Consider the following 124,008-nt stretch of genomic DNA (forward strand, 5'->3'; position numbering starts at 1 on the left):
AATAACTAAAATTTAAAAATTCAACAAAGGGGCATAAAAGCAGAGTAGAGATGGTAAAGGCAGCTCAGTAAACTTTAAAAGTGATCAGTAGAGGGGCGCCTGGGTGGCACAGTGGTTGGGCGTCTGCCTTCGGCTCAGGGCGTGATCCTGGCAATCTGGGATCGAGCCCCACATCAGGCTCTTCTGCTATGAGCCTGCTTCTTCCTCTCCCACTCCCCCTGCTTGTGTTCCCTCTCTCGCTGGCTGTCTCTATCTCTGTCGAATAAATAAATAAAATCTTTGAAAAAAAAAAGTGATCAGTAGAAAGTATCCAGTCTGAAGTAGGGAAAGAAAAATTAGAAAAACTCTGCTGAGCCTCAGTGACCTCTGAGCCAATATCAAAAAGCCTAATATTTATGTCATGTCATTGGAATTCCAGAAAGAGAGTAGAAAGAGGAATAAGAAATTCTGGAGAAATAATAGTTGAAAACTCCAATTTGGTAAAAGACATTTTTCAGATTCAAAAAGCTCAATAAAACCCAAACATGTTAAAATCAAAATTATCAGACTTATCATAGTTAAACTATAAAAGGACAAAGGTTAATTTTTAAAATGCTTTAAAGCATGTAGAAAAAATTATACATTGTAAATAGGAGAACAATGTTTCACATCACTGCATATTTCGGATTAGAAACCATGTATGTGAGAAGACAGTGGAACAACATCTTAAATGTGCTGAAAGAAATGAATTGTCAATCCAGGAAAAAAACTCAAAAGTGAAGACAAAATAGACATTTTCAGATGAAGGAAAACTAAGAGAATTCATCACCAGCAGACCTACTCTTAAGGAAATGTTGAGAAATGATACCAAATGAAAAATCTCAGGAAGCAACAGAAATGGTAAATATTTAAGTAAATATAATACAGTATTTCCCCCTTTAAGTTCTTTAACATATGCATGATGGTTGAATAAAAAAATCATAATGTTGTCTGTTGTGGTTTTTCAATGTATGTACATATAATATATATGACCACTATAACATAAAGGGGGATGACAAAAGGACTTGGATAGTTGTAAGGCTTCCAGGTTTTTGTTCTTGTTGTTTGTTTTTGTGTTGTTTTAGTGCCAGGAATTTAAGCAGAGACCTGAAGTGGAACCAATTGACTCACACGGTAGTAAATACAAAGTAAAGCAGTGATCATGGCTTGAGCTATCTGGTTCAGTGGTCTGGCAGAATGTCATACACAAGCTTGGTTACTGCAAACAATCGTTTTCTGGCTGTCACTTGTAGCATGCTAGAATCATGTTAGGGGAAATGGAAAAAGTGAGCACCATTTCTTACCATATTCTCCCTTATCCTTCTGGTCTCCCTTGGCCCCTGTGATTTAAACTGCAGAGATCACTCACCAGTCAGCCCAGAGCAGACCCAACAGGGAGGGGACAATCACTCTGTCCTCCAACTACAGCCAGACTTACCTCCACAGCAGTACCTGTGGCTATAGCCTGGACTCCTGTGCAGGGATCTGGCTCTGCCAGTGGCAGCTGGAGAGGGTAATAGGACCTCCTGCTGAATGAAGGCAATTGAGTGAATGAATGGGTGAGCTGCAGGGGTCACTTGCAAAGGGACCAGAAATGATAAGTTAACAAAAACTCATTCAGGCAGACGCTTTTGACTTCTGACTCCCATAACTGCCTGCTGCATGAGGGGAAGACATCTCCCATGGGCAAGAAGTCAGTGGGGGTGGGAGCCAGGGCTTCAAGGTACAAGGCTCCTGGTTCTTCCTTCTCTCAACCACCCCCTCTACTCTCACTCCCACTCCTTGTGTACCTCCTCCCCCTCCCACTCCCCTCCTCCTCCTCTTTCCCTCCTCCTCCTTCTCCGATGCCTTGCTGTCTTTTGATGTGTATCTTTCCCTCTTGCCTGTGTCAATCTCATAGTCTGAGCTGTCAGGGTCAGATGACTTCCTGTCTCCGTGTTTCTTTTTCTTCTTTTCCTTCTTTTTTTTAGAGGAGTTCCTCATGGGGTCAGACTTCTCAAACTCTGCTGACTTTGCCTCTTCCTTCTCCTCTTCCTCATAAGGTATCAGAGAATATTTGGTGTCTCCCTGTTGCATAAAGTAATCCTTTGCAAAGTGGCCTTTACAACCACACTTCTTGCAGGTGGTGTTCAGGACAGCCTCGGGGGTGATCTTATGTCCAGTGTAATCCTGGAAGGACTGCCTCCACGTCTCTTCTTCTTCTTCTTTTTAAAGATATTGTGTGTGTATGTATGTATGTATGTATGTATTTGTCAGAGAGAGAGAGCACAAGCAGGCTGAGTAGCAGGCAGAGTGAGAAGCAGGCTCCCCGCTGAGCAAGGAACCTGATGTGGGACTCGATCCTAGGACTCTGGGATCATGAGCTGAGCCGAAGGCAGACATTTAACTGACTGAGCCATCCAAGCATCCCTCCACCTCTCTTCTTGCTCAGTGATAACATTGTTGGAGTCAAGGTCTTTCCTAGCCCCTATAACATTGTTGGGGTGAGGTCTTTCCTAGTCCCTTGGTTGATGACTTTCACAGAGAGGGATACTTTTATCCTATCATTTTTCATTGCTCAGCCAATAAGCTTCACCCACACTTTGTCTCTGACATCTATTTCAGAGGGCTTTTCCATGTGACAGGATGACATGTGAGTTTAATGGCCCAGAGCTTGCTTCTGGCAGCATGGGATTTTGATAAAACCTCCATAGTCTGTCACCATAGCAACCTCTCCTTGGAAAATAGTGTCGAGAGCAGGCAAGTTCTCAGTGGTCTTGGGTCTTCCTGAATTCATCCTTAATGTTCTATGGCTCCTCCATTTCTCTTCTGCTAAAGTTAATTCGAGTGCCTCTGTGGCAACTCTGGGTCTCCCAAGGCTTTTGTGTTTTATGTTAAGTCATAAAGTATTAACTCAAAATGGTCCACAAAAAGTTACATATATGTATATATATATATAAATATATACATATAAAGTTTCCCAGATCAACACTAAAACAAGCAAACAGAGAACAAAAAGACCAAACCAAAATAATAAAGCTTAAAAGACAATATATAAATTTATAAGGAATACTCAAAAACATACAAACAATCCAAAAGAAGGCAGAAAATGTGAAACATAGGAACAGAAAAAGACAAACAGAAAGTGACAAAATGGTAACCTAAATCAAACCATATCAGTAATTAAATATAAAGTCTAAACACACTGAGTAAAGACAATGTCATATTGTTTATAAAAACATGATCCAACTATATGCTGTCTTCAGGAAAATCACTTTAAAGATAATGATATAGAGAAACTGAAAATAAAATGATAAAAAATGTGCACATGGTGACATGAATCAGAAGATAGCTGATAAAAGTGTTGGCATAAGTGTGGAAAATTGGAACTCTTGTGCATGTTGGAATGTAAAATGGTACTGCTTCTGTGGAAAACAGTATGGCAATTCCTCAAAAAATTAAACATAGATTAATGAATTCCACTTCTAGGTATATAAATAAAAGACTTGAAAGCAGAGACTCAAACAGATATTTGTACACCAATGTTCATAGCAGCATTATTCACAGTAGCCCATAAAGGTGGAAATAACCCAAATGTCCATCAGTGGATGAATGGATAAACAAATTGTGATAAATACATACAATAGAATATTATTCAGCCTTAAAAAGGAATGAAATTCTGACATATGCTAAAATATGGATGAATCTTGAAGTCATTATGCTAAATGAAATAAGCCAGACACAAAAGGGCAAATGTTGCATGAGTCCACTTATATGAGGTACTTAAAATAGTCAAAGAGGTACAGAATGTACAGTGCTTACCACAGCCTGGGGGGAGGAAGGATGGGAAGTTATTGTTTAATGGGTACAGATTTTAGTATGAGAAGATGAAAAATTTGAAGATCAATAGTAGTGCTGATTGCACAACAGCATGAATATACTTAATGCTACTGAATTTTGCACTTAAAAATGGGTAAATAGTAGGGACGCCTGGGTGGTTCAGTTGGTTAAGTGTCCCACTCTTGATTTAGGTTCAGGTCATGATCTCAGGGTCATGAGATTGAGCCCCGCATTGGGTTCTGGACTGAGTGTGGAGTCTGTTTAACATTCTCTTTCTCCCTCTCCTTCTGCCCCTACCCCCTGCTCTCTCTCTCTCTCAAAAATTAAAAAATGGGTAAATAGTAAATTTTATGTTACATATATCTTACCACAATAAAAAATATAAATGATATGCTTACAATCTAGAATGAGGAAAATTAGTAGGGATAAAGTTGAATATTACACACTTATAGAGGATCAATTCACTAAGAAGACCTAATGATGCCAAATGTGTTTTATTTAACAACATAGCTACAAGATATATGAAACAAAACAGATCAAAATTGAAAGGAGAAATAGATAAGTACAAAATTAGAAACTGAAAGTAAAAAACAAGACTAAACTAGCACTAAAAAAATGAAGTATTCCTAAAAGTCTCTTCAACAAATGGTGTTGGGAAAATTGGACAGCCACATTCAAAAGGATGAAACTGGACCACTTTCTTACACCATCACAAAAATAAATTCAAAATGGTTGAAAGACCTAAATGTGAGACAAGAATCTATCAAAATCCTAGAGGAGATCACAGGCAGCAGCCTCTTTGTGGCTGCAGCAATTTCTTGCTAGACATGTCTCCAGAGGCAAGAGAAACAAAGCAAAAATGAACTACTGGGACTTTATCAGGATAAAAAGCTTTTGCACAACAAACCTAAACTAAAAGGTAAACCACAGAATGGGAGAAGATATTTGCAAATGACATATCAGATAAAGGGTTAGTATCTATAAAGAACTTACCAAACTCAACACCCAAAATACAAATAATTCACTCATGAAATGGGCAGAAGACACGAACAGACATTTCTTCAAAGAAGACATACAAATTGCTAACAGACACATGAAAAAATGCTCAACATCACTCATCATCAGGGAAATACAAATCAAAACTACAGTGAGATGCCACCTCACACATGTCAGAATGGCTAAAATTAACAACACAGGAAACAATAGCCGTTGGAGAGGATGCAGAGAAAGGGGAACCCTCTTACACTGTTGGTGGGAATGCAAACTGCTGCAGCCACTCTGGGAAAAAGTATGGAGCGTCCTCAGAAAGTGAAAAATAGAACTACTGTATGACCCAGCAATTGTGCTACTATTTATCCAAAGGATAAAAAAATAGTGATTTGAAGGGGCACATGCACCCCAATGTTTATAGCAGCAATGTCCACAATAGCCAAAATATGGAAAGAGTTGAGATGTCCATCGACAGATGAATGGATAAAGAAGATGTGGTATACATATACAATGGAATATTACTCAGCTATCAAAAAGAATGAACTCTTGCCATTTGCCATTATGTGGATGGAACTAGAGGGTATTATGCTAAGCAAAATAAGTCAGTCAGAGAAAAAAAATACCACATGATTTTACTCATGTGGAATTTAAGAAACAAAACAGATGAACATAAGGGAAGGGAAGGAAAAAATAAGATAAAAACAGAGAGGCAAACCATAAGAGACTCTTAACTATAGGAAACAAACTGAGGATTGCTGGAGGGGAGGTCGATGGGGGATGGAATAAGTGGGTGATGGACATCAAGGAGGGCACTTGATGTAATGAGCAGTGGGTGTTATATGCAACTGATGAATCCTAAATTCTACCCCTGAAACTAATAATACACTCTATGTTAACTAAGTTGAATTTAAATAATCAATTTTTAAAAACTGAAATATTCACAAAAAAATTATGTAGCTACTCTGCCCACAGGGGGTGAGCATAACTCCCCCTTTTCTCAGTTTGGGGTGCACAGTGACTTCCCTTCCAAAGAGTACAATATGGAAAGGGGAAAGAAGAGAAACTTAAAATGGAGAAACCTGACAAACCCTACCTCATCTGGATGATCAAGGTCAACATTAATAATCATAAATCGTGTTTATTGTGCATCCTTGCTATGAAGGGATAAAGAAGCATTTTACTTCTGTGATAGGCTGAAAGAAAAACCCTGCCAACCAAGAATACTTTATCTGACAAGGATATCCTTCAGAATGAAAGTGAAATAAAGACGTTTCCAGACAAACAGACTGAAGGAATTCATCACCACTAGACCTGCCTTACAAAATGCTAAAAAGAGTTCTTCAAGCTGAAATAAAATGATGCTACTAGTAACATATGAAAATACACAACATATTGGCAAAAGTAAATGTATAGTCCAATTCAGAATCCTCTAATATCTTCGCATGGTGGTGCGTTAACCCCTCAACTATAGTATAAAGGTTAAAGGACAAGAGCATAAAACAACTGTAGCTACTATAATTTGTTAATGAATACAAAATATAAGAGGTAAATTGTGACATTAAAATGTCAAAGTTAAGTTGTTATCGGCTTAAGATAAACTGTTCTAAGATGTTTTATGTAAGCCTAATAGTAACCACAAAGCAAAAGTCTATAGCTGATTGGCAAAAGATAATGAGAAAGGAATCAGAACATAGCACTACAGAAGATCACCAATTCTTGAAAGAAGGTAGCAAGAGAGGAAGAAAGGAATAGCCTACTACAAAATAGCCAGAAAAAATAAAATGGCGTAAGTCCTTATCCTATCAACAACTACTCTAAATGTAAATGGATTGAATTATCCAATCAGAAGGCCTAGCGAGGCCAGACGGATTTTTTTTTTTTAAATCACCAAACAACATGCTGTGTAGGAGACTCACTTCAGCTTTAAGGATACACATAGGATCAAAATGAATGGCTGGAAAAAGGTATTCCATGCAAGTGGAAACCGAAAGAGCAGGGGTAGCTATACTTATATCAGACGAAATGGACTTTAAGCCAAAATGGGAACAAGAGATAAATACAGTCATTATATAATGAAAAGGGAGTCAATTCATCAAGAAGACATCATAATCATAAATATACACACACCAAATATTGGAGCACCTAACTATATTAGGCAAATACAAATCTGGAGAGAGATATAGGTAACAATGCAATAATAGTAGGGGATATCCATATTCCACTTTCAACAATGGATAGATTATCCCGACAAAATATCAACAAGGAAATGTTGGATTTGAATCATATTTTAGACCAAATGGACTTAGCAGTTATAAATAGAACATTCCATCCAACTTTAGCAGAATACACATTCTTCTTAGGCACATGCAGAACATCCTCCAAAATAGTTCATATGATAGACCACAAAATAAGTCTTAGTAAGTTTAATAAAAGTGAAATCATATCAAGTATCTCTTCTGACCACAATAGTATGAAACTAGAAAACAGTAAAAGGTGGAAAGCTGGAAGACCTACAAATATGCGGAAATTAAACATACTCTTGAACAACCAGTGGGTCAAAGAAGAAATCAAAAGGGAAATCAAAATATATCTTGAAACAAGTGAAAATAGAAACACAACATACCAAAACCTATGGGATGCTACAAAAGCAGTGTAAAGAGAGAAGCTTATAGCAACAAACCTCTAGATTAAGAAAATAAAAAGATCTCACACAACCTAACTTCACACCTGAAGGACCTAGAAAAGGAAGAACAAATTAAGTCCAAAGTTGAAAAAAGGAGAAAACAAAGATTAGCAACATGGGGGGAGTATCAGAGGGGGAGGGAGAATCAGACGCCCGGCTGAGTAGGGAACCTGAGGTGGGGCTTGATCCTAGGATCCTGAGAGCATGACCTGAGCTGAAGGCAGATGCTTAACTGACTGAGCCACCCAGGTGCCCCTCACGATTTTTAAAAAAGATATTGTATAGGGTGGACCCTATTCTATACTACATTTTCTCCAATTCCCTGCCAATGCAAAAAAAAAAAAAAAAAAAAAAAAAAAAATCCTAAAGTGAAGGAAAAGCAGAGAATTTTTCTCCTTCTGTTTTATATCCTGCTGGATGGTTGCATCTCCTCCCTTTTGTTAATATTTTAAAAATTTTTTTAGAGAGAGTGCGTGAGCAGGGGAAGAGGGAGAGGGAGAGGAAGAGAGCCTTAAGCATACTCCACGCTGAGCTCAGGGCCTGATACCAAGACCCTGAGACCATGACCTGAGTCCTAACCAAGAGTCGGTCGCTCAGCCGACTGAGCCACCCAGGCGTCCCTGGTTGCATCTCCTTTTGAATGGGTTCTTGGTCACAGGTGAATCCAGGCCCATGTAATAGAGGCAGCTTGTTCAGTGCAGCTCAGCGTGGTCCTCTTATGATCTCTATTGTTACCTAACACATAACAGCCTTTCTAATTTTTCCTTTTGTTTTTCCTACTTCCAACTATGTCATGTGTGAAAGGGAGCGAGAAAAAAAGGTAAGCCCAGTTCCACAGCACCCGAGGGCTTATTTGGACTCCACCTGCTAATTCAAAAGAGAAATTTCAGGTAGGCGGGAAGCTCAGTCCTTCAGAGGATTCTGGGATGTGTAGTCCAGACGCTTTCTGGGATTGGGACACTTCCGCTCCAGGAAAGCGCAAAACTATTTGCTCCGCTGGAGAAATGGGAGAGTATAATACAGTGCTCTGCGTGTTCGGAGGCATTTCGGCTACCGGAGGGCCAGAATGCGAAGCCCTCTCCTTTCGTGGACTCCGAGAAATTGGATTCAGGCCGTAGGTGTCCGAGCCGGCTTTCCGCCTCTCGCGGGGGCGGGATAGCGGCTCGGATTCCTCTCGGGAATGCTGGGAAATGTAGTCCAGGAGCTCCGCGTAGTGGGAGGTATTTCCGCTGCGGGAGGTGAAGATCGCGGCCTTCGTTTCTCTCCGGGAGGTGAGTGATCTCCGGGACCTCGCGACCTCTTTTAAGTTTTTGGCCTGGTCGTGGGATCAGCCGGGCTCTGGGTCACAGGGAGGAAAAGGCTCGGCCAGTGGCAGAGAGCGACGTTAAGGGACGGGGGTGGCCGCTTGCCTTCCCCTCGCCCGAGCCTCTGCGTTTGGAGCGGTTCGCGGGTCTCTGGCTTGGAGGCGGACCAGGCTCCGCAGGGTTCGAGGGTCTCCGGGCTCCCCGCTGCCCAGCTCGCTTTCCCCTGACTTTCCACACGCTCTGTCACTTCCTAGAACTTAGTCTTTCTATGCCTCCGTTTCCTTTTCTGGAAACGGGGATATTACCTACCTTACACATTTCTCTTGAGAATTCATGGTATATAGTACAAGTGAAATGTTGGGAGCAGTTCGGACGTGTGGCAGGGTGTTAGCTGTGACTATGAACACCATAGTAATAATCAGAAAAGTTACCTTCCTGGAAGCTTCCAAGTGCCACTGGCTCCTCTTATCCAGGAAGGAAAGGAGGCTGTGCCCGGACTACTTCTGACTCGTTTTTTAGAAAGGGAGCGCCATCCACAAATATCTTCTGGGGTTTTTCCAGGGCCACAGACCAGACTGTAGTATCTCAGCCGCCTTTCTTGCCTTTCTTTCTGCTGTCCTAACTTCTGAAAGAGGGCTCCTCGCAGCAGAGCCCCACTGTGACCGTACTTAGCTTTCCTCTTCCTTTTCTGCCGTGGTAGAAGGTATTTCATTCATTAGCAACTGTTAAATAATTGGGAGAATACGTAGAACACGTACAGGACATGAGTGATAGTCATAGTGGTTACACCTTGAGTGCTAAGCGTCGTCCTGAGGGCTTAATAAAAATTAACACATGTAGTCTTCACAAAGCCCTATGAGGTGAATACTGTTACTGTCTCTATTTCACAGAGGAGCCTAAGTTAACTTATCCTGTGTCACACTGCTAGTGGGTGAAGTGGATTTGAATCCAGGGTGTGTGTTCCTTATGTATGTGGATATCCTTGGTCCCAAAGTTTGAAGTCCCAAATTGGAATTAGGAAACAAAATAGAAAAATAAGCTATATAAATATTTAACCATAGGAAACTGGCTGCCGGGGAGTCATTTGGGATCAAGTTATGGAGGTAGGCTGGAATTTTATTGTACCGTATTTTGAAAGCAGAATTCGTGAGTCTGGACTTCTTTATAAAATTTTGGAAGCATTCTCATTTAATTTTATTTCAGGCAATATTTATAATGCATGTTCTCATTATGGAAGATATGCACACTCATTGTAGAGAATTCAGAAAATATAAAAATATATAAAGAAAAGTATTAAGAATAACTCCTAATACGAGTGTAGACAATTTTTTTAATGTTTTAGTGCATTTCTGCTTAGTGATTTTTAAATGTGTTTATTTATTTTATGAAATTGTTATCCCAGTATTCGTAATTACTCCCTTAACTCTGCTATGGAAATTTCCAAGCATACCCAAAGTATAATGTAATGAACTCCTATGTAACAATCACCTTGAGTCAATCCTTGCTAATTTTGTTGCTTCTCTGCTCTCCACACACATATTTTTTTCCTCCTTGAGTATTTTTAAATATTTTATTTATTTATTTTAGAGAGAGAAAGAGAGAGAACAAGGGGAGGAGCAGAGGGAGAGAGAGAATCTCCAGCAGACACTGGCTAAGTGCAGAGCCTGACACGGGAATCGATCCCAGGACCCTGAGATCATGACCTGAGCAGAAACCAAGAGTCGGACACTTAACTGACTGAGCCACCCAGGCGCCACTCTCCTTGAGTATTTTAAAGCAAAACCAGATGTTGAGTCAGTGGGACTGAAAAACTATCACAAATTATTTATATATGAAGACCAATGGAAGGAAGATTGTATTAATACGTCAAGTCTGGTATAACAAAATACCTTAGACTGGGTGGCTTAAACAACAGAAATTTATTTTGTCACAGTTCTGGAGCTAAAAGTCAAAGATCAGGGTGTTGGCAGGTTTGGTTTCTTCTGAGGCCTCCCTCCTTGTCTTACAGATGGCTGTGTCCTCACATGGCCTTTCCTCTAAGTGCCTGCTTCTCCTGTCCTTCTCTGTGTCTAGATTTCCTCTTACTAGGACATCAGTCAGATTGGTTTAGGGCCCACCCTAAAGAACTCATTTTAAGTTAATCACCTCTTTAAATGCCCTATCTTCAAAGATAATCACAATCTGAGGAGCTGGGGTTTAAAACTTCAACATAAGAGTTTTAGGGGGGCATAAGTCAGTCCATCACAGAGATATTGACAGCAACTCTAAGGTTTTCACTCTTGGCAATGAGGAGAATGTTACTCATAGGAGAAAGTTAGAAAGAGTTGCAGTTAGGGAAGAAGATGGATTGTCTGCTCCTTTCGAGTTGCTCTTGCCACTGGCACGTAACTTTGATTTTTTTCCTCTCTCTTGTTGGCTGCAGGGACCACTGTCTCCCGGACCTCATCATATTCTTTTCAGAGTGCCTAGCAGCAAGCTAGAGGTTGGCAGAGAAGAGTTACTCAGTGAGTAAGTGGACTCAGGTAGCGATCCAAAGGGGAACCCAGCCTGGCATTAGGAAACAAAATAGAAGGATAATCTATATTCACATTCCTTGTCTCAGATCTCACTTGTGGTGGGCTGCATGAAATACACCAACTTTTTCAGAGTGTTCGGAAGTTGATGTACCATTATGCATAATATGTCATGGTCTAAAACAAATTTCCTTAGAAACAAGGTGATGCTAATGTTTCATTTTTTGCTTATTGCACAGAGAGCATAATGGGGATGATTAGAATAGCTAACTTGTTGGGCACCTCTAACAACTTGGAGAAGTTCCAATGCTTTGCGTGTACTAACTCACTTATTTTTCATAACAATGCTATTATTATTCACCTTTTATTTTTTATTTATTTTTTTAAAAGATTTTTTATTTATTTATTTGACAGAGAGAGAGACAGCCAGCGAGAGAGGGAACACAAGCAGGGGGAGTGGGAGAGGAAGAAGCAGGCTCCCAGCGGAGGAGCCTGATGTGGGGCTCGATCCCTGAACTCTGGGATCACGCCTTGAGCCGAAGGCAGACACTTAACGACTGAGCCACGCAGGCGCCCCTATTATTCACCTTTTAAAAATGAAGAGACAGGCAGAGACCATGGAATAAATGACCCGGTGGCATAGTCAGCAGGGGGCAGAACAGGATCGAACTTGAGCGGCTAGGTTTGACACCTAGCTCTAGCACTGACTGCATAACCTTGGCAAAGTATTTAACTTCTGTGTGCCTCAGTTTTCTTCCCTGTCCAAATAGGGCTCTCAGTACCCACCTCCTAAAGTTTTTTGTGTAGGTTAAAAGAGATATACTGTGTAAAGTGGTTGCAATAGTGGCTGGCACGTTGTAAATCCTCCATGTATTACAGACTAAAGTCGTCTTTTTCCTATGATAGGTGGCTATGCAACATGAAAAAATGCAACACGTTATCGAAAGGGGAAAAGGGGATTTTAAGGTGTTCTCTTTTTCATCTGCCTGCTGTTTTCACTACTTCAATTCTGTCATTCGGTCGAACAAAAATGAATAGTTTCTGTAATAGCCATTGGTTAAGCTTATAACTAACACTAATTTCCTGTCTTTTGAACCTAGAGAGTCCCTGGAGGATGGTTATTTGGTCTCTGTTGCGTTAAAAAGGTTCAAGTCGTCACTGTCCAATATGGTAGCCATCAGGTACATGTGACGATTGAGCACGTATATGGCTAGTGCTCATTGGGATGTGCTGTAAGTGTTAAGACACACAATGGATTTCAAAGGCTAGTATGAAAATAGGGAATGTAAACTGTCTCAGTAATTCTTATGTTGGTTTCAGGTTGAGTTGGTAATATTTTGGATATATTGGGTTAAATAAAATATATTGTGAAGATTGAGCTCGTTTGTTGCTGCTTCTAATTTTTAATGTGGCTACTAGAAACGTTTAAATTACATTATGGAACTTGCATTATTTCTGTTGAATGGAACTGGTCTTAATGGAAGCTCTGTTTTCACTCTGGGGATTTGCCTCCAGGGGCATTTACAAGTCGCTCTTGCTCCTGAGGCCTCCAAGGGCATCTTACAATGGAGAGAAGCAGGAAGTTGGGAATCAGGAGGCCTGAGTGCCAGGTCCAACCCTGCGCTTGACTTTTTGGGTGTCGTTCAGCACTTCAGATAACTCCTTGAGAGGCAGACTAGAATAACATGGTGGTTCTCAAACTTTGGTCATCCCAAACTCACTTTAGGGAACTTGATAAAAAATAGAGGGACTGTAAAGACCTAGGAGTTTTACTATATCAATGAGTCTGGGCTTTTGTGTTCTTTATTAGCTTTCCAGGTGATTCTGAGGCTGTTCTGATCACCTCTGTTCACCCTGTGTAGGAAGGAGAATCCTTGCTCTTAAGTGGTGTGAGATGGCTGAACGCATGACACGTGACACTGGGCAGGTGTGATTGGCAGCATCTTACCCACACCCCGAGGGAGGAGGACACTACAGGCTATGCAGGGCCATGTGGGGGTTGCACCCAGGAATAGAGTAAACTAGCAGGGGCTATGGCAGGTGGGTTTTGTAGGGACAAGAAAGGGCAGTGACCCTTGGTTCCTGAAGGAAGATGTGATTAGCTTGTCTGAATAATTTCATAGGCTGGCAGGGAGGAAAAGCCTGTTAGGTTGAAGACAGTAGGGTGCAACTGGTCCATGTGGTAGGGCGAATTTTGTCAGGTCTTAAGTTATAAAGGTGGTCAACTGGCAACATGGAGAGGTTCACACCACTGAGAAAGAAGGTTTTTAACACTTATGGTTCCCCTGAAACGAGAGGCATAGCCTGCTACACAGGACCGCAAGAAGCCTGTCACAGGCAGGGTCAGGAAGCAGAGAGAGGAACTGGGATATGCCTTTATGACTAGAGTGGCAGGAAGTAACTAGGTGGAGACACCCGTATTGGGTACTAGTGAAAAGAGGCAGGTTGGGTTCAGTGGTCAGGGGAATTATGACTCTCGAGTGCTCTCAGAAACCTGGCTTTGTTGACAGACTGGCTTTGTGATTCAGGAGATTCACAGAGAGGTTGGAATAACAGATGTCAAATAGTGTCGAATCTAAAATCCTGGTTCATATGTAGAGGAAGTGGCTGGGTGGGGAGCCTTTCCCCCAGGGTTGGAGCAGAGGAACTCATGGCTAGGCCTTTGGGCCCTGTGGGGCTCAAAGATGTCTAGGCAGCCCATGAAATTTCAGGCCTTACAATACAGATGTGCACAAGTGTTGACAACCACTGCATATAGGACAAGGGCTCGGGCCTGGGCGCCATATTGCCTGGGCTCATTAGTGCCTCGTGCAGTGTCCTGACTGGACAATGAGATTGTGGCCTGGGGTAGCAGGAGGGGTGTAGAAATGCACAGGTCAGCCGCCCACCTCCACAGACCTGATTCGATTAGTTGTGGATGAGGCCTGAACCTTTTTTTTTCCCCCCTAAAGTTCCCTTGTGAGTCTAATGTGCCATCCAAGTTGAGAACCACGATCCTAGTACCTAAGGCTCTGGGTGAAAATCTGTTGGCCACAAATTCTGTTGGCCACAAATTCTGTTGGCCACTGGTTGATCATGAACCGAGCTACTTCTCTGTTTTCCGTTTCCTTTACCTGTAAAGTGGGAATGATTATTGTCTCAATCTCTAGACTTGTGAAGATCAAATAAGACGGTGCATGTACAGCATTCATGGAAATGATGCCATGGTAGGTTCTAAGTCAGTTGCTAGAACTTTCAGGTGCTGGAACTATTATTGAGAGTATTTTCTGAATAGCCTGGGTTTCCTTGTGGGTAAAATTAGATGCTTAGAGTTGCTCTTGGTATTCTTTCTGATCCCAACAAATCTTGATTCTAATCCCATTTTTAGAACCAGAGAGAAAGAGAAGATTGCAGTGTATTTACTTTCATTAATGTTTTTGCTCTCGGGCAATAGGGCAGTCTGTTGCGGTTACAAGAATATCTGAGAATATCCGTCTGAGAATATCTGGAGGGTCGTTTTGACTGATGCGACTCACATAGTGACCCAGAAACCAACAGCATCACCATCATCTGGGATATTGTTAAAAATGTAGGTTCTTAGTCTCCATCGTTGATCTTCTGATTTAGAATTTCTAGGCATGAGACACAGGTATCTGTACCTTTTCCGGGTCCCCGGTTGATTCATAGAACATTTAAAATTTGGGAAGCACTTGTAGAACAGACTTGTGGCTTTTTAACAGGAAATATTTTCTGTTTCTCTCTGGCTGAATTTCACATCCTTCCAATACCAGATACCTGCATGACGGTTTCTCCCTTGGTTCAGGTCTCTCTGTTCAAATGTGAAAGAAGCCTCCATGACCAAAACTTATTCTGCAACAGCCCCTCCTTCCAATTCTTCTAATCTCTTTACCCTGCTTATTGTTATTTTTTTATTTTATTTAATTTTTTTGAGAGAGAGAGTGCAGGAGTGGAGGGGCAGAGGGAAAGGGAGAGAGAGAATCCCAAGCAGGCTGTACACCCAGCCCAACATGGGCCTTGGTCTCATGACCCTGAGATCATGACCTGAACTGAAATCAAGTTGGATGCTTAACCGACTGAGCCATGCAGGCGCCCTGACCCTGCCTTATTGTTCTTAAAAGTACCTCTTACTGTATTATCAGTTTGCTATTATCCTTCTCCCCCATTATAATATCAGCCGCACGAGATCACGGTCCTTGCCTGCTTCATTCACTGCTGTGTCTCTCATGTCTCGGATCCTTGGCTGCCATCGAGTAGGCTCCTGATAATTACATGTTGAATGAATGGTTCAGGAGATAAATAACAAGGCCCCGGTCTACATGATGAATCTGTTAGCTCTTCATTACAGCACTCATTCCGCAAGTCCTTGTTCCTACCAAGTGCTTACAGAAACTGTCTTCTTTAGTCTTGCTGCTTAAAAAAAAATTTTTTTTTCGTTACGTTTTTGACATTTTAATTACAATATGTCTTGGTATGGATCTGCTTTTGTTGATTTTGTTGGGGGCTCTCTGTGCTTCCTAGATCTGGAGGTCTGTTTCCTTCCCAGATTAGGGAAGTTTTCAGCTATTATTTCTTCAGATAACTTTTCTGCCCCCCTTTCTCTCTTCTTCTTCTGGGATCCCTACAATGTGAATGTAATTATGTTTGATGGAGTCACTGAGTTCCCTAAGTCTATTCTTGGTTTGCAGAATTCTTTTTTCTCTCTCTCGTTCGGCTTGATTACTTTCTATTACTGTGTCTTCCAGGTCATTAATTTGTTCCCCTGCTTCTTCCAGCTTGCTATTCATTCCATTGGGTGTGTTTCTCATTTCTTTTATTGAGCCCTTTATCTCTGTTATTCTTTTATCTCTGTGTTAATGGTCTTATTGATGTCCTCCACTCTTTTCTCAGCTCGAGTATCTTTGTGGCCATTACTCTAAGTTCTCTATCAGGCATGTTAGATCTGTTTCACTGAGATCTCTGGCCGTGACCTTGTCCTTTTCTTTCATTTGGGACAGATTCCTCTGTCTTCTCATTTTGCCTGCTTCTCTTGTGTTCGGAAAGTCAGCGACATCTCCTTTTCTGGAGGGTAAAGCCTTGTGAAGAAGAGGTCCTGTCGTGTTCTGCCATGTCGTGTCCTCTGTTCCTCAGCACCTGGGGCTTTAGGGAGTGTCTCCTGTGTGTGCAGCATGTGCTCTGCTCGGTGTAAGCAGTATCAGTGCTGCGCGGGTTCCTGCAGGTGGCTCTGTGTTTATGCTGAGGGGCGGGGGAGGGCAGTGGCACCTGCCGGTTCTTTGTTCCAGGAGGGTCTCCATAAATGCTGCCTCTCTGGAACACACTCCCAAGATGAGCAGATAACTGTGTGCCCCGGGCGCACTTCACATCGCTGCTTCCACGCTCAGTGTCCACAGGCGGTTTGCCCTGCCTTTTCTCCAAGAAAAGCCCCAGTGTCTCCAGACTCCGCCTGAGCCAGGCCCACTGACCTTTAAAACTAAAGGCTTTCAGCCCTGTTGGTTGCAAGAACTCACAAAATGTGGCCCCTCTTGCTTTCCGAGCCCGTGGCTATGGGGATTCGTTTTCCCCCTGTGCTCCCTGTGTGTTAATCTGTCTCTCATACTTCTCCACAACCCCAGCTCCCTCTTCACCACTGAGGCCACGATCTGTTTCTCTCCCAAACCAAAGCTCCACACTTCCTGACTTCTTCAGTGGGGCCTCTTCTCTACCTTTACTTGTGGAGTTGGTTCTGTCCCGATTTCTGTCTGTTCAGGTCGTATTCAGGTCGATTTCTGGGGTAGTTAGGATGATTGCATAGTTATCCAGTTGTATTCGTGGGCGGAGGCAAGCTCAGGGTCCTCCTACTCTTGCCACCATCTTCCCCATTCTCCAAGAAGGAAGTGATTCTTGATGTCACCCTCTTAACAGTCCTGTCTGACCCCAGCCACTTCCCTCTCAAATCTCTGCTGAGAGAGTAATCTGTTTCCAAGACAAGAGGTGTCTTTTTGGCCAGAAAAGGGCTTTATTATTTATTTATTTATTTATTTATTTATTTATTTATTTTTCATTATGTTATGTTAGTCACCATACAGTACATCATTAGTTTTTGACGTAGTGTTCCATGATTCATTGTTTGCGTATAACAGCCAGTGCTCCATGCAATACTTGCCAATCACCAGGGTAACCCATCCCCCCCAACCCTCAATTTGTTTCCCTGAGTCCATAGTCTCTCATGGTTCATCTCCCCACTCTGATTTCCCCCCCTTCATTTTTCCTTCCGTCTCCTAATGTCCTCCACTCTATTCCTTATGTTCCACATGTAAGTGAAACCACATGATAATTGTCTTTCTCTGCTTGACTTATTTCACTTAGCATAATCCCTTCCGGTTCCATCCAGGTCACTGCAAATGGTCAGTATTCATCCTTTCTGATGGCTGAGTAATATTCCGTGGTGTATATGGACCACATCGTCTTCATCCATTCGTCTGCTGAAGGGCCTCTTGGCCCCTTCCACACCAGTGAGAATGGCAGAAATTAACAAGACAGGAAACAAAAGGGATCTTCTCACCCTCCCTTCCTCAAGGCCCTTGTGGCTTTCCTGCTGACTTGCAGATAAAACTGGGACTCAGACATCACCATAGGTTGAATCCCGCCCACCTGCTTATCTGTTCCTGCCTCTTGTTTGTATTCCCTCCCCTGAGAGCATTCATTCTCTTGAGGTTTTCCAGCGATTCTGCTTCTCTTGGGCTAGTAGAACTCCGTCATCCCCCACAGCTCAGCTAAAGCCACGTTTCCGTAGAAGCTGCCCTGTGGGCCTTGGGGGACCCAGAGGACCCCATGCCCTACTTGGGCACGTAGCAGCTTGTAATCACCAGACTGTGAGCAAGTTGGGCCTGGGTAATTGTATCTCTTTCTCTCTTTAAAAAAATCTTTTTTTATTTATTTGAGAGAGAGCGAGAGCTCGAGAGAGCATGAACAGGGTGAGGGGCAGAGGGAGAGGGAGAAGCAGACTCCTCATTGAGCAGAGAGCCCAGTGTGGGGCTCGATCCTGGGACTCCCGGGATCATGACCTGAGTCGAAGACAGGTGGCTAACCCACTGAGCCACCCCGGCGCCCCAGTTGGATCTTTTAATGAGATTTCCATAAGTATTCAATGAATTAATAAACTCATGTAGTTAACGAGGAATTTATAAGTTAGCCTGCTATTGCTAATTATGTAGACAGTGAGCAGTTGTTGTTCTGAATATTTTGATGGACACGTTGTGTGGATTTCGTAACAGGAGTCCACGTAGGCACTGACTTAGAAAAGCAAAAATCACCTTCCTGAGATGGTAGTTTTAAAAATCCAGAGGCTCTTCTCTCTTTCCCCCTCCCCCGGCCCGTCTCCCCGGGGGAGAGTACTTGCGCTGTCTCTCTCTCTCTCTCTCTCAAATAAATAAATCTTTAAAGAAGAAAAGGGGGCACCTGGGTGGCTCAGTCGGTTAAGTGTCCAACTCTTGATTTTGGCTCAGGGTCCTGGGATTGAGCCCCACTTTGGGCTTGATGTGGAGTCCGCTTGGGATTCTCTCTCTCCCTCTCCCTCTCCGCCTCCTCCCACCTGTGCTCTGTATCTCTCTCAAAAATAAATAAATAAAGTCTTAGGTAAAAAAAAATCCAGAGGCTCTTTTCCTTCCAAAGATGACCTTGATCTTGCAAATATTGCGAAAGACTTGGAGGAAAAGCTTGGAAATAAAACCCCTGCTCTCCAAATCCTCCCACCTGGGATCAGCCTCAAAATTTTACAGCTCAGGGGTGCCTGGTGGCTCAGTCGCTTAAGTGTCCAACTCTAGATTTCGGCTCAGGTCATGATCTCAGGGTTGTGAGATGGAGCCCTGGGTCAGGCTCCGTGCTTTGAGTAGAGCCTGCTTAAGATTCTCTCCCTTTCCAAACTCTGCCCCTCCACCCTCCTCTCCCTCCCTCTCTAAAAAAAATTTTTTTTTACAACTCAAAGAAATCGACCCACTAGTCTGCTCTTCCCACATGCCTCTGCCTGGTGGTAGGTTCATTCATCAAGACACTGCCACTTACTGCCGAGGGTCTCTTGAGCAGTTTCCGTCACAAGCACTGTTTCAGATGCTTGAGATGTAAAGCTGAGTATGTGTTCCTTACAAGATCGATTTACCAATTATCCCCCTCCCCCTGAGGGTGAGTGAGAGCTCCCCCTGCAGAACACTCTTACTGAGCTGAAGTTGTTGGACAAACAGAGTCAGAACAAAATGAATCCCAGATCCCAAAAGTGTATTTCTGCCAAGATTGGGAAGTTTTCCATTGCCCTTTTCTATACTAGAGTTCTTGTATCTAAAGACGGAGGAATAACTAGTAGTCATTAACTAATAAGTAATAAATTAACCAACAATTAACCAATAATAACCTCTTAACCTGAGTATTGTATGTTCAGTTTCCACTCTCCGCAGAATCAGAATCCTACCCTGAGAGTGACAAGGAGAACTTGTTCTCAGGCCACCAGTGGGGTTGGGCGGGTCGTTGGCTGCCCAGGGGCGCTCGGCTGGAAGGGGCCTGGTCTCTGGAATCTAGCCCACGCTCTGCTTGTCAGGCAGTGCACAGCTGCAGCCTTCCTGAGGAAGGGGTTCCTTGGCTGTCCATGTAAAGCAGCCATATGAATAACTTGTATTGAACATTTAAGCTGCCAGACGCTGTTCCAGACGTCTGACGTATAGTCACTTAGACTTCCTGCCCTCCCCCGAGGTTGGTAATGTTATTGTTGTCATTATTATTATCTCCAGTTTTAGCTTGGGCTTTGAGATGCGAAGGATTAGCAAGTTGGGGATGCCAGTATTCACACTGGTGGTCCGATTCCAGAGCCTGCGCCCTTCACAGCGCTGTTCTCTTCTCCCTCCAGCAGATCCTTTGGCTTCAGAGCCCTGTCCGTGTTTTCGTGTCTGTCACCCCTAGCTCTCAGCCCTCGTTTCTCTCTCTGTGAGACCCTCGAGTCCCATTTGTGTACTTTGGTCTTCAGAAGCAGCAGAGAAGCAAGATCTAGAATATCGGTTCTGGTGTGAGAGCTGGATTCCAGTTCTAACCGTGCGTCATGACCTCATCAAGCCTCAGCTTCTTCATCGGTTAAATAGGAGCCACAGTCCTCATCGTCATTGATTGAGAACTTCCTAAAATGCCAGGTATGGTGCCAGGGGCATTGCATGGATTAGCTCATTTATTCCCCCCACAATAATCCTCGGACTGCAATTCCGTTTTTATCTCCCTTGTTACAGCAGAGGATGGGCACAGAGGTGTAGGCGATTGGACCGAAGTCACACGACCTGTGGGACAGTAGCTTCGTCCCAGGTACGTGGGCGGTACCTTCATGAAACAAGTGTGTGCTGGGTGCTTCGCAAGGTCCCTGACACGTACTCGGTGCTCAGTTGATGCCACCCGCTGGTGTTTTTGTTGTTCTTAGTCATTTGCTATGATTGCTGTGGCTTGTTAGTTTGAATGACATAACGACAATAATTACCTCATCTACGGGTTAAATAAATCTTCCAGGGTCACAGGTTTTCATTAATTTTTCTTCATCTTCATGAAGAGTCTTTTCGAGGCCCTGCTGTTAACAGAGTAGGTTTGGCAAGGTCTCATATCTTTTAAAAAACAGTCATCTGTAAAGAAACCAGAAAAGCCCCCAGTTGTCCGTATAGTCAAATTCACAGAGAGAGAAAGTAGAGTAGTGGTTACTGGGGGCTGAGGGGAGGGGTGATGGGAAGCTGTTGTTTTATGGGTATAGAGTTTTAGTTGGAGATGGTGAAAAAGTTCTGGAGATGGATGGTGGTGATGATTGCACAGCAATAGGAATGGACTTAATAAACTGTACGCTTAAAAATGGTTAAAAGGGTAAATTTTATTTTATGTTCATTTTACACAGGAAAACAGGTCATCCATGTAATCTTAAATGTATTGCAAAGACATCCCATTAAGTATGACAGACGAGAGACTATATTTCAAGGGTTAAAGGTGATTTTCATACGACAGAGCGACAGCCTCTAAAAGCTCCATTGATAGAAACTAGTAATGAGGACAGTTTTCATGTTAGTGAATATTATCTACTTTTCTACAGCTACGAAGAAATAAGATACCCTGGGGCGCCTGGGTGGCACAGCGGTTAAGCGTCCACCTTCGGCTCAGGGCGTGATCCCGGCGTTATGGGATCGAGCCCCACATCAGGCTCCTCCGCTGGGAGCCTGCTTCTTCCTCTCCCACTCCCCCTGCTTGTGTTCCCTCTCTCGCTGGCTGTCTCTATCTCTGTCGAACGAATAAATAAAATCTTTAAAAAAAAAAAGAAATAAGATACCCTGAAAGGGTTCCGTATGCTTTGCGCCTGCTGATTTAATTCTTAAAACAGTCCTATGAAATAGGGCATTGTGAATCCCTCCATTTTTGCGGGTGAAAGAATTGAGGCACGGAGACATTAATAACTTGTCAAAGATTTCACAGCTGATAAGTAGCAGTACCACAGTCCTAAAACATTTGGCCCCAGTGATTACTCTCTCAGCCTGGCACTTTACTCTCGACGTCCACGTTCCCTAGAACCAGATTCATACCCTGAAAGCAACGAGAACTGTGTCAGGGGCACCGTGTATGGTTGGGCAGGTTGTTCACTGTGCTGGGGCTCTCGGCTGAAGGGATCAGTGGTCTCAGGAATCCAGCCCACACTGTGCTCATCAAACCCCCTGAAGAAAGGGCACCATTGCTATTTGGTGTAAAACATGAAATATGGTTAGCGACTCAACGTTAGCCGTATCAGTTAAGCACAGTCTTGGCCAGACTCTGATGGCTTTTTTTTTTTTTCTCCTTCCCCTTTTGTGCCTTCTCAGGACTCAGCCCTTCCCTAGAAGGACGAGGACAAAATGACCAAGTTCAAGGTGAGTTGGGCTTCCTTTCTAGATTTTAAACCATTGTCTCATTTCTCAATGATTAGATGCATTCTTGAAAACAATGAAACAGGGGCGCCTGGGTGGCATAGCGGTTAAGCGTCTGCCTTCGGCTCAGGGCGTGATCCTGGCGATCTGGGATCGAGCCCCACATCAGGCTCTTCTGCTATGAGCCTGCTTCTTCCTCTCCCACTCCCCCTGCTTGTGTTCCCTCTCTCGCTGGCTGTCTCTATCTCTGTCAAATAAATAAATAAAATATTAAAAAAACAACAACAACAATGAAACAGAATAACAGGCCTTTCAAAACCTCTTCTGTGCCAGAGGACCGCTGCTTTGTATTTTAGTGTAGATTGAGGTCGCATGTGCTTGGTGTTGTAGGAGGCGGTGACATTCAAGGACGTGGCGGTGGTCTTCACGGAGGAGGAGCTGGGGCTGCTGGACCCCGCCCAGAGGAAGCTGTACGGAGACGTGATGCTGGAGAACTTCAGGAACCTGATTTCTGTGGGTGAGGACAGGCGCCCTGTGGACTTGAGCCCCCTGCGGTGTTTATTGTATCCTTGGTTGTGGGGGGCTTTGGAGCTCTTGCACTGGATGGCTGGCATTTTTCTGGTCTTTCTCCTCTTGTCAAAGTATGTTTTTGTAAACGAGCCATAAATTGACACAATGACTGCTGTGTAGACATTTTTGGCCAAGTTGTGGTCATCTCTGATGAGTGGGTCATGACACACATTTAGGGCATCATACCAGCATTTTTTTCTTTTTTTTCAGAGAGAGAGTGAGAGCGCATGTGTGCACACGCAAATGAGGAAAGGAGCAGAGGGAGAGGGAGAGAGAGAAACCCAAGCAGGCTTCACGCCCAGCCCAGAGCCCGATGCAGGGCTCAATCTCATGACCCTGAGATCATGACCTGAGCTGAAATCAAGAGTCGAATGCTTAATTGATTGAGCCACCCCGGCGCCCCTGGTACCGGCATTTTTAATGAAATAAAACAGGGTAGAAACTAATCAGAGCCCTTGGCAATAACTGCACATTGCTGCAAAAACTACAGCCTGTTGCTGAAAATTGTGTGAGAAATTGTGGAAAGAGTCTGAAGAAAGCAGACCTTTTTTTTCCAGTAATTTACACTTAATGTCTACATAGCCTGGATTTTTGCATCAAATGTAGTCCTCTGATGGGTCATAATTAGCAGTTTGGAAATCACTAATTTTGATGTCCTAAAGATGATATGGTGAGAACCACATTTTTAATAGTTTAGTAATTTTAGTAATTTTTAGTAATTCTGAATGTTTATCCTTGCCTTTTGACAGGGCGTCAGCCCTTGACCCCGGATGTAATACTCCAGTTTGAGAGGGGAGAAAAGTTTCGGATGATAAAGACAGCAACCCAGGGCCACAGCCCCTCAGGTGAGAGCCGTGCGGCTGAGTCGGCCATGCTTCCTGTCGCCTCCACAACAGCGCCTGGCCTGTGAATTCTACAGCAGTTTTTCCCGCTCTCCCTCCCCTCCTTTGCTCTTTTACAGTCATTCTCTACTCCACGTGGTTCTTCTGTATGTTTGTCAGATCTTGTCCTCTGCTTGAATCTCTGGTAGCTTCTTAATCTGATTCAGAGTCAAAGCCGAGTGCTTAAAGTGGCTTCTGATGTCCCAGCTGCCTGCTCCTCATTCTTCCCCCATCCCTCCGCACATGTGACCCGTCACTTGCCCCCATGTCAGTCTCTTCTATCCAGTTTTGCCGTTCTGCTCTGCCACCCATGGCCCTGCCTCATCACCCTCTCTCTACTTGTTCTTCCTTCTGTCAGGAGTGCCCTTTCTCTCTGTCATCCTCTTGGCCCCTCCTCACTTCACTGAGGTCTCTTCTCACATGAAAATATCATAAGAAAGACCTCCCATGACCACTCTGTCCATGACCCCTTCCTCCCCCATTCTCCTTTCCCTTACCCTGTCCAATTTGGTGTCTAGGCATTCATCACCACTCACCATATTAACATATATTTTTGTTTATCTCCCTATATTCCCACTAGAATATAATTATCAGGAGGGAAGAAAGTCTGTTTTCTTTATTGCTATATCTTCAGTGTATAGAACAGACTTGGTCGAGGACAGACGTGCTATAAATACTTGTTGGATGAATAAACGAGATAATAATGGTTTACATGGACTTTTTTTCATTCATTGTGGACATACTAAATGGGTGGTAAGCAGAAACGTGTGATGAAGGCATAGTCTAGAACTGCACCCTGTCCCCATGATTATCTAATCTAATCCTAATGTATTAGGTGCTTTTGGATAAATGTAGATATGTATGTGTAAATCACATCTAGAGGCGCCGGGTGGCTCAGTTGGTTAAGCATCCGACTCTTGATTTCTGCTCAGGTCGTGATCTCAGGGTTGTGAGATCGAGCCCCATGTCACGCTCCTCACTGAACATGGAGCCTGCTTAAGATTCTTCCTCTCCCTCTGCCCCCCCCCCCACTGGCTCTCTCACACATTCTCTCTCTCTCTCTCAAAAAAACAATCCCCCACATCTAATGACAGCTTAATTTTGCACTTGTAACCAAGTTGCATATCCTTTTCCCTCTGTGGCTTTTCTGCAGTCTTTGGCGAATCATACTGTCAACTTCTTAGAATGAAGATTCTGATAGCTGCTTTTTTAGGCAGGTCTCCTATTAAAGAAAATAAATACACTTTGTCAAGAAAGAAGAATTCTCAGGTAATAACTAGCTTTCAAGTTAGTCTTTCCCTTCGAAGATTTTCCTCACGGCAGCCACCCACCTCTTCCAAAGACTGTCTTCCAAACAGTATCATCTGCCGTCATCTCTCTGTGTGTATAGTTCCAGCAGGCATTTTATCCAAAGTGCCTCTAATGTTGTCCTGTTCTGTTAATGCTTGTCATGAGCCACTAAACTTATTTCATACTCAGTGGAGTCCCAGCCTGTAACTTGGAACACTGGTGTTGTCCATACAAGAACATGTTTCTGTATCCATCACTTTGGCAGCCTGCTTTCAGAGACATTATTTCTGAGGCTCTAAATATTGACTCCTATGTGAAAAAGGAAAAATTGTATACACAGAGTACAAAAATTTCAGAGGTCGTCAATCCATAGGCCCCATGGCCACTTTTATGCCTTACGCTTTTTTCCCCCCTTTTTCCCTTTCAAGTGATTCTTGCCAGGATTTTGTGATCAGCATAATTTTCATATCAGCAACATCCACCAAGGTTAGCCCAGCATCTGGTGAAGCCTTTCAACTTCCCAGCAGAATTGCTGTTTCCAGTCCCCAGTACTGTTCTGGATAACTTACTTGAAAAAGCTCTTTTACTTTTGTACCAAAACTCTTAACAAAGCCGTCAAACAGACTTATGTATCTGTTCAGCATGTATTTATTGAACACTGTCAGATAGTGTTCTGGGAGCGGTGAGAAAGCAGTGAACGATATAAATGCTTGTCCTTGTGGGTACTGCATTCAGGTGGGAGAAGACATAAAACAAAAAGATAAAGGGCATGTATGTATATAGTACGTCAGATGTGATACGTGCTGTGTAAAAGCAAAACAGGGTAAGGCGAATGCCAGGCAGATGGTCAGGAGTGTCGAGGGGTAGGAGAATTCACTGCTGGATATTGGATGGGAAAAGAGGCCTCCTGATAAAGTGTTATTTGAAGAGAGATCTGAAAAGAAGCAGGGAGCAAGCTGTATATCTCATTGGTGGAACAGCGTTCCAAGGAGAACATAACTCTTCCTGACCAGTATTAACTTGGAGAATCTGTACCCTGCCCTGTTCGTTTCCTCCTTACGAGTTCTTGCTGTGGTATAAAAGATTAGCTCTGGGGCGCCTGGGTGGCTCAGTCGTTAAGCGTCTTCCTTCGGCTCAGGGCGTGATCCCAGGGTCCTGGGATCAAGCCCCGCATCGAGCTCCTCTGCTGGGAGCCTGCTTCTTCCTCTCCCACTCCCCCCGCTTATGTTCCCTCTCTCAATGCTGTCTCTCTGTCAAATTAAAAAAAAAAAAAGTAGCTTCTGATTTTTCACTCTTCTTTTTCCCCCAGAGGTGATAGGAACTTTATTGCTATGAGGTTTTGGAATAATGTATTGTACTGTAAACCTCTTCCTCCATTGCCATCCTGAAGCATGTTTCCCAGCAGGAGGTGAAAGACCACTCTCTGCTTATATTCTGAACTTTAAGCCATTAGGAGATATGTTCTCCCAAACATGTGTCTTTCCAACCAACCTAGTGCTTCAAGGCTTCTAACATGGAATAAACTTCCAGTGAAATAATTTCAAGCAGAGGTTTTCACCATTGCCTGGGGACATCTTCTGATAATCTGTCTTTAAGGGTCTTAACTAGACATTCTGAGCATTTGGTCTGATGTGCGTGCAATAGGCAGAATTATGTGGAAACTATTTATCAGACGCGTGCTGTAGCAAAGAAGACAAGGCTTTTTTTTTTTTTTTAAGATTTTATTTATTTGACAGACACAGCAAGAGAGGGAACACAAGCAGGGGGAGTGGGAGAGGAAGAAGCAGGCTCCCAGCAGAGGAGCCGATGTGGGGCTCGATCCCAGAACGTTGGAATCACGCCCTGAGCCAAAGGCAGACGCTTAACGACTGCGCCACCCAGGCGCCCCAGAAGACAAGGCTTTTAGTAAGGTGCAGCTTCATCTTTGTAAAGACTCCCTAGGAAGTATTTTTCCTGATCTGTAGCCACCAAATTTCTAACCTGTTTCTCACATGTAAAACTTAATACGATTTTAAATAGATCTCATTCATGTTTAGTGAATGGGAAGCTTGATGGACTGCCTCTTGGTTTTTGATGATTAAAAAAAAATGGAACCTTCACCTGGTTCAAGATAAGCCTTAGGGCGTGGGCCTAAGTTTATAGCCTTGACATCTCCGAACAAAGTGTTTACATGCCTCATCTCTAAATTCTCTTTATTCTTTTAGGAGACAAGAATCTAAATGACCTGGAGACTCTTCAGGAAATTGGATTAAAGTACCTGCCACATGAAGAACTGTTCTGTTCGCAAATCTGGCAACAGGTTACAAAGGAGTTAACCCAGTGCCAAGATTCCATGGTCAGTATTCAAGGAACTGGCTCTCAGTTGGAAAAACGAGGTGATGCCCTCTATAAAGATGAAGAGCTTGGTAAAGGCTTTAATCAGAGTTCACATCTTCAAGTTCACCACAGAGACCACACGGGAGGAAAACTCTACCTGGGGGAGGAGCGTGAGAAAGGTTTCATTCAGCGCTGTCGTCTTCAGACTAACCAGACAGCCCATGTAGGAGAGAAGCCCTATAAATGTGAAAAATGTGAAAACACCTTCCGTCGGCTTTCAAGCCTTCAAGCCCATCAGAGGGTCCATAGCAGAGAGAAATCAGACAAGTATGATACATCATGTAAGGGTTTCAGACAGAGGTCATGTCTTCGCCATCCTCAGAGAGTTCCCACTGGAGAGAATCCACGCAAATACGAGGAGTGTGGGAAGAACACCAGGAAAAGCTCACATTGTCAAGCTCCTCTAATAGCCCACACAGTAGAGAAACCTTTTAAATGTGAGGAGTGTGGGCTGAGCTTCAGTCAGAGCTCATATCTTCAAGTCCACCAGAGAGTCCACATGGGAAAGAAACCTTATAGATGTGAAGAGTGTGGGAAGGGCTTCAGTTGGCGTTCGCGACTACAGGCTCATCAGCGAATCCACACTGGAGAGAAACCATACAAATGTGAGGCATGTGGCAAGGGCTTTAGTTACAGCTCACACCTTAACATTCATTGTAGAATCCACACAGGAGAGAAACCCTATAAATGTGAAGAGTGTGGGAAAGGCTTCAGTGTAGGTTCACACCTTCAGGCCCATCAGGTAAGCCACACTGGAGAGAAACCTTACAAATGTGAGGAGTGTGGGAAGGGCTTCTGTCGGGCCTCAAATCTTCTGGACCATCAGAGAGGCCACACTGGTGAAAAACCATATCAGTGTGATGCATGTGGAAAGGGCTTCAGTCGTAGCTCAGATTTTAACATTCATTTTAGAGTCCATACAGGAGAGAAACCCTATAAATGTGAGGAATGTGGGAAAGGCTTCAGTCAGGCCTCAAATCTTCTGGCTCATCAAAGAGGCCACACTGGAGAAAAACCATACAAATGTGGAACGTGTGGGAAGGGCTTCAGCCGGAGTTCAGATCTTAACGTTCATTGTAGAATCCACACTGGAGAGAAACCGTATAAATGCGAGAAGTGTGGTAAGGCCTTCAGTCAGTTCTCCAGTCTCCAAGTGCATCAAAGAGTCCACACGGGAGAGAAACCATATCAGTGTGCAGAGTGTGGGAAGGGCTTCAGTGTGGGTTCACAGCTTCAAGCCCACCAGAGGTGCCATACTGGGGAGAAACCATACCAATGTGAGGAGTGTGGGAAAGGATTCTGTCGGGCGTCAAATTTTCTGGCTCATCGTGGAGTCCACACAGGAGAGAAGCCGTACCGGTGTGATGTGTGTGGTAAGCGCTTCAGACAGAGATCCTATCTTCAAGCCCACCAGAGGGTCCACACTGGAGAGAAACCGTACAAATGTGAGGAGTGTGGGAAGGTCTTCAGTTGGAGCTCATACCTTCAAGCCCATCAGAGGGTCCACACTGGAGAAAAACCATATAAATGTGAGGAGTGTGGGAAGGGCTTCAGTTGGAGCTCAAGTCTTATAATTCATCAGCGAGTGCATGCTGATGACGAGGGTGATAAAGACTTGCCCTCCCCGGAGAATTCACACAGGAAAGAAGCTCCATAAAATTATGTTTTAATACCTCAAGTGGGTGCTGAAATAGTCCAATTATCAGACCTGTCCTAGAAGACAAAGCATGTGTTTATAAATAAAGAGTCAGTATTTAGCCAGGGTTTGACATGTCACAGTGGTTGGGTGACCACACAGCAGAGAAGTCTCATGAGGGTGGTGACGTAAGACTTCATTCAGAACCTTGACATTTAGCAGATATTACACAGAAGAGAGGCTTAGGAAGGGTGAATCTGATCTGAAATTACCCGAAGGGCTGAATTGGAAGTGCCAGAATCTCTTCCACGAGAATATAAGCTCCAAGAGAGTAGGGATTTGTTGACTGCCAAATCTATTCAGTCTTTTCAGTGCCTAACATGTGGTAGGTGTTCAGTAATGTTAAATGAGTGAAAAGGAGAATGGTCATATATGAAATTTTTATTCAGTTCTCTAAAAATTTCTATGAAATGTATTTAGAAGAGGAATTTTTTAAAATTTTTTTATTATGTTAGTGACCATGCAGTACATCATTAGTTTTTGATGTCGTGTTCCACGATTCATTACTTGCGTATAACACCCAGTGCTCCATGCAATACGTGCCCTCCTTAATACCCATCACCGGTCTATCCCATTCCCCCACCCCCCTCCCCTCTGAAGCCCTCAGTTTGTTTCCCAGAGTCCATAGTCTCTCATGCTTCATTCCCCTTCTGTTTACTCCCCCCCCATTCTTCCCTTCCTTCTCCTACCGATCTCCATGCTATCTTTATGTTCCATAAATGAGTGAAACCATCTGATAATTGTCTTTGCTTGACTTATTTCACTTAGCATAATCTCCTCCAGTCCCGTCCATGTTGCTGCAAATGTTGGGTAATCGTTCTTTCTGATGGCTGAGTAATATTCCATTGTATATATGGACCACATTAGAAGAGGAATTCTGCAAGGCTTGGAGGACATTTAAGTTAGATATATGGGCTCATTTTTCCAACCCCACAGGTCCTGTGAACTAGTGTTTATCAACCTGCCAGTGGGTTCAAAAATCACTTCAGTGGGTTGTGACCAGCACTTTTATATGCTAATACGTTATTGAGGTATAATTTGCATGCAGTAACATGCATAAATCTCAAGTTCACAGCTTCATGAATTTTGACAAATGTATACACTTATGTAATCATCAAGATCAATGTATACAGTATTTCTATTAAACCAGAATGTTTCCTTGCGTACATTTCTAGTCATTCCCACCTCTAGTGGCAACAAGTATGATTGCTATACCTCCCATTAGTTAAATCTGTTCTTTGGTTCAGTGTGTGTACTCTTTTATGTCTGGGTTCTCTTGATCAAATATATGATCCTCTTAGTAGATTGAGAGAAAATAAGATTGACAAAATTCAGTGTCCATTCATGATAAAAATTTCTCAGTGAGGTAAAAGGCATCTTTGGAAATTCTACAAGCTAACATTCTTTGTAAAATTATCGTGAAGGAATAGTTTGTACACAGTAAAATCAACTCTTCGGTGTATCATTCTGTGTTTTGGCAAATACTTATTGTATTACCACCATTGCAATCAAGACGTTTAACACTTCCAAGACCCTCTGCTTTTGTACCTTTCAATCAACCCCCTCCCTGTCACCTCTCCCTGCCTTTGGCAGCCATCTACCTGTTTTCTGTCTGCATAGTTTACTTTTTCTGGAATGTCCTAAAATGGAATCATACAGTCTGTAATATTTGGAGTCTGGCTTTTTTCACTTTATGCTTCTGAGATTCATCAGTCTTCATGTGTGAATTGGTAGTCATTCCTTCCATTGCTGAGTGGTATTCTAGTGTATGGATGTTTGGTTTATCCATTTATGAATTCAAGGTGTGAGCTCAAGGGCCTTTATTTATTTTGGGGGGCCTGTGAACATCCAATTAACTATCCTTTTAACATCAAATTTCTGTTGGCGCTTGTGGAAAATCTGTTGATCGTACATGTATGGGTCTTTTTCTGGCCTCTGCTTGGTTCCATCAACCTATGTGTCTATTATTTTGCCAACATGTAGCCTTTATAATAAGTCTTGAAATGAGAGGGTATGAGTCTTCCAACTCCATCCTTCTTTTTCAAAATATTTTGGCTATTTTAATTTACTTCTCCATAACTTTTAGAATAAGTTTTGTGATTTTTGAAAATAAACTCATTGCTGGAAATTTTGGTGGGATTGCATTGAATATATATATAGATGACTTTAGGGAGACTTAGCACCTTAGCAATATTGAATATTCTAAGCCACAGACACAGAATATCTGCCAATTTGTTTAGGACCCCTCTAATTTCTTTTATCAGTAATTCATACTGTCTAGCACATACATTCTGCACATATTTTATTAGATTTATACCTAAGGACTCTGTGGTTTTTGGTGCCAAATTAAATGGTACTATTTTTAAATTTCAGTTTCCAGTTGTTTATTGCTAGCATATAAAAAATGCAGTTGATTGTTTTGTGTATCTTATAATCTTGCCAAACTTGCATATTAGTTAAAGTAGCCATTCTGTATAGATTCCTCGGGATTTTCTGTGTAGATAATTATGTCATCTGCAAAAAGTTTTATTCTTTTGCCAGTTGATGTACGTGTTACAGCAACTTCATTGTGATGTAAGGAAGCACCCCCACCAACATTAGGTTTGGGTGACAAAACTCACGATGGTAGTCCTTTGGGATGATCAGAGGTAGAGGGGATAGGTCCAGGAGAAGGTCCAGAACAGAAAGAACAGTCGGTGTTCAGGTGTTTTATACAGGGGAAGTCCTCCCTAAACAAGTTTAAAAAATGGTGGGAGGTTGCACTTTGGGAGTGGTAGGTGAACCTTATCAGCGTCGTGAAGAAGTCAGCGGACATGGGCAGGAGATGAAGCTTATAAGTTGCTGACACTAAATCATATGTCTAAGTTTCTTTCCTATGGTCTTCACAATTCACTCCTGACATTTGGGCTAGCATGGCAATCTGCCAGGTATCCCTGTAAATAAACTGGTATTTGAGAGGGCACCTTTGCAAAGTTGACCCAAAATAATTAGGTCAACAGTTATTATGATAGCTCTGTGAAAGATAATATGGGGCCAGATAATAAAAATCCAGGTAGGAGAAGGATCCAAGAGAAGAAGTCAATGGGGATTCAAGAAATCTCTTGGAATATTATAGTAACTTAGCAAAATCATTTACTATTTTGATTTTTGTTTTATTTTTTGAACTATTTTAGAGACTTTTCCTGTATTATTAACCTACATACAGCCAGAGGTTCCCTTCAAGGATCTACCTTGAGATGCCAATGCAATGTTATCAGCTCCTATAGCAGCTACAGAACTTTCTCTCTTATTAAAGCCTTCTAAATCTTGGGCTTTTTGATATACGTGGTGTGCCACGAGTCACGACATTGTTTGGCTGCCCTCTAGGTGCTAAGTCTGTGTTACAGAACTGAAAAGACCTGGACTTGTACCTATTATACCAAAAATTGTGGTATACATAAAATGTATATAAAAAATGAGGCATAATTTATAATAGGTTTAGAAGATAGTCTGTGTGTACCCTGTTGGGGGTACATTAATATATACATATGGGGCCATATACTTTCAATAGCTGTATGTAACAGCAATTGTTGGTAGAGGCTAGGAAGGGCATAGGATTTGTGAAGGGAAAGATAATGAAGAAGAGCCTGGTGAAGTTGAGGAAGTCCTGGGGGAAGTAAAGTAACTGGAGGGTGACCAAAGAGGATAGTGAGTGGTTAATATGGATAGCAAAGACCTCCAAGAGGGTGGGAATTAGTTGTATAAGTGGTTACCCAAACTGGGGTGCCTGGTCCAGTATTGGAGTTTTATCTTTTGGGTAGCATGTTAACTGTTTTATAGAAATTATTCAACAAGTGGAGGAAAGTAGGAAGTGGTGTGGTGATGTGGGAATAGTGGAGAGTGTAGCATGGATTGTTGAACAAAAGGATTGGAGCTGATGTGGTTGTGGGGTCATAGTGGGGAGTGGTGTGGGGGCAGTTACCATATCCAGGTCCCAACTCAAGCATGGAAGGAAGTGGAGTTTTAGACTTGTGTAGGGCTAATTTCACCTAAAGGTGAAATTAAGTGGTGAGGCACCAGTGTATATAAATTGGCTAATTTGCAGGGTGCTAGCTTGCAACAAAAGGGCAGCACCAGAAGGAGGAAAAGAATGGTTCAAGCACAAATTTAAATTATTTTTGTGTTCCTTGATGCATTGGAATACGTAATAGGCAATAGTAGGTCCCTATGTACTTCATTAGGACCTGGGTATGTTTAGGTGAGTAAAGGTTTAGTTTCTTGCAGTGTGCCTACATTGTATAAGGGAGGAGAATATGGAGGTTGCAGGGATACACATAAGCACAGAAATTGGGAGCTTCAGTTAAGTTGCCTATGATAATATTGGCATTGGCTAGGTCAGGAACAAAGTGTAAGCAAGACCACATAGATTGAAACTTTGGAGATAAGGCAGAAGGTGAGTGGTTTTAAAAAGGGGAAGTTGGGAAGTTATAGTGGCCAGAAAAGGGGGTACAAGCTGGTTGGGGAAAACTGTTTGTTGAACTTGGAGCAGAGGGTGGTGTCAGAATTTTATTTGATGGGCTGTGGCATGAAATTGTGATAGAATATCTTGAGTCAGCATCAAGGTTGGAACTGTTGGTTGTGCTAAAGTTATCATTTAGGATGCTTTGGTCTCTGGGGCTGAGATCCTCATCCCTGAGCTGGTGGTGGTGGTTTGCACTGTCATCTGTGATTGACTTGTAGATAGTAAGGACCCTTGTGTGGTAGATGATGGAAACTCCTAATATGAGTCCTGGGCTAACACCCAAGACCGGAAGGCAAAGTTCTGCATTTGGGAAATTATTGCAAGAGTGACTGAAGCCCAAGGGATGCTCTGGGGCACACTGGCTGTATCAGGTGACCACATAAGTATCAGATGTAGAATACAAGTAGCCTTAAGAGCACTACCTATGCAGATACACATTTTGTCTTCTGTCACGTTTGCCTCCGTTTGTTATCAAGTAAAGCTGTGAAGTAACTGAATGGAGTTGAGCATTGAGCTGGATGGAGTGGGAGAATTCCAGGCCCAGATAATGAGCCAAATGAGACAAGGTCAGGCCAAGTAGGGCCACAATGTCCCACGATGACATATTTTTGCCTTTGATGTGTAGGCCACAGCATGCTGGGGGTGCCTGTTTATTATGATGGGAGTCATGGGCATTGTCATGCCAGATCCTGTAGTGGCTCCCCCATTAGGTATTTACATAATGGGCTGAAGCCAGAGCTGGTGTCCTATTTAAGGGCATCTGGGTGGATCAGTATGTTAAGTGTCCGATTCTTTATTTTGGCTTAGGTCATGATCTCAGGGTCATGAGATTAAGCCCCATGTCGGGCTCCATGCTGAGCGTGGAACCTGCTTGGAATTCTCTCTCTCCCTCTCCCTCATCCCCCACCCCCTTGCTCACACGCATGTGTATGTTAACATGCATTCTCTCTCTCTCTCTCTCTCAAAAAAAAAATGTTGGTGCTGGGAAGTAATTTAAGATTTTCCCCTTGTTTGAAGATCCACACAATTACAGGTGTGGGACTAGGTACCAAGACATATTTCCTGTAAAGGGAGACCTCCCATTAGCCAGCCTTTATACTATTGGGGAAGGGTAGCAGGTTTGGCAGAGACCTTTCTTGTGGCCTATAGAATAATCTTGTCAGGGGTCATGGGCCCTCAGTTCTCAGTGGATCCCATTCTATTATCTGCCATAGAACTGGATGCCAGTCCAGCACACATTGTGCCAAAATTGAAAAGAAGCGGGAGATTGGGGAAGTGTTGTTAAGTGAAAAAGGGAGTTCTATCTGGGTCTTGTAGATACTGGGAAGAAGAGGGATGGTCCCCTGATGGCATTTTGGCAGCGAGTCTTGGGACCTAAAAATTGAAAGTTCAGGGCGGCTAAAGCAGTGTGCAAAAGAGAGAGCCATTTGGAAGCCATTATCCATTTTGTGATTTTAATAGGGCGTCCTTCAGTAGACCATTATTTCTCTATCTGTAGATGATAGGACAATGAATTGTTCCAAGTGATGCTTTTTTGTAAGGTCCGTGCCTGTACTGAATGAGCACTAGAGTGTTTATCCTGATCAGAGTCTATGATATCTGGGGGCCCAAAGGAAATTAACCAAGTTTTAATGAGGCCTATTAAGGTGATGTTGGCAGAAGCACACCAGGAAGAATAATTCAGGAAATCAGTTTACTTAGTATTACAGGATATTATAAAGGGCACAAGTCAGGAAGAGCCAAATGGAAAAGATGCATAAAGTATGGATGGAAGGGCTTGGAGCTTCCATGCCCTCTCCAGGTGCACCACACTCCCACTGCTTTGATGTGTTCACCAAGTCAGAAGCTCTCCAAACCCCACCCTTTCGGGAGTTTTATGGAGGTTTCATTATGTGGGCATGATTGATTAAATCATTGATCATTAGTGATTGTACTCAATCTCCATCCCCTTCCCCCTCCCCAGACATTGGGGTTATTGGACTGAAAGTTCCAACCCCTGAATCATACCTTGGTCTTTCTGGTGCCCCCATCCTGAAGCTATTAAGGGGCACATCAAGAGTTGCCTCATTAGAACAAAAAAGGCTCCTATCACACTGGATATTCCAACAAATTTAGGAATTCTATGCCAGGAACTGGGGATGAAGACCAAATATATATATTTCTTATTATATCACAATATCACAGGACTTAAATTAATATAAATGTCCATTAGTTAAAACATCTAACCCAATATGGAGTTGGGTAATTTCATTGGGGCCACAAGTTTATTAGTGCCTATGATGAGAGAGAAGTTTTTGAATTCCATGGACTTGGTGTCCAGTGACATTCCTAGTAGTGAGGGATTTTCCCTTTTTAAACTCTGAAGGGTCACCAGGCACCAGGGTAACCCAGTATTCAAGACCAATAAAATACTTAATAAAATTGAATATTTTATTTGGACCAAAATACCACCCACCAATGAAGTATATCAGCATGTATTTCCAGGAGGTGACCAGACTACAGAGGACCTCTAGTCCCTAACCAGGGCAAGAGGCAAAGAATTACCATTGATGGAGGTTGGTAAAGGGGTTCATTTTGGTTAAAAGGTTCATTGAGGCTATGGGAGGAGGCCTTGTGAATGTCAATGGGTGGCATGGTAGCTGGGACATCTGTAAGGATATTAGGAGCAGTGGAAGGACTGAGGTTTATGCTTAGTAATTAAATGGCCTGTTGGGAATAAGGCTTGCATTTTTAAGTTGGACTTTTCTGTGATTCAGGTGACTGGGGAGTCTAAGTGTGTGAATCTCCAGTAAACAACAGTAAAAATAAATAAGTACACCCCCCCACACACACACAAGTTCTGAATTAGTCTTGATGAGGAAGCATTGTTTGGTGGATTCCATTTTTTTTGTAACCACCACAATAATTTAGAGTTTTATTTGAGCCACTCTAGGATTAATATGGTACATGGTGGCATCCAACACAGATTCATTTGTTGCTATTAGTTCTAATTAATTAAGGGCTTCCCTAGTGTTGGTCTAGCCTATTGATGACAGTAATGAGGCTTGTTAATTGAGAGGAGCTTCCTTGTCCTTTTCGTATCTTTGGAACCTGTAGTGATGTTCCTTCTTTCATTCCTGCTGTTGGTGATATTGTGTCTCTTCTTTTTTCTTGGTTACTGTTTGAGGTTTATCAATTTTATTGGTCTTCTTAAAGAACTAGCTCTTAGTTTTGTTGATTTTCCTCTACTCTTTTGTTTATTTTATTGATTTTTAAATTCTTACTATGTTCTGCTTGCCTTTCTTTTTTTACTTCACTCTTCTACTTTCTTAAGGCAGAAGCTTAGTTCAATGATTGGAGACCTTTTCTTTTCTTTTTTTTTTTTAAGATTTTATTTATTCATTTGACAGAGAGAGACAGCCAGTGAGGGAGGGAACACAAGCAGGGGGAGTGGGAGAGGAAGAAGCAGGCTCCCAGTGGAGCAGGGATCCCAATGCGGGGCTCGATCCCAGGACCCTGGGATCATGCCCTGAGCTGAAGGCAGACGCTTAACGACTGAGCCACCCAGGCACCCCTGGAGACCTTTTCTGATACAATCATTTAATTGTATTTATTTTTCTCTTTAGCTGTATGGTGCAAATTTTATGTTGTGCTTTCACTTCCATAAAATACAAGTATGTTTTAATTTTTCTTGTGATTTCTTCTTTGGCTCATGGGTTTTTAAAAAAAGATTTTATTTATTTGAGAGTGAGAGAGAGAGAGAGAGAGAGAGAGCACAAGTTGGGGGAGGGGCAGAGGGAGAAGCAGATTCCCTGCTCAGCAGGGAACCCAATGTGGGGCTGGATCCCAGGACCCCGGGATCATGACCTGAGCCGAAGGCAGATGCTTACTGACTGAGCCACCCAGGTGTCCTCATGGATTGTTTAGAATGGTGATTTTAAATTTCCATATATTTGGGCATTATCCAGGTAACGTGATCCCAATTTCTATTTTAATTTCATTGTGATCAGAGCAATTATTTTGATTTGTTTTTTTTTTCAATGTGTTGAGGTTTTTCTTACCACCCAGAATGTGGTTTCTTTTAGTAAATATTCCATGTGCACTTGAAAAAATATATATATTCTGCTGTTGGATAAAGTAGTCTATATATGTCAGCTCAATTAGATCAAGCTTATTGATAATGTTGTTCAGGTCTCCTATAGCTTTACTAATTTTTTATTCTATCAATTGCCGAGAGAGGAATATTTAAGTTACTAGATGTCATTGTGAATTTGTCTATTTCTTTTTTCATTTCTGTCGGTTTTTGCTTTGAGTACTTTGAAGCTCTATTAAATCTATAAACTTTAAGATAGTTAAGTTTTTTAAGGTTTTATTTATTTGAGAGAGAAGGAACTGGGGGAGGGGCAGAGGGAGAGGTAAAAGCAGACTCTCCGCTGAGTGGGGAGCTCGATGCAGGGCTTGATCCCAGGACCCCCAAGATCATGACCTGAGCCAAAGGCAGACATTTAACTGACTGAGCCACCCAGGCACCTCAGAGTAGTTCTATTTTTAACTCTTTGAGGAACCTATAGTTATTTTTAATGCTTTTTTTCTTTTAACCTTTATACTAGAGTTAAGGAATTGATACACCACTAGGAGAATTTGACAGTATACTTCCTTTTCTTTACTGGTGAGGTTTATACTTACATGTTCAATTTACTATTTAGCATCCTTTCATTTCAGCTTGAATAATGCCCTGTAGCATTTCTTATAAAGCAGGTCTGTGGCTGATGAACTCCCTCAGCTTTTGTTTGTCTTGGAAAGTCTTTATTTCTGAAGGACAGCTTTGCTGGGTAATATCAGTTGCCAGTTTTTTTTTCTTTCAGCACTTTGAATATATCATCTCTCTCCTAACCTTCAAGGTTTCTGATGAAATATCCTATGGTGGTGAGTTTCTTTTCCTGTGCTGCTTTCAAAATTCTCTCTTTAATTTTTTTATAATAATTTTTTATTATGTTATGTTAGTCACCATACAGTACATCCCTAGTTTTTGATGTAAAGTTCCATGATTCATTACTTGTGCATAACACCCAGTATTTTTTAACAGATGTATTATAATGTGTGTCAGTGAAGTCCTCTTTCAGTGGATAGTGTTTCAGGACCTATGAGCTTCATGTACCTGAATCTGCATATCTCTCTCCAGATTTGGGGGTCTTTCAGTCATTATATATATTTTTAAATAAGCTTTCTTCCCCTTTATTTCTTCTTCTGGGACTCCCATAATATGTGTATTGTTTTCCTGTATTATAGCCCATAATTCACATGGGCTTTCTTCACTCTTTTTCATTTTCTTCTCCTCTGACTAAAAATTTCTAATGACTCATCTTTGAACTAACAGATTTTTTAATTCTGCTTGAACAAGTCTGATGTTCATGCTCTCTATTGCACTTTTCATTTCATTCATTGTATTTTGGGGCTCCAGAATTTCAGTTTGGTTCTTTTTTTCTAACTTTTATCTTTCCATTGAGCTTCCTGTTTTATTGATGTATTGTTTCCCTAATTTTTCTTGTCTATCAGTGTTCTCCTCATTAAACTTCCTTAAAAGTTATTTTGAATTCTTTGTCAGGCAATTCTTTACTCTCCATTTCTTTGAGGTTACTTACTGAAAAATTATTGTGTTCCTTTGGTGGTGTCATGTTTCTTGATTTTTCATATTCTTGAAGTCTTGTGTTGCTGTCTTTTTGTTTAAAGAAGCAGTCACCTCCTCCAGTCTCTACCAACTGGCTTCAGTAGAGGAATACTATCATTAGTCAACTGGCTAGGGATTCTGAGACTTTCTCAGAACTTTTCTATGGATGCCTCCACTCCACACTTTGTCTTCCCTCTTGATGGGGGACATTTATAAGATTTCATGCCTTTTCTCTATGCCACAAAGCCAGGCTTGGTGTTGAGAGCCTCCCATTTTTCCCCTTATGGTGTTTCCTTGAAGTGCTTATGTTTGTATTCCTTTTCCAAATTCTGCAGAATTGGGCTGGCTTTTTATGTGTGTTTGCTAGAGGTCTGCAAAGGCTCAAGCTTCTCATCTGCTGGGGTGGGTGCAGATGGCTAGTCACAAGGTAGAGGAAATGAGGCACCTGGAGGGTTGGAGGTGCCAATGGGCAGTTTGCAGAGACTGCAGGAGAGGCATCCCCAGCAGCAGCTTGTGGGCAGGCTTCCTGACAGTCTGTGAAGCATTTGGTAGAATCTGTGTACCTTGGATGAGTTCCAAGCCCTGGTTGCTGTGCTCGCAGCCTCTCACAACCCTTCAGCCATGGAGATCACCTCAGCATTCTGGGTAGAGCAGGAAAGAAGTGAGCCTCTTGAGCAGCATCACACAGCTGGGGAAGCCGAGTACTCACTCACATGATCATCCTCTTCCACATGGGAGAAATTGCAGGTCAGTGGATCTCTCTTGGCACTGAGCTCTGCTGTCTTGGAAGAGAGGTGACACAAGTAACGTGAAACTGTTCTTATCCTTGTCTATACATCTGTTCTCAGATTTGTTGCTCCAACAATGCTGGAACTTTTCTCTTGAAATACGGGATACCTACAAATGTACCTTGTCCATGAGTGATTGCTCTCAAACCCCTGAATCTTGCAAAGTTGTCCTTGCCACTAGAAGCAGTCATTCCACTACTGCCTGAGGAAATTGACCCTTTTATGTCTGAAGAACATGCAGTGGTTTCCTCTGTGATAGATACCTTGAAAGACACTGCCGATTCTCCTCAGGACCAAATCCTGCTACACTTCTTTGCTTCCACACCTATCCTTAGATTCAAGTCATACCTGGTACCAAAGACTTAGGTACAAATATAACACCAAGGTGGTACTCCACACATCAAAAGAATTTCAAGATTTTTCAATTTATATAGACAAATCTGGGAACATGTTTGGGACTAGATCTTAGGGATATGGGATCATGGTACAAAGAGTATAAAATTGGGTGAGATGAATAAATTGAAATAGGCTCACTAAGCAGAGATTCTGGATTCAATATTTTAGCTCCATAAGTTGGAAAGAGGTTTTTTGTTGTCGGTGGTGGTGGGGGTTGGTTGGTAGGTTGAAAGAATGGAAGGAGATGTAGCTACAGTAAGTTGAGTTGAAATTCAAGAATTTCTTTGGTACAATGTGGAGGAAAGTGATCAAAGTCATAGGGAGATTTGAATGTTAGAGCAGATTTATGTTAGACATGCTCACCCACCCTGAAGCAATAGAGAAACCATAATTCACCATGAGAAATAATTGATGAGAGGAATCTCAGCATCTTTGAAGAGCTCCAGGTTTGTTCTTTTTTGTAGATGTGGTATTGCAGTGGGAACTCCATTGAACTGGGATCCCTAAATGAAATTAAGTGACGGGATCCTAGTGTGGTATCAGCCAAGTGATGGCATTTAATCCCAAGACAAGTTGGGCAGGAATACTCCAATGGACAGCAGAGCCAACATAGTGTTCAGAATAGCCTGATATATGACATTGGCTATTGACCTTAATGTCCCTAAAACAAATAGTTGTGAAGAGAAAGTCCATTGACTGATGAATGGATAAAGAAGATATGGTATATATAAACAATGGAATATTAATCAGCCATCAAAAAGAATGGAATCTTACCATTTGCAATGACATGGATGGAGCTAGAGTACATTATGCTAAGCGAAATGAGTCAGAGAAAGACAAATACCATATGATTTCATTCATATGTGGAATTTAAGAAAATAGATGAACATATGGGAGGGGGGAAAAGAGAGAGGAAAATAAACCATAAAAGACTCTTTTTTTTAAAAAAAAAGATTTTATTTATTTGACAGAGCCAGCGAGAGAGGGAATACAAGCAGGGGGAGTGGGAGAGGAAGAAGCAGGCTCCCAGGAGAGAAGCCTGATGCGGGGCTCAATCCCAGAACGCTGGGATCACGCCCTGAGGCGAAGGCAGATGCTTAACGACTGTGCCACCCAGGCACCCCCCATAAAAGACTCTTAATGATAGAGAACAAACTGAGGGGGGATGGAGGGAGGTGGGTGGGGGATGGGCTGGATGGGTGATGGGTATTAAGGAGGGCACTCATTAGGATGTATGTAAGTGATGAATCACTGAATTCTCCTGAAACCACTATTACACTGTATGTTAACTAACTAGAATTTAAATAAAAATAAAAGACTATGTGTGTTGAAAGAGGTGAGATTGTCAGAATAAAGGAGACCATAGGGCTCTTAGATCCAAGTAGACAGGGTCAGGCCCTGTGCCTCAGGAGGGCCCACACTATACAATGTCAAATTTTTTATGTTGCCCTCTGCTGCCTGAGTTTGGTCATTACTGGTAGTGCGTGCTGTCCAGTTGGGTTGCCTAGAGACTGGATCTGGACCCGTGTGTGTCCAATCTTGTTTCTCCTGGGGTTGTCTCTGGTCTTTATCTCATCAGAGTGGTCTACCAAATATCCCAGGAAACTCCAAGACTTATGCCCCTGAAGTTCTGTCGAGGTGCCTTGGCTATTCCCGTTAATGGTGCTTCTCTGTGGCACAGTATTTCTTTAGGCCATCACATGATAGTGTACTGACAGAATGGAGGTGACTCATGGATTTGGGGTGATTCAGACTCATGTGGGAGAGATAATAAAGAATCAGCCAAATTACCATACCTCTTGGGCCTATGAATTTTGTAATACAGTTTTAAATTAAACTGTTTTTCTCAACAGTTCTCCTGTGTAGGTTTCCAAATGTACAGCTTCTTAAGGCTTCACCCTGTGTATCCTTCTGAGGATCTTAAGTTCATCACTGAAATTTGAACAAAACCTTCCAATGATGTATTAGCTAGGTTTGCTGTTATTGTAGAGACAAAACTAATAATAGTTTAAATAACACAGAATATTTTCTGATGCCGGATTCCGAAGAGGTGAACTCTAGCCGCGTGTGGGAACGCAGGTTACCGCCCAAGAACTGGACAACAAGAACTCAGTAACCATGACCGTTCTGGGAACTACAGTGCCGCATCTCCCAGGAGTCGCAAGCACTTCCGGCCAAGGAGGGTGGGAACGGGGTCGGTGTTCTCCGGCTTTCTGGGAAGTGTAGTCCGCCAGTTAGGGAGAGACTCATACTTCCGCAAGGCTGCCGGGGGAGAGGAATTCTGGGTAGTCGATGCCCAGTGCAGCCTGGGGCGGGGCGGTCTCAGGCACTTCCGCTCAGGTGGCCAGGTTGGAGCGGCCACCGCTGCGGACTATATCGCTGTGGTGAGTAGGTTCTGGTTTCGGGACCCTCTTGAACTTCCCTGGGTGCCAGTACCACTGGCCATTGATTTGGGGGAAGAGCTGCGCTCGAGAGAGGTGGCTTGAGGGCTGGAGTGGCGTTCGCCTCCAGGGACCCTCTTGGCGTCTGGGGAAGTTGAGCAGCGTATGGCCTGGTGAGGGTCTCCCGGACTCTTCTTCGCCGGGGGTTCTGCCTTCCCAGGCCGCCCACCTTTCTCTCGCTTTGCCCTTGTAGCGCGGTTGGTCATTGGGCCACTTACTTACATTTTTGTCTCCAGTGTTGTACTTTTTTTTTTTTTTTTTTTTTTTTGTAAAATTGGGATGACATTCCTACCTTCCTCTAATCCAGTGGTTTGAGAATCAAGCGAGATGGTGTAAATAAAAGTCGTAAGGACAGTTCCTGCGCCGTGGTGAATGGTGGTCTCTTAGTATTAGACTCTTTAATTTCGTTAAGTGCTTAGTAACCGGACAGCCACGAATATCGTGGCTGCAGTGACTCCTGGCACTTCTTTTTGATCCCTGTGGGAAGCTTGATAGTCCCGAACCCCTTCTGAGGAGTTACTCCTGTGAAAATTAATAAAAGGAAAAGGCTGGCAGGGGGAAAGCCCTCATACCCTACCGTAACTCTTGTCAATTGCAGACACACTTGGAAGAGACCACCTGATACTATTTTAGCTATTAGTTACTATCTCAGAGGAAGGAAGAGTGACTTTCCTCCCCCTGAGTCAGCCCAGCCAATGAGAGATTGTCAAAACTTAGCCGATGAAAAGCCGCTGTACTTCCAAGCCCCAGTTTATTCCAGTGGACTTTTTGTTTATGACAGCATTCCCAATTTCTCCCTTTTCCGTGTACGAGTATTCTTCTCCTTTGTTCTGTGGATTTGCCTATGGTTTTGCCATATCTTGCTTGTCCTGGATTGCAGTTCTCTGCTATTCCAGTAAAATAACTGGCAGTTTTATTTTTAAGGTGAACACTCCCAAACCGTTTCTGGCTGGAAAGGAGGAGGGACAGGGCGGGGGCAGAATATCCCCTGATTTCTCAAGGACAAAGACATAATTGTATTTCAGAGCCTCCTTTTCTTTCCTTGGCCTTTGTCTCAAAAAAGACTGCATTTCTTGTTGCACCATTGTCACTAAGTAATTATGTCTGAAAATTGCTGATACTCTTGAAATTATTTATGATGAGTTGAAAACTTCAAGGCCTAGCTGCTGCCAGCTCTCAACTGCCCTTGCCCTTTTTTTCCTTCACGCATCTCTTTCTTTTCCCCCAAAGAATCTGAGATTATGCTGTAGACCATACCTCTTTGTCCCTAAATATCTGTATGGTTAACAGAAAGTCAGCTGAGTAAATTTTAGGGCTTAATTGGCTTTATTAAATGATGTGTAAACTGGGCAGCATCCCATAAAGCAAGCAGAAGGCAGCTCCCAGGAGTTGTACAAAATGCAAGGTTTTTGTAGGAAGGAGGCTGGGGCAAGGAAGTTATTAGCAAGAGGAAAGAAAGGATTGTTTCAGGCAAGGTCACTTTCCCTTGGAGGGAAGAGCAGAGGGGCTTATGCAGATTACTGCATCTTGAAGGGATGGAGAGGGCCTGTGTGTCAGAGTAACTTCATGGGTGCTTATCAGAAAATTCCTGAGTGACTGGTTAAGACTGTGTTTCTGGGGGAGGTTGAAACAGCAATTAGGTTAGGCATTAGGACCCAGTTGGGTGACTTGGCCTAAATGATGCCATTTTAGGCCTGTGTTTTTCCTTTAAATAGTGTTTATTTTCTAGGAACCAGGATATTCTCTTCTATAATCACAGTATCTTGATCAAAATCAGAAAATTACATTGTTAATATGCTATTATGTGACCCACAGTCCATATTTAAATTTGTTCTGTTTTTCATTTAAAATCCTTATAACTGTTTTCCCCTGATTAAAAACAATTTTGTGGGCTGCCTTTTGCTGTCATGTTTTCTGTTGTCTCCTTTAATCCAGAATGATTCCTCATCCTTCATTATTTTGTTCGTGACGTTTTTGTTCATGATGTGTAGGCAAGTCGGATCAGAGAAAGTCCATCTTTTGAATTTTATGTGATGTATTTCACAGTTTGATTCGGATTATGCGTTGTTGGTAGCAATAGCACAGAAGTGGTGAGGTGGCCTTTTCGGTCAGCGTAACAGGAGCTGAAGGACGTATTTTGGTTTCTATATTGGTGATGTCAGTTTTGTTCACTTGGTGAATCGGATGTCTGTGCCATTTTACCACTGAAGTCACTATTTTTCTTTTTGTAATTAAAGTTTCACATTATTAGTGGGCTTTCTGTTGTAAAGATCAGCATCCCTTTTCCTCCTGCTGCTTTTTTCATTCAGTCAAATATAAATTCTATATGGACTCTGAGTCCAGGTTTATTAATTTAAATGAGATGTTGCTTATCAGACGATTCTTAAAAACAACTTAGTTGATCTCTGTTTTACATGTCAGAAGTTTCCCTTTGCGTGTATACAGTTCAGTGATTTTTGTAACATTGAGTGGTGCAGCTATCGCCATCATTCAATTTTAGAACATTTTCATTCCTCCAGTAAGACCCCTTGTTACCATTTATTTGTTAATCCCTGTTCTCAACAACCCCAGACAACCACTAACTTCTTTTCTGTCTCTGTATTGTGAACCCTTTATTTAAATGGGATCATACAAGATGTGGGCTTTCATGACTGTCTTCTTTCACATGTGTGATTTCCAAGGTTCATCCATCTTGTATACATCATAATTTTATTCCTTTTTATTGCCCATTAATATTTCATTGTGGACGTACCACACTTTGTCCATTCATCCATGGGTGGACATCTTCGTTGTTTCCAGTTTGGGGTTCTTACAGATAACAGTTTTATAAGTATGTAAGTACATGTTTTTGTTTGGAGATAAGTTTTCATTTCTCTTGGGTAGATACCAAGGAGTAGAATTGCTTGGCTGACTGGTAGCTTTTGGTTTAACTTTTTGACAAACTGCCAAAACGGTTTTCCAGACTGGCTTCATCATACTGTCCCCACCCCCCAGCATCGTATGTTTCTTAATAGATACTGGAAACCAATGTTGTTATTGTTTGGGGAAACAGTTGTCCACAACAATTGAAAAATTATCACTAAGGTAACACAATAGTAGGGAAGACAATGAGGCAGAGTTAATGGATTTTTCAGAGGTTACAAGTGACCTTCACGCAACAGAACAATCAACGTCAGAGGTTCATTCCTGTGTCCTACAGTGTCTTTTGGTAGAAATCACATGTATAAGAGCAATTTCATCCTGCAGAGTGTCTTTTTTTTTTTTTTACTAGAGCTACAAAAATAAGAAACCCTGAGTGTATTTGAAGTGTTGTCCAGCTCTCAACAGTTCCATGAGTTGGAAATATTGTTGCCCCAGTTGTACAGATGACAAAATTGGGGAAAAGAGATGTTAGTACTGTGCCCGAGATGATACAATTATTGAGAAGCTGAGGTAGGATTTGAACCCAGATAGTGTTGCCCCAGAGATGATCTTGCTTGATGCATTATGTTGTCTCAGTTTCCATCATATCGGAATCTGAACTGCTACCTCGGGAGCCACAAGATAGCACAAGGCAACACACAATAACCAGCGTGTGTGTTGTGCAGGAGTGGAGTAGCCATGCCATGATCTGCTCTTCGCTCTGTGGACAGCAGCAGCCACCCCAAGGAAGGGGCTCCTTGGCTGTGTTCCCAGTGAGCATTCATGTAGGCGAGCAGCATCCCCGGGCACCCTTTCATGTCCTTCTCTGCCTTTCCAGACACGACCAGGCACAGGGCTGCCTTGCCAGGACTCCGTATCCAGGAATCTGTACCTCTTCAGACGTAGGAAGAAAGAAATGACCACATTCAAGGTGCATATGGCTTGCCTTTCTTGCTGTTAAAATTGCATTTCACTACTCAGAATGTTACATGTTGAGGACACCTGGGTGACTCAGTCGGTTAAGCGTCCGATTCTTGATTTTGGCTGAGGGATCCTGAGATCGAGCTCGCTTTGGCTCTGTGCTCAGCATGGAGCCTCCTTGGGATTCCCTCTCTCCCTCTCTGCCCCTGCCTCCAGCTCACACTCTCTCATGTGCTCTCCCCCTCCCAAAAAAAGTTACATGTTTTTTTCTTTTCTTGGGGTGACTCAAGGAGAACACGAGGCTAAGTGACCTATTTGCTCTGTGTTTGTTTTTAGCATTTGTTTTGTCATTATTCATTTTATTTCAAAAATAAATTCATTTTATTTCAAAAAATAAATACATTTCTTTCAAAAATTTCAAAAATAAATTTATTTCAAAAAATAGACCATTGAATAGGAATGACCAGTTCTCCTGCTTCCTTCACTGCTGACACATTAACTTTTTATTTTCTCATACTCTTTCTCATGTACATTCATAAATTTATTAATACTCATGGTCTTTATCTGTTACTGACTTGTGCTTTGTTTAACATTATAGAACGTTCATTATTTATGGTTATATCATATCCCTATTAAATTATTTTTTTAAAGATTTTATTTATCTCTTTGACAGAGAGAGAGACAGCCAGCAAGAGAGGGGACACAAGCAGGGGGAGTGGGAGAGGAAGAAACAGCCTCCCAGCGGAGGAGCCCGATGCGGGGCTTGATCCCAGGGTCCTGGGATCACGCCCTGAGCTGAAGGCAGATGCTTAACGACCGAGACACCTAGGCGCCCCCATGTCCCTATTAAATTAATTAAGTTTTTAAAAATTAAATTTTTAATTTTTTTTCAAGATTTTATTTATTTATTCGACAGAGATAGAGACAGCCAGCGAGAGAGGGAACACAAGCAGGGGGAGTGGGAGAGGAAGAAGCGGGCTTCCCAGTGGATCAGGGAACCCGATGCAGGGCTCGATCCCAGGACCCTGGGATCACGCCCTGAGCCGAAGGCAGACGCCTAACCGCTGTGCCACCCAGGCGCCCCTAATTTTTTTTTTTTTTTTAAGATTTTATTTATTTATTTTGACAGAGAGAGACAGCCAGCGAGAGAGGGAACACAGCAGGGGGAGTGGGAGAGGAAGAAGCAGGCTTCCAGCAGAGAAGCCTGATGTGGGGCTCGATCCCAGAATGCCGGGATCACGCCCTGAGCCGAAGGCAGACGCTTAACGACTGTGCCACCCAGGCGCCCCCAGGCGCCCCTGTTTTAACTACCTACTGCTCCTACACATTAAGGTGGCTTAGGAGTTTGTGTGAAGCAGGACTGCAGTGATCATTTTCCTGCCTACAGTCTTCTTCTGCAAAAAATCTCTTCTCCAAATAAGCTGCCTATTTTTTCTCCTCAGTGTACTAGGAGCTCAGTAATGAAAAAGTACATTTGATACGTGCCACGTTAGAGTTTTGTAGATAGAATATTCCAACACGGCACAGCGCAGTAGGCTCTCTCTAACTGCTGCCTTATGCAAATCTCGTTGGAGGTTTTCACGCGGGAAGAGCTAGATTCTGTCTTTCTTATGTCTGAGTCATACCCTGCCTGTCACTTACTGGTCTCCTTTTATTCCGTCATGTATTAGTTTTTTTCCAAGTAATGTATAACCTCAGGTTTGTGTATATGTGAATATACATAGACTTCATTTTGGGGAGCAGTTTAACATTCCCAGTAAAATCCAGCAGAAAGTACCGAGATTTCCCACCCTGCCCCCACACACCCACAGACTCTCCCATTATCAACATCCGCCACCAGAGTCATACACTTGTTACAGTGGATGAACCGGTATCAGCACGTCGTTATCACCGAGAGTGCATAGATTACTTTAGGATTCACCCTTGATGTTGTTCTTTCCGTTGGTTTGGACAAATTTGTAATGATGTGGCCCCACCATTATAGTATCCTACATAGTACTTTCAGTGCCCTAAAAATCCTCTGTGTTCTACCTATTTATCCCTCCCTTCCCCTAACTCCTGCCAATTACTGATCTTTTTATAGTCTCCATAGTTTTACCTTTTGCGGAGTATCGTGTGGTTGGATTCATACAGTAGGTAGCCTTCCCGATGGACTTCTTTAACTTAGTCATATGAATTTAAGGTAACTCCATGTCTTTTCATGGCTTGATAGCTCTTTTTTTTTTAATCCTTAAATTCTACTCTGGTCCCTTTTTTTTTTTTTTTTTTAACCCATTTACCACCTAAGGGACATCTTGGTTGCCTCCAGTTATAAATTGAGGTATAACTTTAGTTTAAAACATCCAGTCTTGCTGGGTTTGCCAGGCACTTAGTTTTGTCTCTGCATTAACTCCTTAGAGCTGCTGTTTAAGAGGGTTCCTCATCTTATTTTCCACTTACATATGTAAAATGTAAGAAACCCGCTCAGGTTCACACAGGAAACCAAGGGTCAGGAATGTTAGCCATTCTGTTGAGTAAAAGTGATAAGAAGATACATCTCTTGGGGTGCCTGGGTGGCTCAGTTGGGAAGCGTTTGCCTTTAGCCCAGGGCGTGATCCCAGGGTCCTGGGATCGAGCCCCGCATCGGGCTCCCTGCTCCACTGGGAAGCCTGCTTCTTCCTCTCCCACTCCCCCTGCTTGTGTTCCCTCTCTCGCTGGCTGTGTCTCTGTCTGTCAAATAAATAAATAAAATCTTAAAAAAAAAAAAAAAGAAAAGAAGATACATCTCTTGGCTCTGTTGCTCTCAGTGAAGGTTGGTTGTGAGATTGAGACAACATGTGCTTGGTGTTGTAGGAGGCGCTGACGTTCAAGGACGTGGCAGTGGTCTTCACGGAGGAGGAGCTGGGGCTGCTGGACCCCGCCCAGAGGGAGCTGTACCGAGACGTGATGCTGGAGAACTTCGGGAACCTGGTCTCCGTGGGTGAGGACATGAGCCTTCTGTAACTGAATGTTATTCTCCAGGAGCGGCTTCATATTGTTGGGTTTTTGAGGCTTTGGGGCCCTTGAACTGGTTCTGAGTTTGGGGATCTGACTTTCCTAATATACGTGGGACTCAGAGAGCGCATTATTTGTTTTTTTATCAACAGGCAAATCTTTGTTTTGTTGAAGAAATGTAAATGGAGCTCTACCTTATGTATGTCTGACCCTATAATGAATTATAAAACCGGTACAATGAGTCCTGTTATCAACTTTTAATGAAATAAACCAATTAGATCATAGCAATGCTTTTCTCACTCTTGCAAAAAAATCAAAGACGAGTAAGTACTTCCTAACTCATTCTATGTATGTGTAGGAGACTTGGCAAATTATATTTCTTCAAATGGGTCATGAAAAAAAAATTTGAAAAACATTGCTCCTGATTGCTTGAAGAATATGTAGTAGGAACCTCATTTTCTGGTGAATTTTACCGAGAACGTGTTGACTTTAAGCATATGATTCTGTGTGCTCCCAGGGCATCAACCATTCAGACGAGATGTGGGCCACTTGGTAAGGGAAGAAAAGTTTTGGATGGTGAAGTTAGCAACCCAAAGAAAAGGCAATTCGGGTAAGAACCAAGTAACCATGAGTCTTGGAGGGAACTCTCCCGGCCGTTTGACATTCCTCCGTGCTTCTTTCCATCGCCTTGTTATAAATTGCCGAACGTCTTTCCTGGATTCTTACAACAGCCTTTGTATGAGCTGTCCCGCTCCCACCCTTCTCATCCTATATCTGTTCTCCACCGAGCAGCCAAAGTGACCCTTAGGCAATGTAATTGAGATCGCCATTCCTCTGGGCAAAATCCACTGTGCCTGGGCGCCTGGGTGGCTCAGTCGGTTAAGCGTCTGACTTCGGCTCAGGCTGTGATGTTGAGTCCCACATCAGGCTCCCTGCTCCGCGGGGAGTCTGTTTGTCCCTCTCCCCTTAACACCCCCACCCCCCACCACTCGTGCTCCCTCTCTCTCAAATAAATAAATAAAATCTTTTAAAAAAATCCATCATGGAGGGGCGCCTGGGTGGCGCAGTCGTTAAGCGTCTGCCTTCAGCTCAGGGCGTGGTCCCGGCGTTCTGGGATCGAGCCCCGCATCAGGCTCCTCTGCTAGGAGCTTGCTTCTTCCTCTCCCACTCCCCCCGCTTGTGTTCCCTCTCTCGCTGGCTGTCTCTCTCTGTCAAATAAATAAATAAAATATTTAAAAAAAAAAAATCCATCATGGCTTCTTTTTTTTTCCCTGCCTTAAAGTTAAAACTACTTAAAGTGGCTCCTGGAGGCCCCCCCGCCATGGTCTGCTCTGCATCCCCAGTCCCTTTCCTTTGAATACATCTTCTGTCCTCTCTCCCTTGTTCCATTTTTCCCCCCAAGGTTTTGGGTTTTTTTTTCATTTTTAAGTAATCTCTACACCCAACGTGGGGCTTGAACTTCTGATCTCGAGATCGAGAGTCGTATTCTCTACTGAGGGAGCCATCCAGGTGCCTCTCTCGTTCCATTTTTCCACCCACGTTGTGCTCTCTGCTGTTACTCAGACCTGCCAAGGATACTGTACGTCGCCTGTTGCTGCCTTATCAAATTACTGTGAATATAGCAGACTAAACAATAAACTTCTGTTGTGTTTTTGTCCTTCAGGTGTGAACCCTGACACATCGCACTGGGATAATATCAAGGTGTCTACAAGGCTGCATTCCTTTCTGTCTGCTGCCTTTTAGGACCCGTCTGATGACATTGCTCCCTCCCAGATAATCCAGAATGAGCTTCCTATTTTTCTGATCAGCTGATTAGCACCTTGCATTCGATCTGCAACCCAATTAATATCACATGTTCACAGGCTCTGGAGATTGGACATGGACATCTTTCAGGAACCATTATTAAGTCTGTTACAAGAAGCTTCTCCCTTGGGGTCCCTTCCTTCTTCATTGTGCCTGGAATGTTCTTTCACCGAAAATCCTACTGGTTCTTCTCTTCTTCTTCTTTCAGGTTCTCTGTTCTAATACCACGACACAGGCCTTCCGACCATTCTGTGTAAAATACAGTGCTGTCTTTACTCCTCTTGCCTTCTGTTGTGTCTCAGACGTTTTTGTTTACCCCTCACTTCTCTCTCCCCGGTGGGTAGAGTCTGCAGCAGGAGAATTTTCATTGTTTTGGTTATTGATGTGTCCTCGCTGCCTCGACAGTGGAAGGATGTGGTAGATATTTGTAAATATTTACTGACTTTGCAAATGAAATAATGGATAGGAGAATTTAACTGTATTTCTTGCTGTTGGTGATGCAGGATAGTTTATTTTTCTGAATGCTTATTACAGGCTTTTATGTTTATTTCACAGCTCACTAAAGGTCTTTAGTTTGCAACTTAAAAAACAGATGCAAAAGACCAGTTTATCTATATCCAAAGTTTTTCCACTCTGTTCTCAAATAGCCCAGAAGCCTTGTAAGAAGCCAGGGCATAAGCTTCCTTTTCACCAGTTACTCCGTAACTCACGGCAACAGCTAATAAGTGACCATAAACCAGAGTGCATTGAGGATATTGAGGAATATGACTTGTCTTCAGATGGCTGCCTATCCAATTTCTACCTGTTGAGATGACTTGGAGTGTGATTGTGTGTTTCTTTTTTTTTCTTTTTTAAAGATTTTATTTATTTATTTGACAGAGACAGTGAGAGAGGCAATACAAGCAAGGGGAGTGTGAGAGGGAGAAGCAGGCTTCCCGCTGAGCAGGGACTTCATTCCAGGACCCTGAGATCACGACCCGAGCCGAAGGCAGACGCTTGACGGCTGAGCCACCCAGGCGCCCCTGATTGTGTGTTTCTGTGTGAGCACTTGATCCAGATCCCAGGGAAACCTCCAAGCATTGTGGTTGTGACCACACCAGGGAATGTGCTTTCCCTGTGGCTTTCCTTTTGTAGAGGAAATAGTCATTTCTGGGAAGAAAAACTTTTTTAAATTTTAATTCCAGTTAATATAACACACAGTGTCCAACCTCCCCTCTGGTCACCATAAGTTGTCTATAGTTTCTTGGTTTGTCTCTTTTTCTTTTTTTTCCTCCTTTGCTCATTTGTCTTCTTTCTTAAATTCCCTGTATGAGCAAAATCGTATGGTATGTGTCTTTCTCTGACTTACTTTACTTAACATTATACTGTCTGGATCCATTCATGTCATTGCAAATGGCAAGATTTCATTCTTTTTGATGGCAGAATAATATTCCATTTGTGTGTGTGTGTGTGAATACACACACCCACACACACCACATCTTCTTTATCTGTTCATCAGTCTGGACACTCGGGCTGCTTCCATCATTTGGCTGTTGTGAACAACGCTGCTGTAAACTTGGGATGCATGTACCCCTTTGCATTAGTGTTTAAGTATTCTTTGGGTACATACCCAATAGTGCAATTGCTGGGTTTGTAGGGTAGCTCTATTTTTAACTTTTTCAGGAACCTCCATCCTGTTTTCCACAGTGACTGCACCAGCTTGCATCCCCACCAACAGTGCACGAGGGTTTCTTTTTCTCCACATCCTCCCCAACACTTGTTTCTTGTGTTTTTGATTTTAGCCATTCTGACAGGTATTTTGATCGGGATTGCAGTAAATGTGTAGATTGCTTTGGGCAGTATAGACATTTTAACAATATTTGTTCTTCCAGTCTGTGAGCGTGGAATGTCATTCCATTTCTTTGTGTCCTCTTCAGTTTCTTTTATCAGTGTTTCATAGTTTCAGGGTACAGGTCTTTCACCTCTTTGGTTAGCTTTATTCCTAGGTATCTCATTATTTTTGGTGCAGTGTAAATGGGATTGATTCCTTAATTTCTAGTTCTGCTGTTTCATTATTGGTGTGTAGAAACGCAACAGATTTCTGTACATTGTTTTTGTATCCTGTGACTTTACTGAATTAATTTATTAGTTCTAGCAGCTTTTTGGTGGAGTGTTCGGGTTTTCTATATATAGTATCACGTCATCTGCAAATAGTAAAAGTTTAGCTTCTTCCTTACCAGTTTGGATGCCTTTTATTTCTTTTTGTTACTTGCTGAGCCCAGGACTTCCAGGATTATGTTAAATAACAGTGCTGGGAGTGGACATCCCTGTCTTATTTCTGACTGTAGAGAAAAAGCTCTCAGTCTTTTCCCTTTGAGGATGATGTTACCTGGGGGTTTTCATATATGGCCTTTATGTTCCCTTTAAACCTACTTTGTCGAGGGGTTTTACCATGAGTGGATGTTGTACTTTGTCAACTGCTTTTTCCACATCTATTCAAATGATCAGATGGTTCTTATCCTTTCTCTTATTGATGTGATGTATCACATTGATTGATCTGCAAATGTCGAACCACCCTTGTAAGCCAGGAATAAACCCCCTTGATTGTGGTGAATGATCTATTTAATATATTGTTGGATTCAGTTTGCTAGTAATTTGTTGAGGATTTTTGTGTCTGTGTTCTTCAAAGATACTGGCCTGTTCTCTTTTTTTGTGGTGTCTTTCTGGTTTTGGTGTCTGGGTAATACTGTCCTCATAGAATGAATTTGGAAGTTTTCCTTTCTTTTCTATTTTTGGGATAGTTTGGCTTGGCATAATTTCCTCGTGAAGCCATCTGGTGCTAGACATGTGTTTGTTGGGACTTTTTAGATTACTGATTCAATTTCTTTGCGATAATTGGTGTGTTCAAGCGTTCTATTTCTTTCTGTTCCAGTTTGGGTAGGTTATATGTTTCTAGGGCTTTACCCATTTCTTCTAGGTTATCCAGTTTGTTGGCATATAGTTTTTCATAGTATTCTTTTATAATTATTTGTATTTCTGTGGCTGGTTATTTCTCTTCTCTCATTTGTGATTATATTTGCTTGAGTCCTTTCTCTTTTTCTCTTGATGAGTCTGGCTAGAGGTTTATCAATTTTACTGATTTTTTTCAAAGAATCAGTTCCTAATTTCATTATTGTTTCTATATCATTTATTTCTGCTCTGATCTTTATTACTTCCTTCCTCCTGCTGATTTTAGGTTTTGTTTGTTCCTTTTCTAGCTCCTTTAGGTGTAAAGTTAGGTTGTTTGAGATTTTTCTTGCTTCTTGAGGTCAGCCTGGAATGATATAAACTTCCCTCTTAGAACTGCTTTCTCGGGGCGCCTGGGTGGCTCAGTCAGTTAAGCATCTGCCTTTGGCTCAGGTGCTGATCCCAGGGTCCTGGGACTGAGTCCCACATGGAGCTCCCTGCTAAGTTGCGAGTCTGCTTGTCCCTCACCCTCTGCTCCTCTCCCCAGCTTGTGCTTGCTCTCTCTCAAATAAATAAATAAATAAATAAATAAATACATAAAATCTTTTTAAAAAATGAACTGTGTTTTCTACATCCCAAAGGTTTTGGACTGTTATATTTTAATTTATTTCCATGTACTTTTTATTTCTTCTTTTATTTCTTGGTTGACCCATTCCTTGTTTACTAACATATTATTTAACTTGCATGTATTTGTGGTCTTTCCAGATCTTTTCTTGTGGTTGACTTCTAGTTTCATGGCACTGTGGTTGGAAAAGATGCCTGGTACGACTTTGATCTTGAATTTGTTCATACTTGTTTTGTGGCCTAATATGTGATTTGTTCTGGAGAACGTCCCATGTGCACTTGAAAAGAATGTGTATTCTGCTGTCGTGGGATGGAATGTTCTTTTTTTTTTTTTTTTCTTTTTAGATTTTTTTTTTTTTATTTATTCATTCGACAGAGATAGAGACAGCCAGCGAGAGAGGGAACACAAGCAGGGGGAGTGGGAGAGGAAGAAGCAGGCTCATAGCAGAGGAGCCTGATGTGGGGCTCGATCCCATAACGCCGGGATCACGCCCTGAGCTGAAGGCAGACGCTTAACCGCTGTGCCACCCAGGTGCCCCTGGAATGTTCTTAATATGTCTGTTAAATCCATCTGTTCCAGTGAGTCATTCGAAGCCATTGTTTCCTTGTTGATTTTCTGTTTAGATGATCTGTCCGTTGATGTAAGTGAGGTGTTAAAAGTCTCCTATTATTATTATTTTTTAAAAGATTTGTATTTATTTATTTGAGAGAGAGAGCACATGAGCAGCAGAGGGACAGAGGAGAAGGAGAAACAAACTTCCTGCTGAATAGGGAGCCTGATGCGGGGCTCCAGCCCAGGACCCCGGGATCATGACCTGAGCTGAAGGCAGATGTTTAACTGACTGAGCCACCCAGGTGCCCCAAAGAAAACTGTTTTAAAGGGACGGTTTATTAAATATAACCATAAACTAGTATCTACCAAGAGGTACACACTCACCTATTAATAATTTTCTAAGTTTTCACCCTTAGGACTTACCTTTCCATTTGAACACTTTGTTTAATGAAAGACTTGCTGAGTTCCTGAACTAAGTTTTCTGATTTTTTAGAACACAAATCCTACTAGGAAATGTGTCTTTCAGTGTATCCAAAAGAAATATTTCATGTGTGTGTAGATTTATACGTATGACTTTATAAGACAGTTCATGCAATCACCCCACTCCTATGAGTAATTATGTTCTGATAGTTTCCCTTTTTCCTAAATGCTTTTGCATGATTTTAAATTTATTTTACAGCTGACTAAAAGGCTGTAGTTCTCAATCAGAAAAACTGATGTGAAAGCCCAGTTTATCTGCATTCAAAGATTTTCTGTTTTGAATGAGGCAGTCCAGAAGCCTCAGAAGAAACCAGTGCATAAACCTTCCTGTAGTCTTTTCACCCCTAGTGGTTCTTGCCACCTTTGATTCTTTTATCAGGAACACCACCCTTCTTGTGGGTATTCTGACTTCACACCAAAACTACAATTTCCTCTCCCTTTTTAATTTCAGGTATCTCAATTCGGTTACTATGTGTATTAACACAGGAAAATAAGATGAACTACACACATTGTGTAGAATTTGCAGGAATACTTAGAATATAGAGCTATAATCAGTTCTGGGTGCTTGATATGTAGGATTGCAAATTGTTTAACCAGCTACAAAGTTTAGAGGGACAGTTTACACAGACCTCCTGCACTTAACATCAACTACAGATTTGGGAGGTTCCCAGAATTGCCTTAGATTGAATCATTTCCTTCCTTCCTTCCTCCCTTCCTCCCTTCCTCCCTTCCTCCCTTCCTCCCTTCCTCCCTTCCTCCCTTGATTTTATGTATTTATTTGACAGAGAGAGAGACAGCCAGCGAGAGAGGGAACACAAGCAGGGGGAGTGGGAGAGGGAGAAGCAGGCTCCCAGCAGAGGAGCCTGACGTGGGGCTCGATCCCAGAATGCCAGGATCACACCCTGAGCCGAAGGCAGACGCTTAACGACTGCGCCACCCAGGCGCCCGCAGATTGAATCATTTTCTAAAAGAACTGGTAGAATTCACTGAATGCTGTTATACTTATTAGTGTTTATTACATGGAAGGATATGCCTTACCATCAAACAAGAGGAAAAAGTACATGCAAGGGAGTTTAGGGAAGTACCAGATGCAGAGTTACCATTGTTTTCTCTCCGTGGAGTCAGGGATGTGTTATTGTGTTACTTTCCAAAATGAAGGTGTACGGTTACAGAATATTACCAATTAGGGAAACTCACCTGATCCTGTGTCCAGAGAAATTATTGGAGCTCTGTCATATGGCCAGTGTAGACAATGGTTTCATATGGTTACTTTCAGTCTCTTGGTCCACACCAGCAGGTGACTAAAAGCCCCACCTAAAATCATATTCTTGGTCTTTCTGGTGTGGTCGACCTCATCCCTAAATCACATTGTTAAACTCTCTAATGTGACTGAAGACCCCACGGCACTCCTTTGAGGCATGACATTCCAGGGGCTTAGAACTATCTCTCAGATCCTGAGGACAGAGGCCTCATTGTGTATATAATTTATTTGCTGCGTTATTTCCTATTTAAGATTTTACTGGAGGCAGTTGTGTAGCTCAGTCAGTTGTGTCTGACTTGATCTCAGCTCAGGTCTTGATCTCAGGTTTATGAGCCCTGTGTTGGGCTCCATGCTGGGTATGGAGCTTTTTTTTTTTTTTTTAATAAGAATTTACACTGATTTATGAAATTCAGTAGAAACAGCAAAATTAACCTGTATTCATTTTTGTTATTAAGTCTTTGATTTCTAACTTGTATATCACGTATGAGGCTTGGAGTGATTCTAAATTTGTTTCATTGATGCTTAGCGGATAAGAGCCTACTAGACTCTCTTGGTTTGTGTAGGCATTTAAACCAGAGACAATGATACACACTAGAAGATGTAGGGAATAGTCCCTGGATTGATTAAAGTCCCATGCTCTTTCCTAATTGTTAAATCTTGAAGACAGTGAAGAAAGCCTTCATTTGTCCACATCTGCATTCTCTGTCATTTTAGGAGACAAAGTCCAACATGAGAGGGAGACTATCCCTAAAGCGGAACCACATGAAGAACTTTCCTGCTGGCAAATCTGGCAACACATTGCTAATGATTTAACCTGGTGTCAAGACTCCATGATAAAGAGTTCTCAATTCTACAAACAATGTGATTTACCTGGCCAGGTTGGGGCAGGACTATCTAAAACTCACACAGCCCAGAAAACTTACCAGGGAAATGGGTGTAAAAAATTCTTCAGTGATACCTCCAACTGTGATCTTCAACAGTTAAACTCAGGGGAGAAGTCTCATACATGTCGTGAGTGTGGGAAATGCTTCTTTTATAGCTCAGCACTCCGTATTCATCAGAGAGTTCACCTAGGAGAGAAACGGTATAGGTGTGATGAATGTGGTAAGGAATTTAGTCAGAGCTCACTTCTGCAAACTCATCAGAAAGTCCACACTATAGGGAAGCCATTCAGATGTGAAGAATGTGGGAAAGGCTTCAGTCGTAGATCAGAACTTAGTAATCATCGCAGGTTACACTCAGGAGAGAAACTTTATAAGTGTAAGGGATGTGGGAAGGCCTTCATTAATGCTTGCCATCTTCAGGACCATCAGAGAGTCCACACTGGGGAGAAGCCGTTCAAGTGTGATATCTGTGGTAAGAGCTTTCGTCGTCGGTCGGCACTTAATAGTCATTGCATAGTCCACACAGGAGAAAAACCATACAAATGTGAGGAGTGTGGGAAGTCTTATACTTGGCGTTCACGTCTTCGTATCCATCAGAAAGTCCACATGGGACAGAAACCACACAAATGTGAGGAATGTGGAAAGAGCTTCTTTTCTAAGACACATCTGTATTACCACCGGAGGTTCCACACAGAGGAGAAACCCTATAATTGTAAGGAATGTGGGAAGAGCTTCAGGTGGGTCTCACCTCTTTTGACACATCAGCGAGTCCACAGCGGAGAAAAACCATTCAAATGTGAAGAGTGTGGGAAGGGATTTGGTCAGAAATCATGCCTGCAAGCTCATCAGAACGTCCACACCAGAGAAAAACCTTACAAATGTGAGGAGTGTGGGAAGGGCTATAAGACAAGCTTGGATCTTGATGTGCACCGGAGTGTCCATATGGGAGAGAACCCATACACTTGTAGGGCATGTGGTAAGCACTTTACTAGGACCTCAAATCTTAAAGTTCATCAGAGAGTCCACACTGGAGAGAAACCATACAAGTGTAATGTGTGTGGTAAGGTCTTCAGTCAATCTGGACATCTAAAATCTCATCAGAGAGTTCACACAGGGGAGAAACCTTATAAATGTAAGATATGTGGTAAGCAGTTCAGTTCAAGTTCATATGTTAAAATTCATCACAGAGTCCATGCTGGTGATAAATTTCATCCAGTCTCATAGGAGGGAAAACATTCGTTTCTGTAAAGTTAATGTTTCAGCCATAGCTGAATACATCCCGGTGATCCCAAGATCACACAGATGATGCAGTGAGGGCTTTAGTTAGAACCTTAGCAGTTGTAGTTATCACTCAAGAAACAGGCTGTTGAAATACTCTTTCTTTAGGCACTTATCAGACTCTAATGGTGGATATTAAAGTTGATGTTCCCTGGAATAAGGCAGGGAGTTTACAAGGGCAGGGAGTTTATTTGCTGCTGGATTTATACAATCAACGTTGAGTAGCATCTGTATGTGCACTTAGTACTTGTTTGTTAAATGAAGCAAAGGGAAGAGAGAGAATTAGGGAAGATGGCAGAGTAGGAGGACTCTAAGCTTGCCTCCTCTCATGGATACAGCTAGACAACACTTACATCAGCATAAGTAACCCAGAAATGGACCTGAAGACTGGTATAACAAACTCGTCAACTAAAGGTAGAGAAGAGGCACTGTCAAAGAAGGTAGGAACGGCAAAGATGCAGTTTGAGAGTGAAACAGGCTTTGGCCGTCTGTGATGGGGACAGAGCCAGTGGTGTTCAGAAGGCAAAAAAAAAAAACAGACTATCACGGGGTGGGGGGGACCACATGGGGAAGACAAATCCCCGTAACATTTGGCTTTGAAAGTGAGAGGTGTCAAACTTCATGAGTTCTTACAACCAGTGGGAATTAAAGCCTGGATTTTCAATTTCTGTGGGCTGGGCTCTGGGAGAGCATGACAATCAACCAGTGGAGATACAGCCAGGAATCAGCAGATTGAAAAACGCGAGGGGCAGACAGGAGAGAGAATGACTTACTCATCTCAGAGCATGGCCTGGAGAGGCAGGGATCACAGGGACACCCCTCCAGGAACAAAGGAGCTGATAGGCACCATTTCCCTCCACAGCCCCCCAGCATAAACACATGGCCACCTGCTGGAACCAGCGCAGCACCAACACTCCTTACCTAACTTGTTTATACTGAGCCCTGCCCCCCTGTGGTCCAGTGGATCCGCCTTTCCTAGTCACACTTGCTTCAGTCCTGGCACTGCAAGCCCCCTGCCCCAGGAGATCAAAGCAAATCCCACCAACACCTCATCTCCTGGCCTGCATGTTTTATGGGATATCACGTCCAGAGGTGGCAGTGGCAGCAGGGCTCGTTTCACATGCAGACCAACACACATTAGGATGTGACCCACCAGCTGAGGACCAAACTGCTCACAACAGGCAAAGAGAGCCTCCACAGATGACTGGACTGAAGGGAAAAAAAGGCCAGGACACAACAGCAGGCACAGGCAACACACTTAGGAGATAGTCCCTGAAGTAACAGTTCCCAGGGAACAGGAGACAACGCACTGCAGGGCACTACAGACCCCTTCATGAGGCCATTACCTTCAAGAGCCAAGAGACATAGCTGACTTTAATAATACACAGAAATAGAGACAAAATGAGGAGAGGGGGGGTATCTCCCAAATGAAAGACCAGGACCAAACCACAGCAAGAGACCTAAGCAAAAGAGATGTTAGTAATATGCCAGATAGAGAGTTTAATGATTATAAAGATACTCACTGGACTTGAGCAGAGGACATCAGTGAGACCCTTACCACAGAGATTAAAAAGAACTACTCAGAGATGAAGAACACAATAAATTAAAACACTTGATGGAATAAACAGGCTAGATGACACAGAGGAATGAATTAATGACCTGGAAGACAGAGTAATGAAAAGTAATCACCCTGAGCAAATAAGAGGGGAAAAAAATTATACAAGTTGAGGATAGTCTTAGGGCACTCTGACTCCATCAAGCATAATAACATTTGCATTAAAGGGGTCCCAGAAGAAGAGTGAAAAGGGGGCAAAAAGTTTATTCAAAGAAGCAGCTGAAAACTTCATTTTTGTGGGGAAGGAAACATAGCCAGATCCAGGAGGCACAGAGAGCACTCCAAAAATCAGCCCAAGAAGGTCCACACCAAGACACACATTCTTAAAATGGCAGAAAGTAGTGATAAAAGAATTTAAATTATTCAAAGAAAATGTGCAATATTTAAAAATTGTATCTGGAAAAGGAAACCAGCAAAAACCAGAGAAACAAATAGGAATTGGAATGTGGAGATACACAGTAGTGCATTCCACAGCATTATTTTGGTACTACCCTATTGCAGTCGGCTCCTGGCACACCCTCAGCCTCTATTCTGTGGTTGGGTTATTTTTTGGGTCTTGATCTCATGTTCATTGGTTTATACTATAGAAATTCAACTCTATTTTGTGATTTTTCTCACATTTCAGACAAACAATTCTAACATTGCAATAACTGTAGCTTAATTGAATTTTCTCGACAATGTTAAGGCAAGGGTTCAAAGTAACATTAAAAGTCAGTTATTAAATTTTTCTTAATGTCGAGTTCATTGATTTTTAAATTTCTGCATTTCTGTGTAATCTTCTTTATGCCTTCTAATTGTAGCATTTTTAAAAAAAAAAATCAAACTTCTCTGGTAGAAGCTATGCCAGATTTGAAGGGCATTTGGCTTGTCAGCTTCCCATATTCTTACCTCATCCCTATGAAATAAATAATAGAAAATTTGGGGAGTTGGTGGTTTCATCAAATATATTAATCACTGGTGCAGAAATGACAGTTAAGTGTTTTTCTTTCTTGGTGACAATACATGTCTTGAAAAGCAGTATGTAGCAGAATGTGTAACATGCCACTGTGATCTGGAAATCCTACTGTAGGAATATATGATTATGAGATTCAAACAATGGGAAGATGAAAAGCACATCAATAATGTCACAGTTTTTAAAATGGAAATAATGAATGTTCACCAATAAGAACTTGTTTAAATTTCACATGGTCCCATAATAACATGGGGCCATTAAAGTAATGTCAAGGACGTGTAATATCAGGAGAACATACTACGGGCTTTGTGAAATAAGACCATAGCCTTCCTAGTAGAATTAAATTCATAACTCTCTTGTGTATATGTGTGTGTTCTGTGTCTATCCATACATAATGTAGAAGTGGATACTCCAGTAATATTCTTTGGCAAGGATCATCTCCAACAGACCCCACATTAGAGCACAGAGCCAAATTCAGAGCTTGGTCACACGACCCTGAGATCATGACCTGAACTGAAACCCAGAGTTGAACACTTAACCGACTGAGCCACCCAGGCGCTCCTCTATTGTGTTTTTATTTCTCAATGATCATCAGTTTGATCAAACTGGTAAATTATGGGGGCGCCTGGGTGGCACAGCGGTTAAGCGTCTGCCTTCGGCTCAGGGTGTGATCCCGGCGTTCTGGGATCGAGCCCCACATCAGGCTCCTCTGCTGTGAGCCTGCTTCTTCCTCTCCCACTCCCCCTGCTTGTGTTCCCTCTCTCGCTGGCTGTCTCTCTCTGTCAAATAAATAAATAAAATCTTTAAAAAAAAACTGGTAAATTATGTACCATGGAATTTGAAAAATTATATGAGTCCCTTAACGGTTTAGTCCCCTAATTAAGATTACTCTACATTATCCTATGACAGATAAGATCAAAAGGAATAGGACTCACTGTGTATTCAAAAGCAAAAATTTTTTAAACTAATGAGTATGATCAACCATCTTTGTAGTCAACGTACAACATGCGTCTTGAGGCATAAGCCAGGGAGCAAATACTGAAGACAGCAGTAAAGTGGTTACGTAGTGGAGGTTAAAAGAAATGCTTTGAAGAAAAAAATGCATGGGTGGGGATCATAGCATTATAGCAGTCAAGCCTCTAAGGAGAAAGAGCAGCTTTGGATGCCTTTCCACACGTCTTGGACACCATGGTGATATTTTAAGTGTATTGACTGAAGGGCTTTACTTACAAAGTATATCTAATAGATTCATTTTCATAATCAGTCTTCTGGGCTATATCTTCACAGGATGCCAGATACTGAGATCCATGCTGTCTCAATGTGTGTATCGGTTTGGGGGTTCCCTAACATCAACCTTGAGGTTCTTTGATTTGCTCAGAGGACTCCGAATGTAGTTGAATTCAGGACTATATTTCAGTGAAAGAATACAGAGCAAAATCAGTAAAGGGAAAAGGTACGTAGATGTCCTTTTTTCCTTTTTTAAGTTTAAATTCAATTAGCCAACATATAGTACATGATTAGTTTTTGATGTAGTGTTCAAGGATTCATTAGTTGCGTATAACATCCAGTGCTCATCACATCATATGCCCCCCTTAATGCCCATCACGCAGTTACCCCATCCCTCCACCCACGTCCCTTTCCACAACCCTCAGTTTGTTTCCCAGAGTCAAGAGTCTCATGGTTTTTCTCCCTCTCTGATTTCTTCCCATTCAGTTTTCCCTCCCTTCCCCTATGATCCTCTGTGCTATTCCTTATATTCCACATATGAGTGAAAGGAAACTAGGCGTGATCTTCTAAGAGTCCTCTTCCCACGGTATCAGGACTTGCTCAACTCCAGCATTGAATTGTGGCCACACGTGTGAAATGCCTACAATAGGACTTCATCAGAGACCGGTACCCAGGGTTCTTAGTAAGGGCTGGTCATGTAGGCACCATCTACTTAGCATGTAGCAAAATCCAAGTCTTCAATAGGAAGAGCGGGTGTTCAGAATGAATCACATTGTACAGTGTAGGCACAGTGAACAGCTCTTACCACTAATGCAATGGAGTAAATTCTTCTCAAATCCATGTTCCCTGACACCAGCCAAGTCCAGGCTTGCAAGCAGGCCTTTCTAAGGACCACAGTCTCACAACTGCTATATTAACTTTCCTGCATACATGATGTACAGAAATCTAGGGCCTATAATTTTTTTTCTCCTTTTAAACTGTCATCAAATACTGGATAAGTCATTGCCAAGGTAATTATTTGTAACAATTCTCACCAGATTAAGCCAAACTTACTCAACTCCTAAAACTGAAAAGACTACAGGTAGGGCTTACACCTGACCTGCATAGCAGGGGTCCTCAAGGTGGTCACAGGTAGTGACAACACCTGAGACTGGCTGGCGTGTGTTCATGGTCATGTCTCCCAAAGTGGGAGGCCTAGATTCTCAACCACACTCAGTAGTAAATTCTTAGATCTGGATTGAGTTCCAGAGCTTTTGTGAGATCATCCAGTTTCAGCTCCCATTTGTCACCACAGACTGCACTTTTCTTAACGTGGTCCCTTTGGAGTTCCTTAGCTTTGAACTTACCTACATTTGATGGGGATTGTTCGAGGTCATCATCCTTTCCCTGTGTTTGAAAAGGAGAGGCTTCCCAAGTTATTGACATCTACCCATATTGGTAGGATAGCCACTTAAGGATCGGAGTCCAGAACCACAATATCTCCTGTTTATTTGACACACTGTGACTGATTCTAAAGTAATCAGTCTCAGAACCTCTGCCTTATCCCTCTGGAGATTGACATTTTGTTACATATGCCATGTCTTACTAAAAACATTTGATTCTCGAGAGATTTGTTTAAAGTATAAATACTTTCATATCTTTTTTTTACTGACAAGAATAATGCCTGGACATTGAAAAGAAGCAGAGCAATACAGGAAAGTCAAGAAAGTGGGAGGTAGTAGGAACTCACCACTATTAATATTTTGATGAGCATGCTTCAGTGTATCTCTGCATACAAGTAAGACTTGTATAGAGTTTTATAAACTAAGAACCTAATGCATACTATTTTCTAATTAGAGTTTTTCACTAAACTGAAACAATTCTAGAAGGTCACTTCAACAAATGGACTTACAACCTCATTTCTAGTGCCTATACAGCGTTCTGGTGTACCAACTATCATTTTTTCCTTAACCAATTTCCTGCTGACAAAGATTTGTGTGGTGGTCAATTTTATGTGGCAACTCACCTTGACTACAGTCCCCAGTTATTCTATCTGTCACAGACCTAGGTTTTAGGAAGGTACTTTGTAGATGTGATTAAAGTCCCGAATCAACTGACTTTGAGCAGGGTGTAGTATCCTAGATGATTTGGGTTGGCCTGATTTAACAAGTTGAAAGTCCTTAAGAGCAGAGCTGAAACTTCCCTGTAAGAAACCATTATTCTGCCTGTTGGTAGCATCTTTGGTTTGTGGCCGAGAGGTCCGTTTTGGCCTTCTTGATGTCCTGTCCTAGGGATTTTGACTTTGCCAAGCCAGCCCCACAATCTAGTAAGCCAGTTTCTTGGAATAAATCTCTTATATTATTTCCTAATACTTCTTTTTCTTTGGTTGAATCTTTATGAAAAAAGGATTTTTGTTCCAAGAATGGTTCTAGAGGAACAGAATTTTTTTTTAAAGATTTTATTTCATTTATTTGACAGAGAGAGAGCACAAGCAGACAGAGCAGCAGGCAGAGGGAAAGGGAAAAGCAGGCTCCCCGCTGAGCAGAGAGCCCGACATGGGACTCGTTCCCAGGACCCTGGGATCACGACCTGAGCTGAAGGCAGACTTAACCGACTGAGCCACCCAGGCGCCCCTAGAGGAACAAAATATTTTGAATAAATTTTCTGAATTGTGCTTTCTAGAATTGGTTCTTGAATCTTATTAGATTTAAAGGCACTAATAACTCTATTTCCCATGGAAAATAGGGCACTTGCCATGGTGTGACATGGCAAACATATGAAATACACATTTGACACGCCTAAGGAAATAACTATTGAAGACTTTAGAACATATTGGTCAAACTAACTATGTTGGAGAAAGTGGGGGGAAAAAGAGCACATGGCTTCAAATTCCAGCTCAAGTATTAATGACTTGAAAATTTCAAGTCATTATGCACTGGCTCCTTGACCTTTCCTGTAGTTGTGCATTGAAATAAAGTTGTCACACACCAATTTGAGCGGCCGTGCAGGGCTGCCTCTGCAAGGGAGAGCAGCAGCAGCTGATTCCTGCACATAGCTTTCATGTTTTGTTTGTTTTGTTCTTATCAGAAAAGCAAGGACAGATGCCTGGAAGCGTGGGAAAGAAGTACAAAGGGATGGCAAATATCTTGAAACCATAAAGCAGGCTTGCGTTCTCCCCTACGCATAGGCACGCAGGGAGTCAGTCACGGGATAAGGGAGGAACAGGGTGTTTGGTTTGGCAATTTCCAGGTGCAGGAAGGGGAGACCGAGGGTTACACTCTTTCCTAGCTCCTAACTTACGCCCTGCCCCTGGGGATCATGGGATCCTGCTCCTGCCAGGCCATTGCGTTCAACAGCCCGAGAACAGGAACACTGCTGACGTTTCGGCTGCTGCCACGGTCACCCCTTAGGGCTTACAATGTATTTTCTAAGAATAACTCTACATTTCCTTGTTGATCTTGGTGTCCCTAGTGAATAAAAAGATGGAAAGTCTACTAAATTATTATTTTATCTACATAGGTGGCAGAGTTTTAGGTCAAGTAAACATAAGTATAACTTGAATCATCAAAACAGAGAGTCAGAGGTCCTAAATCAATTTTAAGACATGGCCAGTTTACAAACCCAGAATCCTTTGGGTGAAGGAGAGGCCAGGTCCTCTTGATGATGGAAGCTTCTGTACTGCAAAAGTGTGGGCTGTTAATCTTTTCTCCAGAGTCCCCCAAGGGGGGCTATGGCTATTGTACCAGTGTAACTATGCACTGAGAGGAAATAATCAGACTTTTTTTTTTTTTTTTTTGCAGTGACCGAATCCTTGCTCTACTCAATTGGCACATTGATGATATTGTGCTGATTGGATCTGGTGAGCACGAAGTAGGAATTACCTTAGATGTATTAGCTTGCGTGTCAGAGGGCGGGAATAAATCCCAGAAATATTCAGGGACCTTGCACCTCAAGTAAAATTTCCAGGCATTCAGTGGTGTGGGTGTGTTGAGCTGTCCTTCTAGGTGAAGAATATGTTGCACCTTCCAAGAAAAATGAGTCACAATATCTAGCGGGCCTCTTTGGATTTTAGAGGTCATATATTCCTAATTGGAATGTGCCACTTTGCCTTTTATGAATGACCTGAACACTCTTTGGGCCCAGAACAAGAGAAGGTCCTGCAATAGGTCTTGGCTGCCATGTAAGCTGCCCAGCCCCTTTGCACTTTCCCTATCATCCTGAAGTAATTGGCTTCGGGATATGGTGAAATGCCATTCGAAGCCTCAGTGATATGGCCAATTAGGTGGCAGTAACTTGTGGCGCTGCACACCGTCCTCCCAGGTGCTGTATGTGCTCTAAATCAGAGTCCAGTATGTAATACTGTTTTACCAGATGTCGGGGGATGTTTCGTTTTTCATTCTCAATCCACTCAATGCAATATCATACAGCCATCATTTGGAAGGAGGTAGATTTTCAGTGACTGATACTAGAAAATGTTTAGCTTATACTGAGTTTAGAGAAAATGGATAGAGAACATGAGACTTCATTTTTATTTTTTTTAAAGATTTTATTTATTTATTTATTTGACAGAGGGACAGCCAGCGAAAGAGGGAACACAAGCAGGGGGAGTGGGAGAGGAAGAAGCAGGCTCATAGCAGAAGAGCCTGATGCGGGGCGATCCCAGAACGCCGGGATCACGCCCTGAGCCGAAGGCAGACGCTTAACGGCTGTGCTACCCAGGCGCCCCCAGACTTCATTTTTAAAAATCAAATATGTATGTTGATAGGTATATGTAAGTTTATGTGGATGCAAACATTTGAGACAAACATTTTTTATCTTCAGGGGGAAGGATTCTCGGTGCATTTTTTCTTATTTATTTCATACTATTCTTAGTTTTCAGTAACAGAGGTGTTTTTAAATTGCTAATTATAATAAAGCTATTTTAACCAGAAAATATAAAAGGAAAAAACTCTTAAGGCTAGAACATGCTCCCTCACCTACAGAATCCTCCTCAGTGCTTTGCCATTAAATCATAGGCTTTGGGAATCATAGTAACTCCAATGTCAAGCTCTGCAGCCGTTCTACTTGCTTTGAGATGGTGGACAATTTTGTAACTTCACTGAAACTTAACGTTTTCACCTCCGAAATAGGGATAATAATTTTCATGAAAAGTTTAAGTGAGGGAAGAGCGGTTTTCCATGAGGACAAGCTTCCACTTTGGCCCTCTTCTGTTGTTTTTCCTACTAAACTTGTGGCACATCAGGGTCGGGCGGGGGCGGGGGGGGAGCGGCGTAACTTCCTCGCTCCTCACCGCCTCTCCCAGATAATTCTACCCCACGATTATACTAACCACCATCCTCCTTTCAATCATCTAGTGTCGCCTAAGGCATCATTTCCCGTTAATTTCCTGAAGATCGTATCTCCTCACCGGTTCCCTTTGGAGAAAGGGAGGCGTTTCGAATTGGGAAGTTGTAATCATGGAATAATTTCGTTGAGGACTCAGGCAGAGGTAACGCAGACTCTTAACGTAGAAACCCGTATGACCACCAAGAAGTCGGGACTATGTGATTCTTTCCATTCTGGCATTTCTGGAAGTATAGATAAGGAGCTCCCAATTAGCCACAACACTTGTTTTGGAGCGTGAGACTAAGAATGTTTTGCCTTCAGCATTCTGGGAGGTGTAGTCCAGACGCTCTGTGTGGTGGCGTGCACTTCCGCTCCGGAAGGCAGGTCTAGTGCATTCTGGGAGGTGCAGTCCAGACCATCTGTGTGGTGGCGTGCACTTCCGCTCAGGAAGGTGCGTCTTGTGCGTTCTGGGAAGTGTAGTCCAGGAGTTCCGTGGTCTCACTGGCACTTCCGTTGGGAGAGTGTGAGGTTGCTCCTGAATTTTCTTTGGGAGGTGCGTCAGTTCCGCCTCTCCTGGCGCTTCCAAACTTCCTGGATCTGTGCTTGGAACCTGCGGCGACCGGGCGATTTAGGGGAAAAGAAGCCTGGGCCGAGTACGCAGGTACGGAGGGGGTAGGGCATTGGTGTCCATCTCTGGGGGAGTCTCTGTGTTCAGGGTGGTTTGCGAGTCCTCGAGTGGGGAGGGGTGGGGTCACCTATCTCCTGGTTTGAGAGTTTCTGCGTGTCTCAGCTCGCCCAGTGTCTGCCTCCCGACACCCACGGGTGCTTCTGCTTCCTGGTGTTGGGGAATTGAAAGAAGTGGTGAAAACTGCCTCCATTTTGACCCCAAACTTTCTAGTTGGCTTCTTTCCAGCTTGTGTCTTGGCTCGGGTGGAAGGCCCCCCGAGGGCAAAGCATCCCCTGGTGGGAACCAAAACTACGATAAGGACTGTTCTGAGCCAGGAAGGCCCCACCCGTGATTGAGACAGTGATCATTTGACCTTCACTGCCCACCTGCCATTACCCCACATTTTCCTTGTATAAACCTTAAAGTATTTTCAGTACTTCGAAGACAGTCTTTGAGCTGTTTGTCTGCAGTCTTTTTGGTGTTGGCCTCACTGAAATAAATTCCTTTCTTATTTCGCCGCCACTCGTTTCTCTGTGGATTTTGTCGGGGGCAAGAGGCCGAGTCTGATCTGTTTGGGAATCCCAGAGCCAGGTGCGCCCCGAACCCCTGCCTGCCAGCTATAGTGATAGAAATAAAAATCTCAAAACTCTTTCTGGCACCTGGTGAATGGTGACCTTTCTTCGTATTAATTTCCGGAGGAGCAATCAGGCCCCTGGGTTAGGGTCGGATATCCCACTGCAGAACCTTTACTCTTCTCTGATTCCTGCATGATGCTGGATAATCCCAGGCCCCTTATTGTCTGTCTTTTAGGAAGGTGAGGGTGTAACAGAACCAACGTGAGTTCCCTCCTTGGTGAGTCAGAAACTGTACCAGGTTGAATCGTTGCACAAAGAAAGCTTATTTGCAGCAAATAAAGAGATCACAGGGAATGGCTTCCAAAGCTGTGACTCCCACAAAAGAGGGTGAATGGGTTCCTTTTATTTAGGATTAGGAGGGATATTTAGATAGGGAAGTTTTGTCATCCTATGTAGAGGCGGGCATAAGGCGGAGGATGTGCCTTAAGGAAACATGCCTATACATACACTGTATGTTATGTAAATTAGGCTGAACCCCCCGCCCCCGGCCTTGGGCAGAGATTTTGGTATTATAATGAGGTAAAGGAAATAGATCATTCCAGAAGTCACACATGGTCCTTCTGTGCAAGCATGAGTCGGGCTCAAAAGGTCTGGGTGGTCTGGGCCTGTGGCAGGTCTTGGCAGTTGTCATCACCCAAGGCGTGGTTTTGGGTTTCACTTGCCTGAGTTAAGAGGTAAGCTAGAAGGGGCACCTGGGTGGCTCAGTTGTTAAGCGTCTGCCTTCGGCTCAGGGCATGATCCCAGAGTCCTGGGATCGAGCCCCACGTCAGGCTCCTCCGCTATGAGCCTGCTTCTTCCTCTCCCACTCCCCCTGCCTGTGTTCCCTCTCTCGGTGGCTGTCTCTCTGTCAAATAAATAAACAAAATCTTAAAAAAAAAAAGAGGTAAGCTAGAAAGAAGAGCTTAAGGAAAAATGTAAGACAAAGATTAATGAGTACAAGCAGGTGGGCGGTAAACGTCAGGTCTTGGGGTCTAGTTGGCGACAAGGGTTGCTTCCGGACTGCATGGAGGGGAAGGGAGGTTTTAACTTTTATTGAGGATGGTGACACGATCATGGCATTTCATAACATCTTTTCTTTCCCCCGCCTGACTTCTCATAAAGGGCTGCACAGAGGTGGAAGGCGCGACTCCTTGGCTGCTGACAGCAAGGTTCCACGTGAGTGGGATTTGGCGGTTCTCTTTTACAGCAATGTTCATGTCAATCGGATGATGTATAGGATGTGTGACCGGGCATGGGCATTAATGATCATTAGTCCTTAATTGTTGGCCTCAGTGATAGCGGTTTTACACAAATAAATACATTGTGCCACACCATAGCTCCGTGAAGAAATTCTGCTCTCTTTTTCTATTCTATAAAATGAGATTGAGACCCACGGAGCATAAATTTGCCCATCGTCCCCACCAGGTAAGAGCTTGAGCTGGGTTTGGGATGAAGGGAGTCTGAGTCCAGACTCCGGTTCCTAATCTCTTGGATATGTTCTCCTTAAACCATAGGAACTAGTGGGAACCGGACCCCAGGTAGTTGGCGCTTGATTCTGGAGGACCTGAAAAGCAAGGCTAATGGGCTTCGACTTTTCTGAGTTTTTTCAAACATCGTCAACTATTTTGTTTCGCTTATTATTGATAATATGTTTTGTTCTTCTGGAACCATGGGGGAAAATTCAGAAAATACAGAAATATGAGGGGAAAATTTTTTTAAATTACCCATTAATCCACAGTGTAAAGAGCAACCGTGAAGCTTTCAGTGCATTTCTGTTTGGTGGTTCTTTGTAGTATATTTGTATGTTTGTTTATAAATATTTTACAAAATTATCATATATTTATTTGTGTTTTTCCCCTGGTGTATTTTAACTATGGACAATTTTTTAAAGATTTTATTTTATTCTTTATTATTTTTTATTATAATTTCTTTTTTTTTAATTTCTTTTTTTTTATATTCAGTTAGCCAGCTTATAGTACGTCATAAGTTTTTGCGGTGGCGTTCAGTGATTCATTAGTTGCGTATAACACCCAGTGCTCATGCCAACGCGTGCCCTCCTTAATACCCATCACCCTGTTACCCCATCCCCCCACCCTCTTTATTTTTTTTTAAGATTTATTTATTTATTTATTTATTTGAGAGGGGGGAGAGAGCATGTGGACGTGCATGCTCATGCAGGGGATGGGGCAGAGGGAGGAGTGAGTCTTTAGCAGACGCCCTGCTGAGCACGGAGCCTCATGCAGGGCTTGATCCCAGGACCCTGAGATCATGACCTGAGCCGAAATCAAGAGTCTGTCACTTACCCGACTGAGCCACCCAGGCACCCCTTAAGATTTTATTTTTAAGTACTCTCTACCCGATGTGGGGCTCGAACTTAAAACCCCAAAATGGAGAGTTGCATGCAGGTGCCCCATAACTATGGAAGTTTGTTTTGTTTTGTTTTTTAAAGATTTTTTATTTATTTATTTGACAGAGATAGAGACAGCCAGCGAGAGAGGGAACACAAGCAGGGGGAGTGGGAGAGGAAGAAGCAGGCTCATAGCGGAGGAGCCTGAAGTGGGGCTCGATCCCATAACGCCGGATATGCCGGGATCACGCCCTGAGCCGAAGGCAGACGCTTAACTGCTATGCCACCCAGGCGCCCCATATGGAAGTTTTTAAGCACTACCAAGAAAGAATAAACTAATGAACTTCCATATCATTTCCTGATCATCTTTATCATTCCATTATTACTGTTATTCCTACGATTGTTTCCTGATATTTTAAGACTTTATATAATTAAAAATTTTTCCATTGAAAAGTTACAAAAATAGTATAAGGAATTCTCATATACTGTTTACTCAAATTCCCTCATTGTTTACATTTTGCCTGTTTTGTGGCTCCGTCAGCCGCATAACACCAGGAATATACCTGTGATTCAGTGACAGCTTATTTTAGCTTTCTGAAGGAAGAAAGCCCCACATACGGATATCAGGAAGTATCTTTGGAAGAGGGCTTTAGGAGAGGCTGATTATAGAATGTTAGCACCACTTAGTTGGTAGTATTAGATATTATACTACGTGATAGTGTTATCTATTAAATATTAGATATCTAGCGAGTTACTACTAATAGTCGTTAATAGTGTTTCCTATTAGTAATGCTGGAAAACATTATATAACGTCCTGTTATGTAACCCACAGTCTTGTAGTTAATGTTGTACTGTTTTTCATTTAAAGGCCTTGTAACCAGTCTCTCCTCCCCTGTCCCAGTTCAAAGTCCCAATTTTATGCATTGCCTTAAGCTGTATATTTGTTTATAAACATTTTACAAAAACTTTATCATACTTGATGTTCCTTAATGTGGCATGCATTCCACAACCTTTGTCTTTTTCATTGATGTTTTTCTTTTTTAACATTTTGTTTTCCATGCCCTCGAACTTGTGACCTCAAGATCAAGAGCATGCTGTACTCACCAAGCCACGTGCCCCTGTTCCGGAAGCTTTTCTATTTATTTATTTATTTATTTATTTATTTATTTAGATTTTATTTCTTTATTTAGAGAGAGGGAGAATGCGGGTTGGGGGAAGGAGCAGAGGGAGAGAGAGACTCTCTAGCAGACTCCGCGCTCAGTGTGGAGCCCGACAAGGGGCTCAGTCCCATGACCCTGCGGTCGTGACCTGAACCGAAATCAACAGTCGGATGCCCAACGGACTGAGCCATCCAGGCACTGGTTCTTGATGCTTTTATAGAGTGTAGAGGGAAGTGATTTTGGAGAAAGTTCTTCATTTGGGGTGTGTCTGACATGTTTAGGTTTTGTTACGCGTCATCGGCAGGGGCTCCACGGAAGCATTGAGGCCTCCTTGTCGTTGCAGCATAACAGGGGCCAAAGGATGTTGGTTTGTCCGTGTTTTGGTGAACTCAACTTTGTTGACTAGCTAAGGTGATTTCTATTAGGTTTCTCTCCATTGTAAAGTTACAATTTTTTTAAAAATCAGAATTAATAAAAGTATTCTTATGGGAAGATACACTTCTTAGCGGACATTCTGCTGTGAGGACAAGCTGCCCCTTCTCCCCTATGTTTTCACTCATTCATTCAAATGTAAATATTGTATCAACATGGACTTAGAATCCATAAATTTGTTTTGCTAATTTAAATGACCTGTAGATGGACAAACATTTATGTTTACCAACTTGAGGTATGGAGTAGATATCCTAGAATTCACCCATTTTAGTTACACAAATCAATGATTTTTTAAAAAGATGTTTTCATTTATTCATTTGAGAGAGAGGATTTTTATTTATTGATTTGAGAGAGCGAGCGAGCGAGCAGGGGGTGTGGGGCAGAGGGAGAGGGAGAAGCAGATACCAGGACCCTGGGATCAAGACCTGAGCTGAAGGCAGACGCTTAGCTGACTGAGCCACCCAGGCGCCCCATGAATCACTGATTTTGGTAATCTTGCTGAGTGATGCAGCCATTGCTATAATTCAGTTTAGACCAATTTGGTTTTCCCAGTTGGATTTCTCATGCCCATTTTCTCCCCTAACACCCTGGCGACCTGCTTTCTGTCTCCACAGATTTCTGTCTTCTTTTTTTTTTTTTTTTAAAGATTTTATTTATTTATTTGACAGAGATAGAGACAGCCAGCGAGAGAGGGAACACAAGCAGGGGGAGTGGGAGAGGAAGAAGCAGGCTCATAGTGGAGGAGCCTGATGTGGGGCCCGATCCCATAACGCTGGGATCACGCCCTGAGCCGAAGGCAGACGCTTAACCGCTGTGCCACCCAGGCGCCCCTAGATTTCTGTCTTCTGGACATTTCACAGAAATAGGATCCGACGGTACCTGACCTTTTGTGACTGGCGTCTTTCACTTTCAGCAGTGTTTACAAGGTTCATCCATGCTGTAGCGTGATCAGTACTCCTTCCTTTTAATTGGCCAATAGTATTCCATTGTATGGTTTGGCGCATTTGTTCATTCCTGCATAGGTCATGGGTCGACATTTCGGTGGTTTCCATTTTGAGGGCTATTAATGAATAATGCTGCTGTGAGCATGCGTGTGTGGGTTCACAGTCATTCATCCCTGTAAGGGAGCAGCATTCCAGGCCACTTTAATGTCTTTTTTCTGCCTTCCTAGGCGCCCTGCGAGGTGCAGCTCTGCCTTTCTGGGATCTGTGCAACTCGGGACTCTGCACACGCCTGGAAGTAAAAGGACACGTGACCATGTTCAAGGTGAGTCGGGCTTGCCTCTCTCACTTCCCAAATTCCATCTCATTACTCAGGTCGTCACACATTTTTCTGGGGACGACTCAAGCAAAGCAACAGGCATTTTGAGGACCTGTTTTGCATCAGGGTCTTACTTTGTCCCTTTTGAATTTACTTTGCATGTATTTTTGGGTTTTGTTTTATTATTATTTATCTTAGGGAGTAAGAAAAATGACTAAAATGAGCGATTCCCCCACTTCATTACTTCTGGGTTGACAAATGAGCTGTTTTAATTTTCTCCTACTCTTATCCTTGTGGGCGTTCATAACTGAATTTGTATTCGTAACATACACCTAATTTTAAATTCTGATTTTCTTCCCTTTAATGTTACGTAATGTTCATTTTTTACGGTTGCATCCCGTTCCCGTTGAATCAATGCACCTTCCTATCTTTAACTCCTTCCCATTCACAGACACGTCCATGGTTTCAGGATTTTACTGTCTTAAGCAACACTGCGGTGACCACTTTCCGACATAAAACCTTGTCCCCCCAGATCAACTCTGAAAACAGTCTGCCAGCTTTTTGTCCTCACGTTTGATTCGTGCCAGGTGGGCTGGCTTTTAGGTGGACTGTCCAACCACAGGCTCAGCAGAGCCGCTGGAAGTGCCGCTTCACACGGACGTGGCTGCAGGTTTGCACACAGCGAGAGCTGGATTCCGCCATCCCCCTGCCTCGGGCCTCCTATTGGCCAGTGACTTGCATTCTGTGCATTGGCTCCTCAGAGCGGCTGAGGGAGGAGGTGTCCGTCTTATCTTCATCTTAAACATGTGAATATGAGAGACTGGCTCACATTCACACAAGAAACCAAGGGCAGGAATGTGAGGTATTCTGCTTGAGTGAAAGAGGTAGGAAGACAGAAAGAGTTCATTTCTGGCCCTGGGCCCTGTGGCGTGTGCGTCTGGAGTGCTCTCCTTTTTTTTTTTTTTTTTTAAGGTTTTATTTATTTGTCAGAGAGAGAGACAGAGCACAAGCAGAGGGAGCGGCAGGGAGAGAGAGAAGCACACTCCCCACTGAGTAGAGAGCCCAGTACGGGACTTGATCCCAGGACCCAGGTTCATGACCTGAGCCGAAGGCAGACGCTTCACCCCGTGAGCCACCCAGGCGTCCCTGGAGCGTTCTTCTGAGAGATGATTTCCACAGGTGCCGCTGTTTCCCGACCCCCGTCTCGGGGTGTGTCTCTTCCTCTGGTCGCTCCCCTTCACTGACCTGCTTGACACTGCAGGCACAAAGACAGCAGTTAGCACAGTCGCTGTATAAAATCTTTAAATTCCTCTGTGGCAAAAGACACCTTACATAGAATTACCAGGAACAGTAACGTGGGGTGAAAATATTTACCACAGAGATGTCGAAAAAGAGACAAAGCCCATCATGGGAAACTTACGCATATGGTAAAGGGAAAACACCCAAAGGCATACAAGGAAGGACATGCACAGCCATGTTAAAAATGAAAAATACAGGGGCGCCTGGGTGGCACAGCGGTTGAGCGTCTGCCTTCAGCTCAGGGCGTGATCCCGGCGTTATGGGATCGAGTCCCACATCAGGCCCTTCTGCTATGAGCCTGCTTCTTCCTCTCCCACTCCCCCTGCTTGTGTTCCCTCTCTCGCTGGCTGTCTCTATCTCTGTCGAATAAATAAATAAAATCTTTAAAAAAAAAATGAAAAATACAAGTACACATCTGAAAAGGGTAGTTCTGGTTTTTTTTTTTTAAGATTTTGTTTAATTTGAGGGATAGAGAGTGTGAGCACGAGTAGGGGTGGGGAGGGAAGGAGAGGGAGAAGCAGACTCTCTGCTGAGCAGGGAGCCCAATGTGGGGCTTGATCCTAGGACTCCAAGATCATGACCTGAGCCGAAGGCAGATGCTTAACTGACTGAGCCACCCAGGCGCCCCTGAAAAGGTAGTTCTATTAATTTATAATCAAGTAAGTGGGAGTACTAATACAAATTGTTCTTCCAAGTCAGATGACCAAAACCATGAAAAAACGTATAACCGGCTCTTGGCCATCGTATGGAGAACCTGGGTTGTCGTATTCTCTTGAAAGATTAGGGAAGTAGGAAAAAGATTGGGAAGAAAAGCTGCCATCCTATGATCGTAATTTTAAATGTGCCTATTGTTGACCTTTTAATTTTCTCCTGCAACTATTTTCAAGTCATCAGACAGGGCAACAAGATCTACATAGACTGATGTTCTTTGCAGGATGGGTTGTAATGAGAAAAATACATAAAATTCAATACCGTTTGTTCAGAACAGGTAAGGATAGAGGAGCTGTTCCCTGGGAGAACACACGGCCACAAAATGAAACGAAAAAGGTACTGATGCTGGCTGCATGAAGAAATAATACGAATGATAGCAGGTGTTTGTTGGGCAGGCACTTACTGTGCGCCACGCGCTGTTCCAAAGGCTGTAGGTATTCCCTTGTTTAATCCTTGAAAGAACTCCAGCAGGGAAGGACCACACACAGAGAGGCAGCTCAGGCACGCAGGCAGACTTGTGCGAAGGCACACAGCTCATAAAGCCCAGACCCTTGGGAACCACGCTGAGGCCTGCTTTTCCAGAACATGATGCCGAATGTTACATGGGGCAAACCACACCGCTGTCCCACAGGGCTACCTGAAGCTTGTGAGTTTGGCACATGTTAAAGCAAAGGGACAGGGTTCGTGGGTGAGACAGGAAGAAGGTAAGTACAAGCAAATATGTTTGGATTGAATCGCAAAATGCTTCTGGGACAATCGGCAGCAGGCACCGAAAAGCAAAACGTGGGTTGTTCGGGATGTGTATTCAGAGCTCTTGGTGGTCACTTGTAAGTAGACTCCATGGAGACACAAAATAAAAATATTAAGGACATCGTCATTGCCACACTTTCTGGTGAGGCTGAGGACAGTCAATGGGTGGCATTGGCAGGGTAGAAGGAGAAGGGCCTGGAAGCCTATGGATGGACTTGAGTCCCTCAGACTCTGAAGCCACTTCCCACCATCCTCTCCTTCTCCTCAGTGCTGTCCCGCTCCCAGTGGCCACTGGCTGCGAGATTGAGGTCGCGTGTGCTTGGTGTTGTAGGAGACGGTGACGTTCAAGGACGTGGCGGTGGTCTTCACGGAGGAGGAGCTGGGGCTGCTGGACCCCGCCCAGAGGAAGCTGTACCGGGACGTGATGCTGGAGAACTTCAGGAACCTGATTTCTGTGGGTGAGCACAGGCGCTCTGGGCCTCAGTGTCAGTTTCCTGGATTGGCTCTGTGTCCTCGTGTGTTCAGGGCTTCCTGGGTCTTGAAATGCTCACCTGCATTGATGGGGTCCCAGTAGTTTTTAATGAAATAAAGTAGAAAATCTCAGTTTGCTGTAACAGCAAAAATCTCCCGCCGATTGTGTGATAGACATTGGTTAGAAATAGGTTTCTGTCATGCGTATATGTCTGGGTCTTGAAATAGGTCATATTTTTTTAAATGTTTCAAAAACGCTGATAGTGATTAATTGACCAGTATGTGTAGGCATCCAAAGAGCCAGTCAGTTATACCTTTCGAGTGTTCATTTTTTTTTTAATTTTTTAAAAAAGATTTTTATTTATTTATTTATTTATTGGGGGGGTGGCAGGAGTGGGGAGGAGGGGCAGAGGGAGAAGCAGACTCCGCTGAGTGGCGAGTCCTGATGCGGGACTCGATCCCAGGACCCCAGGATCATGACCTGAGCCAAAGGGAGATGCTTAACCGACTGAGGCAGCCAGGCGCCCTTGTGTGTTCATTTTAAATATGTGACTTTGCATGTCCACAATGCCCCACCCCTTCAGACATGATATATGCTGCTTAGAGAAAGCAAAAAAGCTTTGGATGATGCTAGGGACCCGCAGAGAAGAGAAATCGGGTTAAGATCCAAGCAGATGGGAGTCCTTGCAGGTGTCTTCCACGTGTCTTACTTCTTTCTGCCCCCTTTGCTGTCACCTGGTCCAAATTGCCAGCCCCCGTCTTGGACCGTTTCAGCCGTCTTTGTACGGCTCGCCTGTTGCCAGCCCTCCCCCCTGTATTGTCTGTTCTCCACGTAGCAGCCAGCGTGATCCTTAGGAAGTGTAAGTCAGGGTGCCATTCCTCTGCTTAAAACCCTTTACAGCTTATTTTTCTTTGAGTTAAAGCCTCTTTTTTTTATTTTTTAAAGATTTTATTTATTTGAGAGAGAGAGTGAGAGCACGTGCACAAGCAGTAGGGAGAGGGAGAAGCAGACTCCCCTCGGATCAGGGAGCCCCGTTCGGGACTCGATCCCAGGACCCTGAGATCGTGACGTGAGTGGAAGGCAGACGCTTAACCGACTGAGTCACTCTTTAAGAGTTAAAACCTCTAGAAAGAGTCTTCCATGGTGTGCTCCTCTCTCCCACTTCCTCTCTGAACACATCCCCTCTCCGCTTCCTCTTGCTCTGCCCCCTCCACTCGCCCTGCCCCCCCCCCCCCGCCCCCGCCATGTTTCTCAGCCCTGCCAGGGACACGGTAGTGCCCGCCGCCACCGTAACAAATTGCCACACACCTCACGGCTTAGAGCGACACAGACAGACTGCCGTACAGTTCTCTGGGTCAGAGGTGTGGCCTGGTTCTTACTGGCTTCATAGTGTCTGCACAGATGCATTTCTTTTCGGAGGCTCTAGGGGGAATCTGTGTCTTTGCTTTTTCAGCTTCTAGAAGTTACCCCAGGTTTTTAAACTGTGGCGCCCTTCCTCCATCCTCACCACCAGCAGCATTGCTTCTCCCTGACCATTCTGCACTCACGTTGCCTTCCTGTGCTCTTCTTCCACCTTGAAGGATCCTCTCGATTGCCGTGAGCCCACCCGGATAACAGAGGATAGTCTTAATTCTGTCTGCAACCTTAATTCCCTTTCGCTGTGTAATGTAAAGTATTCTAGGCTCCAAAAATCAGGACATGGATTCTTCAGGAGCCAGTTAATCTGCCTACTACATGTCCTTCTGCCTCAGAGCCCTTACTCTCTGGCCAACATACTCTTTTACCCGAAATCCTTCTGTCCCCTCCCTCTCCTCCCTTTTCCCCTCTCTTCCCCTCTCTTCCTTCCCCTCCCACCTGCCTTCCTTCCTTCCTTCCTTCCTCCCTTCCTCCCTTCGCTCAGTTTCAGTGTCACAAGAAAGACCTTTTCTGACCAACCTAACTAAAACATCACCCCCTCTTTACTCTCCTTGTTCCTCTTTATATTGTGCCTCATATATTTTTGTTTGCTTGCTCATCTCTTCTCTGGACCCCTGGAGCGTGATCCCCATGCGTGAGGGATTGTGTCCATTTTGTTCATTGCTCTATCCTCAGTGCCTAGAATCACTGGGGGTGTGGCAGGTGTCTGGAAATACGTGTTGACTTGGTGAATGTGTTAATGGATGGGAGACCCCCATGTCTCCATGGGTCAGGGAGATAACTGTACGTCCTGTGCAAACCAGAGTGAATGAAGGATGTCGCAGAACATTTTTCGTCTTCTGATGAATGCCTACCCAGTTACTTTCTAGTTTACTTACTTTCTTGGGGTGCCCTTGGCATGAATATGTGTTTGGGTGTGTGCACTTGACCTGTGTCCCAGAGAAACTTATAAGCGTTGTAGTTGTGACCATACTGAGTAACACCCTTTGCTTGCGGCTTTCCTGGAATCTTCCATTGGGGGGCATTTTCATTTCTGGGAAGAGTACTTTTGGAACGAGATTTCTGACTCTGATTCTCAGATCTCCCAACAGAGGAGAATGCTCTGTTTCCTACAGCGTCCGACAGTTTCAACCAGGTTGCAAGCTGCCTTCCTCTTGAAGATTTGCCATCTGAAGCCCATTTGCCTCTTTCAGAGGCCCCCCCCCGCCATGTTACTGCCCCTGGGTTTCCCCTTCCTTGTCCTTGAGGGGGAACATGTAAGCTGAGCGTAATAGGAGACACATACCTGAATGCTGCCCGTGTTTCTGGTTCAAAAATATATCATGCTTTTATTTCCTACAAATTTAGTCATTAAACAGATGTTAAAGAATATAGATGTCATACAGTTTTTCCTTGATTTTTTATGAATATTGGGTGTTTTTCAACTAGTGAACATTCTAACCTAGAATCAGGAAACTAATTGTCACATACTCAGAGATGCTCCCTGCTCCCCTCACACAACTACTCTCACTCTTCTTTTTTTTTTTTTTAAGATTTATTTATTTGAGCAAGAGAGAGCATGTTTGTGAGCGGTGGGAGGGGCAGAGGGGAGAGAGAGAATCCTCAAGCAGACTCCCTGCCAAGCACAGAACCTGACACGGGGCTCGATCTCACAACCCTAAGATCATGACCTGAACCAAATCAAGAGCCAGCTGCTTAACTGTCGGAGCCACCCAGGAGCCCCACACAACTACTCTTTTTAAGGGTCAATTTGTTAAATATAACCATGAACTACATTGCCTACCAAAAAGTACATACTCACCTAAGTAATATTTCCCCAAGATTCTGTTCTTGCAGCTTATCTTTCCGTTTGAACGGTTTGTTTAATTAAGGACTGGGTAACTTCTAGAACCAAAGTTTCCAAGTGTTTTTGAGCACGAGCCATTGTAAGAAACACATCTTTCATTGTAATCGGAACAAACGTTTCATGTGTCGGTTTATATCTGTGATTTTCGTAGGCATTTTATGTAACAACTGTCCTGTTGGCTGTGATGCTTTGACAATTTCTGTCCTGGTTCTTTTTTTCTGAAAGCTTATTATAAGCCTTTAAATCTTTTCAGCTCACTGAAGTATGGGAGTTTCTTAGTTTGAATAATTGTTGTGATGCTATTTTATCTACATGTCGTGCATCCACAGTTTTTCCACACTCTTATCAGAGAGACAGTCCTAAAGCTTCAGAAGGAACCAGCGATGGGCCCTCCTTCCTTTTCATCCCAGGGATTCTTGCTATCGTTGATTTCTTTCTTTCTTTCTTTTCTTTTCTTTCTTTCTTTCTTTCTTTCTTTCTTTCTTTCTTTCTTTCTTTCTTTCTTTCTTTCTCTCTCTCTCTTTTAAGATTTTTATTTATTTACTTGAGAGAGAGCACAGAGGGAGAGGGAGAAGCAGACTCCCTGCTGAGCAGAGAGAGCCCAACGCGGCTCTTGATTCCAGGACCCCGAGACCATTACTTGAGCCAAAGGCAGATACTTAACCAACTGAGCCACCCAGGTGCCCCCACCTTTGGCTTTTTTACTATCATCCTGCTTCATGTCCCTCTGGCTCAGCTTGATGTCGCCTGTATAGCTTTTCAGCTTCCCAGCAAAACCAGTGTTCTGTGCCTTTCCTATTTCAAATAACTTTCTTGGAAAAGATATTTTCCTTCTAGGACTTGGCTTAAACTCTCACCAAAATAGTCAAACTGGGATTCATTTATTCATTCAACATGCATTTGTTGAGTACGCACCATGCTCTGGGCATGGTTCTGGACATTGGTTATAAAGTAGGAGAGTGTAAAAGGTGTTGAGCCTACAGGGTGTAACATGCTTCCCTCCTTGATGCTGCATCATGGTGGGAAAGACATGGAGAACAGCAGATGACGTAGCATGTCACATGGTGCGAGGTGTTGCATGGCACATAGACCAGGAGGGATGGGAGTCACTGGAGGTGAACTGGGTGAGGACAGGATTGATTATTTTCCACTGGGTGGTAAAGGGGCTCGTTGCTGGGCCCCTAAAAATCATGAGGAACCATCCATTCATCTGTCTGGGAAGAGTTCCTGGCAGGATTGAACTCCCACTCTAGGGTTGGCTTTCAGAGTTTATACTGTGACCTCATCTTTTCCTTCTCCCAGGCTCCATCTCTGTTGTTTTCACTTTTTTTCTAGAGATCTGAATTACTGTCAGGTTTTAGAGCCATGTATGTTTTCTGTTCAACTTTATTTCCCTTTTGTCCTCCTGAAGGAAACTTGCCTGTAGAAACTAAAGTTCCACTCTCTGCTTTAGGCCGTGTTTTAGTCAGTGTGCCCTTGGGTATTTGCTCCCAAACCCCCAAGTCGTTTTAGACGTTCCAGTCACCTCAACACTGAAGTAACTTTCCAATAAAGTGACCCAAGGCTTATATGGTTATATAGAGGCAGTGTACCACATGTCTACTGGGTTGAAAGAGGGGGCAGCTTTTAACGGACTATTCATACAGGTAGGGGAGTGAATTTCTCTCTCTCTTTTTAAAAGATTTTATTTATTTATTTGGCGGGGGGTGAGAGAGAACAAGAAGGGGAGAGGCAGAGGGAGAAACAGACTCCCTGCTGAACAGGGGGCCCAACGCGGGGCTCAATCCCAGGACCCTGGGATCATGACCTGAGCCAAAGGCAGATGCTTAACTGAGCCACGCAGGTGCCCCGAATTTCTCTTATAAACTTTTTTTCAGTAGTGCTTTCAGAGACTATTTTTTTTAGAGCAGTTTTAGGTTCATAGCAAAATTGAGAGGAAGGGGTATAGATCTCCCATTTATCCCCTGTCCCCAGGCACCCACAGCCTCTTACATTATCATTATCCCCTGCCAGATAAAACCGATGAAGCTGATTGACACATCATTATCACTAACTCTGTACTTTACATTAGGGTTCACTCTTGGTGTTGTACATCGTACGGACTTGGACAAATGGATAAAGCCATGTGTCCATCATTATTGTATCATAGAGAATGATTACACTGCCCGTTATCCTCTCTCCTCCACCTATTCATCCCTCCCCTCTAGCCCTTGGCAACCACTGATCTTTTTACTGTGTCCATACTTTTGCCTTTTCAAGAATGCTGTGTAGTTGGAATCATACTTTTCATTTTGGCTTCTTTCCCTTATTCATGTACATTTATGTTTTCTCCATATCATTTCATGGCTTAATAGCTCATTTCTTTTTAGCACCAAATCATATTCTATCGTGCGGATGTACCACAGTTAATATGTATCCATTCATCTACTGGAGGACATCTTGGTTCCTTCCACGTTTTGTCCTTATGAATAAATCTGCTGTGAACATCTGTGTATAGTTTTCTGTGTGGGCTTAAAATTTCAGCTCCTTTTGGTTAATACCAAATTGTGCAATAGCAGGAGAGTATGATAAGAGTATGTTTCGTTTTGTAAAAAACCACCAAACTCTTCCAAGGTGGCTGTACCATTTTGCATTCCCACCAGGAATGAATGAGAGTTCCTGTTGCTCCACATCCTGGCAGCATTTGATGGTGTTGGTGTTCAGGATTTTGGCCATTCTAGTAAGTGTGTAGGGTGTCTCAGTATTTGGATTGCATTTCCCTGATTACACAAGATGCAGAGCATCTTTTCATATGCTTATTGGCCCATCTCCATATTTTCTTCACTAAGATGTATGTTAAGGTCTTTGGTTCATTTTTTAACCAGGTTCTTTTTTTCCTTATTGTTGAGTTTTTAAAAAACTTAAGCTAATTGAAAAGGTTATTGAAAAAATAATCTACAAGTGTTTAGATAACCTTTGAATAAATATAGAGACTTGGGAATACCAATGGGCTAAACCTTTTAGAAAACATATTTCTGAACTTAAATTATTAGAAGTGGTCAAAAATTTGTAACAGTAGCCAACTCATTTAATGTTTGTCAAAACAGAAAGATAAGATTAAGTGAACATGTGCAGAATTTCCAGGAATACTTTGAATACATAAATATAAATATTTCAAGGCATTTGATATTACGATATATAACACAAACCCCAAGTTTGATTGTTATTGCTTCTCCTGAAGTTCTAGTTGATTCATATTTTATTATCTATAGTAACGTGTCTGTTTCCATAATTTATTAACTACATAACTTTACTATTCAAGATTCTACACTGATTTTCAAATTCAGTGGAAATGGCCATAGGTTAACAGTTTGAATCACATTATCAATTTTTTTTTATTTTTTATTTATTTATTTTTTTAAAAGATTTTGTTTATTTATTTGACAGAGATAGAGACAGCCAGCGAGAGAGGGAACACAAGCAGGAGGAGTGGGAGAGGAAGAAACAGGCTCATAGCAGAGGAGCCTGATGTGGGGCTCGATCCCATAACGCTGGGATCACGCCCTGAGCCGAAGGCAGACGCTTAACTGCTGTGCCACCCAGGCACCCCCACATTATTAATTTTTGAATTAAGTCTTTGACATCTAACTTGTACCTCTCTTAGACTTGGTGTGTACTTGCTTAGTGGATAGGAGCCCCCTGGACCCTCTCTTGGGTTCCATACACATGTAAACCAAAGAGTAAGATACACACTGGAAAAGACCAACTGAATAGTCTCTGGATTCATTAAAGTCTCACACTCTCTCCTAATTGTGAAATCTTGAAAACACTGAACAAAGCCTTCAGCTGTCCACATCTCTGCATTCTGTCTTTACAGGAGGAAAGATCCAAAGTAAGATGAAGATGATTTTAGAAGCAGAACCGCCTGAAGAGCTTTCCTGCTGGCGGATCTGGCAACAGATTGCAAGTGACTTAACCAGGTGTCAGGGCTCCATGATAAAGAGTTCTAAGCTCCCCAAAGAAGGTGATTCCCCCCGACAGGTTGGGGCAGAACAGTCTATAACTCACACAGGCCAGAAACCTGACCGGCGTAGTGAATTTAAGAAATATTTCAATGATGCCTCCAGCCTTGATCTTCATCAACAAACACACTCAGGAGTGAAGTCTCATACCTGTCGTGAGTGTGGAAAAAGCTTCTGTTACAGCTCAGCACTTCTTATTCATCAGAGAGTTCATCTGGGAGAGAAACGCTACAAGTGTGAGGAGTGTGGTAAGGAATTCAGTCAGAGCTCATGTCTGCAAACTCATCAAAAAGTTCACACAGTGGAGAAGCCATTCAAATGTGAGAAGTGTGGGAATGGCTTCTGTCGTAGATCAGCACTTAATGTTCATTATAAATTGCATATGGAAGAGAAACCCTATAATTGCGACCAATGTGGAAGGGCCTTCATTCATGCTTCACATCTCCAGGAACATCAGAGAATCCACACTGGGGAGAAACCCTTCAAATGTGATAAATGTGGTAAGAATTTCCGACGTAGATCATCACTTAATAGTCATTGTATGGTCCACACAGGAGAAAAACTGTATAAATGTGAGGAGTGCGGTAAGTGTTTCTTTTGTAGCTCGAATCTTCATATCCATCAGAAGGGCCACACACGAGAGAAACCTTATAAATGTGAGGAGTGTGGGAAGGGCTTCATTCAGCCTTCGCATTTTCGGGCCCATCAGAGAATCCATACTGGAGAGAAACCGTATATATGCAAAGTGTGTGGTAAAGGCTTTACTATGAGTTCAAATCTCCAAGCACATCAGAGAGTCCACACAGGAGAGAAACCATACAAATGTGATGAGTGTGGGAAGAACTTCGGGACAAAAACTCGTTATCAAGTTCATCTGGTAGTCCACACGGGGGAGAGACCCTATAAATGTGAGTTATGTGGGAAGGACTTCAGTCAGAGAGCGTATCTTCAGTCCCACCTGAAGACCCACAGTGTAGAGAAACCTTACAAGTGTGAGGAGTGTGGGCAGGGCTTCAATCAGAGTTCCCGACTTCAGATTCACCAGCTGATCCATACGGGTGAGAAACCACACAAATGTGAAGAGTGTGGGAAGGGATTCAATCGTAGAGCAGATCTCAAAATTCATTGCAGAATCCACACAGGAGAGAAACCATTTAATTGCGAGGAGTGTGGGAAAGTATTCAGGCAGGCCGCAAATCTTCTGGCACATCAGAGAATCCACAGTGGAGAGAAACCATTCAAATGTGAGGAGTGTGGGAAGAGTTTCGGTCGCAGTTCACACCTTCAAGCCCATCAGAAAGTCCACACTGGAGAAAAGCCATACAAATGTGAGGAGTGTGGGAAGGGCTTCAAGTGGAGCTTGAATCTTGACATGCATCAGAGGGTCCACACAGGAGAGAAACCCTACAAGTGTGGGGAGTGTGGTAAGCACTTCAGTCAGGCCTCAAGTCTGAAGGTTCATCAGAGCGTCCACAGTGAAGAGAAACCGTACAAATGTGATGTGTGTGGCAAGGTCTTCCGCCACTCTTCACAGCTGCAGTCTCATCAGCGGGTTCACACAGGGGAGACGCCTTACAAGTGTGAGACGTGTGGTCAGAGCTTCCGTTGGCGATCAAAACTTTCACATCATCGCAAAACCCACGGTGGCAGTACCTTTTACGAAAATAACAAGAGTGGTAAGAACATCAAAGAATCATCAGAAAGAAGTTCTCCAAAATGATGCTTTATAAAACCCTGAATTCTTATCCTCATTGAGTTTCATAAGAGAGAAAATACTTGTGTTAGTTTAGTTGGTATTTAAGCAATAATTGAACATATCTCAGTTCTCACCAGATCACACCAGAGAAACCTTGTAAGTGGTGTGGTAAGTCTTTGTTCAGAATCACTTAGGAGGTAGTAATACTTAGGAAGAGAGTTTGGTCTGGCCTTTAACACAAGTATAATGATGGGTATACCAGAGTTGATACCCACTGGAGTGTAAGCTCCATGAGGGCAGGGACTTTGCTGCTAAATCTACACAGCCCTCACAGCTGGAGGCATCCTAATTCTGGACTTCCAAGTTCTATTACAAAGCTGTGGTAAAGAATGCTGTATGGTACTGGTACGAAAATAGACATATCGGTCAATAAAACAGAATAGAAAACCCAGAGATGAACCCATAATTATATGGTCAGTTAATCTATAACAAAGCAGGAAAGAATATCCAATGGGAAAAAGAGATTTTTTTTTTTCAACAAACGGTGTTGGGAGAACTGGACAGGCACATGCAAAAGAATGAAATTGGACCGCTGTCTTACACCATATGCAAAAATAAATTCAAAATGGATGAAAGACCTAAGTGTGAGACCTGAAACCATAAAAGTCCTTGAAAAAGCACAGGCAGTAATTTCTCTGACATCAGCTGTAGCAGCTTCTTTCTAGGTAGGTCTCCTGAGGCAAACAAAACAAAAGCAAAAATAAATTATTGGGACTACATCAAACCAAAAAACTTCTGTACAGCAAAGGAAACAATCAAAGGCAACCGACTGAATGGGAGAAGATATTTGCCAATGACATATCTGATAAGGAGTTAGTATCCAAAATATATAAAGAATTAATAAAACTCAACACTCAAAAAATGAATAATCCAATTAAAAAGTAGGCACAAGACATGAATAGACATTTCTCCCAGAAGAAATCCAGATGGCCAACAGACACATGAAAAGATGCTCAACATCACTTATTATCAGGGAAATGCAAATCAAAAGTACAATGAGATAGCACCTCACACCTGTCAGAATGGCTGAAATCAACAACACAAGAAACAACAGGCTTTGGCAAGGATGTGGAGAAAGGGGAACCCTCCTGCACTGTTGATGGGAATGCAAACTGGTGCAGCCACTTGGAAAACAGTATGGAGGTTCCTCAGAAAGTTACAAATAGAACTACCCTATGATCTCTCGATTGTACTACTAGGTATTTACCCAAAGAATACAAAAATACTAATACAAAAGGACACATGCACCCCAGTGTTTATAGCAGCATTACTTACAATAGCCAAACTATGGAAAGAGCCCAACTGTCCATCGTTTGATGAATGGATAAAGAAGATGTGTATATATACAATGGAATATTATTCAGGCATAAAAAAGAATGCAATCTTGCCATTTGCAACAACAACAGGTGGAGCTAGAGATTATTATGCTGAGTGAAATAAGTCAGTCAAAGACAAATACCATATGATTTCATTCATGTGGAATTTAAGAAGCAAAACAAATGAGCAAAGGGAGAAAAAGAGAGGCAAACCAAGAAACGGACTCTTAAGTATAGAGAACAAACTGATGGTTACCAGAGGGGAGGCGTTTGGGGGGGGCGAATGGGTTACACAGGCGATGGGGATTAAGGAGTGCACTTGTGATGAGCGCTGGGTGATATATGGGATTGTTGAATCACTATATTGTACACCTGAAACTAATACACTGTATGTTAACTAATTGGAATTTAAATAAAAGTTCAAAAAAAATCTACACAACCTTAACATTGACTAGTGCTTGTAGATGTGCTCACTACCTGTATGTTAAATAAACATAGGAAAATTGTACCCAGAGGAAGAAACCCGCAAAATAAAATTAATTCAGGGAAATGAACATTTGTTGAAATGTAGACCACCTGATATTACAATCCACAACGTTAATGTTATTACTGTAGTACAATTGGTTCCTCTCCTCGCACAGCCTCTGTTCTCAAGTTCGGTTCTTACCTGGGCCCCTGTCTGGTTTTCCAAGGATTGTATACAGTGTACACTGTGTAATTTTTCTGACAGTACAGACTGAAAAGTTGTTTTTTCTTTTCAACTTTGCAAGGACTGGACTGCATTTCACACAACTAATCTTTTAAATCTATCAGTGTGAAGGCAGGAATTTACTATAACACTTTGAAAGTGTCATAAGTAGTTACCAATAAGAGTTTCCTTAACCTTGAATTGGTGATTTCTAACTGCATTTCCATCCCAACTCAAAGTGTTTGCTTTTAATTCCTGTAGTATTTATTAAAACATCTCACATAGGGTCTATACCTTATCCTCCACACCCATGAAAGGAATACCCCCCAAATTTTGTTATCAAATGTATTTGATATCAGTGTTATCAAACGTATTTCTGAGGCGAGATTGATACTTAAATTATGCTTTTCCCCTAGCGGCAGCACTGAAGCATGGTCCTGGGAATGGAGTATGTGTCAGTACAGGTTATACATTGATTTGATTTGGAAATCAGATAATCAAAAGTTAAGATGATGAGATTCAAACACCAAAAAGATGAGCACCATATTGATGATGTCAGAGTTTTTGTAAATGGGAATAAGTGTGCGTATGTAGGAATTTGAGTTTTGGTATATTCCTGTAATAACTTGAAGCCTTTAAGATTATGGCAGATACCTGTAATGACAGGAGAAATACATAATACAGGCTTTGAAAAATCATAGACTGTAGCCTTCATAGCCTAATCAAACATAAATGTTTGTGAGTCTGTGAGTCCGTGTGCATGCATGTGTATATGTATAAGAGAACGTATAAAGGGATGCTCTTCCGTACTGGTTTTCCTTGGCAAGGAGCATATTGTGGTCTTTCCCCATTTTTTATTCCTCTCTCCCCTGCCCCTGGTGTTTTTCCATCTATGTTTCAGTTTTTCATTGAATATGGAACATTACCAAAGCAGTAAATTACTGTAATAGAATTAAGGCGAGTACCAGATAACTATCCCTTGAAGTTAAGCCGTTACGAGTGTTCTATATTATCGTATGGCAAAAAAAGATCAAAATTAAGGAATGAGCTCTGGAAGCCCGTTTCAAAACCAAGAACTTCTCTGATTGTTTCACATACACAAATAACTTGATGAGTTTTAACAATTGTATCTTTGTGATTAATGCAGGCTGTGCTTTTAGTATAAATCCATAACAGGGAGGGGGCAAATCCTGGAGCTAGAAGCAAAATACATTGTGGAGGCATTTAAAAAAAAAAAAAAAAAGGATTCCTTTCTGAAGTGGTGTGCGTGAAGAAAGACCATAAAAAAATAGCAATTCACCCCCTGGATGTGGAGCCAATAAAGGTGAAGAGCGGGTCTGGAGGCTGTTCTATAGTCAGACACAATGGTGACTTTCATTGTAGTTGGTTAAAGGGCTTTACTCAGCAAATTATATCTAGTTGAGACAGGTTCCCACAGTTGATTTTCTGGACCACACATTCATAGGATGCTAGGTATTTACCAAGGCTTGTGTCGTCTCAATTTCGGTGGTATGTTGGGGGTTGCTAAGGCTACTAACATGTTCTTTCGTTCTCTCTGAGTACCGGCAGGACACTGGAACTGATTTGCTAACACTGACAGGATGCAAAGTAAAATGAGCAAAGAGGGAAGGTAGGAAGGATGAAGTCTGGAGGAAATCAGGTGTAAGCTTCCCAGAGTTCTCTTCTTATGGAATCACAATGTACTAAGTTCCTTCAGCACTAAATTGTCGCAACACGTGTAACTGTCACCAGAGAGACATATCAGAGACTCAGTGCCCTAGATCTTTTTATTTAGGGCTGGTCCCTTAGGCATTCTCTGCCTGGCATGTACCAAAATTAGAGACCCTCAGAAGGAAAATAGATATTCAGCATAAACCACGTTGCACAAAGGGCTTAGGCACTGTGAGATACTCTTAGGGAATGCTAGGAATCCTCCAGAGCAATTCAAGTACCCAGACACCAATCAAGAGCCAGCCTTGCAAGCAGGCCTCTCTAAGGATAGCAGTCTCAGCTCTATGTTAAACTTTTCTTTTTTTTTTTTTTTTAAAGATTTTTTATTTATTTATTCGACAGAGATAGAGACAGCCAGCGAGAGAGGGAACACAAGCAGGGGGAGTGGGAGAGGAAGAAGCAGGCTCATAGCGGAGGAGCCTGATGTGGGGCTCGATCCCATAATGCCGGGATCACGCCCTGAGCCGAAGGCAGACGCTCAACCGCTGTGCCACCCAGGCGCCCCTTAAACTTTTCTGCACACATAACATCAAAACCCAGTGCCTTCGTTTTGGTTTGGTTTGGTTATGGTTGTTTTTGTTTTTGTTTTTGCTGTCATAAGATACTGTACTAGGTTGTCAGGGAATTTGTAACAGAAAACTCAGTACATGAAAAAAAAAATGAGTTGTCCTCACAACCCATAAGACTGCAGGTATGGCTTACTGGTTTAAAGTTACTGAGAAATAGGATGGATGCTGCACAACTAAAAATATCCCTCCATACAGTGTTATTAATTATAAAAGGAAATATAGTAGGTATATTATGGAGAAATCTGGTGACTACTCTCTTAGCCAAGATGTTCATATCATTGGTAATAGAACAAACCAACATTGTAGGTTTCCTGATACGATGTGGCTTCACTATTTTTACTGCCCAAAAAATACACAATCAACTCTAGTCATGAAAGAATATCAGATAAACCCAATTGACAAGACAGTTTTCTGCTTCACAATTACCTGACTGCAGAGAGCATAATTGCCTAAGGCTCCTGCAGCTGTGTTGTAAAACCCGCTACACGTTTGCATGGAGGCCAGTCTTACCATGATTGCTCCCAGTCAACACAATAAGAATCCTAAGATGGGCCCATTCTTGGAGGTTGGAACTTCCCTATCCAATGACTTTTTTTTTCAGGGACTCTGACAGCTTTGAAGAACTTTACTTATATTACAAGGAAGTATAGGATGATCACCAAATCTTTCTTCCAAAATTCCTTCACTCAGGGTCAGACTCGTACCATGATCCGATGGTTCTGACAGCCCCCTCCCCAAGCTCTCACAGATGTTAACCCTAATAAAATATTTGTGCGTTTTTAAAAAAAGATTTTTATTTTTGCTAGAGAGGGGGAGAGAGAGCACGAGCTGGGGTGGGGAGAGGCAGATGGAGAAGGAGACTCCCCACTGAGCAGGGAGCCCGATACAAGGCCCGATCCCAGGACCCTGGGGATCATGACCTGAGCCGAAGTTAGACACTTAACCAACTGAGCCACGCAGGCCCCCCGACTAACAAGATATTTGTTCATTAAAAGTCTTGCTTAGCATCTTGGCGTCCACTTCTTGGAGGACCAGGACAAAGCCAGCATCTTAGAAACACCCCTCTTGGCTCATTCCATTTATTTCCTTTTTGCCACTAACTCATAATAGCGTAGATTCATTTAGCCTATTTTGGACTTTATATAAATGGAGTCATACACTATGTACAAAAAACAGTATGTATTCTATGTCTGGCTTCATTCGCTCGACATGATGCCATGATGTTTATCAACATATTGTTGGGAACAGAGAACTTTGTTTTACTTTCATTGGTGGATGTGTTTGCAGTGTGTAAACATACTGTAAACCATTCTATTGTTGATGGATATTGGGTAATTTCCAATTCTGGGGTATCACAGTATTGACACAAACAGTCTAAAATGTGTCTTGTGCTTAATGTATGATACATCTATTTGAGGAATATTTATATGGGTGGGACCAAAGCATTACAGGGTATATGTTTATCTTTAGTAGATACTTCCAAACAGTATTTCAAAGTGGTTATACCAATTTACACTCTCACTAGTGATATGCGAGCATTGGCATCTTTTCCCATTTGTTTTTTTCAGTATTGTAAATTTTAGCCTTTCTGATCAGAAGGTGCTGGTACTCATAACACTTTAATTTGAATTTCCCTTATGATATGGAGTTTAGTACTTTTTCATGATTACTGGCTATTTCGACATCCTCTTTCCTGAGTTGTTTACTAAAGTCTTTTGTCCATGTTTTATGTTGGGGTGCCTGTCTTTCTTATTGATTTGAAGACATATTTTACAAAAGAGTCTTTTGTCCCATATATGTTTTGAAAATATCTCTCACTTTTTGCCATTTTGTTTCTATTAGCATGTGTTTTAATTAATAGTATTTCTTAACTTTAAAATAGTACTATTTTTCAATTTTTTCTTTCACATTGTGTGCATTTTTTGGTATTGTTTAAGAAATTCTTCCTACTTAAATTCTTCCTACTCCAACATGAAAAAACTGTTCTGTTGTTTTCCCCTACATTATCATTGTTTACTCTTCAAATTTAAATCTGCAGATTTTCTGGAATTTTTATTCTTTTTTTTTTTTTTTTTTTGGTCTTCTAAAATATTGAGAGCTTTATTTGTATGTTTACCAATTTCTTTTTTTAATAATAATATTTTTATTATATTATGGAATTTTTATTCTTACATCCTATGAAGTAATGACCAGTGTGTTTTTTTCCCATAGAGGTATCCAGCGGACCAAGAACCATATATAGAAATTACATGTAGCAAGACATCTTTACCCTCTCGGTTGCAGTGTTTATACACATCAAGGTATAATGTCTGTTTTGATATAGATTTTGATCTCTATTCTCTTCACTTGTCTATCCCTGAGCAAACTCCAGACTCTCTTATTTTGTAGATTTTTAATAAGATTTAGTGTCTATTAACGTAAATTTCCCCTTTCATTCTTATTCCAGATTGTTCCAACTCTTCTTAGCTCTTTTATTTTCCACATAATGTTTATAATCACCTTAGCAATTTCCAGGGGGGAAATGCTGATATTGTTATTAGGGTTTGATTGATATTATAGATCATTTTGGGGAATATTGAGATCTTTGTCCTCTAGTAGGTGAATAGATATATATTAACTGTGGTACATCCACACAATGGAATATTATTTGGTGCTAAAAAGAAATGAGCTATTAAGCCATGAAATGATATGGAGAAAACGTAAATGCATATTACTAAGTGAAAGAAGCCAAACTGAAAAGTATGATTCCAACTATACAACATTCTTGAAAAGGCAAAAGTATGGACACAGTAAAAAGATCAGTGGTTGCCAAGGGTTAGAGGGGCGGGATGAATAGGTGGAGAATAGAGGATTTGTAGGTCAGTGTAACTACTCTCTCTGATACAATAAGGGTGGATACATGGCTTTATCCATTTGTCCACGTCCATAAAATGTACAGAACCAAGAGTGAACCCTAATGTAAACTACAGGCTCAGTGTGTGCCATGTTGTATTAAGCCAGGCATGGTTCTTGGAGGATGATTTCCCAGAAGAACTTGGAACACAAAAACAGAAAAAAGACACAAGAGTCCCGTAATTACTTTTCCATTGAGTTATAGGTTTCAATGTTGCTGGGGCAATTAGCCAAATTAATACAAAGTATTCCAAGTGTAGGGAATAAAACAGCTTTGTCTTTTCCGGTCCCACGGTTGGTGAAGGGTAACAGGGAGGGCGCCGCTGTTGCCTATAGCTCCCCGCCCCAGGCGGTCTGGAACCCGCAGCCCAGAGCTCCTAGTAGTCACAGCCCGCAGCTACCGTGAGGCGGGTCTGTAAACCTTCCCCCCGGCAACCCCGCTGCGGGATTCTGGGAAGTGTAGTCCAGTAGCTCCGTGTAGTCGCAGGTACTTCCATTGAAGACCGTGGTGCACGGGAATTCTGGGAAGTGTAGTCCAGGAGTGCCCGTTAGTGGCCGGCACTTCCGCCCCAGAAGGACGCCGTAGCAGCCATCTTTCCCCTGATTATAGGGTTTGGGGTCCGCTGTCCGCGACCCATTCAAACTTCCCCCGAAGACGGACTTGGGTCCCGCAGCCGCCAGCCTTTCGTTTGGGGAGAAAGAGGAAGAGCGGCTAAAAGCTGAGGTTTGATGGCCGAGGGTGGCGATTTGCGTCCCCCTGGGCGGAGCTTCTTAGCTCTGGGGACCTGCCCGGAATGGGGCGGGCTCTGGTTGTGCTTCTCCGGGTTTGAGGATCTCCCGGCCTCTCTGCACCCTTGTCCCGACTCCCCACCTGCGAGTTAGTGGTCTTCATATGGTATCGCATTGGGTGGGTTACTTAATTCCTCTGTGTCTTGGTTTGCTGTTCTGTAAAAGGGAAGTAAAAATACCTTCTTAATCCAGCGCTGTGAGGAAAGAAATGAGATAGTACAAGTAAAAGGTTTAGAACTGCCTGGCCGGAGACTATTATTAATACTACTGCAATTATCCGAGAAGCGCCCATTTCTCAGGGAGGTTCTGTGAGTTCAGGAAGCTCAGTTGTCCTGGTCTCCTGACCTTTTTTTGCAAGGAGAGAGTTGCTTCTAGCTGGTACTGGGGAATGTGATTTCTTGGGAATGGAAACACAAACCTGGTATTTCACCACCTCCTTTCCTCCCCAGCCCTGACTTCTGAAAAAAGCACTGCACGGAGGAGGAGGCGTCAGAGCTCCACGTGAGTAGGACTTGGCATTACTAAGATAGTCACATAAATTGGAGAATGTGTGGGACACGCCCTTGAGAAACGATTATAGCTGAGCCTTAGTTGCTAAATTCCATTCTTTTTTTTTTATTTATAATATTTGTTTTGTTATATTAGTCACCATACAGTACATCCCCAGTTCTTGATGCAATGTTCCATGGCTAAGTTCCATTCTAAAAGCTTTACACAAATGAACACACTTCCATCACACAGTGGCTCTGTTAAGTGGTACTGCCGCTTTTCCTACTTTATTTTATCTTTTAAAAGATTTATTTTATTTAGAGAGCACGAGCTGGGGAGGGGCAGAAGCAGAGGGAGAGGAAGAGAATCTCAAGCAGACTCCCCACTGTGGAGCCCTACACGGGCCTGGATCCCATGACCCGGAAATCATGACCTAAGTGGAAACCAAGAGTCTGATGCTTAACTGACTGAGCCACCCAGGCACCCGTTTTTCCTACTTTAAATTAGCTTTCTGATCTATGTCATTTGTTTCAAATAATATTTATATCATAGAAGTAACCTACTAATGTTTATGGAAGATACAGAAATATATAAATAAAAACGTTAATTACCCATAACCTTGGACTGTAACGATAACATTTTAGCCTTTTTGTCTGGTTACTCTGTGTGTGGATTTCTGTTGAGTTGAGGCTGCTTTCTTTGGGCCCGATGGTACCACTGCAGTGCTGCTTAAATTGTGGTCCTCAAGCCAGTGGCATTGGCATCACTCCGATAGAAATGCTCATCCTTGAGTCCCTTCTGAGACATTCTGATTCAGACTTTCTGCTTGTGGGGCCCAGGAATCTGCATTCCAGCAAGATCCTAGGGAGATTCCTGTGAACGTGAAAATTCGAGAGACTCGGGAAGGTCTCTTGTCTGGAAACTGAGACCTAGAAAATTGACTTTGCTGGGTGTCACAGATAAAACTGAGCTGGATATATTTTTTTCCCTCAGGGGAATCTCAGGGTCCTGGGATCAAGCCCTGCATCGGGCTCCGCACTCAGTGGGGCATCTGCTTGAGGATTCTCTCTCTCCCTCTGCCCTTCCCCCTGTGCACGCACACTTGCTCTCTTTCTCAAATCTAAAAAAAAAAAGGAGTCAGATGCTTAACCAACTGAGCTACCCTAGTGCTCATCAGTTACTTATGTTTGGCCTGTTTTCTCTGTTAGTGACCATCTGCCAAAGCCCACCGGGAACATACCTGTAATCAAAGAGTTAAGTTTGTTTCAGCTTGCTGAAGCAAAGCCCACACGCCCAGGTGTCTCAGAGGCTTTAGGTGGGGCTGCTTATAGGGTTTTGGCTTGCATTAGCTGAGTTGGGGAGTTTTAAGCAGTGAGGGTTTGTTCTGGTTTGTATGCTGTCCAGAAGCCAGTTGATGACTATTGTAATAATTTTTATCTAGTAGGTGGGAGAAACAAAATGAGACTTCAGTTGTCACTGTTAATAGTCACTCATGTTGCGGGGGGCAGTTTTTGGCTTTTTAAATTTTTTTTTTGGGTCATTTTGGAATGTCATTGTCTCTGTGTTACGGGGAGTGTCTTGTCCTTTTCTTTTCTTTTTTAAGATATTATTTATTTATTTGACAGAGAGACAGCCAGCGAGAGAGGGAACACAAACGGGGAGTGGGAGAGGAAGAAGCAGGCTCCCAGCGGGTCAGGGAGCCCGATGTGGGATTCGATCCCAGGACCCCGGGATCACGCCCTGAGCCGAAGGCAGACACTTAACAACTGAGCCACCCAAGCGCCCCTGTCTTGTCCTTTTCTTGTTCATCGCCATCACTGAGACTGAGTGGCCCTGTCAGATTCTCGCTGCTGAGTGGGAAACACCAAGTTCTAGCTGTTGCTGCTGCTAGCTTCCAGAGCCGTTTTTTGGGGTCTCTTTCACAGCTTTATCATACTAGTATATTGTTTTTGTTTTTTTGCTGAACCATTTGAGAGCAAGCGAGAGACTGACCAAAATGGAATTAATTACAGTGATAACACACTGTTACCTAATCCACAGCCCATATTCAGTTTTTCCAGTTTCCCCAATAAAGTCTCTGAGAGCAGTTTTCTTTTTCTAGTTCGGGGTTCAGTCCTGTGATATGCATTGAGCGTAGTTTTTATTTCGTTAATCTCCTTTAATCTAGAATGATTCCGGAGCACTCGGCCGGTCCATTTGGTAGACCATGCGACTCTTGATCTCCGGGTCATGAGTTTGAGCTCCCATTGGATATAAAGATGACTTAAAACAAAACAAAAAAATAGAATGATTCCTCAGACTTTATTTATGTAGCTCATGATTTTGTGAAGAATATTGGCAAATTAGTTTGTAGAATGTCCCTCTTGTTTTGGTGTATCTGATATTTGTTTACGACTAGGTTCAGGCTATGCGTTAGCAGGGGCGCTGCAGAAAGAAGTGGTAAGGCCACCTTCTCGGTGCATGATGGGAAGCACGTGTCTGTTTGTGGGTTCCAGTGGCTGGTTTCAACTTTGTTTTCTTGGGTAAGGTGTCTGCCAGGTTCCTGTTTTTCCTTTTGCAGTTAATATTTGAGACTATGTGACTATCTTATTTCTTCCCAAACTTGCGCCTTTTTTTTTTTTTTTTTTTTTTAGCATCCATTGATGATTTTCTGACTATCTCTCATTCTACATTTTTTTGTTTGCCTTCTGCCATCGGGGGAACTTTCTCTTCTCACCTGTTTCTTATGCATTCCTTTATTTATAACAATACGTTTACAACTCGGATGCCTGTCTTTTTTAGTTAACTTAGGTATGGACTGTCAGCGTATTGTTTTGTTGTTGCAGAATCTCGGGTTTGCTTAGTTTTCTTTACCTCCGAGCCTACCTGTCAAAAGTGCACTTCCTGCTTAAAAAGAAACTTCACTTATTTTTAATGCCTTTTTATAGAAAGTTGGCCATGTCAACTCAGATATTGTTGTTGAGGTAACTAATTATCAGGAAGACAACCAGAGATCTTGAGAAGTCACTGAGAACCTCACATGATAGGGCAACAGCCTGTGAACTCCGTGGATTCTAACAATATTCTCTTGGTAGAAAGCGCGCTTACAGGGATACTTGCAAACTATAGGATATCATTGTGCAGACTATATTTCTGCAGTTGGAAAGAAACAGGAAACTGACAGTGCTCTGATAGCTTCCTGCCTTAACAGCAGTCCCATAAGGTCGATACCATTATTCTCCCCGACTTGCAGATGACAGAACTGAGGCAAAGAGACGCTAATCATCTGCCTGGGATGGCACTGCTAGTGAACAGCCTAGCCAGGATTTCGGCCCACACAGATTGACTCCGAAGCCTTCTCTTAACTGCCGTTGGCTCATTTATACCCTGCTCGGAAGAATTAGTACTGCAGAAGCTACAGGCACACTGGGATGGGGCCATTTATGTTTTCAGGCAGGTTGTTCTTTGAACTCCTACTGAAAGGGGTCTGGGTGGGTATCTGGTATAATGCCGAGTTCTGCTCATCAGGCCATGTTCAAGGGCACCGGCCCACGGGTTAATGACGTACTTGACCAGTTTCCATTGACTTCTTTCTCCTTTCTCAGTCTGTCTTTCTAGGATTCTGTTTCCCCAGAAGGAAAGAGAATATGAGTGTGTTCAAGGTGAGTAAGGCTTGCCTTTCCTACTGTTAAAAATATCATTTTAGGGGCACCTGGGGGGCTCAGTCAGTTAAGCATCTGTTTGGCTCAGGTCGTGATCTCTGGGTTCTGATCTCCGGGTCCTGAGGTTGAGCCCCACGTCCCTGCTCAGCAGGGAGTCTGCTTCTCTCTGTCTCTCTCTTCCTCTCTCCCTCCCTGCTTGTTCTCTCTCTCTCTCTTCCAAATAAATGAATAAAATTTTTTGAAAATGTCATTTTAGTCTTCAGAGACTAGACACAAGTCTCCTTCTCTTTTAAGGAGCATGCATCTGAGACCTTGTTGAGTGTGTCAGGTGCTTTTTTCTTTATGCCTTTTAAGTTTAATTGGTTTTGGTGTTAGCCTTTATTTCATCATTTTTTATTTTTTATTTTATTTTTATTTTTTTTAAATTTTATTATGTTGTGTTAGTCACCATACAGTACATCATTAGCTTTTGCTGTAGTGTTCCATGATTCATTGTTTGCACGTAACACCCAGTGCTCCATGCAATTCGTGTTCTCCTTTCATCATTTTTTAATCTCACAAGTAAAAGGAGAAAAATTAATAGAAGTGAAACTGTCTTGCACTTTACCACTTCCCCTCCAAATAGATGCTCTATTTCCATAATCTCTAGCTGCGTATTTGTATTCATAACACAGATACAGCTTTATTTCTTTTAAGATTTTTTTAAAAAATCTTTCATACCTTTATTTTGATTTTCTTAACTTATTTTTTATTTTTTAATTTTGTTTAATTTTTTACGTGGAAGCCTAGTTGACATACTAGTTTTGGGCGTACGGCATCGTGGTTTGACGATTAGATATGTTGCAAAATGCTCACCATGGTAAGTGTGGTTACAGTCTGTCACCGCACGAAGTTACTGTGATATTATTGATCATATTCCCTGTGCTGTACTTTCCCTCCCCGTGATTTATTTTATAACTGGAAGTTTGTACTTTTTTTTCCTTTTCACCTGTTTTGTCGATTCCCCGACCTCATTACATACAACTTAAATCCTTTCTTTTCATTTAATACTATGCAACAATTTTTCTTAAGGTTTTATTTATTTTTTTAAAAGTAATCTCTACACCCAACATGGGACTCAAACTTACAACCCTGAGATCAAGAGTCACATGTTCAACTGACTGAGCCAGCCAGGTGCCCCATCACTGTGTCACAGTTTTTAATTGCTGTATCATATTCTCTTCAAATTTGTATACCTATTTTTAAAACTGTTCTCTATTCATAGACATTTAGTTTAGGATTTTTACTATTTTAGGAACACTACAGCGATAGTTTTCCTGATTTAACCTATTTCTCAAAAAACCGTTCTGGAAATTACTGCCCTTTTTTGTCCTTAATGTATTAGGTACTCAAAATTGTTTTATATCTGGTGCACTGGATGTTTTTTGGTAGGATATCAAATATGGTACAGTGCGTCAGGATCAGACTTCAGCTTTACAAGAAAAGATATTGTTAGAAGCTTTCTAATTACGAGAGCTAGATTCTGTCTCCTCCATACCTCAGTCACAAACCCTATGTGTATTTTATTTACTGTTTTTTTTCCTTTGTGCATTTTTAAAATTATTTATTTCTTAAAGATTTTCTTTATTTATTTGCAAGAGAGAGAGAGAAAGCACAAGCAGGGGGAGGGGCAGAGGGAGAGGGAGGCTCCCTGCCGAGCAGGGAGCCCGACACAGGGCTCGATCCCAGGACCCTGAGATCATGACCTGAGCCGAAGGCAGACACTTACCCAACTGAGCCACCCAGGCACCCCTATCTTTATTTTAAATATAAAGACAAGGGGTTGTGAAAAAGACATCTGCTTAAATTCACACAGAAACCGGAGATCTAGAGTCAGAGTATGGTATTCAAGTGAAGACAGATACAGGAGGAGAGAGAGTTTCTCATTCAGTGACCTGCCATGCCCTTTGGTTTATTTCCAGGTAGAATGCTACTCCTGACCTGGTTCCCACTTCAGCGGGAAGGCAGGTGCTATCAAATTCTGCTGGGGCTGAAGTGTTCACTGTTTCTGGGGTAATTGGCAGGGTTAATTAAAAAGTAAAACCTTTTTAGGTTAAGATGCAGCTGTTAGAATTCTAGGGAGTTTGCATATTACAGGGAGGGCCAGGTAGATAGACAAAGCTTTCCTTTCCATAGCAGCACTTTTGATGAGACTGAGGAAAATCAGTACGTGGCATCAGCAGGAGAGAGGAAGGGCTGGGAAATCTACACATTGCTCAGGGGCCAGAGCACCTTCCCACCCATCCTCTTGCCTCTCGCAGTGGACCTTGGGTATAAGATTTTGGTTGTATGTGTTTGTTGTAGGAGGCAGTGACATTCAAGGACGTGGCGGTGGCCTTCACGGAGGAGGAGCTGGGGCTGCTGGACTCCGCCCAGAGGAAGCTGTACCAGGATGTCATGTTAGAAAACTTCAGGAACCTGGTCTCCGTGGGTGAGGACAGCCTCCCTGTGGAGGATCTTTGTCACCTTGGGGTTTTAAGGCGTTAGGGCTCCTGAAATGGTTCCCTGAGTTTGGGGATTGGACTTCGCTAATGCCGGTGGAGCACAGGATGTTTCTGGTCTTTCTGAACAGGATCTTCAGGTCTTTTTCATTTGGGTTTTTGTAAAGGACTATAAATGGACTGTATACTGCTGTACTCTGTCTATTTGAGTTCAGATTTCACTCCTGTCGCATTAGTGAATTATAAAACTGATTGAGTTCTGTGAGTGGTTTGGAATGAAATCAACAGGGGAGAGAATATCAGAGCTGCTTAGGACGCATTGCAGCCAAAACCTGGTTGACTGCGTGAGTACGTGAGGGCCACTGGGAGGAGATTTAGTGAAAACAGACATGGGTTAGAAATAGGTCATTGAAACTTTGTTTAGATAATACATATCTGTGTATGTAGTTGCGTCATGAAATACATGCTATTTCTTCAATTCGTCATGATTAAAAAAAGGTTTGAAAAAACAGACTTTTGATATCTTGAATATGCAGTTGGAACTCGGGTTTCCGGTAAATTTCAACTCTAACATGTTCATTCTGTTTATTTATTTTTTAACATACCTACTTGCAATTTTAATTAATGGTTGTAATTCAAAAACAGATTTATATACTTGTTGAGGCCCCTGTGAAACTATAAGTACAAATCTTGAGGATACATTTTTTGAAGTTGGCTTCACTTTATAGACTGATAAATCTGTCCAAAAGTCACGGGGTTGTTTTTACTCCTAATCCATCGTATAATTAAATCAACATGGAGGAAACACCTACTTTTTTGGGTGAAAGCGAATGTTCTGTTAACAGTGTGACAAGAATATCATCTTTCATTACATTGGTATAAAAGCTGGTAAGCTCATGTATCCCCAAAGCTTGGTTTCCATCATACGGTTCTTTAGACACTAAACACAGGATGAAGAAACCTCCAACGACGTCTGTCCATCCGTTCCCCAAAGCTTTACTTACAATGAAAATACAGGAATTGTTTGTATGAAGAACATACAAAGAGAATTGGAGAAGGTTTGGCTGGAGGGAAGACAGCCTCTTCAGAGACTGTTGTTTGCAGTTCGCAGAATAGGATAATCTTCCCAAGGAAGTAGCACATTCATTTTAACTCGTGACTTTGCATGTTCTCAGGACATCAGCCCTTTAAACGAGATAAATGGCACATAGAAAGAGAAGAGAGGCTCTGGTCGATGAAGACAGCAACCCAGATAGAGAGAAATGTGGGTAAGAACGAAGTGACTGTACGTTGTCGCAGTTACCTGCCCATCTGTCTTGTTTCTCGCCACCCGCGTGCTGTCGCCTGTGTCCAAGCGCCGAGCCTCTTTCCTGGATTATTGCGACACTCTTCGCAGTGGTGCCCACTCCCACCCTTCTGCAGTCTGTTCTTTAAGTAGCAGCCCAAGGGATCCTTTAAAACGTTAAGTCCGATTATGTTGGTCTTCTGTTCAGAATTCTCTTATGGCTTCTTTTACTTAGAATAAAAACCACGTAAAGCAGCTTCTAGAGAGTCCTCTGTGGTCTGCTGTTCATCCCCCGTGGCCTGTCTGAATACATCTGTCTTTCCTCTTGCTCCATCTTTTCTGCCTACATTGTTCTCAGACCTGCAGAGGAAGCTTCTGCCTCAGAGCCCTTCACCTGTTCTCTGCCTGGAACAGTCTCTTGCCTATAACCCTTCAGGCCCCTTCTTTCCTTCTTTCAGGTCACTCAGTTCTAATCCCATGTGAGGGCTCTGACGACCCTGTTGAAAATGCCATTCTCTCTTGACTGTCTGTGCACTGCCTTATTTTGTGTGATCATCGCCTCACATATTTTTATTTGTTTGTTTATTTTATCTTTGTCTCCTCACTGCAGTGTCATCTTCAAGATTGGGGGAATTTTGTCTGTTTCGTTTATTGTTCATTATCCTCAGTGCTTAGAATAGTCCTGGTATGTGGCAGGGGCTCTGTAAATATTTGTTGAAGAAATGAATGCGTTAGGGACGCCTGGGTGGCTCAAGTCGGTTAAGCGTCTGCCTTCAGCTCAGGTCATGATCCACGGGTCCTGGGCCCACGTTGGGCTCCCTGCTCAGTGGGGAGCCCGCTTCTCCCTCTCCCTCTGCTGCTTGTGCTCTTTCTCTCACTCTTCCTGTATCTCAAATAAATAAATAAAATCTTAAAAAAAAAAAAAAAAAAAAGAATGACTTAATAGGAAAACCTGCCCTCCACAGAAATAGCTAAGAGGTGGTGAACAGATCCATGTGAAGAAGGGATACTGCAAAATACTTCTTGTCTTTAAGTGAATTCTTAACCTAATTCTGATTTCTCAGCTGCCTGTGGTGTATGTGCGTGTGTTTGCCTTTCTGTACAAGTTGACCCGCACGAGCGCGTACAGACACCTGCACAGAATGTGTAGCCCTGTCGTTACAACCAAATCGAACACCCTTCTTTCCCTGTGACTTTGCCTTAGTAGCAGAGCATATTCATTTGGGGAGGAGATTTTGGTTTTTGATAGAGGATTCTTCTGTCCACTTCTTAGGCAGCTCCCCCAGAGGAGGGAAAACTTCAACTTCCATATCTCTTATATCAGAGAGTGGAAGGTCTCAGAAAATAGCCAGCTTGTGAGTGAGCCTTTCCCTTAAAAGATTTGCTCAGCTGCATCTCATTCGCTTCTTCCAGAATGCACGGATATAATCATAAATGGATCTTCCATCGTTACCTCAGACATAGCGTTTGCATATAGATTTAAATACATGACTTTCGAAGGCATTTCATATAATGACAGCTTTCCTGCTTGTGATGATTCCCTAATAGTTCCTAGTCTGTTTCTTCTAAATATCATAAGCGACGGAATTTATTTCCCAGCTCACTAATAAATTGCATTCTGCACTTTGAACCTGCCATTCTTGTTGAAGGGCAGTATATCTGGATCCAGAAATTTTCCACACTATTTTCAGAGAGACAGCATTCTTCCCTGGCCTCTACATTTGACTCCTTTTGAGGCAGGGACGGAGGGGAGAGGTGGATTGCATTTAGACAGTACAAAATCCTGAGAAGGATCTAGTGTATAGGTCCTCATGCTTTTCTTTCTTTAGCACCCTTGATTTTCTCCTCAATACCCCCTTGGTATACTGCTGTCTCTGGTGCAGCCTTTCAGCTTCTTAGCATTTTCCCATCCTTGCCCTATTTCACATACCTTACTTGTAAAAGCCCTTTTGCTACTGTGACTTGTTTACACTTAAACTGGGATTTAGAACTCTCGATAATCTCAGACATCAGATTGGGATCCGTCTGTGCGTGCATTTCTTGAACACCTACTAACTGCTAGGCGCTGTTAAAAGCCGTCAACACTGCAAATGCTTGTCTTTATTGATACTGTACTGTGGTGGGAAAGACATGTAATTTTTGAAAAATGACGTAAATCGTGTGTCAGATGGCAGTGATTTTGTTTTAAGATGGATTTCATTCATGCTAAGTGGTTGGCTTCAATCCGTATATAAGCCAGAGTATTTCATATATGGTGAAAAAGATAAGCTGAACATCCTGAAGTTCATTCATGTCTGCTACCGTGTCCTAAGTGTGACAGAAATAGACTTGACTCTGCGAACAAAGTTTTCACTTGTCCGCATCTCTGAATTCTGTCCCTGTAGGAGGGAGCAATCAAAGTGAGCTGAGGACCGTTCAAGACAGAGGACCACATGAAGAGCTTTCCTGCTGGCATATCTGGCAACACATTGCAGATGACCTATCCAGGTGTCAGAACTCCATGATAAATAGTTCTCAGCTTCACAAACAAGGTGATTCCCCCTGCCAGCTTGGGGCAGAACTCGCTCTTCAAATTTCTGCAGATGAGAACTGTATACTAAATTGTAAAGTGGGTGGTCCTGGTGGTACTGAAAACTCAGACTTTGCAATTTTGAGAGCCCAGGACTCGTGGAGGAGAACTTCTTTGACTGAGTCACAGACTTATCGGAACAGATACCAGCAAATTTCTGTGAAAAATCACCTGTGTCAGTGTAAACAGGATGTTGATATCATCAGTTGGATTTCACATCACCTAGATCATGGAATACACAGAAGTGACCAGTCTCACAGCGACGATGATCATGAGAAAGACAGCGTGAAGATTTCAACACTTGACCACGAGAGCGTGACTCACTCAGGACAAAAACCTTACCGATGTAATGAATGTGAAAAAACCTTCAGTGATCTCTCCACCTTTGATCTGCATCAGCAGTTACACTCAAAAGCAAAGTCTCATACCTGTAGTGAGTGTGGAAAAGGCTTCCGTTATAGCTCAGTTCTTCGTATTCATCAGAGAGCTCATGTGGGAGGGAAAGGCCATAATTGTGGTGAGTGTGGTAAGGAATTCGGTCAGAGCTCACTTCTGCAAACCCATCAGAAAGTCCACACGGTAGAGAAGCCATTTAAATGTGAGGAGTGTGGGAAAAGCTTTGGTCGTAGGTCAGCACTTACTGTTCACTGCAAAGTCCACACAGGAGAGAAACCTTACCATTGTGAGGAGTGTGGGAGGGCCTTCAGTCAGGCCTCTCATCTCCAGGACCATCAGAGGGTCCACACTGGGGAGAAACCATTCAGATGTGATGCATGTGGTAAAAGCTTCAGTCGGAATTCACATCTTCAATCCCATCAGAGAGTCCACACGGGGGAGAAACCATACAAATGTGAGGAGTGTGGGAAGGGCTTCATTTGTAGCTCAAATCTATACATTCATCAGAGGGTCCACACAGGAGAAAAACCCTACAAATGTGAGGAATGTGGTAAAGGCTTTAGTCGGCCTTCAAGTCTTCAGGCCCATCAGGGTGTTCACACTGGAGAGAAATCCTACATATGTAATGTGTGTGGTAAAGGCTTTACTCTGAGTTCAAATCTCCAAGCACATCAGAGAGTCCACACAGGAGAGAAACCATACAAATGTGATGAGTGTGGGAAGAGCTTCAGGAGGAACTCCCATTATCAAGTTCATCTGGTGGTCCACACAGGGGAGAAACCCTATAAATGTGAGGTATGCGGAAAGGGCTTCAGTCAGAGTTCATATCTTCAAATCCATCTGAAGGCACACAGTGTAGAGAAACCTTACAAGTGTGAGGAGTGTGGGCAGGGCTTCAATCAGAGTTCCCGACTTCAGATTCACCAGCTGATCCATACGGGTGAGAAGCCGTACAAATGTGAAGAGTGTGGGAAGGGATTCAGTCGTAGAGCAGATCTCAAAATTCACTGCAGAATCCACACAGGAGAGAAACCGTATAATTGTGAGGAGTGTGGGAAAGTATTCAGGCAGGCGTCAAATCTTCTGGCACACCAGAGAGTCCACAGTGGAGAGAAACCATTCAAATGTGAGGAGTGTGGGAAGAGTTTCGGTCGCAGTTCACACCTTCAAGCCCATCAGAAAGTCCACACTGGAGAAAAGCCGTACAAATGTGAGGAGTGTGGGAAGGGCTTCAAGTGGAGCTTGAATCTTGACATGCATCAGAGGGTCCACACAGGAGAGAAACCCTACAAGTGTGGGGAGTGTGGTAAGCACTTCAGTCAGGCCTCAAGTCTTCAGCTTCATCAGAGTGTCCACACTGGAGAGAAACCGTACAAATGTGATGTGTGTGGCAAGGTCTTCAGTCGCTCTTCACAGCTACAGTCTCATCAGAGAGTTCACACGGGGGAGAAACCATACAAGTGTGAGACGTGTGGTAAGAGCTTCAGCTGGCGATCAAATCTTACCATTCATCACAGAATCCATGCTGGTGATAAATCCTATAAAAGTAGTAGGAGTGAGAAGAACATCAGAGAGTCCAAACAGGAAAAGAGTTGTATAAAATGATTTTTTAAAAGAAAACCCAAGTGTCCTGTGAATTCTTCCAATCATGAAGTTCAAAAGAAAAAAATCATTTGTTTCACGAAAGTCAAATGTTTGAGCCACAGTTTAATATATCCCAATAGTCAGGAGGCCACACAAAAGAGAACGCTTGTAAGTGGCGTAGTAAGGTGCAGTTTGAACTTTGACCTTTGTTAAATACTACTCAGGGGAGAGGCTTTGGAAAGGATGAGTTTTATCAGGCCTTGTATAAAAGTATGACAGACACACTAAAATTAATGCTCATTAGAATGTAAGCTCTGTAAATGCAGAGACTTGTTCTGAATCTACATAGTCTGAACATTGCCAGGTACTCGGGAGGTGCTCTAATATCTACTAAATTAAGAAATGGGGGAAATGTATATTTGAAAATTGTGTTGAGATCACCTCCAAATTTTTGTAAAAATATGTATTTAGAACAGGTAACCTAAACGTAGCCTTAATAAAATGAATTCAGGGAGACAGAGTTGAAATGCCAGAAAACTACTCAATACTGCCATCTGTCCTAGGAATTTGGCATTGCCTTGTGATGAGCTCCTGTCTTTCCCAGCCTCCTAGCAAGTTGGGGCTTACCATCTTGGACTTTGAACTTACATGGCCTAAGATCAGTGGGATACCAGATAGTTACCTTTTGTGACAGCATAGACTGAAAAATTGATTGCTAATCCAACAATAAGCCATTACATTGTTTATTTTTATTCTCAAGAATGTCATGCAGGGGTTTAAGTGTCAAAGTTATGACAAACATTTTTTTTTTTAAGATTTTGTTTATTTATTTGACAGAGAGACAGCCAGTGAGAGAGAGAACACAAGCAGAGGGAGTGGGAGAGGAAGAAGCAGGCTCCCAGCAGAGGAGACTGATGCGGGGCTCGATCCCAGACGCTGGGATCACGCCCTGAGCCGAAGGCAGACGCTTAACGACTGTGCCACCCAGGCGCCCCCAGATGACAAACATTTCTTAGTAAATGTTGAATTGATCATTGGTTTCTTATTCTCCACATGTCCATCCAGACTTCAATGTGATTGCCTGCTAAATAAGGGTTTTAGCATTACTTTCATCAAAACTTCTTAGGTAGGGATGCCTGGGTGGCTCAGTTGGTTAAGCGTCTGCCTTCGCCTCAGGTCATGATCCCGGGGTCCTGGGATCAAGCCCCGCATCAGGCTCCTTGCTCAGTCTGGAGCCTGCTTCTCCCTCTGCCTGCTGCTCCCCCTGCTTGTGTTCTCTCTCTGACAAGTAAATGAATAAAATCTTAAAAACTTCTTAGGTAGAGAGGCTACTTGAATAGATTACTTTTGTCAAGTTCTCTACCCTATTACTCCTTCCTCTCCCCAGCCTGAGAAAGAAGAAAAAATTATTTGTTGGAATGTGCTAATTTTATCAAACACATCGATTAGTGGGGCAGGACTGACTTCCATGCTTTTTTTCTAGCAGTGGCTTGAATAATGGCTTTTTAGTTTTGTTTGTTTGTTGAGAGAGAGGATCCCAAGCAGGCTCCACCCTCAGTGTGGAGCCCGACACTGGGTTTGATCCCACAACCCTGAGATCATGACCGGAGCCGACATCAAGAGTTGGACGCTTAACTAATCCAGGTGCCCCGAATAATTGCTTTTTGAAGTTGGTCAGTATATATCAAAATAGAGAATGTGGAATCCCTTTGATCTGGAGATGATAGAATAAGCATTTATGATTTTCAAACAAAAGAAGAAGAGGTCAGTAGCACATCAGTGCTGTTAACTCAGTTTTGTAGAAGTGGAAGTAAGTGTTCATCCGTAGGAATTTATATAAATATATTTTGATAAATTTATGCAATAACAGATTCATTAAAATGATGGCCAAGACTTAAGATAGAAGAATTTAACAATTTAAAGTAGTTTAGGGACATCAAATGCCTTAAGTATATGTGTGTGAATGAATGTGTTAATGCATCCAGTCATGTGAAGGGATGTCTACCCTATATAAAGTGACAAGATTTTCAGGGATTTTTCAATATTTTACTCAGATTTTTTATTAAACATCAATTTTATAGTAAAATACTGTTATTTTATAGCAACAGTAAACTATAATTTTAAAAATTTATAAGAACACATCCCTTACAGTAAGAAATTCTGTCAACATGGGGTATATGAGACCAAAACTAAGGAATAGAACTCTGGAAATCAGTCGTTAAAAGAATTTCTATGGTCATCCAGAGACAGATATATTAGTGAATGTAACCATATATATGTAATTAATGTATTTGAAGTTTACGCATAAATCCATGTGATCAGAAGATTCTAATGTAATTCCAAGAGTGGAAATTTACACATCCTGATTCTTGTCAGACTTCCCTACTGCGGGCATGGGTATCCCAGGGTGCTCGCGGTCCTTTCCGGTGCTTTTTCTGATCAGGGAAGTAGCTGGGTCTTTCCAGACACCATGGCACAGAGAACGTTGCGCTATGGGAAAAAAGGAATGATGAGAAAATTGTTTACAGAGTAACCAAGTGGGCATATCATGAAGATGGAGAATGAAAGTACATGTTTTGAGGTACAATTTAACAAAGATTCCCTAAGGAAACGATATGCATAGGGGAGTATCTAGCGTGGTAGGAACAAGCTGTTGAGTGGGTTTGAATACCATTTCCTCCTGCTGATCATTTCACCTACTGAATATCATTTCACTGATACTTAATGCTTATTTGGTTAAAGGGCTCTACTCAGCAAAGGATATATATAACCTTTATATATATAATGTATATTTTAATACATTAATATAATTATATAATATTAATATATTATATAGAAATATAATATATAATGTATATATTATAATAATTATATAATGTATATATTATATAATGTGAAAGGCAGGTTTCCAAGGTTGATGTCTTGGACGACACCTCTACATGCTGTGTAAAGTCCATGCTACCTCAAATTGCATTAGATATGAGAAATCCTAGGCCTTCCATGTTTAATTTTGCTTAGTAGATACCAGGATAGCCCATCAACTCTCAAAGTAATTTGTAGTTTAGTGTGTTAAACCAAAGGTTGACAAGCGATGTCCTGTGGGCCAAATGTGGTCCATGCCTTCAAAGCTTTATTGGACCATAGCCACGCCCGTTCATTTATGTATCTATGGCTGTTTTCTCATTGCAGTGACAGAGTTTAGTAGTTGTGACAAACCCTGGCCCACAAAACCCAAAATACTTTACGGCCCTTTACAGGAAACACCTGTTGACCCCTGTGTTAAACCAAAAAGATTTGTCTCCCATAACTGGAAAGACCACAGTAGAGCAGAACTTAAACCTGGTTCAGTCAGGATGTCAGAATGGTTTCCTTCTGATTCTTGTATCTGCCCTTCGGATTGATCCTGTTCTTTAGGTTGGTCCAAAGATGGTGGTAACCATAGGGACTACCTGTTTCTTCACAGCCAGTGGAAGAGAACTGACACCATCGCCTCACACTTTTTTTGGCCTCTGGGGGATTTTCCTCTCTTAGTTTTGAGCGTGGCTACATATTAACACTTTGGGGACTTGTTACATAGAGTAAGCATTTCTTTTTTTCCCTCCCTCCATTCCTGCCTCCCTCCCTCCCTCCCTCTCTTTCTTTTTCTTTCTCTCTTTCTTCCTCTTTGTCTCTCTCTCTCTTTTTCTTTCTCCCTCTTTCTCTCTCTACTTCTTTTTCTTTCTTCTCTTTCTTTCTTTCAACAAAAAGGGACCCAGAGTCAAATTCAGTCAGCAATTGAAGGATAACACATTGATTGGTTCACAACCTTGTAAATTCTCTTATGTTATAGGGCATCAAAAGGAGGGAAGAGAATCCTGAAAAATTGAGGTGGAAATATATGGGCAGATTCCAACAAAGCTGAGGTCTTTGACCTCTAAACTTAGGTGTCTTCTTTGCTGTTAGGAGGAAGCTTTTTGCTTTGCTCTGACGTAGTCTCCTCTTACCTGAAGAACCTGTAATGATCTCCCCCGAGATGGTTTCCTTTCAGGAAACTAGATCCTCTGGTGAGCTTCTCTTGTTCTGACCTGAGTCAACATGAGAGTTGTGGCCCCTTAACCAATTCCATAACATGAGTCAGTTCCCATTTCCAGAGCATCTTAAAGGTCAGTCTGGGTCCCCTTGAAAGAATCTGCTATACTGCCAGAACTGTATACCATAAATTGTTTTAGACTTCCTCAAAGTGATTGCACCTCTATTTTATGGAGGTTGTATATTAGGTAAGTGGAAATAACCAGAATATGGAGGGACTACTGGACACTAGAGATGACATTAACTCTTGGAACCTCAAATGCATTGGGCCCAGCAATTAATGTTGGGGCTTATAAGCAACAAGCAATGGATGCTTTTGCTCAGGTCCATATGTGGTGGTCCGAATGGATCCCGGAGCCCATCATCTGGTTATCTTCCAAGTTCCCAAAATGCAGAGTTTCGATAGAAATACCCAACAATTGGCAGAATCCTCACACTGGTTCCCTCACCGATGAAACAAGGACTATTTTGATAAGAAAGGACAAGTAAACCCTGTAGCTGCCTCGCATGTACCAAAATAGAAAACCAAAAGCAATACCAATACTTCAAGGGATTGTAGAGGTTAGTGCCATTAGCAGTATCTTGAAAGTCATAGGGCTCATGTTTTCCATCATACCCCTCTTCAGTTTACTAATTTGACCTGTGCAGAAGACAGGTGAATCTTGGAGAATGCCATGGGATTATTGTAAATTTAACTAGGACTTGACATCACTTGCAGCGTCCGATGAGGTTTTATTGCTGGAGCAAATCAGCACATCTGCTGGCACCTGGTATGCAGCCATTGTGCTCACATGCTCCCCCCCCCCATCCCTGTTAGTAAACATCATCCAAAGAAGTTCATCTGGTAGGGCCGTCAATACACTTTTATGGCCCCAGGTCAGAGCTACACCAACTTTCTTATCTTTGTTCACAGTTGAGTCCAGGAATTGGCAAACCACCGTCCAAGGGTCAAATCTGGCTGCCACTGTTTTTGTAAATACAATTTTATTGAAACACGGCCATGACCATGTATGGAATGTCCATGACAGGTACAGACACTGCATGGAGCAAGCATACGTATTTGGGATTTGGGAGCAAATCCGTTCTCTGCCTTTCTCAGCAGGTGGCATTACTCCTGAGAAAGTAGCTTCTGGCTTCTTTGATCCCTACCTAAAACTAAATCTTTGGCCGTGAGCCAGAAAATTACCATGCAACGGAGTCATAAATTTGAGGATACCAGTAGCACTTCAACATCACGTGGCAGGGACACAGATGAACCTGGGTTTAGACAGAAGTCACAAGTAAGCTGCATGAATAACTAACCCAGATTGCCATAGCTCCAATTCCTGCTTCTGGGACTCCCATCTCTCAGCCCCTGCCTGGGGCCTCACGAGGAGTTCTCCGTGATCAGTTGAAGGAGAAGGGAAAAATTTGGTACTTTTCTCCAAAGACAGCTACCCAGCCCCCTGCTAGGAGTTTGGTTACATAAGCCCACTTCCAGCATGGAAGGGACAGCACAGTTTTCATTGGAGAAGAGTTGCTCTAGATATGAAATTGGCTTTCCTGCTCCAGTGCTTCTGCAAAGTCACCATCTATGGACCTTACCAAATGCTGTGTTCTCCCTCATGGTATTCCATCCACCACTGCTGGTGCTTTTGTTAAAAGAAAAAAATGGTAGCAATTGGACTCATGTTCTCGGATTCACTGATCTTACACCATGTTCCCTGTTAACTGTTCTGCTTCAGCAGCTGGATGCGCCTGGATTCTCAGAATTCCTACAAACTCTGATATCTCCTCCCACATTTGTGTAAAATTCATAGTGACACAGCTCTCCTGATCGGACACTGGCTGACAGTGAACCCTGTAGTGTAAATGCCTGACGCTAAGCTGTTGATTGCCGAGGCATCCATTTAAAAAGATTCATTTTGAATAAACCTATTGCCAGCAATGTGACACAGTTTCTAGCAAAACAACCAGACAAGGATCTAGGCCACCCATGTCCATGAACTTACCCTTTCAGAAGCCACGGGTGACCTAGATAACTGACCGCTTGGGTGACCTGGCCTCTGCTCTTCCAGCCCCTAATTCCACTTGTATGTTGCAATGTAGCCAATGATGAGTGAACCCATGTGGAACCCCAGACATCCCATCCTTGGACCCAATTAAAGGCAGAGCTCCTGTGTGGCCCTTGGGCATGCCATGTACCCTCCAGGACATGGGAGTTACAAATCTTATTCCTGTTTTGTTAGTGAAGTGTGTCCTGTAATCATAATAAAAACCAATAAGGGCTGATCCAGCCACAACATTGGCCCCAGTGGGGCTCTATACAAGTAATACAGAGCCTGGACCAGGGCCTCAGGCATCCATGGCCAAGAGCATTACCATCGGTAGGCTTGGACAGACACAAGACCATTTCTGCTGCTCCTTTTCAGTGACTACCCCTCTCTCTTGAATGCACTTTCCTAACTTCTATCACCACTGACTACTTTTCCTTCTTTTTCTTTACGTAAATGGAATTATATTGTATATATTCTTTGGTGTCCTACTTGTTTCACTCAGTATTGTGTTTGTGAGATTGAACGGTATTGCTGTTTATAAGCAGTCATTTATTGATTTTGTTACTGCAGAGCAGCAATAGGCAAACTACGTCCTATCAGCCAAATATTATATATATTTTGGGATGTGTGCGTAGTGTTTATTTTTCTGCTTGCTGGAAGTGGAATTCCTATGGCATGGAGGATGCGTATATTTCATTCTAGCAGACACTACCAAGCATTCTCCGAGTGACTGAACTAATTTATACTCTCACAAGCAAAGTGATAGAGGTACAGTTGCTCCATGTCCTTGTCAACACTTCGTAGTGTCAGATGTTTTAATTTTTTAATTAAAAAGTTGTTTTAGTCACATTGGTATGGGAGAGTGGTGTCTCATTGAGGTTTCCATGATTACTCTGATAACTAACGCAGTTGAGCAAATTGAGGACCTGTTCAAAGGCTTATTGTACATTTGTATATCCTCCTTTATGCAGTGCTTGTTCAAGTGATTTGTGGATTATTCTGTTGGGCTATCAGTCTTATCTTTAATTTACAGAATTTCTTTATATTCTGCTAAGAATCTTTCAATAGTTGTGTGTATTGTGATTTTTTTTTCAATGCTGTGGCTCACATTTTCACTTTCCTTATGGTACCCTTCAGTGAACAATCATGCTTTATTTTAAGTTTTTCAATAGTTTTTTTTTTTTTAGTGATTTTTAGAAATCTTTGCCTATCACAAACTCATGAGGATATTTTATTTTATTTTATTTTATTTTATTTTATTTTATTTTATTTTATTTTATTTAAAAGATTTTATTTATTTATTTGACAGAGATAGAGACAGCCAGTGAGAGAGGGAACACAAGCAGGGGGAGTGGGAGAGGAAGAAGCAGGCTCATAGCGGAAGAGCCTGATGTGGGGCTCGATCCCATAACGCCGGGATCACTCCCTGAGCTGAAGGCAGACACTTAACCGCTGTGCCACCCAGGTGCCCCAGATATTTTATTTTTTATGAAGATATTTTAGTAACTCTTTTTATATCTTTTAAGATCCACATTACATCTCATATTGATGTTTGTATATAGGATAAGGTAAAGATCAAGATTATTTTTCCATATGACTATGCAAAAGACCTAGCCTTACTTCTTGAAAAGACTGTCCTTTCCTCATTATACTTGAGTGTCATCTTTGTCATGTGTCAAGTGACTGGACATGTGTGAATCTGTTTCTGAATTTTCTTTTGTCTTCTGCTAGTCTATTCCTATATCCTTGCATATCTATCATACTGTTTTATTATTGTAAACTCATAAAATATCTTGATATCTTGTAGTATAAATCCACCCCTTTCTCTTTTCTTTTAGATGGTCTTGGTTATTATTGACTATTGCTGTTCCCTATAAATTTTAGAATCATGGGGCAACTGATTGGCTCAGTCAGTAGAGTGTGTGACTCTTGACCTTGGGGTTGTGAATTCGAGCCCCACGCTGGGTGTAGCGATTACTTTAAAATTAAAAAAAAATTAGAATCAGCTTGTTAGTTTACACACACACACATACACACACACAATCTGCTAGGACTTTTGCTAAATAGATAGATCATTCAGGGGAGCACTGATATCTCCACAGTATTGAGTTTTCTCAAAAAAATATTTTTTAAGATTTTATTTATTTATTCGACAGAGATAGAGACAGCCAGAGAGAGGGAACACAAGCAGGGGGAGTGGGAGAGGGAGAAGCAGGCTCACAGCAGAGGAGCCTGATGTGGGGCTCGATCCCATAACGCCGGGATCACGCCCTGAGCCGAAGGCAGACGCTTAACCGCTGTGCCACCCAGGCGCCCCATGTTTTCTCATATATTCATAGCACTACATCTTTTAAAATTTTTGTTGAAGTACAAATACATGTAACAAAATGTACATCATAGGTTAATTTTCAACAGTCAAATCACCAGAACCGAGATAAAGGAACCAAACAAAACCAGCACCTGTGACAGCCATGAGAGTGCACTTCACAAATACCCTAATGCAAGTGACCAAGGGCTTCCAGTTGCTGTGTTTGAAGACCGTTGCTGTGTTTGCACTAAGGCCAAACACCCCACGTACCACTCCCAGGCAGTAACTAAGTGCAGCAAGGATTCTAATTTAAGCCCATTCCTGGGAATGCGGGACTCCTCTGTCAAGCAGATGAGATGGTCTCTAGGACCCTTCAGTGAACTTGCCTAACTTTCCAAAGATGACCCAGATAGAAATCTAGAGCCATTCCACCCCGTCTTCTTTCCCATGTCCTTTACTCAGTGTTAGACTTACAGCATAGTCTGGTGGTTCTTCCAGCCGCTCCTGTTCACTTTCCACTTTCTCTCACAGTCATTTCCCCTAGTAAAATTCTTGCGCATTTGCAGACCTGCTCTAGCCTATCACCTTAGAAGCTCCCCTCATGCTTCATTCAAATCACTACCCTGCCCTCAAAGTAGCCACTATTTTGATTTATAATAGCACAGCTTTGTTTTGCTGTTTTTGTACTTGATATAGTATCATAAGATACGTACGGTTTTGTGTTGGCTTCATTTGCTCAACTTTATGTCCATGACATTCATCCATATGCTGGGAGTGAAAGTAATTGATTCACTCTTATTGCTGTGTATTATTTAATGTATAAATATGCCAAAATTATTTATCCATTAGATTGTAGATAAGTACTATGCAGTTTCCTGTCCTCGGCTATTACAAGTACTGGGGTTTGAGCGTAAAAGGACATGTATGTTGCTGAATATATGGATCTATTTCTTTTGGGAATATATCTACCTAAGGGGTTACAGGGCCATTTTAGTAGTTACTTTAATAGTAGAACTAAAGCTACTCACCTTTAGTAGTTACTGCAAAACCATATTTCAAAGTGGCTGTATCAGACTACCTTCCTATCTGTAGGATACAAGCACTTACATCTTTGTCAACCTTTCTTTTGTTCTTTCTTTTTCATTTTAGACCTTCTGGTTGGAATGTACAATTTCAAAATAGTTTAGCTTGCGTTTCTTTAATAACTAATGAAGTTGAACGTGTTTTCATATGATTATTGGGTATTTTGATATCCTCTTTCCTGAACCTCCTGTTCAATTTTTTTTTTTTTTTACATTTTTCTATCTGTTCGCCTGGCTTTTTCTTATTGATTCAAGGATGTGTCTATTCTTTATATATTCTTTTTTTATGTTTTTTTAAAAGATTTTTAAAATTTATTTGACAGAGAGACAGCCAGCGAGAGAGGGAACAGAAGCAGGGTGAGTGGGAGAGGAAGAAGCAGGCTCATAGCAGAGGAGCCTGATGTGGGGCTCGATTCCAGATCGCCGGGATCACGCCCTGAGCCGAAGGCAGGCGCTTAACTGCTGTGCCACCCAGGTGCCCCTATTCTTTATATATTCTGTATCTAAGTCTTTTGTCAGATATATGGATTACAAAGTCTCCCAAACTGAGGATTACCTTTTCACTATCTTAATGGTGCTTTGCTGAAGAAGTTCTTAATTTTAAAATAGTCCAATTTATTTATTTATTTTAGCAATGGGTGATTTTTGGTCTTATTTAAGAATTTTTCCCCCTCTTTTGTGGTAACAAACATGTTCTCTTAGGTTTTATTTTTAAAGGCTTCATTGTTTTACTTCTCAAAATTAGATCTGCAGTCATTATGAAAGTTATATTTGTAGATTCTATGAAGTAGAAATAAACATACTTTTTCCCCATATAGATATCCACTTGATGGAGAAACATATATAAAAATACCTTTCTCTCTCTCTCTCACTCTCTCTATTGCAGTGTCTCCTTTTCACAAATCAAATGAGAGTTTCTGCTTTGATGTGCACTCTATTCTCCCTTATTTATCTGTCTTTAAGCAAACACCACACTTTCTTAGATATTATAGCTTTATAATATGATTTAATATGTGATAAAGTAAGCCCTCTGTTTTGTTATCCTCACATTATCTTGACTATTCTTAGGCCTTTGTTTCTTTACAAAATTTTTATAATCATGCATCCAGAAAATTTCCAGAAAAAAAAGCTAGTGTTTATTGGGTTTGCACCGACATTGTAAATCACTATGGTAGTTGACATTTAAATTATGGAATTTTCTACCCATAAATACCACTATTCTATTTCTTTTGTATATGCAGAAGAATAAAGTGGATCCTCCCCTAATAACATATACATAGGTTGACTCCAAAAGGATCAAAGGATCTAAATATAAGGGATAAATTAGAAAGTTAATTTTTATTTAAAAAATTTTAAGAAAACATTGCAGGGGAGGGGCAGAAAGAGGGGGAGAATCTTTTTTTAAAGGTATTTATTTATTTATTTATTTATTTATGAGAGAGAGCGTGAGCAGGGGGAGGAGCAGAGGGAAGGGATAAGCAGACTCCATGCTGAGTGTGAAGCCCGAGATCACAACCTGAGCCGCAATCCAGTTGGTCACTTAAATGACTGAGCCACCCAGGTGCCCCGAGAGAGAGAATCTTAAGCAGCCTCCACCCTCAGCATGGAGTCCAACAGAGGGCTCGATCTCATGACCCTGAGATCATGACCTAAGCCAAAATCAAGAGTCAGACACTCAACTGACTGAACCACCCAGGTGCCCCAAGAAAGTTAATTTTTAAGATGCAGGATAATATTGTTGAAACTTGGAAGTTTCAAAAGCACAGAAATTAAAACAAATTTTGTTAAATTAATTTCTTCATAATTAAGGATGTTTATTCAATGTAGGACACAATAATTGAATTTAAAAATCCAGTTCAGGTCTCAAGACAATTCAGTGGCAAAAGAACAGTCTCTTCAACAAATGGTGCTGAGACAACTGGATGTGCATGTGCAAAAGATGAAATTGCACCCCTACTTCACACAACAGACAAAAACTAGGATCAAGAACCTAAATGTAAGAACTAAAAATCAAACTTTTAGATGAAAACATAGACATAAATATTCATGACTTTGGATTAGGCAATGGTTTCTTTCTTTTTCTTTAAAAATAAGATTTATTTATTTTAGAGAGAGAGGGGGAGAGGGGTGGAGGGAGAGAGAGTCTCAAGCAGACTGTATGCCAAGCACAGAGCCTCACACAGGGCTTGATCTCACAACTCCGAGGTCACAATCCAAGCTGAAACCAAGAGTCAAATGCTCAACCAACTGCACCACCCAGGCACCCCAGGCAATGGTTTCTTGATGTGACATGAAAGCGTAAGAACAACAATAAAAAAACAGATTTATTGGACTTCATCAAGATTAGAAATGTTTGTGTATCAAATAATACCATCAGGAGAGTGAAAAGACATCTACAGAATGGAAAACCATATTTGTCTTCATATTATATGTGAAATCATATGTCTGATAAGGAAGTTGTAAGAGAATATATAAAGAACTTGAAATTCAGTAATAGAAAGACAAATAGCACAATTAAACAATGGGCCAAAGAATTTGAATAGACATTTCTTCAAAGAAGTTATAGAAATGGCCAATAAGCACATGAAAAGATGGCCAATATCATTAGTTGTTAGGAAAATGTAAATCAAAACTATAATGAGATAGCACTTCTCATTCACCAGACCGGCTATATCCAAAACAAAACAACTAGATAATAAAAGGATCAGAAGTGGAGAAATCAGAACCATTATACGCTGTGAGTGGGAACGTACAATGGCGCGAAGTCTTTGAAAAACAGTCCAGCACTTTCTCAAAAGGTTAAACCAGCTATTATTTGTAAATGTAAGCATATGAATATGCTGTGAACCAACAAATGCACTTCTTAGATATGTGTCGTAAATAAATTCTCATACATTTGTATAGGACTATGGAGACATATCACATCATTATTGCCAATGGAAAATTGAGTGTCTGTCATGGAATAGTAAATAGATAAGATGTTGTAGGTGAGTTCTATAAAATAGATCTGATGTATGCTAAAAACATGGATGAATCTTAAAGACATACTACTAAATGAGGAAAGTAAAAAATCAACATAGTTTTATAATAGTACCACATATAAATTTAAAACGTGTACACAGAAAACCACCCCACACATATTTTGCAGAAGAATACACACAAAAAGAAATAGTTGACCCTAGAACAACACAGGGATTAGGGACACTGATCCACCCAACTGAAAATCTGTGTATAAATTTTGACTTCCTCAAAACTTTAATAGTCTACCATTGACCAAAGCATTACTGATAAACGGTCAGCACATATTTTGTATGTTACATGTATTATATATTGTATTCTTACAATACAGTAAGCTAGAGAGAAGAAAATGTTATTGAGAAAATCATAAGGAAGAGAAAATATAGTACTGTACTGCATTTATTGAAAAAGAATCCATGTATGAGTGGACCTGCGGTTCAAACCTGTGTTGTTCAAGAGTCGATTGTACATCAAATATATAATATCCTATGAGATAGAGGAGTGAATGAAAGTATTCCATGGGCAAAATAAAGGAATAAATACAAAATTATTTTATCATATTTTATCACATTTGTCCAGGATTTCAATTGTACTGAAAAGAAGTTCTGAAATTTGCTTTTTTTTAAAAAGATTTTTTATTTATTTATTCGACAGAGATAGAGACAGCCAGCGAGAGAGGGAACACAAGCAGGGGGAGTGGGAGAGGAAGAATCAGGCTCATAGCAGAAGAGCCTGATGTGGGGCTCGATCCCATAACGCCGGGATCATGCCCTGAGCCAAAGGCAGATGCTTAACCGCTGTGCCACCCAGGCGCCCCTGAAATTTGCTTTAAAATATTCCAGCAAGAATCTTTTTGAAAAGTGTGAATGGGCTAAAAGGAACAAGAGTTTTTGTCATAGCACAAAAGAAAGAAAAATAGATAAAAGATATAAAGATTGAAATAGAAGAAACAAAACTGTTATTATTTACCAGTGACATGGTGGTTATGTATTTAGGAAATCTAAAATAACTTACAACTAAGTTATTGGAATTGACAAATAAGCTTGACCAGTTTGCTGGCTACCAGGCCAAGTACAATTTCATTAAAAGGGTAGTATTCAGCATTCTCTTCTGATTCCTGTCCTCAGAGATATAATTTTCAACATTTTATCACTAAGTATTACATGTAATTGTTGTGTAAATTTATTTTAGTTTTCAGGTGGATTTTTCTAGGAGTTTATAACCATTTCACATATATTTTCAAATTTATCATTGTAATATTTCCCCGAATGTTGTCTCAATATCTTTACTGATGTTTCCATTTTTATCACTGAAATTGGTAACGTGTCCTTTCTTTTTTTCCTTGGGTCACTCTTACTGAACTTTGTTAATTCTATTGTTTTATTCATAGAACAGTCCTCTGGCCTTTAGAAAAATTCAATCAATTTTGTTTTCCATTTCATGAATTTCTTATCTTCATCATTTCCTTCTATCTACTTACTGTAGTTTTTGTTTTCTGTTTATTAAATTCCTGAGATGGATGTTTCCATTTTTATTTTCAGTTTCTCGTCTGTTTTAGTAAATCCTTTTTAAGACTCTACAGTTCTTCCTAGATATTAAAACTTCCCATTCTGATTGTGAATGTTTTTCTCCTTGTAATTCTGTCAGTTTTGCTTTTTTTTGCTGGGGGGGGGGAGGGCAGAGGGAGAGGGTGAGAGAGAATCTCAAGCAGGCTCCACACCCAGCTGGGAGTCCTACCTGGGTCCTGCCTGGGGCAGATCCCACAACCCGGGGGTTCATGACCTGAGCCAAAATCGAGGCAGTAGCATAACTGACTGAGCCACCCAGGTGGCTCTTAATTTTGCTTTTTCAAGTTTGCTTTATATTCTATTGAAGCTGTTATTCTTGATAATTTGAAACTTATGAAATGTTTCTTTGTATACCTCATAATGCTTTTATCTTCAAGGACTATTTTGTCCGGTATTAATATATTTTAAAATTATAGCAATAATTTGAAGCCTAGAATGATGCTCTCTTTCTCTAGAAAGATTTTCATTTGTTTCTCCACTAGGTGCTTGAAGAGTGTAACAAAGAAGGTTCGCTCTAATCCAATTTCAAGTAGTGAGGTGATCTGGAGTTTGTCTTCAGTCTCTACCACGACAGTCCACCTCCCTTCTATTTTTACTCCTACAGGGCCGCTCTGTGGGATTACTCACCACCCTACCCCGACCTCCTCCATCGTTTTTGTTTGTTTGTTTATTTATTTTTTTATGTTCAGTTAGCCAGCATATAGTACATCACGAGTTTCTGATAACAGATTGGGCAGGAGCCACCAAGGAAGACGCTTGCAGCCTAAAATGCCACAATTTCCTCAAGATTGACTCTGGCATTCTAGGAGTTAGTATACACAGCCCGGGGTACCCGGAAGTATTTTCGCTTGGGGGGGGGGTGGAGCTGAGGGCGTCATTTATCTCGGGCATTCTGGGAGTTGTAGTCTGGGGGCGGGGGTCCGTGTAGCTTGGAGCACTTCCGCTTCTGTATGGCAGTGCGCGGGAATTGTGGGAAGTGGGCCAGGAGCTCCCTCTAGTCGGAAGGAGACTCGGTGTAGGAGGGTTACGGCGCTGCCCACCTTCCCGTCAAGTAGATGTGACAGCTGTGTCCCATCCCAGCGACCCTTCCAAGCCTGGAAGTGCCCAAGTCTGGGCGGGGAGCCAGCGGGGCCCCTGTTCTCGGGGAAAGTAAGAGAAGCCGCGGCCGTCAGAGGAGAGTGGAGTTGGGAGAGACTTGCTTTCCCCTCCGCTAAGTCTCCCGCATGGAGCACCCGGTGCTTCTCGATTTTGGGGTGGCCCGGGTCTCGTGTCGCCTGGTCTGAAGGTCTCCTGGCACTCCAGCCAGCTTTCCTCACCTACCAGTCAGCTCTGCCACTTCCTAGCAGAACAACGTAATGCGACTTATTTAATCTCTCTTGGTCTCGTTATTCTCATCTTTCAGGTAGTGTCATTGGTAGTGGTCCCTTATAATTTTATACGAATTAATTCATGAAATGACCTTAACAGCCTTGTGAGGTAGGTAATACTATTATTGTTATTATTATTTTTTAAGCAGAGGTAGTTGGAAGTAAAACATTGTACTAACACGGAAAGTCCTGTCTATATAATGTAGAAAAGTAAGCTATCTTATTACTGAATACTCATATTCAGAATACAGTACTGTAGGTAATTTGGGGGAAGAGATTACAAAGAATGAAGTTTCACCCTATTTATACAGCCAAGCAGTTACAAGCTTTGTATATCACTGTATTTTTAAACACTAGATTCATGCATTCTCAAGATTAACGATATCTTTTTTTCCTGTAAGAGGAGTTGACTGCACCATTTGCTGCAAATTCTTTGGTAAATTTATGCTAAATTTACTTGGGAATCATGTTTTAGTTAATTGACTTTATCCAAGGGAATAATGGAATGTATCTTCTCTCCCTTGCTACCAGATCTACAGTTCAGAGTAAAGCACCTTGGTTCAACTCCCGCAGTGATAGGGACACTAGATTATTTTCTTGGACGTTTACATTTAAAGGGGACAAAGCCCCGACCTTTTATTTTATTTTTTAAATTTTTTATTTAAAGCCCAGACCTTTGAAAAACACTTCTGGATTTTAAACTTGGTAAGCTTATTTAGCCTCTAACAAGATTTACATGTGTCAGAGAAGAGATCCAAAAAGCACTGGATTTTCTATGGTATCGCTCTAAGAAAAGGCGCAGGGAGAATGCATCATTTGGACAAAGAAAATTCTTTTTTTTTCTTTTTCATTTACTCTTGGTGAGTTTGCATTGTTTGCCCAAAACTTACAACTAGTAAGAGACAACTGC

The 124,008-nt window shown here is 42.2% G+C and overlaps 4 protein-coding genes and 1 pseudogene across 20 annotated transcripts; 4 read left to right on the forward strand and 1 right to left on the reverse strand.

The window, feature by feature from the left end:
• Positions 1–1,833: 1,833 nt before the first annotated feature.
• Positions 1,834–2,816, reverse strand: LOC113243481 (zinc finger CCHC domain-containing protein 17-like; annotated as a pseudogene).
• Positions 2,817–8,511: 5,695 nt separating this feature from the next.
• Positions 8,512–31,145, forward strand: LOC113243475 (zinc finger protein 45). 8 transcript variants are annotated; one of them, XM_057314452.1, is made up of 8 exons: positions 8,557–8,781; positions 11,237–11,336; positions 20,314–20,473; positions 20,567–20,639; positions 22,160–22,207; positions 22,595–22,721; positions 23,524–23,619; positions 27,150–31,145. In XM_057314452.1, the coding sequence occupies exons 5-8, from the start codon at positions 22,193–22,195 to the stop codon at positions 28,976–28,978; spliced, it is 2,067 nt and encodes a 688-aa protein (XP_057170435.1). In that variant the 5' UTR covers positions 8,557–8,781; positions 11,237–11,336; positions 20,314–20,473; positions 20,567–20,639; positions 22,160–22,192; the 3' UTR covers positions 28,979–31,145. The 8 variants fall into 8 exon arrangements, with proteins under 8 accessions (XP_026337917.2, XP_057170434.1, XP_057170437.1 ...); XM_048223504.2 differs by having other exon boundaries at positions 11,237–11,322; positions 20,197–20,473; XM_026482130.4 differs by having other exon boundaries at positions 11,237–11,322.
• Positions 31,146–42,639: 11,494 nt separating this feature from the next.
• On the forward strand, positions 42,640–62,321 carry LOC113243479 (zinc finger protein-like). The gene is made up of 5 exons (XM_026482141.4): positions 42,640–42,733; positions 46,530–46,622; positions 49,445–49,571; positions 50,103–50,195; positions 57,946–62,321. The coding sequence occupies exons 2-5, from the start codon at positions 46,608–46,610 to the stop codon at positions 59,337–59,339; spliced, it is 1,629 nt and encodes a 542-aa protein (XP_026337926.2). The 5' UTR covers positions 42,640–42,733; positions 46,530–46,607; the 3' UTR covers positions 59,340–62,321.
• A 6,654-nt stretch (positions 62,322–68,975) lies between these two features.
• On the forward strand, positions 68,976–88,722 carry LOC113243476 (zinc finger protein 234). 5 transcript variants are annotated; one of them, XM_048223502.2, is made up of 6 exons: positions 68,977–69,152; positions 70,895–70,948; positions 74,883–74,977; positions 77,254–77,317; positions 78,063–78,189; positions 85,322–88,722. In XM_048223502.2, the coding sequence occupies exons 5-6, from the start codon at positions 78,156–78,158 to the stop codon at positions 87,184–87,186; spliced, it is 1,899 nt and encodes a 632-aa protein (XP_048079459.1). In that variant the 5' UTR covers positions 68,977–69,152; positions 70,895–70,948; positions 74,883–74,977; positions 77,254–77,317; positions 78,063–78,155; the 3' UTR covers positions 87,187–88,722. The 5 variants fall into 5 exon arrangements, with proteins under 5 accessions (XP_026337919.2, XP_048079459.1, XP_026337920.2 ...); XM_026482134.4 differs by lacking the exon at positions 77,254–77,317 and having other exon boundaries at positions 68,976–69,152; XM_026482135.4 differs by lacking the exons at positions 70,895–70,948; positions 77,254–77,317 and having other exon boundaries at positions 68,981–69,152.
• A 5,020-nt stretch (positions 88,723–93,742) lies between these two features.
• Positions 93,743–107,687, forward strand: LOC113243473 (zinc finger protein 226-like). 6 transcript variants are annotated; one of them, XM_048223510.2, is made up of 6 exons: positions 93,743–93,826; positions 95,657–95,708; positions 99,281–99,337; positions 101,681–101,807; positions 102,993–103,085; positions 105,487–107,687. In XM_048223510.2, exons 3-6 carry the CDS (start codon positions 99,323–99,325, stop codon positions 107,670–107,672), a joined length of 2,421 nt encoding a protein of 806 aa, XP_048079467.1. In that variant the 5' UTR covers positions 93,743–93,826; positions 95,657–95,708; positions 99,281–99,322; the 3' UTR covers positions 107,673–107,687. The 6 variants fall into 6 exon arrangements, with proteins under 6 accessions (XP_048079467.1, XP_048079466.1, XP_026337910.2 ...); XM_048223509.2 differs by lacking the exon at positions 93,743–93,826 and adding an exon at positions 94,965–95,325; XM_026482125.4 differs by lacking the exon at positions 93,743–93,826 and adding an exon at positions 94,965–95,142.
• Positions 107,688–124,008: the final 16,321 nt, after the last annotated feature.

Source organism: Ursus arctos, unplaced genomic scaffold (assembly GCF_023065955.2).
Source record: "Ursus arctos isolate Adak ecotype North America unplaced genomic scaffold, UrsArc2.0 scaffold_19, whole genome shotgun sequence".
NCBI lineage: Eukaryota > Metazoa > Chordata > Mammalia > Carnivora > Ursidae > Ursus > Ursus arctos.

Coding starts and splice junctions, on each gene's coding strand:
- LOC113243475 (XM_026482132.4), top strand. Junction 22,722..23,523: donor CAGGAACCTGATTTCTGTGG/GTGAGGACAGGC, acceptor GCCTTTTGACAG/GGCGTCAGCCCTTGACCCCG. Junction 23,620..27,149: donor CCAGGGCCACAGCCCCTCAG/GTGAGAGCCGTG, acceptor TTATTCTTTTAG/GAGACAAGAATCTAAATGAC.
- LOC113243479 (XM_026482141.4), top strand. Junction 49,572..50,102: donor CGGGAACCTGGTCTCCGTGG/GTGAGGACATGA, acceptor GTGTGCTCCCAG/GGCATCAACCATTCAGACGA. Junction 50,196..57,945: donor CCAAAGAAAAGGCAATTCGG/GTAAGAACCAAG, acceptor CTGTCATTTTAG/GAGACAAAGTCCAACATGAG.
- LOC113243476 (XM_044378057.3), top strand. CDS start 70,723: ATGAGTACAAGCAGGTGGGCGGTAAACGTCAGGTCTTGGGGTCTAGTT. Junction 74,978..78,062: donor GACACGTGACCATGTTCAAG/GTGAGTCGGGCT, acceptor TTGGTGTTGTAG/GAGACGGTGACGTTCAAGGA. Junction 78,190..85,321: donor CAGGAACCTGATTTCTGTGG/GTGAGCACAGGC, acceptor CTGTCTTTACAG/GAGGAAAGATCCAAAGTAAG.
- LOC113243473 (XM_048223510.2), top strand. Junction 101,808..102,992: donor CAGGAACCTGGTCTCCGTGG/GTGAGGACAGCC, acceptor GCATGTTCTCAG/GACATCAGCCCTTTAAACGA. Junction 103,086..105,486: donor CCAGATAGAGAGAAATGTGG/GTAAGAACGAAG, acceptor CTGTCCCTGTAG/GAGGGAGCAATCAAAGTGAG.